This window comes from Aythya marila, assembly GCF_965140915.1.
Source record: "Aythya marila genome assembly, chromosome: 4".
Lineage (NCBI taxonomy): Eukaryota > Metazoa > Chordata > Aves > Anseriformes > Anatidae > Aythya > Aythya marila.
In genome coordinates, this window is record NC_139045.1 from 31,035,231 (window position 1) to 31,179,409 (window position 144,179).

At 37.2% G+C, this 144,179-nt stretch overlaps 1 protein-coding gene across 2 annotated transcripts; it reads left to right on the forward strand.

The window, feature by feature from the left end:
* The first annotated feature begins 23,330 nt into the window (after window positions 1-23,330).
* MAP9 (microtubule associated protein 9) lies at window positions 23,331-93,425 on the forward strand. Of its 2 annotated transcripts, XM_082758606.1 has the most exons (14): window positions 23,331-23,383; window positions 45,709-45,867; window positions 72,664-72,760; window positions 73,729-74,163; window positions 76,404-76,603; window positions 76,988-77,099; window positions 79,237-79,490; window positions 80,462-80,517; window positions 81,040-81,205; window positions 82,383-82,472; window positions 83,153-83,314; window positions 83,766-83,911; window positions 84,648-84,780; window positions 89,830-93,425. In XM_082758606.1, exons 2-14 carry the CDS (start codon window positions 45,787-45,789, stop codon window positions 89,950-89,952), a joined length of 2,055 nt encoding a protein of 684 aa, XP_082614732.1. In that variant the 5' UTR covers window positions 23,331-23,383; window positions 45,709-45,786; the 3' UTR covers window positions 89,953-93,425. The 2 variants fall into 2 exon arrangements, with proteins under 2 accessions (XP_082614732.1, XP_082614733.1); XM_082758607.1 differs by lacking the exons at window positions 76,404-76,603; window positions 76,988-77,099.
* Window positions 93,426-144,179: the final 50,754 nt, after the last annotated feature.

Sequence of the window (144,179 nt, forward strand, 5' to 3'; positions counted from 1 at the left end):
TATGCAAGTCAAAAGCCTGTGGATTACCAGTAGTTATAACTTCAAGGAGATAACTTTAAAGAAAGAAACTATTGTTGGACACTTCCCCCTGACCTCTCTATAAATTGTCTCCCTGAAGATAAGGTGTGGAAGGTATAATTGTTTATAGTTTCTGAGGTAGGGTATGGGGAAGGTGGTTTTTTTCCCACTTGTTCACTCTCCCTTTCTTCTTCTCCAGTCCTGAATTCTCACTGAAACTAAAGGTAGGTATAGACTCAGAGTAGCCTGAGGTGGACCTGTCCCATAAGGATCATTGAGTCCAACTCCTGGCACCACACAGATCTACCCAACAATTCAGTCATTGTGATGAAGTGCACAGTCCAAGTGCTTCTTAAACTTTGACAGGCTTGGTGCAGTGATTACTTTCTTTGGGAGCTTGTTCCAGTATGCAACCATCCAAACCAAAGACTGTAAATTTTTCTTTTATTTTTAATAACAATGCCATTCTGTCTTATCTAGATGAACTTATGAATAACAGAATCCAATCAGGGAAGTTAATATGGCACAAGACAGAATTCCACTGAAGTTCAGGCTTTGGTAATTTAGGAAATTTGTTTTTAAGTAAGTCTTTGATTAGGAAGTACTTTTCTCGTTTGAGAAAACTTTAAACTGGAAAAAGTATAAACAAGATATAGAGTGAAGCTCTACTTTTGCATGACTATGAATAAATAGCATTTAATCTCTGGAGCATTTTAGAAACTTGCTGTGGTGGAGATCAGTTGTTACATGTAGAGCTAAAATGTCACTTTTTTAATTAAAAAAAAATGAAACCATGAAAAATTCTATGATCATTTTTTAAAGTAGTAATCATTTTGGCAAAACATCTTCCTTGAACTCAGGTTCCTTAAGGTGGGTGAAGAACTGTGTTTTTCTCCTGAAGTTAGCCAGTGCTTCTGATAGCATATGTTGCGAATATCTTTTTCTTACACAGCATGAGGATACAATGAATTTCAGGCACACTGAGGTCAACTGTACCATCCCTGGTGTCACCATGCCATGAATATCTTGCATTTTAGTACTCTCACAAAGATAGTAGTGATGGGCTGATTTGTTGCTGCTGTACTGTAGTTGTTCTTGATTACATCCTGTTTCTCTGTAATCTGGTGATAGGCATTAGTTTTGCTTGAAATCTTACAGAAAGTGATTCCTTCATGTATTAATCTGAGAAGTAAATTCCTTCTGTGTAGTGACAGGTATATTTATTGATCCTTTTACAGAGATTGCATTCATTCTCATGAATAAAACAGAGGCAATGCAGCCACAAGGCTGCTTCTGTGTCATAATGAGTTGTCTTGGAGGTGGTGGAGGAGGACAAAGGCATGAGGCTAGCGTTGTGTGTATCCTTTCAAGTGAAACTGCAAATCCTTGTGTAATTCATCTTGAATAGTAACTCTGATTTTTTGTCTAGTATCTGAGATCAGTGGCACAATTGGAAAATCACTTTATTCCACATCTGCTTATCCATTCCTTTATTTGACTTTGAATGAAACCTGTATTTATCATTCATGTACTATAGGACAGTACAGTCTGACCACAGAGGAGCACAGATGAGTTTTAGTGTAACTACCTTCAAAGAGCAATTAAGGAGATAAAATAGTACAACTGACTCAAATTTGATCCACTACAGAAATGTGACTTGCTACTTCTCTGCAGAGTAATTCCTTTGATTTACTCAGCAAAACACTTTTCCAAATAGAAGTGAGTTTATTTTAATGAGTGTTAGCCCCTTACATTCTCCAGTGAACCTATAGTTAATGCACATGTTATCAAGTAATGTGGGTCTAGAAGGAATAAAGGGTGAAAGAGTTGTTGCTGGAAACCCAACTCTTATGCTAGAGAAATTTCAAGGGATTTTATTTTAATCTTATTGCATTTTGGCCCTTTGGATTGAATTCTGATTGATGGCTGAAGTGGGTTAGGTGCTTTTCTTGAGTGTGCCTCCAGGTCCAGCCTCATACAGGAAGAAACCAAATCAAGACAAGCGGGAATAACCGGGAGCATATGCTCATCAACTGACTGAAAATATTTAAATACTATGTACACCCATCTTGCAAGGGTAAGTAAAAGTAAACCCGAATAAAGGAGGAGTTGCTGAAAGCTGCTACTCATGTGGATCTCACTGATGATCAAATCTATTAGGTACATACATAGACCACATGTTTTCAAATCATTATAGAAATAGATTAGTTTTTTAATAGACATTAACCTCCTTTTCTAAATTTTCTAAATACTCTTACATTATCCAGATAAGAAAATGCAGTTTCTAGATGTTTTACATCTTTCAGAAGCAAACATTCTCCAAAAAGTGCTGTACTACCAGAATTTCCTGGAGTTTCGTGACCTTAATTGTAGATTGAACCTTTAGCACCTATTGTGGCTTGTCTTTTTCTTGAGGAAACCCAGACATGAAGGAGGGTCAAGGAAAGGAGTACCAGTGCAAGCCAAATCTCGCATCACCCACACCCTGTGCATCTCAGGGCATGCATCTGGTGCTTGATGGAGCACCGAAGTTTACTTGTAATTTCTGTGATTCTAATGGAAGTGCAAGGCATCTCTTTGCACATGCAGGAGCCAGATACCTTGTAAAATCTGCAACAAAATGCTTGCTTATCAAGAATGCTTGATTGACCTGTAAGCCTTGATTTTATTATTTTTTTTAATGAACGTGGAAGGGTTGTGAACAGGAGGAGGATAGGTACGCCTTCATTCTGACATATGCAATAACTTCGGGTATTTGCTGCCTGAGGGTGGAAAAGGTTCTACCAATTATCACTTCCTAAAATTTGTAACTTTATAAATATCAAATATCTAACACTAACAAGCTAGAATTTAGAAGGAAAAGTAGACTTTCATCTGTGAATAATCTATTACATTGACTGAGGTGTTCTTCTGGCATATTTTGGGAAGGCTGTTTTATTTCTGAAGTATGGAAGGCCTGGTGAGGCTTTTCAAAGGGCAACAGCTAGGTGAGAGACCTGCAGTACCACCTCCAAGTGAACTGTCTGCACCTCCTTTGGGTTGGAGGGGGTAGAATTTAGGACTCTCATCCTAGCCAGAAAGACTGCTGAAGGTGAGTGTACATATTTGCATCTTTCTTGGTTAACTAGTGCCCTGCACCCTGTATAGGGAACCAGTGGGCCTCATTTAGCTCCAGGCATGAGGAGAGGAGCTAGGTGCTTATGAGAGCTGCAAGCTAAAATAAACTTAGATATTGAAACATCAGGATTAAATGCTCAACTTTTAAATAGTTTGTGAGAGTGGTAGTGGATTTCAGTATGTTCTGTGTTTTGTGAGCTGCCAGAAACCAGTCACAAGACCAGACTGTTTGTAATTGGATCTTCTGTGTTTGTACACAATTAGTAAGACCTCAGTATGATGTTTGTCTCTGGGATGTAAGAGAAGTTTGTTAGCATTTTTGTAAAGAGAGATGCAACAAAACTAACAAACATTTACAGACAAACTTGCATCAGCTAAAATAAACTGCCTTAACATTTCATCTTTCATTAAATAGCTGCATCTGCTCTGTATACAAATTCCTAGTCAGGTATTTCTGGGAAACTGAAGATTCACTGCAAAATTAATTCTCTTCAGTTTTCCTTATAAACATTCTCTTGAAGTAAGAGCAATCCGTTATTGCGATCAGATTGCCCTGTGAAACAGATACTATTTCATCTAGGGTAAAATTGAGAAGTATTTTATTATCTTTGAGATCATTTCAGAATACGTTTACAAAAGAACCCAGTTCTTAGAGAACTTGAAAATCGGTGGCTTTCATAACAATGTGAACCATCCAGCAAATATTCATTTCCTTTAAAATCCAAAGTTGTTCTGTTTTCATTCAGTCTTTGTTCAGGCTATGTTTCTGGTCACCTTTAGCTGGTTATGTTTTACTTATTTTTTTTATTACTTGTTTTGTTGACACAGACTTCAAATCTGATCTGATTTTGAGTGTAATTCCGTGATGCCAATATTCTTCTTGCAAATAAACACTAAGTGGACAGGCATCAATAATTGTGAACTATTTAGAAGTATGTCAATAGTACTCATTGTTCAAAGTCTAAAAAACTAGGGGAGATCTGATTTATATGAAGACTTAGATGAAGAGAGCTATAAGAGCATCACCAAAGTTAATGAAGTTTGCATGGAACAAATTATATAATCATTGTATTTCAAATGTACAGCAATGAAGTCATATTGTTTCCAGTAGGGCCATAAGGCAGGGCCACAGCTACTTCACCATAGTCCCATATTCTGTTTCCAGTGGCATCTAGGTTATTCATACATCTAATTCTTGGAATTTTTCATTTACTGTGTAAGTGCTTTGATGGTTACTGCAGTAGTAACAGAATCTCTTACCAATGGAGTTTTAATCACTATTATAATGCTATTTTTCTGGCTAGGTTCTTTAACAATGACAGCCCTAGCTTTGAAAGATAAAAACACTTTAAAAATTGTGATACAGTTTATTGTGTATAAGAGCATACTGATAAAAATATGAACCAACAAATAAAAATTTCTTAGAGCTATCATGCCTATTAGTCTGATCTTTTACAGTAATGTGCAAAGAAAATTTGGGAGTCAGTGCTAAAAATTAGATTGCAGGCTGACCATACAAAGGCAGTTCAAAGACGATTCCTTGTCTTTATCACTTCAAAGCAATTCCATTTTGTATTATCAGTAGATCCATCTTTGGAACAACCTTAGAATCATACAGATGCTCACAGTGGAGGAAAAAGTGTTAAGACATGTGCAACTAAATATGTCAGCTCACCAAAACAAATATATGGTGATGCCTTTGTTTACATTCAGTTCTTCTCGTCTTTCATAATTCAGAGCATTTTGGAAATCCATAAATAAACTTTTTTTTTTTTACTCTGTGCTTGTTCTCATGTCTGTTATTGATGCAAAATAGCCTTGGGTTTCAAGGGTAATAGATGTGTTCTGTGACTGTCTTAGACTTATTATCTTCCCTGCTGCTACCACCCTCCCAGACTTCTTCCTCCTCACTGAATGAGATTTTTATGATTCATCAAAAGACAGCAGGTGGAGCAGTATGCAGCTTTCCTTCCCACTTTTGTTTGCCTTCCCTTTTTTCTTTTTATTTTTTACTCTGAACTTTCCTATAGTATACCAAACACTCAACCTTATTTTTTTTTTTCCTCTGTTGCATACTTCATTTGTATTTCTATCCCATATCAAAAGTGGCATTCTGTCATGGTGGAGCCATATTTCTCTTCCCAATTCTGTATACCCTACTTTCTGTGAAGAAGCATGTAGACTGGAAGGATGCCACAGTGCAGGTCAGTCTGCTGCCTTTGCAGAAAAATAATGGTAAAGGACTCTGGGATGCATTGCAGAGCTGACCTTCAGCCCAGTCTGGTCAATTTAATAGTCTCCTAATAGCAAGACAAAGCTTCCTAGTCTTGATGCATGTCATGCTATGCACCAACCACTCATCAGGGAAGCTGCAAAATTGCAAGGTTGTTTCTTTGATGTTAGGTCAGGCAAACCCCTGTCTGGCTCCATTCCTTTACCACCTCTGTTTCAAAATACACTCAACATGTTTCATTTCTGTATGAAAGGCAGAGCAAAATGTCTGCATCCATTGCTGAAGCTAATAAACCATGGAAAGCAGCTGCATAAACATATACCTAACCAGTTTTGGGAGTTACACTACCTTTTGCTTGCCCTTCTAGTAAAGAAACCCCCCATAACATAGTTTTAATTTCCCACCCTTTTTGTACATCTCTAAACAGTTTCAGGGATGAAACTTTTTTTAGGCTGAAAGGGCCTAAAACTGTTAAATTTCTTCTCATAATGTATTCCTTGTTCCCATTTCCTGCTTCTGCTTAGGAGTTTGACTCCAGATAGAAGAGCAAGTGCCGTATGCTGAAAACTCAGTTGCTTTATTCTGCTCAGAGAGATATGCGTAGCAGAAACCATGAAAAGTCTTGTTCCATTTCTTGCTCCAAAGGCTTAGTCCCTAGTTTCACATTGCATGCAAGAGTACAATCACATAACAAAAAGCGTAAAAGGTTGTCTTAGATATAGCTGGGAAATTCTTCCCATTTTTTTAAATGATGAAACTGGTTTGCTTTTTAAAATGTTTCATTTGGTTTCAAGTTAAAAAGAAGAAAAAAATAAAAGCTTTCTAATATAAAAAAGACTAACATCATCATTGTGTTGAAAATGTCCAATTACTTGGAGAGTACCTTAATTATCTTGTCTTATTTTATCAAAAATTCCCAAAGCACAGAAGGTGTTTTAGGAGCATTGCAGGATGTTTCTACTCATTTGTTTTTTAGAGGTTCCCTGTTTCTGTAGCCATTGCCTTATGTGCTAACAGCTTCACCAGCTCTAGCTGCCAACAGCTTCAAGATAAGTAGAATCCAGAGTTTGGAAATGTCCCCTGGAAAATGACAACAAATTTTCATATTTTGTACTTAGTCCTGCATGGGAGCAAGGTGTTACCTTGTCCTTGAGTAGGACCATGGTTCCTCAGCATTCAGGAGCTGCTGACTCACAGGGGCCAGAAGCTGCTCAGTCAGCCTGGCCCACAGTGCCTGAAGGATATGGGGTATTTGGTTGCTTCTACGGAAGGCAACACCTCTCTCTGTGCTCTTGTGCTTGAGTGATCGTTTTGCATTCAAATATAGCACTGGCAGAACATTCAGAGTCTGAAAGGTGATGTCTCCCTTTTAGATGCTTAAGATGTAGCAGGAGCTATATAACATGGGAAAGAGAGAAGATTGGCAAAAAAAAGTCCAGTTTCTGGCAATTATGAGCCTTCATAAATTCCCTTGGCTGCTCAAAAATTTCCAGGGAGATTTTTCTTGCCTTCAGTGAAAGCCTAGATTGATCTGAACCTGCAGAAGTGTATAATTTCCAGTGAGATGCCCACAAGACGCATGGATAAAATCAGACTTGCAAAGGACGAGGGAATGGGTGCTTTTATTAAATGCACAAATGCCACCAACATCTTTGACATGTGACAGCATAGGTCAATCATATTTAAACCATATTGTCATTGACAGGGTAAAACTAATATTTTTTTATTTGTTGAGATTTTTATTGCTAGAGCTCAAATATATATTTCTTCATTCTAAGGATATTTTTGGCCACAATACACTGTTTTTATAAATACCTTTTCCTAGAATTTCTTTTCCAGCAGCCATGTGTTTTCAGAAATATATTAAACTCATTAGAATTGCAAAAGGCAAAAGAAACAGTCAGATCAAAGATACTTCAGTTCCTCAGTCTGCTGATTAGTTGTTCCTATTTATGCTCAATGATTATAAGCTACATAGGCTACAGGGTCTGATTACTCAATTTCTGCCGCTGTACTGAAATCATTGGGCCAAACCTGGTACTATGCCAGTTTGTGTCAACAGAGAATGCACCCTAATACTCTCAAATGATTCTTTTAACAGTTTGACTTCTATTTAATCAACACAAAGAAAGAAAGGAGGACAGTGTATTAAACACACAGAACACTAATATTATGAATAAAATAATTTGGCTTTCTATTAAAACTAATGTAATTGAGTTACAGCTGTTTACCAGATTTCTGCCAAAAACATCAGGCAGTAGGATGCTTTAAAGTAATACAAGAATAGCAGCTTTAAGTCAAGAAGTTTGCAGTGACTCCACAGGGATATTTACAAATATGAATTATAAGATTATTTTTTCTATTTAAAAAAAAATCAGAAACTGCAGACAAAATCTATTTCCTCCACTTGCAGATTCGTTATTAAACTGAAGAGCAATTTAGTCTCCATTTCTTAGCTATTATGGTGAACATTTAGGGCAGTGAGATCTCTTTTAAAGGAGAGGAAGGCAGCTGTGAACAATAAAAATCTATGCTCGTATTTATAATGCATCATCCTCCCATGCCTGTGCCCTGAATTTGCATATTAATATAGTCAGGAATAAAGTGACATTGCTGACAACTCTGTTTCAGAACCAGACTTTTACAGCAGGGTAATGTAGGTACCTGACCAGATTTCCATGTATATTTCAGGAGTGAGGAAAACACTATGTTTGGCTCTGAGTTCACAATCAGAGAAGTTGTAGAAGTTATGGTGGTTGTATATCATTGAGAAGGTTTTGATAAAACAGGAAATACTAGCTCTGATAAGAGTTTATCCTCAACAACCTATAAAAAGCAATCAATATGTCATCCTGACATTGTACCCCAGTTAAGGATGATAAACTTTTTCATAATATTGCATGGAGGTTCTGCTTCTGCTCTTGACTGTTTTATATCAATGATGGTGACTTTTAATCTCTTTTCATTCGATACGATAGAAGCCATAATTACTACTGCAATGTCAGAGGTTGTTCCCTTATCTCCATTCAAATAGGAATTTCTCCTAGCCTTTTCCTTTTGGACTTCTTTTTAGCTAACAGTTTCTAATTTTAATTTCTAACTGGTTGGGCAACCGAATGATTTAAAGGGTGTAAATATTTCTTCTTATTTTTCTGTGATATTTGAACATTTATGTTATCTAAATACATGTATGAAGCGTGATATTAGATTGCTTTTGTCAAAACTGTCATTTGCTTTAATCATTGGCTGTGTCATACATCTGCTTCTTGTGGTTTGTGCTCTTTCTAAATTGTATGTTGCAGGTTCAACAAAGAGTATGTTTTGTCTGGCAGAAGCGTCCCATTAAAGTAATAGTTATCTAGATTAAACTTGCACAGGAATGTTCATTCAATTTTTTTTTTTTTTAAAAAGTGACATTCAAAACCTAAGAAACACTGCCATAGAAACAATGTCACTGTCTAGCACATGTTAATATTAAAAGGGCTGATGTATTAAAGATATATTTTTTCCTATTTTAAAATAACTTTAAAATATAGATTTAAAAAGTAATGGGCTCGTTCTGTTCCTTTACACAAAACATAATACCTTCTATTTTACTAGTAAACCTATTTGAGATAAGAGCCTATAGGTTTTCAAATAAAAGTTAAATGACTCATGAGCTTTGACTCTCAGTTTTCCAGTTCTACTAATTGGAGTGTGACCAGAATTTAGCTCTTGCATTTCAATTGTGTTTATAACCCAATAATTTCTCGTTCATATATCCAAATTTCTAGTATTAAGAACAGCTATTATTCCTTTTTTTATTAGTTACCCTGGTACATGCTAGTAGAGATGACAACTGTGCAACCTTTACTTGCTGATTCAAAGCAATAGTAACTACTGAGCTTTATGATCAGGGATTAATTTTTCTGACTAAACTGTCCTCATTAGTTTTTATTCTATTTTAAGAAAACTTTTCACTCAGTTTGAACTGAGTAAAATCATTATTATACAGAGTGTCTGATGAGGAAATACTGTCATGTGTCTATCCACAGTATGGATGTCACTAATCTGTGTATAGAACATTGTTTTAGCGGATGAGGGAATTTTACATTTCCTACATAAATACAATGAAAGAGGAGGGATATCACATACTTCTCTGCTATTTCAGCTGTTTAAATGCAGACCGAAAAGAAAGGGGGGGGGGGGGGGGGGGGGGGGGAAGAGATGAAAGGTATACACCAATCTAAGTAGTATAAGTAGTATAATTCTATAACACTGGTTGGTTAGCTGGAAGGAGTAGGCAAAATGATTGATAGTTGACCTGATTTTTTTCCTGTCATTTGGCAGCATGGAATCTGGGAGTGAAATAACTGTAAATTCTTACGCCATAATTTTGAAGAGATTCTTCAGGTGCACTCGTATTAGTCACACTTGCCTGACTTGCACAGGATCAGTATGTTGGAGAATCTCAGATGAAATTCACTCTTCTTTTTATTATGGACCACAGGGAAAAATGTGGGATTATCTTCCAGCTCTGTAAAATTTTATAAGTGGAGACATGGAAAGAGCTTTAAAATTTTGTACCTGTTGTTTTCTGAAGTCTTTATAGAATACCCTAATCTAAGAACTGAGGACTATTGGAGACATGAGAGGAAGGTGGGATCCTACAGAGAAGTTTCCATCAACTCTGTTTGGAGTGTAGCCCCTCTGTGTCTGCAATAGCAGGAAAGCAAGGTTTTTTTTATAAACTCTCATCCCTAGTGAATCCTTTTCTTCCAGCAGTCTATGTGGTATTTCTATGATAAGGTCAAGAGAGACTGTGAATAGCATGGCACATACATCTTTTGATGTTTAGAGAAAAGCTTTCACTGTCACATCAGGCATAAGCAGTACTATCTCAAGGCTGTGCCAGTAATTAGCTGAGGTCAGAAAATGGACAAAGGCTAAAGTAGAACTATTTTTTAAAAAGACATGAAAACAGATTTTTTTTTTTTTCCCAGACCACTTATGGGTGTCTGCTTCAGCACTGTTCTATTGTTTCTGTCTGCTGACACAGCCATTGCTGAAATAGCTATATTTTTCCACCCATTCCTAAAAGTCTATTTCTCATATATACAGGATTCAAGTTTAGCTACAGTAACTTGCAGAATTTAACTGAGATTCTGTGCTGCTTTGCTTTGGTTTACTCCTTTTAAAGCAAGGAGAGAGAGAATAACCTAGCAATTTATAGTTAGTTCAGTCAATGACAGAACAATATGCGAGCAAACCTTATAAGCACTTTCTCCCTTCGCTGCCCCTGTGTGATAGCTGTCCAGCTCACCTGTAAGCAAGTGCCCTCAATATGCTGCTCCAACTGATGTGACAAATTTCATCTTTTGGTCATTCACAGCAGTGGCTTTTCACAGGATCTATCTACATGTACTTATGTCAAGTATGGAACTGGTATATGGAACTAGGATTTCAGTCTGGGACTGTTCCCTAGATGACACACCAAATGGGAGGCTCATGAAATTATCCTAACCTTCCCACCCAAACTACCACAGTAGGGAAATTTACACTTCTGATAGGATGCTAAAGACTATACTTTTGGATGTTATTAATGTAGCATTGTAATAACTGTCTCATGGGAATTCAAATAGAATATTAGACAGGAGAATAAGAAACATGTTCAAGAGAACCTTCCATTAGAGCAAATAAACTTGCCTATAACAGAGGCAAATATATAGCCAAGTTTCATGTTTGGTCACATAATCAGAGTGGTCATTTGGGGAATCACTCAGGTTTTAACATTTTTTGATGACCTCTCTGAGAAAGAAGATGTGTTTCTATCACATTGTGTAGAAGGAACTGGAGCATAAAGAAAATGTGACTTGTTCAATATCACACTTAGTGTCTGTCATTCAGGGCGCTTAAATTCATTGTCTATGATATGATTCAGTACTGAAGTAAAAAGGAAACTGTAGTGACATTATTACTTAAAACTTTCCATTATTTTAAAATAAACCTGTTCGTTTCTGGATTTTGTATTTTTTTTTTAATGTGAGGCCACAGGGATTAGGAGTCTTCATAGACTTGAATTATTTTTTCTTGCTGAAAATATGCAACTGAATAAGAACTTGTTTCAATTAACTATTAAATATCTGAACCTTTTTTCTTAAAGTTATTGCTGTCAAGACTATATATGTCTCTGTCATTTGCAGATGATGACAAAAGGGAGCTTTTTTCTTTATTTTTCTGATGATAATGAAGAAAAAAAGCAAATTCTGCTTGCAGTGTGTGTACTAATTTTAAAACCATAGGAAAGAAAAACAGCAGTAGAAAGTGGTTTCAGGATTCTTTATAAAACAATAGCTATGTATATTCACAAACCTCTGCTCCAAATATGGTATGACATATTTATTACTGTGTGATTTGTTCTTTTACAATGCTTCAGAACACTTAAAAGTTTGCAGGACATATTGATGAATGTTTTACTCTGAGATGCTGTCTTGAAAAGTAGCAGCTGCAAAGATCACTCTGGCTTTTTTCAGTGAATGGGAGTGAAGGGACAGATGAACTATTTTGGTTAGACAGGATTTATTGATGTGCCAAAGGGCCACTTCAAATTCTGTGCTCTCATTTTTATTTGTGCTTTAAAACATAGATATATCTTCTGTGTGTTTCTAGAGCAGCAAGAACTTGGAAAGGCAAACCAGTTTTTGCTTATTTGGAAGCCAAGAAAAATCTGAGTGTTGTCAAAATTCTATGAAGAGTGGAAGCCAAATTGTGGCCTCTGGTTAGAGCACAGAACTCCTGCTCCCATGTGCTCACATAAATGGATAGATCCAAGCATATGGGTTATCTGGGTCTTGATGTAACTAACTGAAAAAATCAGCATCTGCATGTCAATCCTCATCATTTTTATTTGAAACCAACAAATCTCTGACCACTGAAACTGTGTCTTATGAGAAATGCAGGTGTGTGCTTTCAGCTTCAGAGGACTAAAGTGGAATGTAAAAATGTTCTAGATATTGCTTGCTTGTGCTCTCTGAGGTCTGTCTCCCTTTCATTTTAGTTTCTTCATCCGTTTTTGTTCTCAGAACGTAGACCTGTTTTTGACATATTACTCTTCCTGATATACACATGCAAATAAATATAGCTATACTTTGATTTAACTCCCTTACCTTACTGGCAAATGGGCTTTGTTGGAAGAAAAATTAGTATTAGTTTATATCAAATAGAGATCTTTGAAGCTCTGAAATGTGGGGTATTTTTGTGCATCTGAAAGAGCCAGGAACTGTAAATTATTCATTTCCATGGGACTCCTACTTCAGTCAAGATGTGAAGGTTAATATATTATGGAACTTTTTTCTTACTTTTCCAAACATTATCTAAAGACTAAAATGATCATCAGTAACTCATTTTGTGTGGGTAGTACAGGCAGAGAATTTTTTTTTTAAGTCAAATATAAACTCCTACATAACATGTTATTAGGAAGATTAAATACAGAGTGACTTTCCAGGTACAATCTAGCTTAAGATGGAGAATGTAATGTCATTTCAGAATATGCATTTTGCTTTCATTTAAAGCAATGAGGCTGTTCAAAGTCATAAAAATAGAAGTAACTTTCTTTTCAAATTCTCCTAAAAGATCATTTTCTCTCAAAACAAGCCCATCTTTTAACTGTATATAAGACTTTTGCACTTGTCTCCTACTTGTCTTGTTCATCAGTTTCTCTTGAGGTTCCGTAGTGACTGTACGACTGACTGTATTTTGAATGAGGGCTGCTTGCTGCTCATTCCCCTGAAAGACCTGCCAACAATCATGGTTGATCCCACTGTATACTGAATTGACATAATTCTCATTCTCTTCTGTTACTCTTTGGTCTGCCTGTGAGACAGTCATCCTGATGAAAAGACAGCCAGGATTTTCTCACTGTTTTCCATGGACAGCATTCTTCTGGCATGCATACAGAAATGACTGTGACTTGCAGATGATACATAGTTTCATTATGCATCCAGCAAAGATAATACCATTATAGCTGCTGAAAGTTTGAATATATACAGTCAACCAAAGTGATGCAAACTAGTTGATGATTAAGATATAAGTAAGTATCTTGTCATTTGTTGGTTTTATTGAATTTCTAATTGTCCTTCAAATATTTAATTTCAGGTAGATAAGAATCTAATGATTGCATATATTTGCATGCTTTCTGAACAAATAAGGAAGACCATTAAGTGGAAGTTACACCTGAGTATTAAAAAAGTGTTCCATGAACCTCTGCAGCAGGTGAAGACAGGAAGGTTACATTCTTTTTTAGATTTAATTGTCTCGATTATCTCCTAAGATAATCATGAAATATTATGGGGTTTGGCTTGCATATAGACATTTTTCAGTCTGATTATTTAGTAGAAAATATTAGAGCCTCATTAACTGCAGTTGTTTCTAAAATAAAATTAGATACCTATTCTGTTAATACTAGAGTTGTAAAGTCATTTTATCTAGGTAAAAATGAAGGGAATGCGTTTATGCAGAATCGGACAAAATATTTCCTATTTAAGCATTATACTAATGTAATAATATATATAATTTTTGCATATTTTAGAGGAACGTTTTTTTACTTTTCCCTAAGCCTGATCCAGCTTAACTTCAATACAAGTATAAATCACAATTCAGTGTCATTTTGTGGAACTTCCATACAAAAGTATTTAAAAATCCAGAATGTTTTTTTCACATGGCTATACAATCTGTTAACTAATCTCCATGTTTGGAAATAAATAGAAGACGAGCATGTGCAAAATTGCTTAGGGTAATTCAAGGACATTTTGAAGTAGAAATACAAATTCTTTTCTACCTTCTTACAATTAAATGTTCCTTGTAGGTTTGGAAATTTGAACCTTCCAGAGAGAGAGTGCAATAGACTGGCATGAGGCTAGGGCCCTTTCTGTGGCCCTATAATCTGTAACTCTTCATAGAAGCTTGGTACTTGTGCTTCAGGTGGAAGCCATTTGACTTTTAATTTCTAATGTCAGAAGAAGTAGAATTCCAAGAACTGAGAGGAAAACTGTAGTGTCACTGAGAAGTTGAGTGGATTGATGGTGTGAGAATATTTTATTTTTCTTCAGAGTTAATTTTTGCTGGAGCCTGGTCAGTGCATTCATTTCTAATGCTGCATTATAATAAATGCGCTAGCCATTCTTTGTCCAGAAGTAGCTTTTCATTAACTTGTGTTACGATTATTTCCAATGTTCTATACTTTTTTCATGATTTCTGTGGTCTATGCTGCATTGCTAGGATATTACCTACATTAAAAATTACCCTATTTTACTGCTATTATCTTTGTCATGTTTGGGTGGAAAAACCCAAGGAGAGTGGAAGAAAAAGCCTACTCCACAGAAATTATAGAGCTATACTTGACTCCGGTTCCAGTAGCATAAAGTGGTTCAGAGCAGCCTGCCAAAATCTCTCCAAAACTTCTGTTCTTATGTCTACTTGGTTTGTTCTAGCAGTAAATTTCAAAGAGACAAACAACTTTTCCTCTTTCTCTCTGCAGAAATGTCCAGCCAACTGGAGACTCATTGTGCCCTCTGGGCTGCTCTCAGTCTAAACAATTTCTGTTAAGATTGCTTTGTTGGATTTTTTTTTTTGTTTGGTTTGTTTGTGCTTTTACATTAATTTGTCTTTGGCCATTTTTTTCTGAGATTCAAAAGTTTAACATGTTGGAGCTTTGAATTTCATTTTGAATTTTTAAAAATGGCATAAATTCAATTGTAGCAGCTGCAAAAAGAAAACACAAATAGAAAAACTGCTTCATAAAATCATTATTTTTCAAGAAAAAGAGCTTTAATTCTTCTACACAGCATTTAAATTTTGCAGAAAACAGAATAATCAAAACATTTGCAGCATACCAAAAACAATAAAACATGTAAATATTTTTTCCCTTAATATTGTAAGGGACCTAATGCTCATAAAAAGTACTTGCAAAGTATTGGGGTTAACTCCTCTTTTGTGGAGGGACAAAACCTGAACTGACAAAAAATGAGCAGGTAGAGCTTCAGTCCTGAGTTTATGGCAGATATAACCCTATTCTCTTGAGTGCATTCAACTGACTTTCATGTTGATTTCTTGGGTTGATAAAATTACTTACATTGATGAGCATCTGAACCTGGAAAACCTCATTTAGAAACACCGATGGATGTTTACCATTGCTGTCTGCATCCACTGAATCAACTCTAATGGACAAGAGAAGCCTTATGCACCTTAACAAAGGTTTTCTGTTGCCAGAAAGAGTTCACAATGCTTGATCAAAACTGTTTTAGGTGAAACTGGTGCTTGTGATAAAGATACTGATTTTCACTGGAGCTGACATTGATCCCTCTTTGCTGATAAATTCCCATGAACAAGAAGAATTGGGAGGTGCCTCCGCACTAAGATTCCACCACAGCTGTGGTGCTAGAAAGCAGCAATGAAATGGGATACTGCTGTGTGAATATGATGGTAACTTTGGACATTTTCCAGGATCTATGGATTTGGGGATGCATATGCCGTGTCTTGTTGAAACAACAGTGAACTGGATCAAAGTTTTGTCCAGCTCCTTGGAGAACTCAGAAGAAACACAACAAAGAAATCTTCAAGGAATTTTCCCTCTCCCTGTTTATGCTCTAGAAAAGAAGGTTTGATCAAGCTATTTATTTTGGAGCCAAATACAGAACTGTATATTACCAAAATCAAAGAGGATTTCCTAAACTAATCTGGAAGCTTAACAGATCTTCATCTTTAAAAACTTAGTTTGTGGATGATTAGCTGAACCAAGGCATTTTTCAAAATTATAATCTTTTGAGATGTATCGAAGGGTCTTTACTCCTTGGCTTAGTGGGAGGATTTTGACAGAAAGCATGTAATTGTTTAGTGATTCTTGGTATGACTTTTTTTTTTTTTTTTTTTTGATAAAACCATTTGCTTAGGTTTTCTCTCTTCCTCTCTCTCTTTTTCCTGAAGCCTGTGAACCATAAAGATGACAAACTCAATGGAAATTTGAAAGAGCGTGAAATTTATACGAAAGAGAAACTCAGAATGAAAAACATTGCCTGGAATAAACAGTAAGAGCATAGTAAAGCAAAACTACTTGAAATTTCTGGAATACCCATCACCAGTATATTGTTCTATCTATATACATTACAATTAATTATTTTACATTAAAAAACATATGTTTGTGTCCATATCAACTGTAAATATATATGAAAAGTATATTTGATCTCATCATTTTCCCTTTTCTAAGAAATGTTTAGGGCTGTTTACCTGTAGTATTATTTTCACATCTTACCTAAGCTTCAGAAATGAAAGTAGTTAGTACTAAACAGAAGAAAAAAAAATTAAAACTTTAAAGAAAAGGTAAAAATGAACGGAAAAAAGATGACTTAATAACTTTAAACTATCCCTACATAACAATGACTTGAGAAATAGAATGCCAAGATAATTTATAATGACCTTGCTTCTAATTCCAAAATAAAAAAAAAAAAAAAAACAAAAAAAAAAACAGGTGTAGTTACTGCAAAATAATTTTAAAGGAAATGAACATTGTCCAGTGGTATTTTGTACAATATGACATAAAATTGTCTGGCTGTAAGAACAATTCTTGCTTCAATCAGTTGTTTGTGTTGATGTAACCTCTATATAAGTGCTACTATGCTATTTTATCTTAATTTATCTTAAATTTAAAACCCAATTCTAGCACAATAATGACATGTACAGAAACACTATAATCTATAAAATGCAATCTCCTGGTTAAAACATGGAGATGGATTCCTTAGTTAATTCCCTTGAGCTGAAGCAATTTATTTATCAAAGTATGCTCAGCAAATAAAAAGAATAGAAGGAGCCTGCAAGCACATTCCTTTAATCCCCTCAACACATACATGTATATCCTGGCTTGCAGTTAAGTAAAATTGTATGTAAACTGGAAGATTTAATCTCTGCATTTTCAGACCAGCAGTGGGATAGAGAGATTCTGGAACAGAAGTTAATGTTATTAAGCTGACTTATAGAGGACAAGATATTCAGAGTAGTGGTTTCTGAAATCTTCCTGCCTCAGGGCCAAATGAAGGCAGAAAAAAAAAGCTTCAGTGCATGGCTGAGAAAATTAAGTAGGGTCAGATTTACTGGGAACTAGAAAAAAATAAAAAAAGAAAGAGAAAACTTCAGAAGCAACGATAAGCTGTACAAGAAGGGAATACAAACTTCATATAAATGAAAATGGAAGTCAACTGCTAATAGTTATGATCAAAAATGTTATGGGAGGCTTTTCTTAGAGGAAAAAAATAAAGAGGAAGAAAAGCATCGAACATGAAAGAAACTACCATTTGGGATGATGGACTCTCTTGGGATTAAATCAGAATTATTCTAGCTTTTAGTTTTAGGGGTAGTCCAAAGTGTGAAATTTTTGTAGGTATCATAGAGGCTATTTGTAGACGGAATCTCAAAGCTCTCATCCAATGCATTCTGCCTATCCTAAACTAAAGTTAAAAAAAATAGCTAAACTGGAGATAAAAGGAAGTTATTAAGAGCACGCAGGATGCCTTCATAAAGCTGAAGTCCTGTCCAGCTAAGGTTATCTGAAAAAGCCATAACTATTGGTAGGTTAAATGTGGGAAGTATGCTAAAGCAGATTTTGAGAAAAAAAACTTGCAAATATTTAAAAAGTGATGATAAATTCTTTTTCAAACACATCAGGAGCAGAAAGCTTGCCAGAGAAGCATTCGAGCCAACAGATAAGTAAGGCATTAAGGCATTTGCCATGGACAGACTTAGAGTGAAGTTTCCACACTCTTGTTGCAAGGGGTGTTAGAGAATCTGTAGCAAACTGAAGTGTCAATGGACTGAATTATAGGACAAAGTGACAGGATACTCAAACCACCAGGAGTGGCTGGTGTGTGCCCAAGCTCTGAAGGAGCATGAAGGTGAAATGGCTGAACTTCTAGTCACAGTCACTAACTTCTCACTTGAAGCCACCTAGGTGTTGGTAAGGGCAAGACAACTTTATAGAAGAGGGTCCAGTGAATAACACAAATACAGACAAGGATCTAAGCTTTAATAAAGATTCAGGATGATGATCACAGCCACCCTGCTGGAAAAAGAGACAACCATCATACCACTGTGCAGAGAAGAGTATATTACAAAAGCGTCAAAAGTTGTTCACCATCATTCATCACTAAGGCCTGAATGAGGAAACATCAGATAAGAGAATCAGTAACTCTTGGGAGGCCATTCCCAAACTATGGACAGGTTCAGGCTAACCATTTCCCTCAATCATGATGGCTAATGTTCTTTTGGACTAAAGACCTGTTATAATCCCTGTCTCAGAAGATGAAGTGCAAGTGAAACAGATGAGAATTATGAATTCTTTAAAGACAAGTGCAGAAGGTGCAAGAACCAATAGCCTCATTTTCTCCCAGAGTAGCATCAAGGAAAGTGGATACCAAGGACAATGAGGATCATGAGAAAATTAACTAACAGAGTTGAAATATGGTGTTTGAACTACAGTTTGGATTTTGGAAGCCTTGAAAATGGGGGGCATAATTATTATTATTTTGCCCTAGTTTTTCCTCAATTAACTTATGTATATATATGTATATTGATTTATAATCTTTCTGTGTTGGGAAACCTTCATCTTGTTAGTGTTTGAATTAATTTCAGCTCACGACACCTGAAATAACTAGGGGATTGTTCTGAAGCCTTGCAGAGGTATGTTTTTGTAACATTGTTAGAGGTACACATTGCTTACACTAAGGTATTACTGTTTGATGTTGGACTGGTGAGTAGTGCTGCGGAACTGCAAGGAAGGTGCAGGAGCTGAAGTCGATGCAGTCTCATGTATCATCTAATCCACCTTTAGGAAGTGGTTCCAAGGGGGAACTCTCCCACCAGCCATGCCCAGTTATATCTCAGGGGAATAAATTGATTTACTCCAGAAGACAGCTTGGGAGCAAACTTGCATACTGATTGAAAAGTCCTTGGGTGAGAGCAAGAAGAAAGATCAGAAGTCAGGAGATATGATTTACAGGAAATGATTGAAGTCATACTGTTTTAAATAAAAAGATCGTTGAGTGGGGACATAAGTTTTCGAATAGCTGAGTCTGTCACATAGAGGTAGGGAACAGTTGTTATCCATGTCTTCATAGGCCAAAAATAAATACAATTCTTTCTGTAAGCTGGTTAATAGCAGAAATATCTTTCTAATGGCAAGGAAGCTCTAGAAGAGATTCCCTGGAGACCTGATAGAGCCACTACTGGAAGGCTTTCACTTTGGCTATTTAGCACTATTCTTTCATGCATCCAATCCATTTATCTAAGTCAGTGCAGTACACTGTAACCCATTACTTCTCAGACCTGAAACAGTAGGTGTATGAACGTTATGTAACATAACTTCTATCCATGACTGAAAGATGCAATTTCTGCAATCTAAGCTATGCAGAAAGGCTGTACTAAGAAAGGGGTCCTCCAAACCAACTTAAATAATGAGGATGTATATATTAGTCATATGAGCATTTTGACTAGCGAACTGCGATGGTATTATTACACAATGATTTGGGCACGCTTGGATAAAATGGTCCAAACCCAAAATGAAGTGCAATATATCAACAAAACTTTAGATTACATTTTATCTGTCTTCTTACCCCAGGTCTTCTACCTTTGCACTAAGCAGTCTCAGAGCTTTCAGGAGACTTGCACTATGAAGGTGCTCTAAAACACCAAAAATATGCCCTAAAGCATGTGCTTTAATGCACTAAATCTTATGTAGTTTCAGAAAGCAAGTAACACAAGAAGAGCATTTTGAACAAAGCATTTAAACTGTTGGCCTGAGATTTTTACTTATTTTTTAATGCCAGAAATGGTTCTTAATTTAGGCCCCTAAACAAGATGCAAAATACTTTACTTTAAAATAACCTGGATTTGACAGACAGCTGAAGGTATCCCTAGGATCTATGGGTGCTGGGTAGTTAAGCCAGACCAGACAGTTCAAAACCAGGTGTCTAAATATGGATTTAGTTGCCCCTCTTGAGGCATCCAAATTTAAAAATGATTGGCTGCAATCCCTGCTGAAGCAGCTCACACCATTCTCTACATGGTCTGTGTGCTGTGGTTCTAGTAGCAATTGTTTTAATTGGAAAGAGTTTAGTTTTCATTCTGCTGTTGAGAAAACTGGCCAGTCCAATTATGGAAACAAATCTTCAGCATAAAACATTAAAAAAAAAGAAAAAGAAAAATTCTCCTGGGGAAGTCAGAGGCAGGGCAAAACTTGCTTTTCCAAAAGAGCTGACAGTTGTTTACATTTTAATGTGGAGGAATCCAGCAAGTCTGCAAGTTTATTTTTAGTAGTTGTAAAATGAGTTATTTAACTCCTTTTTCTCTGACTGGAGCTGAGACATAAAAATGATTAATACAATGACGAACTGGTGCCTGGCCTCATGCTAGAGTTTGGATGGTGATAGATACCGTGTTAATCAGAAGGCAGTAGAATTCTTTCACATCATATTTCTTGCAATGCCTCATCCAAATATTTGCAATCTGACAGCTTCTATGCCTAGAATAGTTCTGGTTGCCATGAAAAAAAAAAAAAAAAAGGTTGCTATCACTGCGCAGGATGATTCTTTCCTCTGTGTGTAGCAAAACTTGCAAGGAAAATTTTGTTACCAGGGTCCTGGGTTCACCTCTGTTAGCAGAACAGAGACACCAATTGCTCTGTCAGGGGCTGTGAGTGAGCTAGCACAAGCCAAAAGCCATCTAAACATCACTGCAACAGGAAACACAAGGGACTTCCTCCACTTAATGCCACCAGTGGTACAAGACTTTGGCTTCCCCAAAGTGCTGGCTCACCCAAGGCAGTGTGAGCTGCTCCCTGCCGGCAGAGACTAGTTTGACACTGCTGCTCCCTGTGCTTGGCAGAGAAGGGATTTTTCTGGACTTAATTAATTTTTGTAAATCCAAAGCAGACTCCTATAAGATGACAGAATTGTAAAGTTGGGAGTAAAATTGGATATGCCTTAGTTATAAGATATATATAATATAATCCAGTCACTGGAACTTGGTTTGGAGATCACATTTTCTAAAAAAAAAAAAAACAAAAAACAAACACGGCTGCTTTTTCCAAAAGCACTGTTAGGTACTGCACCCAGCAAACAGCCAGGGTGTCAAACAGCAGACAAGTTTTGGACTAGGTTTACAGCAACCAACATTTCTAAATGATGTACATTATTTAATCTTGTAGTTTGTTTTCACATGTGTCTCCAAAGGCATGCAATTTAATTAGCTAACCTCCAAGGGGGTTGAAAAAATACTTATAAAATATTTGCAGATGCTCTTGATCTGAGAGACAAAACAGAAGGGCAAACCAGTATTTGCATGGGTTTTGAAGAGAATTACAAGCAGCCTTTTTGTTTGGCTTTAAACTGAAAGCCAAATAACATTACAAAGTATTGAGCTATTCTGGCAGAAAACACAGAAAAATATCTAGTATGTTTGGTGAGTAAAACCTTTACTGACACTGCCTCCTTACAAGTCTTGTACTGTTCTTATTGTTATAATTAAATCTATTTGAAGTTTGTCAGAAAGAAATGCATTTGAAACCATACATGGATTATGATAAAGCCTCTGGAGTATCACTGGCTCTGTACAGATAATCATGTAAGGATTCTGGGTTGAATTTTGCATGACCTACCTCACACAGCCTATTAAAGGCAAGGACAACAATTTGGACAGATTTGGCATTGCAGTCATTTTCTTATCTTGCTAACACGAATTCTTCACTGGTGAGACGCGTACATGTGAAGCTATTCCTGAATTACTTCTCTGTGAGAGAGGTTAATATTAAAAGGCTAATGTTTTCTGTGTATTTCTTTCTAAAACACCTGCATGCCGAGTGACAAAAGAGTAGGAAAACTGTCTTTAAGGATCAAATATTAAGCCACCATATGTGCAATTTAGACAAGAAAATACAGAGTATTTTGTGGAGAGGTTTTTTGTCTTTGAACTTAATAGTAAGATAAGGAAAAGGTGAAGAAAGCTCAGTTAAGATTTTCATTAGAAGTTGTGTTGTTTTTTCTTTCTCTGTTTAATCAAATAAACTCCAACACTTGACTTGCTTAGAGCAGCCAACAGTTATGAGGTGAATATTTCAACATAGTTGGACTATGCTAGATACTAGCAACACCATTCAATATAAACATTGTCAGACACTGTCATCTTATAGTTTTGGAGCACGGCTTCTTCTTATAGCAGACTATAGCTTCTTGTCTATTGCCCTGTGTAAGTGGGTTTCTACAGATCTCCAGCTGGCAGTGACCTAACCATGCACCTTCCCAAAACTTTAGGAAGGGAGGCAATAGATTTAAAATAAGAAAAAACGTGTTAAGTAATATTAAGTTACCTGCCCAAATATCAGTCAACCCAACAGAAACCTGATGGATCAGGTCATGATAGATCAGGCACATCAACATAAGTCAACCTGTAAAGCATCTATCAGTCTGAAAGAATGAGGGCACAGCTGGTTTACAGAGATAGGAAATTCTAATCATATTTAGAGAAATGGTCTCACATCACAAAGTCTAACGATCAAGATTTTAGATCTGAGCGAGAGAAAACAGGGCACTGTTTTTGAAGGAGCGAAACGTAGTCAAACTATCTCCTTCAGTTAAAAAGAGTCTCTTGGTCTCCCTAGCATGCTAATCATGGGTGACAAATATAAGATATTAAAGCCTAAAGATACACTAACAGATGGAATATATGAAATTTTATTTAGGTTCAATCTGGTAATGAAAAAATGACAGTGCCAGCTCTCAAATATGAAGCTGGAGTTATCAGTAGAAAAATGTGAATAAGTCTGGCAATTGTCCTACTAGGCTGTACGTGAAGGTCAGAGAGAATCAGCTATACCAATGAAAATCAAATATGGACCTTGGTCTTTCTTGTAACTCCCATAATCCTGAGTATTGTTGCCCTTCTGGGGTCTGAAACCTCCACTGGGTAAGAGCTTTGCTGTATAAGGCACTACATAGACACGTAAGTAGACAGTTACTGCCCTGAAGAGCTCAGCTGTTTGACCAGATTAAATACATCTTGCATTCTCTTTAATGTGACCTTTCTTCCTTCCGTCATTCTACATGCTTGTGTAATGTACCATGCTGGGGACAAGTCTCTGTGATATTTTTATTTTGAATCAATGCTTAAGTGAAATTTTGCCTTTTGGGTCTTAGGAAATGATGACTTTCTTAACCAATACATAATGCATAACTTTTTTCACGACTCTGCAGCAATAGTGTCACATGTTGGCAGAGATACAAAGCTTTTTTTTTTTTTTTCTCATTTTTAAAATTATTTTTCTTAATTTAAATATGTGGATAAAAATCATGGTTCTCCTGAAACAGAAAAAATACCATTCACTCTCTGCTGTGTCTCCTAGTGGTAAAGTAAGAGTAAAAGGAATTTGGCAGGAGAACTGGCTTGTTTGCCATTCCAATCCTGCTGCTTTACTAAAAGAGCAGATGCCATCTTTCAGATGACATAGTGCTGATAAGTGTCACTTGTTTGTGAGAAGGTGAAACATTTAATTTTAAACATCTCAATTGAAAGTACTTTAATCTTAACTGAATCTCTTATGTGAATACTTTCAAAACAAAGGGGCCACTAGGGAGATGGCTGTGGAAAACACAGTTACTGTTTCACCAATCTCTCCTGCGTGCTTTTATGTAGTGAGAATTGCATTGTGCCCTTCAGCATATACATGTGCTGTCAGCAGCTATGTGTAAAACTGGGGCCTGTAAGCAATATCTTGGTGTTAGGATTTGTGTTCATTGCTTCATTTCTCTTGCCCAGGATCGTACACCATCTCTAGTATAATTAACAGGAGGGTTGGCATTGCCTTGTGGTAGATGTGTTGTAAGAACATGCACAGCATTAACTGGTAGCTAGAGATGGGGAGCAGAGTAGGAATACTGATTCAGTAGAATTATGTTGCATGTACATCACGGCATAACTGGGACCCAAGGGATGAATTAAATACTGGAATATACACCCTGAGATCTGTCTCCTGAAGTTTAAGTACCAGTGAAATCAGAAAGAACTGATTTCTCATACCTAGAGCCCAGTTTAACTCCTATCTAATTTCATACACTGAAGATCCACCATATTAGATATGTAAGCATCTTTAGTGTTAAATGTTATCAAAGATTTGAAGAGATTAAAATAACTCAACTACAGGCTGTGAAGGGAAGTTCTGAGCAGTGTAAGTCACTGTTGACTACTGCTAATCTTTGAGAAATCTGAAAAGTGCTGTGCACAAATTAAATTGCCAGTCTATACATGCTAATACATGAACTGATTGCAGTTAGTAGCTCTCTGCTGCAAAAGACACTCTAGACAAAATACATAGGGCATTTCCTAAAGAGATGTTAATGTGGCTATTGCATTTATCTTCCAAAAGATCTTAAGTAATGATTCTCCTTTTCTTGAAGTAATTCTTGTATTAACCTTGAATATCTGCTAGAAGCAGAAAATACAGATATCTACTGTCTATGAAGCCTACCATTTGCATGCAGATCAGCCTTTGAGATTATTAAGGTGCCTTCTAGTCTTAAAATTGATTTTTCAGGAGTCTGTCTGAGCTTAAAATTAAATCTTTTCCTTATTCAAGTGCTTGTAACATTCATGAAAAAATGGAACAAATTAAATTGAAATTCTGCTAGGTGTGCATGGTAATAATGAGCTGTTCTCTGGGTACCCTCATTGAGCAGTACAGTCCTCACCCACAGCCATCCGCTATGAATGTAAAACCAGAAAAGCCTTTTTAGGAAGCTTAAAACAGGTTAGTATCAATAGAAATAAGTGGATGATGAAATAGCCACACTCTGGATATTAGTTGGCAATGACCTTTCACACAGTTCTGTCCTATCATAGAACATACATCTCCTTCAATACAGCACTTCTTCCTTTGAGCTCATCATACTGACAGCCTGGTGGTTAAGGTGAGCATCAGTGGGCCTTTCTACAGCCCTAAGATGAGCACTCCCTGGTCATCTTCTGATGGTAATCATCAGTCAGGTCAAGCCATTTCTGTGCTACACCTGCTGATTTATACTCAAATCCATGATACAGTTCATTTTATTACTGTATTGCTGCACCTCTTTTGCTTGAGCAAAGCCTCTGTGTTAACATCTCTGCATAGCATCTTTGCAGCCTCAGTGAGGAAATGCCAGTAGCACACTGAGTCCCTGAGCAAAATCCATGTTGTGTTGCTCACCTTTTTTCCACCCTCCTTGTTCCTCCCTTCCTCCTACCTTTCTCTCCCTCATGCTCAGCTTGATGCTTGATCCCCCATAAAATATGGTGGCTTTGTATGCTTTTGCTAAGTCCCTAAAGTGCCACTGTTGCGTTCAAAAGTGTGTTCCAATTTATTTTCTCTATCTTTACTTATTCTTGACCATCAAGAGCATTTAGAAATGTATGTCATGCCCTTTTCCATACCAATTATCTTAAACTATCTGAAAGCCCCATTATATCAAGTTTTATCCTGGTCCGTGTTCTGAGATTCCCATATGGTGTTAAACATCCGGACTCTATCCTTTTTAGTGGATGTTTAAGAAACACCAGTGAAGACAATGATGTTATCTACGGTGGAGACAAATAAGGTCTCTATGGTGGAGATGGTATGGGAAAGCCGATGTTGAAACTGATTATGTCCTCTTCCTCCAGAACATCCAAAACAGTGTCTCCTGAGAAACCATGACTGCTATCTTTCATGTTGAAAACTCATATGTTGAAGCTGATCATATCAAAACTGAGCTACTGTAAGATCTTCTTCCTTAACTGTATATCTTCTTAACCCTCATTGATAGCTGATTCATGACATTCTTGAATATACGAAAATTGTAACAGTGCTTTTAAAGCCAGAATGAAAACCTTTGAGAAGTTTTCTTGAGATTGCAGCAGATAATTGCAGATGTTAGACTGTTCCTACCATCATAGGTTCCCCCAGAGGTGTAAATCAGCACAGCCTCATTGATTGGAGAGGAAACAGACTGCTGTTAAATAATCTGCATTTTTTGCCAGATAACTTCAGGAGAAAAGAAGAGAATATGAAAAATAAACAAATTTCTCCTGCAAGGCATTGATTAACCCCTTTAAGTCCCTCATATTCTCTATTGACTTCAGCCCCTATCAATGACAGGACAAAGTCAATGGGCACTGTTCACAAAAGGCAGAGTTTTAGTACCACAGAATTTAAACCAAGTTCCTATTGAAGTCCTTCAGGTTTTAGTTTGTTTTATGGCATCATAGCAAGGAAATATCTCTCATGTACACATCTCTCATGTAAACATCTATATAGATATAAAAAATCCTTGTAGATTTCAGTTTACACTTTAAAATCTCTCCCATTTTGTAATTATAGAGCTATTTGGGGGGTTTCTTTGGGGAAGAAACAAGTGAAAAGAACTGTTGTTCTCATTCCCAGGAGTGATCAGAGCACCACTTGACCTCGTCGGTGTGGCAGGGGGGTGGCTTTTGGTTGAGGAAGGCCAAGTCTGATTTCCCTCTTGGATATACAAACTTTGTTTTTTGAATGGCTCAAAACTGAGCTATCAGAGCACCAGCTCCCATCTAGGGCTTGGGTTTAATGACTCTGCCACACTTTTTGGCCCAGAAGGTCTGGGAGCGTGGGACAAGTTCAAGACCTGAAATTGAACCCCTTCTGGGAAAGTGCATTGTGCTAACTGAGAGAGACTCCTGGGACAATCCACTTTAAATAGCATTTGTTTCTAAGTGCGATAGTTCATGTGAAAATGCATGCAGCACTAACTCTTACAAATGTTTCACCTCAGTTTATACTCTGTATAAAGAACAGTCTCAAGCAGTTGCTGGATTTGCAGGATGTGGACAGGAAGGATAAGGAAGGAGCAAAAGTTCAGCTGTTCTAATACGTAGGTAGCAAAGCTCAATTTTCATTGTCTCCCAGTGCTGCCTCTCTCGTTCAGTGCTGCATAGGGGAATACATGGGAGAAAGCAAGGCTGCAGCTTCCCAGAACACCGCAGCTGAAGCTTGCCAGACACATGGTGACCATCAGAAGGTTGTAATGATTAGTCCAGCTATATAAATAAACATGGCTGAATTGTTTGATCTGTGTGACTCTGCTGCTCTGCTGCATGGAACATCCCTAGGTCAGTGCTGCATGGAAAATAAAGAGCAAGAGATTGAAATGAAAACTCTCACATATTGCAAAAGATGGGTCTATTTGACTATACAGGGCAGAAAGAGCACAAAGAGCATCTCCCCAAAGGGCTAAGCTGAATTGGAGAGTTGTACTTTATGTGCTACGCCGGGCTTTTATGCAGTGTTCATGGTGAGGATAATAAGAATAAATGCTAAGGTCAGTCCTTGTGGAGCTCTGCAAGGGAGACCTGCCTCCTGCATTGTTCTCAGCAGTGAGTATGACAACAGAAGCGGTGAGCAGGAGAGTCACTGGGAATTAAATACGTTGGTTGGTCTTCTTTCCCTTCTCTCATTTTTTTCCCCACAGCTTGAACTTAGTTTGCAAGTGAGTCTCGCTCAGCTGAAGTGTGTTCGCAGCCATTATAGCCTCTTTCAGGAGTGTTGCTCATTTAGGGACAGCATCCCTCAGACCTGTAAGCCCTTGTGTCTTGGTATCAAGTATCTCTGTTCCTGTAGCATGCAAATGTGCAACAAAGAGAGAAGTAGCCTTGTACCTTTTTGGAAAAGACACTGAAAACCTAATTCTTGAACAGTGTTATATTCTCTACAACTATCATTTTAATGAAGCACAGTCCCAGTGCAGGCTTTGTTTTGCTGTTGTGATTTATGGTCAATGGGCACATTCAACACTGCTCCAAGGATTGCAGTGAGACTATCCAAGGGACTCCACAGAAACTGATTTGTGTGCAGAAAGCAGTAAAGCAAGAGTAGTCTGGGGTTGAGTTTACTTGTGATGGTGCAGAGCCATAGTGACACAGTCCTGCTCCTTCCAGGACAGAAGCCAGTATCACAGAATGCATTAGATTACTGAAAGCTACTTTGAATCAGGACAAAGAGACTGCCCAAGCAGAACAACAGACAATACTGTTCCTGGAATGTGTGCTAACTGGCATGGACCATGCTGAAAAGTCTCTGTGTAGTACCACGCTTTATTACAGAGATGCACTTTTTGTGCTATATAAATGAACCAACTTGTTCACAGCTAAGCTTACTTACAAGACATTCCATTGCAAATCTGGCTTATGTCCTGTATCATCCTTTCAGATTACCTGGTAGTATATTTGAGGCCATTATTCTGTAGAAGTTTATATAAGCAGACAATAGTTTCTCCTGTTCTGAAGGATGAAGATTTCAGCCTGCATTTCCTTTCATTTCCCTATCATATGAGGTAGCCTCAGCAATAGGCAATATGGAGACAGACGTATTTCAACAAAGGAAACCATAGCAACAATATCTACAGTAAGACTGGAAATATTTCTTTAATAGAAGATACGAAATAACAATATTCTGAATATTTACTGCAAGTTGCTCAATGTCAGGTTCAAGCTGTCTTCCCTGTGGCTTACTGTTTTTTCTGGCAAAATAGTGGAAACATCACTGCCCCATTTAAAATCTTCCTTCTGGAAGAAGACTGCATCTTGTATGGCTGCAAACATATTGCTGGATTTATTTTGAATGCAATGAGAAAGCCTTCACTGCAAAGCCTTGTTTTATGACTAGTTATTTAGGATATCTTATTGCTACCACTATGGTATAATTTTCTGTGTAGATATTCATGACATTAGGTCTACCTAACGTGACATGACAATCTACTTAGCATGACATGAGAGATATATTAGGTAGTGTCTAGACAGATGCCTGGAAAGGGTACGAGGAAGACAAATACCAAGTCCTGATAACCCAGAAAGAGTGGTGTGCTAGACCAGCTCCAAAGCTTCCTGTGATCATAGCTCCCAGGTCTCATTTAGGGAAAGTGCATGAGATCTACTAGACACACTGCATTTTCTTTTATATACCTGTCCTCCAGTGGCACAACATAACAGTACAATTCATTGAGGTTGTCAGTGGGATTTCCTGTCCTGTGTGTGACAGACTTTCCTTTTGCTATGCCACACATAATCCATGAAGTTCATACAGAGTGTCTAATGCAGCTGCAGAATGCTGACCATGGTGGTGAAAAAGGAAGGGTATTGAAGCAGTCTTCTGATATGAGGTAATCTCCTGATACTGGAATATTATGAGACTGGTGCTCTAGTTTGAGACTCCCAACACTGACAGAAGTTGAAAAATAGACTCTTAATTTTGCTAGTTAATCTCAGTGGATTCAACATCATTCTGCACAAATAATTCATGTGGCACAGCTTTGTGTTACATTGTGTTTAATCTTCACTCATTATGTGCAGGGGCTTATTGTAAAACCAATAAATTGTCAACAGCAACTTCTCTGAGAAAGTTAAAAATTGTTTATTTTGTTTTTTAAAAAATTCCCCTTTTAATATTGCACTATGTTGTATATTGTTTTTGCCATCATGCACACACATTACTACTGTTGTGATCAATAATTAACAAGGCTCTTTGTTGTTCATTAACCAGCCCTTTCAAGTTCCCAGATAAATAGAAACAAAGATATTTTCAGGCTCTTTCATTCCAGGCACCTTTTGTGTGTGTATTCTTATGGTAACACATATATGGACAGATGGATAAAGGCCAAAATTTCATATGAAAGCACTTATTAGTCCACTGCTTTGAACTGTACCATTACAGGAAAACCTTACCTTACCTTCAAATTTTCCCCACTTCTAGCATTAAAGTTAACACAGTCTTTGTTTTTTGCCATAGAATCCTATCTAGTTTGCTGCAGTCACCAGAAGCCAACGCTACCTATATGATCATGACAGCTCTAAACTATGCTTTGCACTGTTCGAAAGCAAACATGAATGCATTACTAATCAACAGTTGAAAAGCAGCAGTAAAAGTGTTTGTATCTGCAAAAATAAAACTGTAAGCCAGTTGTTTGCTTTAGGTTTTCATATAGTATATCTTTTTATGAAATTTACCTGTATAAAATACTGTATAAAATAGTGAGCATAAAATCAAAATGTTTGCCTGGGGAAATTTGCCTTATCAAATGTTGTTTAACACAGATGCTGACTCACTTAACTCTGATGGTCAGTTCTTTAAATGAAGGAAACAGCAGAAGCATAGTAAGAACGATATTGCTGTTAATAAAGTCAGCAACTTCACATATAAACTTTAAATCCTCTTGGATAAATAAAATGCCAGTGAACTCTGGTCCTCAGGCTAGATGTAGCAATAAGATTTAACAGACTCTAAGCATACAAAATGTTTTATATAATCTGCAAATTTTAAAAATGATTGATAAGTTTTGAGGGGAGACACACCGTTCCTGAAGTCTAAACTTTTTTTCCAGCAATTACCACTGGGAAGGGATGACTAATTACAGTACTCAGTATGCTGTACAATATATATAGCAGACAAATAAACTTCAGAGTTTTGATTTAGGTGTTCTCCATTTAGTAGAAGGAGCTAATCTATTTTTGGAAAGAGACCGATGTGCCTGCAGGCTGTAGGCTGATGAAAGTCTTCATACTGCGCTTAGTAGAATCAAAACATTTTCTGATGCTGCTGTAAGTCAAAGTCAAAGCTTTTGAATTCAATACAATATGTACAATTACTCAAAGTGCAATTACATTATTATTATTAAAATTGTCATCACTTTAGTTCAGCACTTCAAATAGTTGGCATGCAAAACAGTGTATGGATGTTCTCATAACCCAAGAGATATGTAACTTTCAGCAGAGGTTGAACACGGCAAGACTATAGAGATTTCTATTGCCTTCATATTTTCATTCTCTTAAGCTATCATCTTTTTCTCAAGACTTGATCATATGAAAAATAGTTTTAGAAGCCTATTCTATACTTAGAATTAGTTTTGTCCTTATCTCAAATTGAATTACAGTGTGCAGTATTAAAAAAAATAATATATATATATATATATATTTATCTTAAAATCATAGAACAGTTTGGGTTGGAAGGGACCTTAAAGACCATTTGGTTCCAGCCCCCACCTGCCATGGGCATGGACACCTCCCACTAGACCAGGTTGCTCAAAGCCCCATTCAGCCTGGCCTTGAACACCTCCAGGGATGGGGCATCCACAGCTTCTCTGGGCAACCTGTGAGGCACCACCCTCATAATAATGAACTTTTACCGAATATCTAATCTAAATCTACCCTCTTTTAGTTTAAGGCCATTACGCCTTGTTCTATCACTACAGTCCTTGACCTGAGTCTCTCCCCAGCCTTCCTGTAGGCCCCCTTTAGGTACTAGAAGGCTGCAATAGGGTCTCCTTAGAGCCTTCTCTTCTCTAGGTTGAACAACCCCCATTCCCTCAGCATGTGTTCAGAGGAGAGGTGCTCCAGCCCTCTGATCATCCTTGTGACTCTTCTCTGGAGTTGTTCTTATTTTGGAGATTATATATTATAATATCATATTAAAAGATTATACTATTTTTATTTATTTTTTCCCTCTCATTACTTGAATCGATAATTCAATATTAATAATTCAATATATTAGCTTAGGGATATGGTTTAGTGGGGACTGTTAGTGTTAGGTCAGAGGTTGGACTCGATGATCTTGAGGTCTCTTCCAACCTAGAAATTCTGTGATTCTGTGATTTATGCTAACTGGCAATACGTTAAGTTTAATTCCTCATCTCCGGTCTGTTATACCCATGGCAGTACTTGGTAAGTGATTTCCCCCTGTTTATTTTAACATGTGAGTTTTCTCATCCCTGAATGAGCAAGAAGCCCAGTGGGTGCTTGGCTTCTGGCTGAGGCCAACCCTCCACACAAAGAGCCCTTTCAATGCATACAGATCCTGGGTCTTCAGCTGGTTTTCAAAAGCACTTTTTTTTTTTTTTTTTTTTTAGCAGCAACTTTAGGAATGCTTCAAAACCTACAGTGAACAGGCCAGTGGTTTTGAAGTATGTCATAGCCTGAAACCTGTAGTTATTTTTATAATTTTGTTCTGGTGGCCTTCTGCATTTTCAGATTTAAAACCACCTTCAGATACTAAAAATAAATAAATCTGAATAAATAGTTTCTGAGATGTCTTGGAGAAAATATGGTGAGGTAAACTCATTTTAGAAGGTGTAGGATGAGAAAGGATGGGAAAAGAGCCTGAAATGCCATTGTGAGTTCTTTGCTTCAACTGCAAATGAGAAAAGCTTACAATAGATATCACTGCTTCAGAAACGAGCTTTATACTGACAGCAGCAAATGATGCTTAACATGCTAGGCTATAAAGACTAAAAAACATTTGTTTTCTTCTGTAAGGACCATTTATCTGCTTGTGTTTTTGCAGATGAACTGGTTGTCTTTTATCACTCATTTGCTCTCCTGCACTACCTACCTGAAAATTCCATTTATGTTTCTGAATGCTGAGAAGAATGTGCAATTAACCTACCAAATTGAGTGTTTCACAAAACAGCTTCAAGTTCTGTGCACTGATAATTATGTAAACTCCATCTGTAAGAACTTTTTGGTGATTTCCTAGGAATGTCTTTGGTTTTCACTACTTGATAAATATTTGTATTTATTTTACTGAGGAAAAAAAAAATAGAAAAAAAAATAGATAATGAGCTTAAGATTCAAGTGTGCTCTTTTAACAAAAGCCTATTGAATTCTGCCTGTTAGAGTTCAGACAGCACAGAATTCAAAGCCACTCTAGTGTACTCTATAAAACATATGCTTTTCTTTGATTTGTTGATATTTCCAACAACTGCTGCAGTTAAGTGATGAGTGATGGATGAAGCATTCTCCACATGATCTGGTCCCATAGTCTTGCGCAGCATCGCAGTGTGATGTGAAATGGCTTCTGAGGTCTACCACAGGGGCACCAGTGACTGCTGCCTGGATGGTGCCTGCTCTGTAGAAGTGCTCAAGATGAAGGAGTAAGGATAACTTTTCTAAGTATGGGTGGACATTTCCACCACAACAAAATAAAATATAATAATGGAACAGATGCTATGAAGTCCTAAAAGCACATCTGAAATCCCATTTTTTGTGCACGTGCAGAGACAATGAGGTACAGACTCAATTAAAATGGTTATCTCTGGTCCTAGTACTGAAAACAGTGCAAGGAAGTGTTACTGCAGCATGATGTCCCTGTTCACAATGCTCAGAAAAAAAATACGTTAAAGTCAGAATCTGCAGATTTTTCAGAGCACCAATGAAAAGCTTAGAGAAGATGTAGCAATTACTGCAGTTGTTGTTGGAGCAAGGGAGTATATCGCAGGGATATTTACATATTAACAAAGGAAAAAGCAAGTCTCTTACTCTTTTGAAGAATTCTTGCAGTTGCATTTTTCTCGTTGTTTTCTGTCCAGCCTTCCAATGCATCAATGTGACATCAGTTTTCCCTTCTTTTTTTTTGTGGGTTATCAACTTCATTAAAAGTCTAGAATTTTAATCAAAATCAACAGAGTATGAATTCACCAAATGATCATTTTTCTTCTTTCTTTCCCAACTCCCCAGAAAGACATTCAGCAGCACAAGAAATTCATTATTGAAAGCTTTTTTTTTTTGCCTCTGAAATATTTACTCTAGAGAAGAGTGAGAAAGAGCATATTTTCCTATAAAGAATTTAGTTTGTATAAAGAATGACTTCCGAGTTTTCCTCCTTTCTGTTTTGTCTCCCTTTGTTAGGCATACTCTGTTATATTTCAAAGACTATTTATGCCATGGTGTTAAAAATCTGTGGCATTCTTTGAAAATGTACAAACCATACTTAGTGGTTTTCCTGGCTGTAACAATGTAAAATAAACATCATTTCCTTCAGCAGAAAAATACAACTTCATAACAGACACCCAAGTCAGAGGGTTGGATAAACTTTCAAGTTCTCCCAGAACTCAGAAGAGTTAGGGTTTTCATTGAAGTATCTTTTCTTATAAACCATTCCAACAGTACAACATAAATACATATAGCATGTATTTAAGAAAATATTGAACCCAAGCACATCTCTTTTCAAGTCAATCTTACTGTGATATCAAACAAAATGGGAATAGGCCAATATCAAGTTATAGTTTCAAGACTCAGCAGCTGTAATGGTATTTATGAGAAGGTGAGAATATGGAAGCTGTGAGCCTTTACAATCCATACCTTGACTTTGTCACATGGCTTGGTCCTGCAGCACTAGGCCCTGGGTTGCCTGACCCTGCATGTGCTGCTCCTGGACTTCTAGGGCATAACTCTAACTTTTTGCAGTTTTTGTTTTAATATTTTTTTTTCAGTTCAGTGTTTGTAATAATATGACTGCTCAGTCCATCACAGTAATATTTTTCTATCATGAAAGTGAGTGTGTGTATATATATATATTAGGAGGACATATAAAGGTATAAAACCTTCTGTGGTGGTGTTAGGTGGATTTGTTTTGTTTTCAAGAAAGTTAGCTGGTTTATTAATAAAAATAATAATAACAATAAAAACATTGTAATATTTATGTAGTGTGGAAGAGCCAAGAATAGGGCTCATAGTGAAGTGGGTAGCTAAGCTGCTTGACCATCTATATATATACTTTATGCATGCTTGATACCCTCCCAATCATTCTTATAGTCATCTCCAGCAACAGGAATATAACCCTCAGTCTTTACTGATGGTATGTGCAGGTAGTTTTATCAACTAGCAGAGCTCTGTTGATAAGCCTGGCTAAGGTTTAAATACATTTTACAAGTCTGAGCTACTCCCTCCCTCCCCCCCCACCCCATTTTTTTAAGGGAGATGTTTTCAATAGTTATGTTTCTAACTGGGAAAAGAAGTAAGAAGAAATACTTTTTTTTTTTTTTCCTCAGAATATTGATAATGCACTTTTTGGTTCTTTAAGTTATTCATTGACCATATGTTTTTAGAGCACAGTGTATTTGGACAGCCTACAAATTTCACAAGGATCATTTTGTTATTAATCATATATTCCTGTCACTTCATATTACTCATGCACTCTTAATCCACTTATAAAAGCTATCAGATTTTTCTTTGGCACAGCTTCCCCATTATGGTGAACAATCAGCATTTGAACTATAAGTTAAAGTTTTTAAAGTTTGGATTGACCTGGCTCCATTAGGTAATTATCTCCTTTATTCATAAGAAGCTCTCTCTCTTTTTTTTTTTTTTTTTTTTTTTTTTTTTTTTTTTTTAGAGCACTGTTGTTGGTTTTTCAGTTTCAATATAGTTTAAAGAATGTTTGCATTGGATACATTTAAATCCCTCTGAGTTGAAAACTTTCAAAGGTGTTTGGCTTCTGGCATACTTATGTGGACTAGTAAGTGGGTGACATGCTCAAATTATCTTAGATATCTGGGTCAGCCGTTCTCAAGGATTTACTTGCATTAGGATGTAATTATAATGTATTGTAGTACATTTCCAAATGTTTTTAGTAACTGTGTTAGCTGTAGTGTATATAGCTCTCTGGGACTTGTCTACGGGGTTAGTCATTGTTGCTAATGTGCAAAATGAATGTCTTTGCTAAACAGTGTGCATCGGACTATGATTTTTGCACATCTGTGGCTTGACCCTGAGTATCTATGCATCTCATGCTTCTCCCTCTCATTCTAGTGGTCATCATGTTCTGCCATTAGTAGAAGCCATGGAATATTGTTCTAATGCTTTAGAAACATTTTGTGGCTGTCCTATCTATTTCTGTCCGTGGGATGTAATCCTTCCCAGTAATTCAAAAGAATTGGCAGTTCACAAGTGTCTTGGGTGGCAGTTCATACATATATATATATGTCTGTGTGTGTGAAGTTTTGGATTCTGCAAAGTGCTAGGAAAATAAATAGAGAAATTAAAACTTGCTTTATTAAACCATGCTGATGATACAAAACCCACTTTGGCTGTGTATCCAAACTTGCTCTCTATTCCTAACCCAAATCTTTGCTATTTGAATGATGCAGAAGTAAAGACATCAGAGGACTGGTGGAGGAAGTTATCCTATGTTATTTAACAAAGAATGAATAGTTTATGCTTCTCCTCCTCAACTTTTCCATAAGTCTCTAATAGAAAACAGAAGTGGGGTTTCTGAGCCTTTGCTTTTCTTTGACTCTCGCATGTTATTTTTGAGATAATTCAGACTGAGTCAGTTACCCTGTTGTAAAGCCTGAGAAACTGCACTGACTGCACTAACTGTGCTGGGGTGGGTGTAACTGTAGAAGGAGAATTTGGCAGCATGGCTGAGAACAGGAACTAGCAAATAAGACTGCATGTAACTTGGGTAACAGGGAAAAAGGAGAGATGTGCAAACCCACTCCAGCCTGATGCTTTGACCACTAGTTCATCCCCTTGAACTGGAGTTTTAATACCACATATAGAAAAACAGCAAATACAAGCTGACAAGCCCATTGACACCTTGATACCATCGTACAACTCATTTCTGTTCAGCTGGAGCATTGTCCCTACCCCTGCCTGTAAAGTTCATGTCTTAGCTGTAGTGTTATTAACCATTTTTTCCTCAAATAGATGATATTTCTGAGTATGCTATTTCCACTCCTAATCAGCCCACACTGGAGTGTGTGAATCTGGTAATTTGCCACTGGTTGTGGTGATTGCCTGCATTCAAAGAGATCCTGAGGAGTAATGCCAGGTTCTTTTCCCTATCGTTTTGTCATCTCCAAAGAATTGGTGGCATTCAACTTTCCTCTTTCTACATTCTTCCCACTAAGTCTCCAACCAGCATGGTTGTGTTACTGGTCACCACATCCAGACCTCTGTTTATCCCAGGGTTCTGGGAGATTTTTAGTATAAACTCAAATCTGTTCCTATGTGAGCATTACAATGATTCTCAGTGATGCAGGTAAAGAACACACTATTATTTGTACCAAATAATTGATTTCTGGAAAGTGAATCCTTTAATAAACCTCTATAAATAAAAAAGTTTTGCTTTTCCCCAGCCCAAGAAACTAAAAACATTGTGCATTATCATTAGTTTGCAGGAGAAAAAAAAAAAAAATAGCGAAAACATTCCTGTAATATGAAGACGCATTTTTTTTTTTACCCTAAAGTAAAAAACTGAAATAACTCTCTTTAACATAATAAGATTTTAGAAATCTCCTTGCAAAAGCTTGCAAAATCAGTCTAAATTAACTGCATTATTCATCCTGATGTCTTCACTATTCTTTCCGTGGCTATAGAGCCTGCAAGAAAAAGGACCAAATATGAAGCACAGCATGTCTGGAAAAAGAAGCTTTAAAATAGCACTTGGCATTTTCCAGTTTATTGCACTGAATGTTAATACACATTGGGAATTCATAAACACAGAGAAATGATTTAGATTTCCCTTCCCGTATAACAAGCACAGCAGGACAGAGAAGTGCAAAACCTGATATTATGGTGTTTACAGCTGGGATCCAATTATGTGAATACTATTTTAATCTCAGCTAGTGTCTTGCTTATACACTGGGTTGTACCTTATTCAGCCTACTAGGAAAGGTTGAGTGAAGAACATACGGGACACCTTTAGATTAGCAGATTCAGTTACTAGTATGCACGGCTACGTGTACGCAAGTTACTTAAAGGAGATAAATCCATGGACCCACAAGCTGGCATGTGACTGCCCAGCTTGCTCCTGTTTTTGTCGTGCCCCCTAGCCCAGTTCTGGTCAATGCCAATTAGTGCTCTCCCTGGGAATAGCCTGGGGGCAGCAAAGGTCAGCAAAGGCTCCCAGTTGGTGCTGCAGTCCTGTTCTCTCTATTTTAGGAAATGAAGAGAGCATGGCTGCAAGGACATGAGCTATGCTCTGACACTTACCCCCAGGGCCCGCAAGCAGGCACAGCTTGTTCTAGTAACTCGTATAGGCATATCCCATGTAAATAGCACCATTTTAGCTACATGAGCAATTCCATGGGGCTTCTGGTGAGCTCCCTTTAAATCCAGCTCCCTTCAGATCCCTCACATGCTGTAGTCCCCTGCTCTGGTGTCTGGATTACAGCTCACTCAACTCCAGCAAGATGCTGTGTCCTGTGGCCCATAGAGTCAGTTACAGCACAGCCCATAGCTGCAGGCAGTGAAATAACCACCCACTGATGAAGCTGCTGGCTATGTTAGGAGCTGTATTCAGAGAGGGTTAAAGGTGGAAAGGTGCTAAAGCACACTTTGCCTTTCTTTTGAACTGGCATCCTCATTTTCAACAGAAAGGAGGTGTGATTGATGTACTCTCTCTATATTTGACAGTGCTAATCTCCAAGGTGCCTCGCTCTGCCAAAGGTACCATGGTGCCATCACCTTGGTGGCACTTGTCAGTGAAATGCAAAAGCTCTCTTAAGAGCAAATTCAATATATGTACACACACACACACATGAATTCATTGATAACTCCTTAGTCATTTTGGTTTCCTTTCTGCACAAGGGTTAGATAAGTAACACTCCCTCTTTACAGTTTTATTTATGCTTTTTAAATGTCACCAAAAAAATGTTGAAGCTGTTTATTTGTCATGAAATTATTTACCTATCAGCTTCCTTCTCTTTTGGTTTGGTCTAGAATTTTGGGAAAAGAAAAAAAAAAAAAAAAGAAAAAAATTTTTGACTAACTAAAAGTTGTACATTTGCCTAAAAAACAAAACAAAACAAAAGACAATCCATCTGAATGCAGTGAGATGATTTCATGTGATTCTAGCTAAATTAAACAACCTGGAAAACATCTCTGGCAGATGGGATGCAAAGTTATAATGCAAAGGGAAGCCAACCCTCATTCAAAGGAAAAATATTCTCTGTTATCCCTCTGGCAGGTTACATGCTATCTAGACACGTGAGTGAAATTCCTAAGTGAAATTCCTAATTGATTTCCATTTCACAAACTGACCGGCACAGAAATACCTTTTTAGCCTTGCTTCGGTAATGTATCTTTAACCAAGGCTTCCCAGTCAATGCAAAGTACTTGCACAAATTTTGTTATATATCTCTAACATTTTAGTTGTCCATGGCAGAACATCATGAAAATGCTGATTACATCCATGGGACATCATGCAGTGCCATCCAAAAAGATCCAGTCCTGGAAGCTCCAGACATCATCAGCCAGGGGTTTGAGCTAACCAGCCATGCTCTGATGCAAGAGCTAGAGCAGAAAGCCCCCCTAATGTGACTGTGCTGGTTCCCAGACTAAGAAGTTCTGCATGATGCTGCCTGGCAAAACACAGACACATCCCTAGCATAAATATTTTTACATAATTTTTTTCCTTTCTATTTAATGGTATATGACTTTAGAATGACAGAGACTCACTAGTGCATTTTTTTTTGCTAGCAGTATAATTTTGTGTATGGTTTTCAAACTCCTCATGCACCAAATTGTGTTCCTGTCTAAGGCATGGCTTTGAAAGCACCAGACTACTGTCAGGTGTCCTCAAAATTATTCTTTTTTTTTTTTTTATTGTGGCTGTCACCATTTTCTCCTATTTATTTTCTCTACAAAAGACTCATTACTGATTGAGTTTTCATGTACTGCAAGCCTATTCTTTCATTTACACAAAAATTTGAGAATGTAAATCTTGATTCATCTCCATCACCATATACTTCATTCTCATAGTCCTTTCTCTCTCATCTCCCACTGTATAAGTAAAAATGTTACTTTTGTATTTTACCGATTGCCTGCAGCATTTAATCTCTACCTTTAACTTAGAGGGTTTTTTTTTAGCATTCAGAATCAAAATTACAACTGGTAAAAAAAGCCTGGTGGTAGTAATAGTAGTAGTAGTAGTAGCAATAATAATAATAATGTTTGACTCAATATAGAATTATATGTAGATAAAGACACTTCTACATTTAATCCAACAATTTCTTCATCTTTACTGTTACATATATTGTCAGTTAGTTTTCACTTTAGCTGGTAAATTGGCAAATATCCTGGACATTACTGAGAAAGCAAATGTTTTTATGTTCCATGACATATATAAATTTTCTTTAATATAGTTTTTGCGCCTTTTTAGAATTGAGAGCCTTCTTGAAACCTTGTGAGCAGAGCAACAGCCATTACACACACACATAACAGTACGAAGCTGTGTATCTCAGAAGAGATAATTAAATAATAGGATTTCAGCACTGGACACTGTTGTGGCAAGTAGGGGTTCCAAACTGTAAACAACCTCATCCCTGGATGTGCTTGTTTATCAACTAGATGGACTCTGCTTCCATAATACTCTTGTGATCACCGCATTCATTGTGCTCATTTATACGTTCAAAAATCAAATAGCTACTGAAGCTACTAAGCTTATCAAAACATTTACTGCAGTTACATTTATGCATGTTTGAGATGTCTGCCAAAAAGAAGCACATCAGATGCACTGCATAAATATATTTGTTTAGAGCCAGGTCTTAAGCCTAACCAGTGTGGGCAATTCAGCAGTGTCCTTTAAAACTGGCTGAGAGTCGCAGCCGTAGAAAGCAGGAGATGATCATTCAGTTGAATCTATTAGCTGGGCTTTGGGTACCAAAAGGGGTACAGAGAAAAAGAAGGTTTCAACAAGAGCCCTTGGGAAGGAGGGAGGAAGGGAGGGGTGAAGAGATGCTTCATCTGTCTTTGACATCTTGCCCAGGATAGGGCTTCTGCCCCAGACATTGCTTTGACCATAATGCCACTTAAGAGGGAACGAGCAGGAATGATTTCCCAACCTTCCCACTCTTTGTTCATGCCCTCTGTCTGGAAACTTTAGCTGGAGATGAAGACTGAACTCCATTAAATATTTACAATATTTTAAAACTCAGTATACATATGATAGCACTAAATTCATATCATATTAGACAGACCTTAACACAGATTGCTATTATTACATAAAATTGCTATTATTATATAGAAATCTATTGCAAATGGATTTTTAAATCAACTGAATACTGTTCTGACAACTGTGAAATGATTAGCTATGTAAAATAAGATGAGGATAATGGTAATCTCATAAAGGTATCATGTCATACATTTGCAGCGATTACGAAAGCTTTCATTAAAGTCTTCTTGCTCTCTTTTATGGGCCTGAATTGTATTTCTCCTGTACAGGGATAAGTGTAGAATTGTAACATTGTACTTGTGAAGCAAATGAAACTGGGAGAATTTCACCATACTGTTCTACTGGCCACAGCCCTGAAGAATTTGAATTTACTACACTACCACAAGCACATAGGGAAACTCATCTGCATTGACTCTTGCAGTTTTGATTAATTTTTATTATTGCAATAGTGGTAAAAAGCAATAAACTAAACTAAAAAATAAAATAAAATAAAGTAAAATAAAATAAAATAAAATAAAATATAATATAAAATTAAATTAAAATAAAATAAAATAAAATAAAATAAAATAAAATAAAATAAAATAAAATAAAATAAAAATAAAAATCAATGCTTAAAAAATCAACAAGAAAAATAATGGAAGTAACTGTCTTCAGCAGATTAAGGCTTTAAGTAAAGTCTTATCCTTTTTAAGTATGTACAAGCTTGTACAGGAAAATTCTATGTCAACCTTACTTAACTCAATGAAAATCAGTAACATAATTTTCTGAGTTTCCTGTCCCTTTGTATTTCCATTTTTCATTGCCATTTTAGTTTCCATTTGAGTTTTCTTTCTCCAAGCACTTTGGCAACATCTTTAAAAGAGCATTTCAGCACTTAAAGAGTAAAAAAAAAGATAAATCAGTGTAATGGGATATAGCAAGCTATAAACTTTGGAATTCCACTTTCAATTTAATTTCCACTTTTTTTTTTTTTTTTTGAGGTACAAGTTCATAATTTCTAAAGAAATGTGTTTTTGTAGATTACAGTTTCTTTAGATACTTTGCAAGTTTCTTCTCTTTGCATTCTAAATCAAAATCGCTTTTTAAATTAATTTAAGTGACGACTTTTAATCATCTCTATTAAAAATTGTCTTGAACTTGACAAGAAAATAGAAAAGATTATAAAGGCTGAAATTTTCCACCACCTTTTGCCAGAATTTATCAGTCTGCATCCCTAGTAGCCTACAGATTATATATAGCACTTTTTATCTTCAGGGAAAGAACTGTTAATTTGCAGATCTTTCCTTTTCCTTTCCTTTCCTTTCCTTTCCTTTCCTTTCCTTTCCTTTCCTTTCCTTTCCTTTCCTTTCCTTTCCTTTCCTTTCCTTTCCTTTCCTTTCCTTTCCTTTCCTTTCCTTTCCTTTCCTTTCCTTTCCTTTCCTTTCCTTTCCTTTCCTTTCCTTTCCTTTCCTTTCCTTTCCTTTCCTTTCCTTTCCTTTCCTTTCCTTTCCTTTCCTTTCCTTTCCTTTCCTTTCCTTTCCTTTCCTTTCCTTGCATGCTTTTCTGACACTTGATTGTTCTCTGGTATATTAAAATGCAAGTCCCTCCTTTTTGGCTTTTGCATAATTTAAATAATTGCCTGAATAAAGCATGTGAATTATGGCTTTCACATTTCCCAGTTCAATCATGCTAATTTATCTTCTGGCAGAGAGTTTCAAACAAAATTACTGTCTCATTCTGAGATGTGATGTTAATAAAAGATATTAATTACTTTTTAGAAGTCGTATTTCTTTATCCAGGCTGCAAATTTATAACGGGATTTGCCAGAAAAGAACATGCTCTGCTTTAGTTCTCTCTCCTCTGACATACATGCAATTTCTCTCACCCAGACTCATCCAAAAATGCCTTTTAATCTCACTCTCAATGAAAACTTTTCCATTTATTTCTTCCTTATCCTCAACCACCAGTGGTTCCTTCACTTTCTTTAATGTCATTTAGCATACATTTTCTTTGAAAATCCATCCTCCTAGCTTTGAAAGTGTGTATGAAGATCTCTGGGGTCTAATCAAACCAAATGGATTCTATTCTGCAGACTATATTCTACACTTTCTGAACATCAAGGAGATCCTTTCTTGTTAAGTTTCATATGCTTTGCTAGTAAACCTTGCAATTTTAACTAAAATTTTAACAGAAAAGTGCATGTAATTAAAAAGTACTGAGTAAAAGTGACAAATGCCTATCAAAGGTTTTATAAAGCATGAATTTTCACCATTTAGCAAGCAGATCTCTTCAGATTTAGGTATCTGCAGGTATGTGTCTGGGAAAGCATGTCTAGATTGGTTTTTCAGTGCCAAATATAAACACAAAGAACTTGTTTAAGAACTTTGCAAACTTGTTTCTGCTTTTCTAATGGGTGGTTGGGAGGAGAAACATTGTGATTTTTTTAGGTCTATTCATCTTCTATTACAGTCTTTTCTGCATGTAACTTGGAATCTTAACCTAAAAATATCCTTTCACATCTAAAGAGCATTTGTTTTTGATATGGAACAGAACTTTTGAAACTTGTGGATAGGAAATGTATTTTCATTACAGGTTTAAAATGTTCTATTTTCATCAGTAATAGTTGAGTGAGAGAAAAAGGCACATTAAGGTTCCTGGGTTTGGGTGGACTTTTTTCGCTCTCACAAGGGATTTGGGGGGGTGTAGGTCTATTTATACATACAATGGGTAGGAACATTCTTTGCACTAGCCAGAACTATTAAGTCTTTCATCTTCATCTAAGCAATAAAGATAAATTTTCTGTTCACTTCTACCACTTGGAAAAAAATAAAAAGCAGGCTCTTTCAATGCAATATCAGTGTACTATTCTAAATAAATTTTTCGTAATGGAGACAAGGAATCTGCTTTAAATTGATAGTGAGATAATTTGCTGTGGAAGATGGGGCTAACAATTTTTTAACCTCTTCATTCAGTGGAACAGAGACAGTAGAATATTCTGGCTGCAGATTCTGCAGCAATGAAAGAGAATTTATCACAGACTTGCTCTCTCACTGTAAACAACAATGATAGAAGAAAATTAATTGACCTTTTCAAATAGCATCTCTGACCCAGAGATGCAAAGCAAGCAGCAAAGAGACAAACACATTGTGTTTTCAAATGATGCTGGAGCAAGTTGGAAAAAAAATATGCAAAAAATAAAGGACCAGATATAAAAACATAAAGATCTTTCACTCTATTGTTACCCAATATAAAAATATGATCTCTTGTCCTTTTGTTTGTTTGCACACCATTTGTTGATCTCTTCTCTCTGGTGACCAGCAACAGGACTGAAGGGAATGACGTGGAGCTGGGACAGTGGAGTGTCAGGCTGGCTGTTAGGAAAAGGTTCTGCACCAAGGAGGTGGTCAGGCACTGGAATAGGGTCTGAGCCTGCTGGTTCAAGAAGCGTTTGGACAACGCTTTCAGACACAAGATGTGATTTTTTTTTGGGGGGGGGGTATGGTCTTTTTGGGACCCAGGAATTGGACTCGATGATCTTTGTGAGTCCCTTCCAACTTATATTCCATGGGATATTCCATGGTTCTATGATTTATTCTCTGCATTTTGCTTATTCATTCTCATTCCAAGCAAAGCAAGAACTGGATTATACAGAAACTCCCGCTAACACATCGTTCATATCTGCGTTAGTTTTAAACTTTCTTTGAATTCTACTACTGTTCTTCAAGCCACCTGGTGCTGTCTGAAAGCAGCAAATGATGATGTGTTTCCTTCACTACCTTTGTTCTTTCAGAATGCTTTCATTGCATTCTGTACTTGGTTTAAGTATGAATTCAAAGTGCAAGTAGTAATTGTGGTAGTATTCTATCAGCTTTGTGTATTAACTTTAGGCATTGCTTGAACTTCCCGTGGAGTGAGAACTGCCTTCTCCTGGGTGTGCCATTTGCACAGTGATAAATGGGCACATTCTTGCAATGGAGCTCGACGCAGCTGCCAGCAGCCTTACTTCTGCAACAGGGAACAGTGTGGCAGTGTGTCTGTTAGCATGTCCAGTCTGTCAAGCTCCTCTGCATTTATTAGCTTGGACTCAGAACTACAATCACATGCTCTCATGTGGTCATGTAGGTTTTCGAATTATTATGTATTTATTTTGGGGATGGAGGCAGAACAAAATGTGTCTGATTAAGGTGTGGGGAATGTTGACTTCCGGCTGGTAGCAATTTGTTTAGACAAAGTGTTTGTTTAGACAAACTGTCTGTTATATTCTAAGCTCTCTCCCTTCTTGGCCCTTATTCTACAAAATTCTGTAATATAATGAACTTTTTGTCTGAAAGACAAAAATTGGTACTAATTGGTGCTTGCTACCTCACAAAATCACTTTTCTCTTGTATTTCTGTACTACCGCATAAACTGGTCACTATTCTGTGATCTTCTTAAAACAAGCCTTGTATCTTTGCATTTTAAACAGAGCCAGTCTCCTTTTTGCTTTATTTTTAGTTTCTTAAAACAATGATTATTCTCTTGACTTTTGCTCTGGAGAATAGTTTTCATTTATTTGTTGTCCTCAACTTTGTGTTCTCCTCAGAACTAGGAAGGTGAAGATCTGAAATTCATACTGGGCCTGATCCTGCAGTGAATAGTGGTAAAACCAGAGTTAAGAAGAATGGGAAAAAATCATGTTATCATATTTAATCCTGAGAGCAATACCACCAAGGCAAATGGAAGAGCACAGTTCTTCTCCAGTGTAAGAGTAACTTATTAACTTTCATTTTAATTTACATTCTTTGAGTTAATTGTAATTTTAATTCCTTTATATTTTATGAATTCTTGTCAAAGATTCACTTATAAAAGAGAAAGGATGCCATGCATGTTTAATTAATAAATTGGGGAAAAGCTTTATACATGTATCTATGTACAAGAAAACAGACTCAGTCATTGTGAGGAAGTCAGAAGCAGACTTCACTGTTAACATCTTGGCAGAAACTTAAGATTTTATGAAGCTCAGTTCAAATATTTGTTTCAGAGGACATACTGCAAATGCTCAATTTATATAATACGTGAGAAATAATTTTCAAAAGGATGAAATTTTGCTCACTTTTTGATTAAAAAAAAAAAAAAAAGAAACCTCAGAAATGTGTATAAGAACCTTCAACATGAGGAATATATGAAAACTATCTAGTGAAAGAACATCAGCCTTTAATTGATCCAAGTGATCCAAGCACCACATAACAGGGCAATGTACAAAGCATGCATTTAGCAGCCTTAGGTAGGTTCTGGGAAGAAAGGGAGCCAACACCATACACACTTATAAAAGCAGTATTTTAAAATAAGCAATGACTTCTAGGGATGAGTGCGTTGTGTGTCAGATGTGTCAGTGGTGAAAATACAAGTCTGCAGGATGAACACAAGATTGCATAGCCTATAAAATGAAATGATAAACAAAAAAGACAGCTCCAAGCTGAAAGTAACCAACATATTTCAGTGTTAGATCTATTTTTAATTTTCCTTCTGCCCACAGTTTGTAAATATGCTAAAAGATAGTGCAGAGGAATGGAAAAAATTCCAACACCCTTAGACCAGCAGTAGTGATCTAATTAAAAAAGATTTTGAATGGTCTTCCAGCCCAAGAACAGGCTGAGAAAACTACTAACTGTCTCTCAGTCTCTAACTTCCAAGGGTCTCCAGCAGGGCTGAGATAAAAATTTAGAGGTTTATTTAGTCCTTTTGGAACTCTTTTTTTTAGCTTTTTTAGCCCATGAAGGCAGCTTTCTATCCTGCAGTGAAAATTCTAAATGAGAAACAATGAGAATAACTCATTCTGCTTTCTTGCTGACAGAACTTTTAGTTTTGCCATGCAAATTAAACACCCCAAAATTCAGCCATTTATTCCATGTGCTTAGGAACACCTTAGGTAGGTGCTAAGGAACAAATCAGTAAAAGCCTCTCCCTGATCCTAGGTACATTATGTAAATACAGATTAGCTTCATTATAACTAGTATAAGAGAGACACACGAACAGTTTTTTCATATACTCATTTCCATTCCCATTGTCAGTCCCCAAGATGGAATGTTATAACTCTGAAATGAGCCTGTCACTTATATAATTTGAAACCTACTTACTATAGAGCTTGCAAGCATACTACTCCTACACACATGCACTCCTAGTCAAATTAACCTTCAAGTCAATGAATATTTAATTTCAAAATTATTTTCAGCATCTTATCTCTCCACAGTAAGTGTGCACTGGATAATAATATAGCTGATGTGGTGCTAAATTCTCTGAGGCACAAGAGAAGAAGTAAAAAGGGCTATAGACCAACTAACAGCGTATCTGATGGTCTGTCCTGCATGGAGAAAACCCAAGTCCAGAGATAAAAAGTGGTAACACAGACAGAAGGACAGAGAAACTCAAGAAGACATAAAAAACATTCTTTCCCACCTTGACAGGAGCACTACAAACAGGCTAGTAAGGAAATTAAAGCACTGGAGGCTACTATGGTACAACACCATTATAAACAAATCAATAGCATAAAATGTCACATATATCTTTTTTCCAGCATTTTCAATAACAAAACACTGACCTTTATAAAGAGGTACAGAGCTGTGGGAAATAATCTGATTCATTTTGTCTAATGCTATAAGCCTAAAAGCATCAAAGAGAAAAGTCTAGCCAAGAGACATTACTTACATTTTAAATAAGCTAAAGGCTTTCCTTGGCAAAAAATGCTCACAGTTTGGAAGAGTATCACAGACTTTTACAATCTACATCAGGCAGTTCAAATTTTCTATAGTATGGCTAGTCTGGAAGATGCACACACACAAAATGTGTAAAAATTACTGTTTCAGCAGCATCAAAGCATTTTATGATAATTATTGGTCTGATTAAAATTTCACTTGGACACATTCTCACATCCAAGTTGAAATTTTCACCAGAGTATGCGTCCATCCTTTGACTAACCAAGAATGTTCCTACAAACTTTAAATTGTTTCTTTGTGTCAGGCAAAAGAGTGGCTTGAGACTGTCTTATTGCTCAGCTGACTGGCCTACCCATCTCTTGGTTACACTGAGTTGGGTACCTCCTCTCTTACTGTATGAGAACCCTCCACAATTTCATAACTTCAGAATTTTTCCATGATATAATTGTTATTTTCTAAGCAAACCCATTGCTACTATAAGTCATGGGCTTGAATACCATAAATAAACTGCTAGCATAAAAGTTTCTCCAAAGTTTTTGCTACTTTGATGTAAAAATATTTAACAGACACTGAAAACACAGGTACTATAGCAGGCAACAATAGAATGTCCATGCATTGTTGGGATTAGCAGTGTCCAATATTAATTTTCCTACTGACAGGCTTTGTGTTTTTCTAAAACACTATTAACCACAGCAGGCAAGTTAAGAAGAAAAAAAGAAGTAGCTCTTATTTTCCATCTGATTTCAATGGTTGAGTTACATGCTCATGTATCTCTTTAAATAAAAGCATGTCCAGCAAATAGCTGGTGTATTTAAAAGATTTTTAAAAGGATTTAGAGAACTAATTTTAATCAGGAACATTGCAGCTCAATTTTGGGTTTGTTTTTATGTCTGTTTGGGGAGGAGCTTTACTTATGCTATCTTTTGAAATCTATTATTCATGTATTAGCTGTTCGTGACATGAACAGAATATCAGAGAAGAGTTTCCTGGTTTCAAAGTTAGATATCCATCTGTGCAGAAATCTCATTGTTGGGATTTATAGTCATGGTACCTTTCTTTGCTAAATATTTTCTGCGAGGCTGTAATTCCATATGTTGTTACACAGGACAGCAAGAGAAAACCTTTAAAGTACAGAGTGACTTGAAACAACTGTGAAAAATAACATCAATTTTAGCAAAAGCAGCAGTTAAAAAAAAAAAAAAAAAAAAAAAAAAAAAAAAGACAGACTATTCTTTTGTGCAGTATTTTCTAGGTTTGCAGAAAAAAAAAATAGAGGAAATGTGACAAAAAAAAAAAAAAGACTACAGTTTGCATTCTGTTGTAATGTTTAATTTTTTTTTTTAATTTTATTTTTATTCAGAAATGTACACTTCCTACCCACAAGGCAACAGTATATGCTGAAGAAGATATTATCTGTTGCTATAATTTACATAAAACACAAATGTTCTCTGTTTCACTTCATCTTTTAGCTAGCCTGCAGAGCTGTGTACTTTATGGGTATTGACCAGGAAGACTGAAAGCCTGTCAAAGGCAGTGGCTTCTGAATTTCAGTAGAATTTTCTCTTGTTCCAGTCAGGAAAACCAATTCCCAGTGCCACTCTGAAAGAGTAAGAAAGTCAGGCCTTATTATCATATTATCATATGACCAATGTGTTCCATTTAGTGGAAAAAAGGAAAGTCATCATTTTACATGAAATTCCCTAAATAGCCATGCTGATTATATTTTTATGCATTTTTTTAAGTGGAATTTCAGTTCTACTTGCCAAAGGAGATGGGTTGCTGATTAAATTTGTTTGATCACACACTAGCAGACTGATGACCTCCCACTGCCTGTGGTAACTGCTCCCTCACTTTTTCAAATGCATGTCTTTACTATTTTGACTTCATCTGTAGCCTTGTTTAACAAAAACGAAGTAATTTGTCTGGTATGTATTTATATCACTGTGATACCAGCCCTCTATTTTCATAAATTGATTTTCAGTGTGTCATTTCCACATTACCATATTGTACATTCCAAAGTTACCCCAAAAGAATTGTGATGCTCATCCTAACATAGAGCTGAAGCTACATTTCTAACTGGAAACTGCTTTTCAGTATATATCCAGTGGAACAACTTTATTTGAAAACAGCAACACAGCAATGTATTTGGCTGGTACTTTCCTAATGCAACACACAACATCTGTCCAAAAGAAAAAGGGCAGAAAGAATGCATGTCAGAATAATTAACAATATATGTTGCTATTCATTAGGATCAGCACATGAATGTTGCTGCTGGCAACACAAGTGACATGCACAAGTCAGCTAGTGGCAAAGACATGACACTGTCCCTACTCACAGCAGAGGGTACATGAGATGTCCACTGATCACAAAATACTATCTCAGTATAAATTAAGTACTCATCTTGATTAAAAGGTTTTCCACCTTAATTTTACTTAATCAGACAAAAAGACTTGGTGCCATGTGTATTGTGCAGTATCTGTGACTCATGGTAAACTGTTGCTTAATGGAAAGAATGCAGACTACGGTTCTTCTCACAAAAAGGAGGAAATTATGTTTATAACTACATGGATTCTTGAAAAACAGCAATATTCACAATAAACTGCGCAATGAAATAGTGTACATTTTTATCAAATGTAATAGAAGTAGTATGAACAGATTACAACTTCTTATTAAATGTCCAGTGTTACTGAAGTCAAACAAAAACTATCCCTTTCTTGAGGAGGCAAATGAGGAGGAATAAAAAGGTTGAGGTAACTTCCTCCAAAATATAAAAATATTATGTGCAAGAAGCCATGATTATAGCTTGTATAGCTTAATTATAGCTGACTTGTATGCACTGTTTTCAGGATTGTATGAAAAGTCAAGTCAACATCTAACTGGTTATTCAGCCTCACAGCAATCATGGCTGCATAGTTACAAGAGAGACATTATATTTTGGCACACAAATATTAGCCTGGGTTTCTTTCTGTAGAGGGCTGAGGTCATGCTTACAACAGAAAGTTATGCTGGCAGTACTTTGGTCTGATTGCAGCTTGTTCACACTGCTTTGGAACGACAGATACGTACTTGCTGAACTGCCTTTGCTAGTGCCAAGTGTCCTCCCCTTGAAAATCTGTTTTGGCAAAATATATGGTATGCACACTTTCTATTGACCCCTACAACTTTTCTCAGCACAGTTTCATGGGAACACCTTGAAGTGCATTGTGAGATATCATCAAGGAGCTCAGGTTTGAAATCTCTTAATTAATTTTCTTCCATCCCACAATGTTTCTCCCATGCTTTGACATTCACATTACTGTTTTAGATTCTTCATAATGCCTTTTCATCTCCCTGTTCAGTCACTCAATCAGAAGTGGGGCCCCAGAGAGATAAGTAGCATAATAGAGTCTGCTTACAGGCAAAAACTCCCCATACAGTCTCTACTGCCAGAGGTAGCCCATGGAGCTGCCATTGACACCAGGTGAACTGGCTGATGATGGCATTGCTTGAAAAAGTCACAGTGTCCTAGACATTTGCTGACCAACCATGCACAACATAAAGGAAGGAAGGAAGCACTGAAAAGTATGCCACTTTATACCATGGTACAAATCCAGGAAAATCACCAGTGGCACCCAAATTCATGAAGCTTGAAAAGTCCTCTGGCACTGAGACGCTGTAGAGACTGTTCTTTTGCTAGCCCATGGCCCACATGCTGATTGACTGGGGACAAGAAGGGCCAGAGAGTTTACAGGGGATATAATCCCTCCTTTAGCCCTGGTACATGGGCTCAGAGTGCTCCAGCATAGCAAAATATGCTCTCTGACATATGGATGCACAGCCTTCCTCTTTTTTCATATCCAAATTTTTTCTCTACCTCGCCAAGATTATTACCCAAAAGTTAATGAATTTGGGGGCTGGATAGCCCAGCATAGAAAGGGATTGCTGGTCAGGTATGCTGGGACTGTGGCAACAAAAAGGAACAGGCAAATTTGAAATAATGGGACATTTTGGAAGGCACAAAAAGTGTGGTGCGTAATCCGGTCTGATTCACAACATCATGCCTTTGAGTACATAGGAACACAGCAACAGCTACACTGCCTCAGACAAGAGGTCTAACTAGCCTCATACTTTTTCTCTGACTGTGACCAGCAACAGAATCTGAGAGAAAAGAGCAAACTGGGCATCTGGGGTAGCCCCTCTCCAGAATATCCTCCCACCTTCAAGATTTCCCAGGTCTTAAGTTTTCATATTGTATTTCATATGTTTTGATTCATTCCTTTTCCAGTAATTTCTCCAGTTGCTTTTTGAAACCCTCTAAAATTTTAGTATCCACAGCAACCTGTGGTAAGAAGTTCAACAACTTTTTTGAGAAGTCGCCTATGGAAATACATTACCTAGTTCGCTTTGAACAGGTAATTAATTTCATTTGATGTTCATTATATTTTATACTGAAGGAGACAGCAAAAAAATTGCTCATTATTACTCAGTTTCTTGTCTGCTTGGGACTTCATAGTCTTCTACTATAGCAGCCACATTTGTGCAATGCAAATGCTTCATGAATAGTGTTCAGTAGGTGGAGAAGGCATATGATGCTGTAGCCTTAAAAAACTTTTCCAACAAAACCAATAGGAATACAACTCCAGGATATGCATTTTTGCATGATTTTTGCATTTAAGGAGACTGCTTATCTCAGATGGCCATCTGTTTCCTTGGTTAATTAAACTATACCATGAGTAGCAGTAGAGAACCATTTGCCTTTTTACTGAACAGGGACAACAAAGCTGTTGAATATGTACCAAACAGACTGAAAAATTCTGATAGCAACTCATGGCTAGACTAAGATGTAATGAGTAAGTATTCTTGTTATTGCTACTGTGTGCTATATTTTCTTTATTTGTGGATCAAGAATTAGCTGGATGGAGGAGTGAAGTTTAAGGGCTGCTGATTTTGAATAACCCGGCACAATCAGAATAGTTAAACAAGACTGTAAAGTTCCCTTTAACAGTCAGTCAGAACTGCACAGCATGCTGCTTTTGTGTAGTTGTTTGCATAGTTGGCTATAATTTGATTTTTCATAACATGTAAATGCCTTTTATGAAAATGGTAGAGGGACTGTTAGAACCTGGAAATATGTATAAACATGATTTTCATACTCATTATCTAGATCATGATTCGAAAACAAAGTTATATCAAATCATGATAAGCAATGTGAAAACAGACATACACTTTACAGTTTATGAACTTGGACTGTAATACTCTATTTGCCTAAACTTAGCTATGCTAAGATGGGTGTGAAGTGTCTTCTGGCACATCCTATTTTGTTTCTCCACAGGCCTCCCAGCAATTTTTCTCATCCATGGAAATCCTGTTATATACTTCCTAGACCTCATGCAATTTTCATCATTCTTCTACTATATATTTTTGGTACTTTCAGCTTTTCTTCAGTCATATGGTGCATTAACCCATCATGTTTCTCTTTGGACTCAAGCATGATTGGCTGTTGTATCATGCACTCTCATGGGTCCCTACTATTATGCTTGACAAGCACCAGGGATGTAAACTGCCTTGCTTTTTCTGCTTTTCTTCTCCTGATCAAGGTCAGTTAGTAGGGGGCTCTGACTTCAAAAAAATAACACTTATGCACATTGAATAAAATGTCAAGTGTGGGAGAAAAAAATGCAAAACGCTTTGGTGAAAATTTGGAATAGGTCAAATTTCTAGAATTTTTTAGAGCTGTTTCCACAGGTCAAGCCACAATAAACCTGAAAGGAACTCCTGAGAGTCTTTTTGAGAGGTGTTTGTGGCAGGAAAAAGGACTCCTGGGTTCACTGTAAAAACACTGGCACCAGTCTATTAAAACAGATTTAGATGGATATGACCACTGACTGGTGCTTACGGTTACACTTTTCATGACCTGAGTGTAACACAAAAGTGTTCTTGTCACGGATCCAGGGCAGCATTGTTCAGCCCAGATACATGTTTTGAAGTCATCCTGGTTTTCTGAAGGGTTTATGTCCCCTTCCCTCTCTGAGATGGTCTAATAATTACCAGTAGAAAGACTGTCTTCTCTCCCTAGTGCCACCCAAACATGTCTGAAAGTGTTTTGGTAGCCAGAATGGTTAGTTTTGGAGAGAAGTATAAGGTTATATTTTTTTCTTCATCCAACAGTGCAACTGAAATTGTTGTTTCTTGTCTTTGCTGGCTGAAGAATTATCTTGCTTGTGAAGGTCATTTTATTTTGAAGACAGAAAGCTGGTTTAACCAGTAAAAACTTTAGCCAAAAAACTTTTCTCTGCAATCAAAGCCTGAGACATTGTTACCAAAAAAAAAAAAAAAAAAAAAAAAAAAAAATTGCAAAAAGTCGCAATCCTAAAGTACAAACATATTTTGTGTTTATTTGCCACTCCGCAGATCATGAGTGATCCTCTAATGTTGTGCTGTGTATTCAGAAGACATTTTGTGACATAAAAACATGAATATTTCAAGTATTTATTTATTTTCTTTTTGCAAAAGCTAGATATAGTAGAAAAACAATCACGTCGACGCTGGTCTCCCATGGCTTAGAAACAGTGCAATAAATACTGGAAATAGTTAGCAAATCAACATTTTTATTTGTTTTACATGATAGTGCCCACAATAAAACGTGTCAGTTTGGGAATGTTGTTCAGAAAAACACTTGAGGGAGGAATCCTGCCAACGATAGCTGTATCAACAAACAGCAACAATAACACATATGTTTTTACATAATTAGGATAATTGGCTTTGTTTCTTAAAACAGTTTGGACTATTCTGATTGATTAATTGACAGAGTAAACATTCATGTTCCCTTAAATTACACAACCCTTGTTATTCTGAATGTACCAGTCTTTACCAAATATGTGTTTGCCACAACCTCACTGAAGTATATGCTAAACCAAGCCTTTGATAATCTCACAGTACTATTCTGTTCTGCTTCTGCTCTGCTATAGTTTCTCTATTCCATTTCCTGGTGTAACAACACAATGCTTGTGCCTCTTTCTAATGCAATTATCCACTGCTTGGCATTCTGCTCCTATTTTGCTTCTTGCTTGCTGATGCAGTGATTCACCACCTGGCCTAATCTTGATTTACAAGTGTGTTAGATAGCCCACAGTCAGGGAGATGAGGCAGTGAAAAACACTGTCCAGGGATGTTAAATAAACTTGGAGTTCGTCCATCTTCACAAAACAGTGCAAATTTTCTTCATCTCTATCACTCCAAAGAGCATTTATGGCAATGGCTCCTCCTTCTATTTGCCCTCCTAGCTCTCTTTGGGAAACCTGTAAAAATAAACATAAGCAAAATATTAAAGTTGATAAACTTACCAGAAAAAGGATACAGTCTGACTTTAAGCAGAAATGGATACTCCAGGAAAGAAGAAAAACACATTAAGCCCATTGGGAACTTTGCATTTAAGAAGGGATTTTACAAAAGAGGTGCCCCCACACCGTGGAATTACAAAATCCTAAGAAGAGATAGGCAGAGAGAGAGAGAGAGAGAGGTACATACATGAGATTTTAAAGCAGAATCAAAATACCTGGCAAACAGAAGAAAACATTTCAAAGCTTTCTGTGAATATTTTGGGCCAGATCCTCTATGAGTGCAAATCGGTCTTATTCCCCTGAATTTAGTGGAACTATATTATTTACAACAGCTTAGTGTGAGCCCATCTGGCCCTTTTGCTGTAACTGAATAGCTAAGAAAAGAATGAGGGGGCTGTTTGCTGGTAAAATTAAATATGAGCCATATTCTCTAGGAAAAGTCACATGAGACAATACACATGTCATTTCCCTGTGTAGCAATGCATCCAACCTTTCTCTGACTAGCAAGTGGCACACCTGTCTTTGAAAAGGTGCTTCTACCAGTGTATGATGTTGTACTGAGATTTTACCACTCCACAAAGAAAGGCTAATTAGTATCCTTTCAAAACATCTGGCATACACACACACACAAAACAATTTTGTCAAATAATTGTACAATCTACTTTTGAATCAAATCAGCTCAAGGCTTTTCTAACAGAGCTCTGACTTCAAAAGTACCTGCACTCTATTTTCATTCTTACCACTTATGCTTTATTTTTTAATTCGTGTTAAGTATCATGCTATGACAAGAAGGTACCAGCAGAGCTTGTTTTCATTTCCTTTCAAAATTTATATTTGGAACTTTGTTAAGAAGAAGGACTTTTTTCTTTTTTTTTTTTTTCTTTCTTTTTTTTTTTTTTTTTTTCTAGCTTTGTAATTTGGACTGACAATGGGGAACTTTATGATCCTTACTATTCACATGGGTATCTTCTGTTATGCATCACTCACTACATTAAGAGATAGAAGTGCACCATCAAAACGTAGTCATTTGGAGTTCTTCCCTCTTCTCCTTATACAAAACACAAAACACTACCTGTATGTAAGCTCCCCACACACACACACACACAGAGCGAGATAAAGAAGCTTAATCTTCTGCTGGGCTCTGCATGAATTTCTTTTATATCCTTAGCTCTGTTCCATGTAATGAGAGACATCACAGGGTAGCTTTTTGCCTCTTTCCACATTACTTTCAAATTTATTAATGTCCTTAGTTTAGAATGTTTAGAAGGACTTTAATTTTTATTTGATAATTTTAGTTTGCATACATCATTTTTATCTTTTTCTTGGTTTATATATTTTTAGATTAGTGACCTTTTGGATGTATGATTCATACTGATTTAATTTTTTCCAGCTGGTACATTTTTATTTAAGCTAATACAAATACAGTGAAACTGATACTTTTGCAATGAAACCAGCCATTACACACCTGTGATCTCAATTTTCTTTTACTGGAAATAGATTTTCTTCCCTATTTTTCCCAACACGTCTCCAATAACTTTTTGGCATTAAAAAACATCAAACAAAAAATAATACAAATAAAAGGCCCAAGCACCTATATGCTGCCTGTCACAAACCAGGAGCTATTCCAAATCACATAATGCTATTTAATTTATAGTGGAACTAATAAAAGTCAAGCACATTTTTTATTTATTGAAGCAAGTAACTAAGTAGATTTAATGTTTTTTACATCCAGTGGGCTGCAGAAATAACCCCATATATCCATCAGCTCTGCAAAAATGGTTCTGTGATTCCATGGGCTGTAATCTATACACATGTGAGCTTTAGACCCACTCTCAAGGTTATTAACAAACATGTCCATCAGCAGATGAGAATCCAAAAATGAAATGTAGCATGCTATTTGTCCACTGAGGAACAGAACTGAGCTTTTAATGAGTTTCATTCACAAAGGCTATATGTGTAGCATGGTAGCAAACACTACTTCCATGTTTGCACATGCCCTTGCTGCATTATTTTTTCAGGAGAGAAAAAAGTCACTATCTTCAACCCTGGTCCCCTCCCCAAAATTCTTATTTTCCCCTACAAAACCCACACAGATACATAGTCTCACTCACAGTTTGAGAGTTTGATTCACTCTTAGCTTTGGTGGAAGGGACAGGCTTAACTTCCACATTACTTCTATATTCAGAAAGACTCCACTCTACTTTTTTGTAACTCATATTTATATATCTAACTCCTCTCTTACATTTTCTGTGTAAGAAAAAGAATTGGAAACAGTAGTCTGAAAAATGGAGAAAGAACAAAAGATGAGAAAGACAGGAAGGAAGGAAGGAAGGAAGGAAGGAAGGAAGGAAGGAAGGAAGGAAGGAAGGAAGGAAGGAAGGAAGGAAGGAAGGAAGGAAGGAAGGAAGGAAGGAAGGAAGGAACAGACAACATCATAGAATCATAGAATGGCTTGGGCTGGAAGGGACCTCAAAGATCATCTAGTTCCAACCCCCATACCACAGGCAGGGATGCCACCCACTAGATCAGGTTGCCTTGAACCTGGCCTTGAACACCTCCAGGGATGGGGCATCCACAGCTTCTCTGGGCAACCTGTTCCAGTGCCTCACCACTCTCCGAGTAAAGAATTTCCTCCTAACCTCTAATCTAAATCTTTTACAAATCCCCTTCAAGTACTGAAAGGTTGCATCATTCTTCACAATCATGTTATGTGTGAAATGGTGAAATGTTAGGAGTGAAAAACAGACAAGAGGGGTTTTAAACTTTGTCCTTCATTGCCTTTGTAGTGTAATCTACAGCAAGTAGCAAAAAAAAAAAAATAATAATAATAATAATAAATGTTAAAAAAAAGCAACCACAGATACTGTTGAGATACTGTTGATATAAACAGATCTTGGAAACTGGCAGTTGAATGGACTTTAAACATTTCTGTTTGCAATTATATTAACAGTATGCTATCTACTGGATTTTTTTAAATGTTCTCCCAAGAGATTACAACGTTCTTAATTGTTTTGAGTTTCTCATAAACTTGTTGTCTGAAGAAGCTGACGTACGTAGATTTGTCCACTACTTATTTTGTGATCCATAAATGCAGTAAGATTACAGTAACAACACCCACTGCAGTTATGACATAAATTGTGTGTCTTTTTGGAGGACAACAGTATTTAATAGTTTTATTATAAAGAGTTCCAGATGTTGAGTTTATGGGGCAGTGTCTAAATGCACAAGGAAATGTTGATCTTATTTTCTGTGAAATGGCATTGGAAATGCTTAAAAGAGTTGGTTATATAAATCGAAAAGTCATCAAGACACATTCTGTTAATATAATAAACGAGAATAAATAGCCATTCTTTCAGAAGATGCCATTATTTGTTGTTGGCGAGATATTTCTAAAAATGTTACATACTCAGATTTTATATATATATGTATATATATATATATATATATATTCTCAGGGTAATGTTAATTCTGGAAGTATGTAGTTACCTGTAGTTACCTAACTTCCACCATCAGCAGTAGTACCAGAGCAAATATAAACGCATTCTTCTGTGGAGCAGAATCTGTCCCTTCCTATACGAGTGACCACTCATATGCTATAAATAGTCTGAATTTTTCTGAAAAAGTTATTCAACAAATACTTATGAATGTTGAATACACATGTAGAAAATAGGAATCCTTTACATATATTTGTATATGAAGAAAAGAACACAGTTTCAAAAAGCTGTTGGGCCAGATTCCACAGTCATTCTTGCAAAAAGCCTCAAGGTGATCAATGTCATCACATTCATGCAAAATCGAAACAGGCAGCATAATCCAATAATTTAGAGAAGAAGGGACCTCAGTAGGTCACAGTCCAAACTCCTGCCAGCAGTCTTTTCCTCCCAGCTGTCCCTCTGAGGTTGGATGATAACTCACAGGGCAGGTACAGTCCAGCAGGTAAGCTTTCCTGCCTGGAGCAGCTGGAAGACAGAAAGGGATTTCTCAGGCTGTCCTGAGGACAGCAGAGCAACATATTACTGCTTAATAGTGTTGGTCTCAATGATCCTTGTGGGTCCCTTCCAACTTGGGATATTCTATGATTAATTGCAAGTTGATCAATAGCAGTCCGGATGAGTGTGTTGATAAGGAATAGCATTTAGCTCTTAGAAAAGAATTTGGGACCAGATGACAAGTTGTTCATACGAAGTTACAAAGGTTGCTTCAGCAGCATGAATGAAAACAAAGATTAGTAGTATGTCTTTAAATATTTTGTGTTCAGGGTACACAAAATAGCTGTTTACCACATGCCAAAAAAATATATACGCTAAGGGTGCAAGTGTTTCCATAGCATAAAAATAAAATATCAGCATTTTTCACTGCTGTGATTTACCGATTTTCTTCCAGTCAGGGATTACAAATGCTCGGTAAGTATCTCACAGCCATTAGAGCTTCCTTGCATTCCACGTGATATGGTTTAGATGCTATTATTCTTGGATTAAGGCAAAATAAGCTAGGATAGATCACAACTGAGGAAAAGAAATATGCAATTTCCTGTATCTGCAGTATGTAGAAGAATTTATATCTTGAAAGAGAAAAAAAATCTGTTTCCCATATTCATATGTAATTTTACACTGCAGCTCTGTTCATGGTCACATTAATATAAAATTTCTTCATAACAAAAGTTTCAAAGAGATTCAAAAAAAGTGTTTTGTTTTGTTTTCCTGAGTTTTCAGCCCTGTCAGGTGTTTTTGTCTTCTGTTTGCAACCAGTTTGCTGGAGAGATATTGAAATCCAGCTATGCATTGTTAAAATTGCAATAGCTAAATTACTTTCTGAGGTAGCTGAAAATTAATGGGATATTTGCCTGAATTACCTTGCTTTCAATAACAATTTTAAGGACTAAGCTTCCCTTTGCTTTCTATGGGTGGTCAGCAAGAAGTGTGACTGCTTTCCTAAACCTTGCATTGTGGGTTTTTTCCACTCCTCATAACCAGCATGCATTTCTGAGAATGTCATTCTGGAGAGAAATACAAGTTATAAATATACTGCATGGTGATTACCTTGTGTGGCAAGAAAGTCAATTATCAAAAATATTTATCTTCAAAATTTGAGGAGGGCTTTTTGTGCATGTTTCATTAATGAAAGAGCTCTAAAGAGTGTCAAGGGATTTGATTTGAAAAAAAAAAATGTTACAAACTTATCATGAATTTGGAAAGGCAACAGCATCTAGTCAAATGTCTCTGATTAATTCTACTATGGCATGACCTCTTCAAGCTCTCTCTGAAGTTCAGTTCCCAGATGAAAAGCAAAGCCTCATGACAAACTCTTCATAAGAAAAAATCTTGGGAAGGATATGGCTGGCTGGAAGACCCAAAACCCTGTATGAAACAACAAAGCAACAGTGAAAAAAGTTGTTTGTAAAGGCAAATTCTCCATCCTTAGAGTCACGTGAGCTCAGTAATACACTCTGACATCCTGTGTTGTAGGAGCAGATGCTCAAACTTGCTAAAAGCCACTAAAACAGCATGTTTCCGGACTTTACTGGTTAGTACAAAGGTCCTATTATTTAATGCAGATGCAGTTCCTGTGCATCAGCTGCACCTTGTCTTCCAGAAGGAATGCAGTTCTGATCCACAGTCCCTATTTAAAACAGAAAACATTGAAGCAATTAGGAACTGAATAAACACAGTTTCTCTGTGGACCACAGCCAATTAGCAGTACTGTGATAGTCAGCAGAGAGGATGTACCTGTCAGTACCTTCCTTTATTATAAGTTTGGAAATAATTTGGAAAACTGATGAAAAGATCCTTCAGTTTTGTTTTTAGTTCCAAAACCTTTGCTAAATCTCACAGAAAAAAAAAAAAAAAAATCAAAATACTGTTCAGTGCTAAAGGTTACTCCAGTAACTGGGACCTGTTTTCTAAGGATAACTTTGGAAATACACTGCTAGCATAGTTATTGAACATAGGAATGTTTGCTTGGACCCTGGATATGTCTTTATAGCAGCTGTATAGCACTTAGTGGTCTCTTTCATATGCAGGACCAAAGTTCTACAATTTGATTCCTTTCTTAATCTGGATTATCATCTTTAACCTAGAGAAATAAAAATAAAATAAAAAAAAAGAGAAGAGAAGAGAAGAGAAAAGAGAAGAGAAGAGAAGAGAAGAGAAGAGAAGAGAAGAGAAGAGAAGAGAAGAGAAGAGAAGAGAAGAGAAGAGAAGAGAAGAGAAGAGAAGAGAAGAGAAGAGAAGAGAAGAGAAGAGAAGAGAAGAGAAGAGAAGAGAAGAGAAGAGAAGAGAAGAGAAGGTATCATACATTATTCAAACACTTCATCCCAGATCCTGGAAGAATGTTTACATAGGCAATTGCCATAAAATTTAAGGATAGCAGAATAGCAGAATACATATAATTTAAACTTGATTCTCCTCAGAATATGACAGTGTTTATGTCTGCCAAAACTTTGACCCTTAGAAGTGTGTGTATTCCGTCTGCCCTCCTTAATATACTGTGTGTATTCATCATGGCCTCAATATGACTTTAGACACTGCAGACATCACAAGAGCCTTTCGCACATCATTATATCTTTTCTCACTCCATTAAAAGAAATACGAAAGAATCCAGATATCTGAAACCTAGATTCTCAGTACAAGTTTCTACCCTTCAAAAATATATTCTAATGTTGCAAATCTTTTTAAGTAAGTGAGAGTTACAAAGTAATAAAGAGCATGGAAGAAAAAAAATGAAATTTGAAGGGATTTATGTTCTACATCCAAGTTTGACACACTTGGATGATTCCCTGTGGACCATGTTATATTTTTTGTCCCATGTGAAAGCAAGCCAAAGCTAATTATAGAACATAACACTAAGCAAGCAAATAAATCAAACTATGCACTTCTAAATTTTCACATCTGCAAAATTAGTATCTATAGGTCTGTTAGCATAGCCTCTTGTTTCAAAAAAAAAAAAAAAAAAAAAAAAAAACTGTACCAAATGGAAGTACAGTTGCTTAATTTAGGATAATGAGATGTAATCCAGAAGGAATATACACTTCACAAGAATTCATAGCCATGGGCTAAATCTACACACGTAGAAGTCAGTGGTAAAACTCTTAACAAACTTCAAGGAGAGCATTTGTTCAGTACATAATGCTATGCGAAAGCCCACTCACTGCATCTGTGTAAAACCTGTATATATGGCATATGATTTTGGCACTGGATATATGAACTCAAATACCAAGACTAATATATATTATTATATCATGTATATTATATGTGTAGTATAATGTGCATTCAGTAATCTGTACACATTAACATCACAGATAGAAATAATATATAAATATATGCATGATTATGTGTGTGTGTAAGAGAGAAAAACAAAGACAGAGAAAACGTCATGCAAACAGACTTTCAAACAGAACTTTCCCAGAAGATAACACTAAAGTTTCCATGGGATTGAAACTATGAAAAAAGCCTGTATTCCCACTGCACACCCAAGAACTAAGAAATGCCGCAGTCACTACTTATGACAAAGCCAGGTTGATTAGCAGACTATTTAAACATTCAAATTGATGGATTAATTTAAGCAGTCACATTGGTCACCATCTTGCATGTTTAATCCACTTGGAAAAAAAAAAATAGTGTAATTTTTTTTTCCTGTTTGCCAGCAGCAACCATTTTCAGGCAGAAATGAAAAACCACCCGAAGCATCTAAAACCATACAGATCTCTGTGGAAGCTAAATACTTTATTGTGCGATATAAATTTCAATTTTTCCTTTTTTTTTTTTTTTTTTTTTTTTTTAATGCAGGACTCTACTATAATGCTCTTTTCCCCTATTTTAAAGGGAAGGTAGAATTTACTTGCTGTTGTCGTAACAAACAATAAACTGGTTGTCTGTAAATACCATTCACCAATGGCTTTGAACACATGAAATTCTACATAATGTTCTACATTACACCACTGTTATTACAGGGAAGGAAAGACACTACATGAAAATGAAATTGGGGTTGGTTACTTTTCTTCTTGTCAATTTGAAGAACTGGAGCTATAATCCTAATTCCTCCTACTTTGTTCTTTAGCTTTATTTCTGCTTTCTTGGATATTATCTCCGAGGAGTAAGTAGGGTGGTATAATAACATTGAGGGATAATTCTCATTACAAGACATTGCAGAATTACTCCAGCTTTTTTCAAACTAATGCAGTTAGCTCCAAGCCAAAAAAAAAAACCCACTGGCCCTATCCTCAATCATACTCAGCTGATTTTTTTTTTTTTTTTGAGCTTTACTCCAGCAATTTAAATGTGAATCTAAATAATTTTCTGGAACTGGATTTTTTTCTACACATTGCATTTGACTGCAACATAGGATAAATTTCTCTAGCCAGCTTAGCTTCCAACATAGCAGAGGTCAGTTGCTAAATACATATGCAGTTATCAACAGGATTTATACAATGCATAGAGAAGTCTCTGCAGCCCTGATTTCATCAGTCTTTTTATCTGTATTAGGTAAGATTAAAGCTAGCTAAGATGGCAGAGGAGGCACTGAATTGTGTAACTGTGCCATTTGATTAGGAAGCACCTGTTTGAGCTCACTTAGCAACTTTGCTGTGCTACATCCAGACCTGGCTAAAGCCCCTCATTACACCATACTAAACCGCAGATAAAAGACTGGAACTTGATACCTGATGATTATGTCCTCACAGAGATTAACACGTTGGTAAAGAATTAAAAAAAAATCCTCAGTATCCACGCTCTACCCCTTTACAGATCATTATAGTCTTGCTGCTAAAACCAGTAGCGCAGAATTAGGCCACCACTGAATGCTTTATATGTCTCAAATGCATGGATTAACATATATTAAAGCCACTGCCTTTTATTGCATTGAAATCAGTTTGTTTAAGCATGTATAATGGACATAATATTGCTGGAGATTTTTCCTGTTTTGAATGAGTGTTTACTGGATTGTAAGGAAAAAGAGGAAAAAAAACAGGACTTTCCTAAGGGCCTTCTTCCAGTGGCTGGCCACACAAATTAGAAAAAGAAGTCAGAAGGAAAAAAGCTTGTTTCCGGTAGGTTCCCACTGATTTCCAAGGGTCCCTTGGTGATTTTGGAGACAAAATGAGACATGAAAAGTAAGCAGATAGTATTAGAGGAAATCCCATTAGGTCTGTAATAGGTACGCTGGTCCAGTAAGCCAACGGCATCTGTCAGTGCTGCCACTGCTCAAAAGACAGTGTGAAGTGAGCTGTGCTTCTTCCTGGCGCTGCCTGAGTTGCACAGCATTTCCCCAGATGATTCGGTGGTACAGCTAGCATGTTTCATTTGAATTATGGGGTAAATAACTGTATTTGGAAAAAAAAATCAGCAGTAGAAAACCCAAAGAGAAAGAGGCAACAATCTCGTCTAGGAAAAGCACTGCACAATCCATTTAGCAACTCAATGCAGTGCAAATGGGTCTCTCACATCATTAGAAAAAAAGACTTTTTAATGAAACATTGCATAAAAAGATCAGCATGCGATTACTACCTCGTCTAGATCTGCTTTCCATTATTCTTCTTCTACAGGAAAAATAATGTTTTGATACAAGACAAAATGCAGTTCCCAGCTGTATTTTGTCATTAAATGGCTTTCACAGTTCACAGCTCTATTATCAGGGATAGATTCTCAGCAGCTGAGTAAATAATTTCTGTTTCGTTGACACTGCCTGTTAATATTGCATCTGAAGCTTGTCAAGGTTATAGAGCTATAAAGCCTCAGAAAATATCATTGGTGTGAAGTGCATTTGCTATCCTATGGATAATTCATAGGCAAAAGATGAAAAGCATCATGCTGGTTCCTTTCTTGAAGTATCCCAGTGTCTATTTTCAACACAGAGAGCCCAACAATTAAGTAAATAGATGGGCAGTCAGGCAGTTAGATAGATGCTGTAGCATAAATGTGTGTGTGGGGGGGAGGGTTACTGACAGGTAGAAAGTAGTTTTTAAACCACTTGTTTTAAAGAGTAAATTTTAACCTCAGGAAAATAGTAGCTTCAGCATCAGCCACTGTCACTTTAAAAGAACAAGCATGGAAACCAAGATATTAAAAATGGTGAATAAGCTCACATTACAAATGGTCTTCCAGATACAGCGTCCAGTTTTAGAATATCATTTTAAAGTAATAATCTTTGTCTGTAATGCTTCAGTGTGCTGGATTTGTACCCAGAAACATTTCCACATACCTCAGACATATAGAACAGATCTTGACATACCTATTCCTGACTCCTGTTCAGCTTTCTCCTCTGACATAGCAGGCTGGAGAGCCTTGGCATGGAGAACCAACCAGTCTTACAGCAGCTTTTGATAATCCCCCCAAGTGATGGCTAACCAATTTGGAAAATAAATAGGAAATGGAAAGAAAGCTCACTTGAAGGACAGATTAGTACTGAGGACATCTGCTGTTAAACTGAAGCTGACTAACCTCAGCAGCTGCAAAATTTCAAATCAGTTACAGAGACTGTAAAATAAGTCACCAGACGGAAGGAAGGAAACATGAAGAACAAGAAAAGATGAACTGTTAAGCTTCTTTTGCAAATACAGGGTTTAATTTAGTGTTCCAGATAACTGACTTGGATTGTTTGTTTCCAAGTGCTAGGGATAATCAACGCTTTCCTTTAGCAAGTCTGAATGAAATGTTCTTTCCATAACCCTTGTAGAAATGACATAAAAGTACACAACAATATTAATGATAGGGAAAGTCAATACAATTCTTAATCTGCAAGAGAAATATCATAAAGCATCATGGTCTTCACAGGAACTACACAAAATCTGAAGCATATATTTTGCAGGTCTCTCTGGTGTCACCATTGCAGAGCTCAGCCTGAGGCTAACATTGTGCATGCATTGGCTGGCCTAGAAAACGGAAAGGGTGTGTGAGAGCCCTCCCTTCAAATGGCTCTCCTCTAAAGGTGCAACTGAGGGCAGTGCATCTGCAGCTAAGGAAAGCAGGGGTCCCATCTGCAAGATGTTCTGTGATTTACCCATTTATGTGCTAAATAGAAAATAGGAAATGTCCAACAAGATACTACAGTTGTCTGCAGTATTTCTTCAGTAGAGGGGCTCTACTACGTTTTCATAAATACATATGTTGTCTGCAGTATATGCAGAAAAAAATGCCATTCGACAGCTGCTTTACTAAACAAACAAAAACAAACAAGCAAACAAAAACACACACACACAAAAGGAGGCTGTTTGCAAGTGCTTAAATCTTCTATCAAGCAGTGAAACACATTACTGAAGCTCTGCAGATCCTTCTGCTTCTTGTACAGCACTGCCTCTGGTAGGTACAAGCCATCACCTACAATGTCTAAATTTGCTTCACCTATTAGGGGCCTAAATGAGTGGGGAAAAAAAAAAAAAAAAAGATGATCGAAACCTCTCCAAATTGCAACACTATAAAATTTTTGCATTCCTTTGGGTCGCTAGTGTAGGTCCTGAATCTTATCTCTACATACATAAAATGGGAATAATAATCCCTTCTTTCAGCAATCTAGCAGGGAGAATCAGTAACTCCCTTTAAAACTAAGTCCTCAGACATTGTACCAATGAGGTTCATGTAAGTATACTGAAAGATATTCCAAAGATAAAAAGTTGTTCCTCTGTATCAGTTACAAATTCAAAAAGCATAACCAGGGTAATACAGTCAATATGCTCCTAATGGGCCTTAGCTTTGCTACACTTCCTCAGGTATATTAATCACACAACTTTACTTGCCCAAACTACTTGCACTGTGAAGCTCTGTCATCATTAGGGAATGGTAGCAAAGTCAGACCTGGCAGCATTATTTTCCTTTAAATCTTCCTGCCCTAGTGAACCATAATAGCACTGCAAACTAAAAGGCATCAAGGGAGGACTATAGACATAAAGAGCAGGAGCAGACATTATTATTGTCAGTGAGAATTAGTCGGTCGATCTTTCTGACCACAAAGCAATTAAATTTGGCCTTTTACTGCATCTATTTTCTCTGATTAATTTTAATGATGTCAGACTTCTTGTCCCTTGGGGCTGCAAGGCTGCAGGACATTGTCCAAGTCTTTAACCCAAGGTCCTGTGTACCCATCTCTGGTGACCCTGCAGGTGGAAACAGCTGGAGTCCTGACACTTCTCAAATGTGCAGGTGATAATCTGACAAACCTTCTTCCTCTCACTGTGAAATGTGCCATAACATTAAAGGCCTAAGTTGCTGCTCAGCACTTAACAGCTGTTGGGTTTTCTTGTCAGCATTAATACGGCATTAGACATCGAATGCTTCAGGACTGAGAGATGTTTAGTGAAACTACAAGCCTGTGAGGTTTCTATCAGCGGTGTTTATTTAACCAGAGCTCACATCTGCAAGGCTTTAAAAGGAGAATGTATCTAGATACAAAAGATACCAGTAGCTTGATTCATTTGTACACAAAGTGACTCCACTTAACATGAAAAGGTTTGCATTTTCTGACTCCCCTTACCGGAAGTCTAATCTGCTGTCAGTAACACACACAAGCTTTGTCTGTTTGAAAAGTTCACTGTCTGTTAGTATGGCCAAGCCCAACAAGAAGACAGCAAGACAGCTGTGTCTCATTTCTCTTTTTTCTGTTTGTGGTGTTTCCTTAAAATCACATCAAGTACTATTAAAAAAAAAAAAAAAAAAAAAAAAAAAAGCAGCTTAAAATAACTTTAAAAGATAAATAACACCTTTTATTTATTTTATTTTATTTTATTTTATTTTATTTTATTTTATTTTATTTTATTTTATTTTATTTTATTTTATTTTATTTTATTTATTTTTCTTGATATCTGCCTCCATCCACTGCTTCTAAGTCTAATGCTCAGGACTAAATTAACCAGTCATAAAGACTTGGGCCTCTACATACTGCTATATAAATTAATTTGTCATGAATTTATTTGCTTTAACCACCTTTTGCCTCAGTTTTGCAGACATCCATGCTTACTCCTATATATATTAAATTTATCAAATTCAGGTTTGAAGGTAATATGCCTGAGACCAATAATCTACCAATTGAAGCTGGCATACCTCCTTATCCTGACAGAATTGTCTTAAACTACTTGCAAATCAAGATCAAGATATAAAAGTGAGAGTATGAATTTGATGACAATGTGGATTTCCTACCTAATTTCCATAGCAGCATGTTTTATGGATATTACTATGTTCAATGCATTAAGAATGCATTACAAACTTTAGCTGTTCTCCTCTGGAAACATAGTAGGAAACCATTGAATACAGTTCCAGTAAAATAATAAATGATGAAGAAAAAGTCAAGCTAAATTTTAAGCTGATGTTTCAATCTGACTACTTTTCTTTCTTGTGGTCCCAGATGTGATGAAAACCACAGTACTTTGTAATCTATTGGAATACAACCTTTTTCATTTATGTTGTGAGGACCAAGCTGCTGTACTAATAATTAAAGAATGACAGTTTGTTTTAAGAAAAATAGTAATTAAAAAGGAAGGAAGGAAGGAAGGAAGGAAGGAAGGAAGGAAGGAAGGAAGGAAGGAAGGAAGGAAGGAAGGAAGGAAGGAAGGAAGGAAGGAAGGAAGGAAGGAAGGAAGGAAGGAAGGAAGGAAGGAATCGGACAGCTATGGAATACACCTGAGTCTGTCTTCCCAGAAGTGACTAAGAGGTACAAAAAAGTGTTTTTATAAGAACAGCCCAAGGCCTTCCACTCTGGCAGAAGTAGCTGTGAAATAATCCAGGGATACTTGTAAAGGACTGCCAATATGAGTTAAGTTAATTAAGGTGAGTTGTCAAATACTTTCCAGTTAGATTGGTAATGTCATGTTTTGAATAGACTGTTCCCTGAGAAAGAATGACATTTAACTCAAAATAATACTGATGAAAAGAACAAAAGGCAGAAGTGCTGTTGCACATTCCTTTGCTATACTGGCTGCTTTTGCAGTTAGTTACTCCAGAGCTGTTTTAAGCTGTTTTGGGCAACTTTGCTGAGAGTGGCTGAGATAGCATGTGCTGCAAACTTGCCTATGAAATTATGTAGCTTTTTCTGAGCTCAAACTATGCAGAATGTTTTCCCAACCCAGTGACTCTGCTCTCATCTTCTGAGGTAGCTAAGGTCAAACCCAGCTCCTCCATGTCAATGCTGGATGACTTGCAGATCTTCTCCAGCAGACCTAGCCTAAAGGCATAAGATAAGGTTGATTATACTTCTGTTTTTACTTTCAGATAGCCAGAAAAAGGATAGTATATTTTGGCCAGACAGACATAGCTCTTCAAGATATGGCACACAGTAATAGATGTGCATATGAGTTAACCATCTGAAAAACTCATCATACCCAAATGCTTTCTGTACATAAATTTTTGTTTGTTTGTTTGTTTGTTTGTTTCCAGGCTAGAATTACATTGCATTGTGATGCTTGCCAGTGTAACATTTTTGGATTGTTTGTCTTAAAATGGTTGTTTTTCAACCTTCTGGACAGGGCAGAGACTAACATACATTTGGGCAACAGAATTAAATGCTACTTCTACATTTATTTTAGCAAAATTAATATAATTGCTGGGATTATTTAGTGTTTTTCTCAGTGCTCCATGTACATGTGTGAGAGACATAGCAACTTCACCTTCTAGTGTACATTTCTTTGTCAAATTTATATTTATGATTTATTCAGCAGTTATTAATTAAAAAAAAAAAAAAGACATTAGTGATAACTTTCAGCACATAAAATCTTATGATTTTTGTTTTCAATAAGCCTTCAGTGGGTGTCAATGGGCTTTTTGCTCGAGGTAAGACTGTAAGATGCAGACCTGATGTTTGTGTGTTCTGACAAAAACATCTTCATGCATTTTGAGTTCTTTATTTCTGACAGTATTGATCTTTGTTCTCACATCCTATGAACTCCAAGCATTTAATATTTAATAATATTGTTGATATTAGGCTCCATTGTCTCACTTATATAAATAACATAATTAAACCAAATCTTCCTTCTATATAGAGTGTGCAAGGCTGGAAAAATGATCTAAATAAATGCAATGCCTGTCCAAAAATACCATGCACATCAACTGTAAGGTAAAAGAAACTAGAATAAAGCAGGCAAGTCAAAAATAAACCTTTTTTTTTTTTTTTTTTTTTTTTTTTTTTAATCTTAAAACATTTTGCTGCCACCTTCTGGAGTCTAATAAAATCACCATCTCAGATGTTTGTAATATTACATAACTTAGCCTTCAACAGCAACTGCTAACATTACTACAGAGAAAGAACATATGCATTTCTTCTTTTTTACTTAAACATGTCCAGTTTCAGCTTCCATGGAGAGATGGCACAGCACAGACTCAAATATAAGAAGAAAAAAATATTGCGCATCAAGTGTAACTCTCAACAAGATACATGAATAGTCAGCAGACCAAGCATTAGCTGGTCATAAAGAAATTAAAATAAACTGCTGCTCACAGATGGTACACAAATGTCAAATAATGTTTCACAATTATTTGCTAGTTTAACGCTAGGGTTGCTCTTTAGAATGTGGGGCCTCTTTCTCCTCAATGTGTTGTGGCCTTTGCTTATCTGCACTGCTTTTAAAATGTAATTCTCAAAAATAAACAAGTGGTAGAAGAAGTCCTAAAGCTTTAGTCTGTGCCCTATATATTCTCTCATGGTTTCTGTCAGAGATATTATCTTCTGTACAACATTGGAAAGTGCAGTGCATTTTGGGGAAGATTAATATATGCAAATATAATACAAGTGCAGAGAGCACGTCAAAAGTCCTTTATTATTGCTAAGACAACTGAAACACTGGAAAGACAAAAACTCTTATTTTAGAAAGGCAGAGAACACAACCATTTAAACTGATGGAAGAATATTCCATATCTGTATGTGGTCCTGAAACCGGCAATTTTCTTTTGATGCATGAGATCAATATTCCCAGAGCATCCTGGCGTTTGATTGCCTGCATCCCTGAATTGCTCATACAGATTACAGGTGGCCCGTCAGACTGTCGGTTTAGCAGGACGTGTGCTGCTTAGCAAAGCACCTGGTCAGCTGCAGGTTGGTATTTGTTGGTGTGTTGCACAAGCACCTTTTGGGAAATAAGAATCAGAGTATCGGGAGACGTGAGCACCAGGTAATTTATTTTGATGTCACTATTGTTCTTTCATCCCTAGGATTTCATTCAAACTAATGCATGGGTTCTATGAATTTATTTTTTTGCAGAAAGCGCTACACTGAGTTCGTTCCTTAGAGAAAGAGCTGTCCACTTGAATCCATAGTGGAAGTTTTTGGACAGCCACCTGCCTCTGAGAATGGGGTGGATGAAAACGTGTCCCTCCAGTCTTACTGCGGTGGCATGGAGGGAGTGGAGTGCGTGTATCCACTGCATGGTAGCAGGAATGCGGGTTACACATAGGACATAGGCACGGGTTCTCAAACCGTAATGTATTCTGCAAAGCACAGATGAAGTAGGTTTTCAGCCCAAATTTAGATGCATAGATGTACCCACCGCTGAGCCCTATCTCCAGCCTAAGCAGTAGAAAGTAGAAACCCCTTCAGGAAAAGCATGAAGGGCTTTTACAGTATTTTATTCTTGTGGTACGGACTGAGAGTACGACGACAGGGAAAATAAAAACCCCGAGCAGAACGGCACCAGCAAACAAAGGGAGCGCCTCGGGCAAGAAGGAGGGCGCTCGGCGGTGCCCACAACCTCCGGGGCCTGCCGCCTGCCGCCCTCCTCAGCCGGAGCCCACAGCCCACAGCCCACAGCCCACAGCCCACAGCCCGCAGCGGGGCGGCGGCCCCTTGAGTCCCCCCCCCCACCCGGGCCTCCGCCCGCCCTTTGTCCGCTCCCGGTTGCGCGGCGACGGCGTCGCCAGGCGACGGGCAATGCGGGCGGCGGGGCCGGCCGTGCGGGAGCAGGCGGCCATGCGGGACGGCCGAAGGCAGCCCGTGGCCCGCGGCCGCAGCCAGGCGGGACGCCGCAAGGCGCAGGGGCGGCAGGCGGGAGCCACGCCGGGGCAAGGCGGCGGCAGGCGGGCGGGGGCGCCCAGAGGCGCGGCGCAGGGGAGCCGCAGGCCCCGGGAGCAGGTCGGGTGTGCAGGGGAAGGCGGCTGGTTGGGCATCGGGGGGGAGCGGAAAGCTTGGGATCGGCGCCTTGTTCGGCTGCTGCCTCCTCTGATCCCCCCCACAAGCCACAAGTTAGGGTTTTAGGCAAGTCGGCGGGAGTCTCTGCGCGCCTGCGTTCCCCTGCTGCGGAGGGGTGGTCGTAGCACTGCCCCGTCCTGCCGAGCGGCTTTGCAGGTGAAATTAACGAGAGAAAATAGGACGTGTAGTTCGTGGGCAAAGGCTGCCCTCAGCTGGCCACGCTGCTGAATACGTGGAGGCATTTTTAACGCTTAAAAATGGGGAGAATGAGGGTGGAGTGAAAACACTGTGTTGTACTTACCCTTCTTAGGAATTTAAAGTTAAAAGGGGTAATCTCCGTTGCACAGTTTTACTTATGCATGTGTTGGAGGAGGGGATTTGTGCTGAAGAAGCGAAACTTCTGTATGAAAGTTATTTGTAATCCCATTTCAGGGTGAGCTACAAGAAGCAATTTCTGCTCATGCAGCAAGGGAACAAACAGCTGTTTACTCAGATGACTTTGAGAGTGAAGAAGTTGACATGTTAAATGGTAAGACAGAATTAAAAATTTTTACCTGCTTTTTTTCTGTTCTTAACTCATTAGTAGATCACAAGGAATCTTTGTGAGTTGATATGCATGAATGTTCCAAGATTCATATTCTATCAATTTCTGAAGCACTTTGTCCTACACTACAAAATTAGGAGCTGTGTTCCTGGCAAAGTTAGGGGTGTTGCCAACCTGCTAGACTAGACACAGTATGTGCTGTTTCTTATAGCTATGAAATATCTAAGCCAAGCTTTTAAATCTGCACCTGGATGAGACAGTGCACAGTACCATAAATGGGCAGAGAGAAAAGAGTTGACATGGTCAGAGAGAAAGCCATAATGCTGATTTATTGTTTTACCAGACAGGACAATCTGAGATGCAAGATGTGCTGCAGAGCATGCTTGCCTGGCAGTGTAAGCAAGCCAGAAACAGGTTTGGTCTGGCAATTTTTCCAGGGCCAGGATGCATTTGACACTTGGTAATGTTTATGTTTAGGCTAATTAGGTTGACCTAATGACTGATATGGTGAATTCCTGATACAGTGCTGCATATTAAGAGAAATATGAATCTTGAATATTGTAATGTGTTTCTAAAATGACTACCTGTATGTAATACCTGTGTTTTTGCTTACATTTGAAGCATCTTTTAAAAGTCGGTGGGATGCTTTGATTTCCCTGTGCAGACAAGCTTTATAAAGAAGCTCCTCATGGATTAACTATTGTACTCAACTATGACAGCATTTTTTGTCATCTCTCTTGAGTATTTAAATCTGAAATAAAGTAAATTAGTAATAACAGTCTACAGAAAGATAAACATATTTTTAAAAAACATGTGAACCGTAACTTTGGAGTGGAAAGTATATTCAAATATAAGAAAATTATATGAAAAACACATTTAAATCATAGAATATATCGTTTATGTGTTCTGTATTTTTCCATTTGTCTCAAAAGCTGCTAATGTACTATTTTCAGGTATTGTGGAGGAACGTCATAAAAGTAATTCAGATGCTGACAGCACTAAGAAATCTGTTGATTCTGAGAGTCCTCTCTCAGATGATGGTGCATCACAAAAAGCAGCTGACTTGGAAAATGAAGGTGTTGATGACTTGAGTTTATCCTTTCATGAAAGGAAACTTCAGCAAAAAACACTTTCAGAAAGTGAAAACATACATGACAGAATAAATGAAGTGCACTGTTTGGAAAGTAAAAATGAAGACAATGACAGAAAAAATAATGAAGAGCATTCAGCTGCTGAATTACAGTGTCATATGAGTGAGATTGACCACTGCAATGATTTGCCTATGCCTGAACTAAAGAAAGAAAGAAAGTCTGTTACACTGGATCAAAAGGAAAAGAAACCAATACCAAAGCCAAGGATGCACAAAACAAGAAATACATCAGCATCAGGTGAAAAGAAAGCACTTGAATATTGTTGCTGTTGCTTGCTTAGCCATATTATATTATTTTAAATGTGTTGTTATTAGGGTTATTTTATGTGTTAAGTATATTTTCAATTGTTTTGACTTTTGATGTATTTATTTAATGTTCTTCTAATAATACATGTTTTGATAACCTGCTTGGATGTGAATCTGAACCATGGTGTGTCAAGGATCAAGCAGTTCCCTATCTGTCTTTTCCTTTCAGGAGGTGGAAACCAACCGTTTGGGTACTTAAAGTTTACTTTTCCATCAGTACCTCTGCATGGAAGGTGTGGGAGGGCTAAAGCTTTGCCTCCTCTGTGTGTGCATAACACAGAGAGCCATGTTTACACAATGTTCATGGCATCCACCCACCCATTAATGGAAAGGTCATTAAACAGGCCTTCCTCTCCACGGCCAATGAAGTTGGAACACAGTGTTCACAAATACAGTGCTGAAGTCGTGATGCTGAGATTTCATGCTGCTGTTGTGTAATAGAAAGTCAGAATATGAGCCATAACCAAAATGTTATGGATGCTATACTTCTTACCACCACAAAGCCAGGACTTAAAATGATCTTTTACTTTGTAGCTACTGAGCTACTTTGGATGCATATTCAAAAAAAAAAAAAAAAAAAAAAGTTTAGTGACATAAAGAGCATAAAGAGGACTTCAGTGTTTCATTATAAGAGCTAATTTATTTTATAATATGCAAAGCAAAACTTAGAATTCTGTTGTTGGCTGTATGTACTTTTAAAAATTTTAAAAGTTGAAAGACTTCGTGTTTTTTACCTACTTGCCAGTATGGGAAGAACTTTCTGTGCTCTGTTTCCATTATACATTTTTTGTTTTTTTTTTTCAAGAGGAATTTATGGGTGATCATTACCTGTGACAGAAGATGACAACTTTGAAAATGATAAAGCATAATTAGTGGTATCTACTACTTTTTTTCTTTCCACATGATGGCACCAAAGTGCCAGATACTTGATTGTGCAGCTAGGCACTCTAGATGTCTTTCTTTCATGGCCAGAATGCCTGTGTAGTTTTTACATGGGCAGAAAAAACGTTGGAGAAAAAACATTTTCCTCATGTAAATGCTAGTATATTGTCTTCAATGGTCAACTGTTGTGAACTTATTCATATTAGATAAATACATCCCTAGCCAACAGAGGACTCCACCAACGAAAGGCTTACCAGCTTTGTCTGCTCATTTGATGTTAGTGTGCACTAACAGTTTTGCCGTGCCATAAGTCACTTGTAAGATACTGTTGTGACCTCTCAGCTCTCAAAACTTCACCATAACTGTATAATTAGGCTTTACACTGCTGAATGTGCTGAATGGCCATGGTGGTTCTCTCATTTCCTGTGATAGGTGTATATGAGCAAGGACTTAATAGGTAACATTTCCGTGTCAGTCTGCAAAATTAGATATGTGTTTCCATGTGTCTCTACATACATCAAGCAAAAGGCACATAGAAAGCTGTTGATCTTGTCAGTGGCAGGGTAGGGGGGAGAAAATGTGAGGAAGATTGGAAGAAGTTTAGGAGCCAAAGGATAGAAATCTCTGAGAAACCATTGCATAGTAGATCTGCTGCTCAGTGTCTGACTTAGGGAAGGAACGGAGACATCACTGAAGAAGGTGGTTGTATACTGTGGGCCTTCCTCTGACCACATTTCTCATGATGCCTTCTACCCAGGGTTTTTTTGCTCTGCACCATATGGAGAGAAGCAGTCTTCCCTTTATATTTTCTCTAGTAGATAAAGAGAGTTAAGCAGAATAACAAAAAAGTTTTCTTACAACAGTGCTGTTACATACACGCTCACTTTTCTTTTTATGAAAACTTTTCAGTTGTCTCTGACTGCAGGTAAGTTCTTACATGTACATGTAGTTTCAATATATACATAGAGAGAATGATAAATGGGAAAAAAAAAAAAAAGGAAAAAAAAAGTTTCTAGATTTTCTGTCTACGAAATTGTGTTATAAGCTTTATAACTTCCATTAAACTTTCTGAAAAAAATTGTCAATAATTTGATTGTCAGTAATCCCTTATATAGCTGCTTGTATTTAGCCCCATGTTAAGACAGATGCACTATTTAAATAGCTTGTTTAACTGAAAAAAGTTGAATCTAACTTGACAAAATAGTGTTCCATACTAAAATGTCTTTAATTAGACATAACCTAAACTATAATACTCATTTTCATCTGAGAATATCAGCATTCCTTCATTAGGTGGCTGTTACAAAGCATCGCCTCAACCAAGAAGTGCCAGGAGAAAAAGTAGCCCCATGAAAGACAATAAATTTAGTAAGTCAGAAGAAGTAACTCCTAGACGTGGATTGTCTTCGTTTTCAGCACCATCATCCCTAACTTCTCTGAATACTACAGCCTCGTCTGAGAAAAAAGTGTTTGCTGAAAGCCCTAGTCCTGAAGTAAGACTGAGAATGAAGAGTATATGTGTTTATTTTTTACCATTTACATTGGAAACTTTAAAAATTAACTTAGTAGCTGTCAAAATTTTCTGTAAGAAATATAGGAGTGGGGAAAAAGAACATTTCCAATAGTATTCTGGAAATGCTATTGAGGGGCATATAAGAGAACATCATTCATTTTCTTTCTAACTAGAAACAGGATTTTGTTATGTTTTGCAGCTGTTCAGAAATGGGTTGATGGGTTTTATTTCTCTGAATGTGAGGCAGTAATTATACTTGGAGAGTTCTGAAAAAACATTTTATCAGTGTATTATAAACTCAAGTTAAATAGTTCTGATTTGTTATGAATTGCTCACTTGTTTATTTGCCGCTTTCTGATCTAAGGGTCCATGGCTAAAAAGTACTTCACTACCATTTTCCATTAATTTTACTTCCCACAATGAGAGATCTGAAGACTTCAATTTACAGATGTGTGGAGAAACACCACTTTCACAAGGTAGAACTTAGATATGTACAGCCAGATAAATGTCATAATTTATACCTTGGTAACATCTAAGCTTCCAGTTCAAGTCTTCTTAAAATCAATGGTTTTCTTAATTTCATCCTTTACATTCATTTAGGATCTTTCTCTTGCCCTCATGTCTCCTTGTATTCTGCTTCTAAGAAAGGCCCAGCCTCATTCTTGCCATTATGTCTACGTGTAGTATTAACCCAAGTAGTTAGAAATTAGGTCCTAGAAATGTCCTAAGATCGGAGAGGAACAGATCGAAGTCTGAGAAGTGAATTTGCACTTTTGACTTGAGTCAAGTGTCGGCATCATTGCCTAAGCATCCTTGAGACTTAAAACAAGTCATTTTAATTTCATTTCTTCTTTGCCATCAACATGACTAGGATAAGCCTTTCTCTTCTTCAGGCTGTTATTGTTTTTCAGGTCTGGGGGTATTTCTTAGTCTCCTTTGTCAGACAAAAAAATCTGTGTTACAAAAATGGAATGTACCCAAGTTGAAAAGCACTGGAATGGGTTGTTAAACACCTTTCATATTGGTTAAGGTTATCATGCCTGGGAGTACTTTGTGTGTAAGACTCCAGTGGATAAGTAACATAGCCTGTTGGATACAGTGAGGAAAATGCTGTTGGCGTGGCCTATGTAATGTCTGTGCACTGGGCTGCAGCCTAATGAGATCAAAGTTAGGTACTTGGCTTGAAGAACTGAGTGTAGGAAGGTGAACAGAAGTTGAAAAGTCAGACACAGCATTACTGGGTAGTGAATAGCAAATATACTTAGATCTGTGTTTAATTTTTGTTTCTTTAAACATTTAGTTCTTTTTCGTTTTGCTGGTACATTGAGCATTGTTAATAGAACAATATTTAAGGAGAAATTTGTATGGGGAAAAGGATATGAGCATCAGTGTACTGGAATGTGTAGATTCTCCATGAGGAGGGACAGCATAAATGGAGAAGAATGTTAAGGTGCTGGTGTCAAGTGGTGGAAAAGGGACTGGAAAATAAGGGTTTCAATTTGGTGCTAAGGTGTGCAAGTGTAATGATTCCAAGCAGACTAATAAAAATGGTATAGCTAGAACTTCTAAGGAAACTACAACAATGCTTATGGGTTTTACGTGGCATTTTTTCATTACGGTTAATTCTCTGTATCTGTTTTGCAAACAGAGCTAAACTGACTTATACATTAAATTCAGTGAAGCTCATGCTACGATATAGTCAGAAGTCTAAAGTAAATCAGCTGTCTACAGTGTCCTGCACACCAACTGCTGCAACTTAACTACACTTGTCTAGATTCTGATGCCTACAGCTTGTATACAGTTGTTATACTAGCTTAGTAATAAGCTTAAAGTGAAAAATGAAAGGCTGCATATCAACAGAAGATAAAAAATGGTTCATACGAATTCAGAATTTTATTTGTCACCTGGAATCTGCCTTCATCACTGTGATTAAATTTCTTACATTGTCAGCATCAATACTCCTTTCTTCAGTTAACTTGGAGTTACTCTCATCCAAAACTTACTTCTTTTCATCAGAAGACTGTAACTTGGTATTTATCATAGGTATTCTTGGTTTGTATCTTAATTATTTGACAAATTTAGGTCTCTATTAATGTATGTTCAGATCTGATAAAAATGTTTTTAAGTATTATTGAAAAAGTGCTTCCTCACTGGCAATTTCACCACTTAGGCATGCATTTAAATTGACATGACATTTTGCTTAAATCCTCACCACTGAGGTGAGAAATAACCTTTCCATTATATCCTTGTGCATCCCACACTCCCGTAAAACAACACATAGATTTTTTTTTTTCTTTACGCAGATTGTCATACAGACCTGAGTAGTAGAGTAGACTTCTCTAGATGTGAAGAGTTCCTGCTGTGATCAGAATGGCTCTTGCTTTTGGTTTCTGCTCTATAGCCAAGTTCACGTGGAGAGGCAACTGGGAAGTTATGCTGTTATCATGCTCTTATACTTGTTAAAACTTTGGTTGTATATAGTAAGCACATTATCCTATGTGAAATTCAGTAGTATGTTTCTTGTACAGAAATAACAATAATGAGAAACCATGAAATTCTTGTTAACATATTGTCTAAGCGAATGTGTCCTCTTAATCTTTTTACTCCTGTTAGATGAGAGGAAGGATACCAGCCCCAGTGACTTGAAACTGGAGGATAATATTAGCAAAACCCTTTCTGTGACAGAAGCAATGACCACGACAGCATATGAGAAAACAAAGAAATCAGAGAAGTCAACAGATGACAGTTCAGATAAACAGGAGAACATTGTGCAAGGGCAAATAGAAACTGATACAGCACAGGAAGCGTCAGTAGATGGTCAGTCTGAACATGTGGAGTTGAAGATGACTTCAGAGGACTTTGTCAAGGTATTTTTTATGTGTTTTTACTATTGTTCAAAACAATGAGAAGTGCAATGAAAAGTTTTGTAAAGAAATTTGCACTTGGTACCTTAAATGTGTAAAACTCTGCTTGTAAAAGTTTTAGACCCAAGGCACTTACAAATTATCAGAGTCATAGAATATCCCAAGTTGGAAGGGATCCATAAGGATCATCAAGTCCGACTCCTGGCACTGCACAGGTCTGCCCAAAAGCTTAGACCATGTGACAAAGTGCACAGTCCAAACGCTTCTTAAATTCAGACAGGGTTGGTGCAGTGAATTGGATAGTTTTAAGTAAGTTTTATGGTGAAGTTTATGGATAGTTTTATGGTGAAGTTTATGGATAGTTTTAAGGAAGACGTAGGGAATACCCTTCACACTAATAGTTTAAAACAGACAAAGGTAGTAAAATGTGTGTTTTCAAATCTTAATTAAATATCCTTATGGAAGTTAAAATGCCAAATCTCTATTTTGAGGATTGAAAAGTTGAAATGATCAGTGTATGTTGACAGAGGATGGAATCCATGATGTGACTTAATTAAAAAATAAGAGGCAAAGTACTTTACACCTTATCATAAGAAAGAAAATATGTAGGTATATGTAACTGTTAAAGCTAAACATTAAAAACAGTTTAAAGAATGTTGATATAACAGGGGAGCCCACTGTTCGTTTATTTTTTTTTGTATTCCTTTGTACCTATAAACTATAGACTATATTTCAACATAATACAAAGAAACATTTCTAGATGCCATTCCAAACATTCCAAAAGGTGGTGTTTGGTTGTTGTTTTTTTTTTTTTTTAACTTTCTTACAGTATTGTACTGTGCCCTTTCTGTATTTGAGTGGCTTTCATGAGTATGTATGTTTAACATCCTTGTTAAATTTTAAAATCTGTGTCATCCTGAGCTAGTTCTGTTATCTGAGAGACTGAAATTTTACTATTCTTTTGTGTTTCTTAGAAACAAAGTGAAACAAAGGCAACAGTTCTACAAAACTCAAAACCTTCATCATGCAGGTGAGAGAACAATGCTGTCTATCATAGTCTACAGAGCATAAGATGTACGTAGGTGCCCTGACAATGCCACTTCGCTCTCATTTTCTGACAGCATTTTCTTAACTGCTGTCAACTTCTGACCATCTGTGGAGGATACCGTAGGAGATGAGATGTTATTATAATCCTTGCTCAGTATCTCCTCTGTCGAATTAGACTCCAAGTCTTTTGTCAATTTCTATAATGAGTATGTGCTCATGTCCACCAGTAAATCCAATTTGTGTTATCTTAACAGGTTTTAAGCTTTTTTATAGATGAAAGTATAAGGAGCTTGTAAATGCTCTTGGGCTGAATATGTTGAATAATGGCTTGTTTTCTCAGTAATAAACCTGCCCAAAGAAAACGTGCTTTTTCCTCCTTTCATATCCCCACACAAGTGCATGTACAAACCGAATCACAGTAAGTTCTGGTATCAAGTGAAATAAAAGCTGCTTGCTAGCAGCTACAGTAAATGAAAGGATGATTAATATGTTTCTGTCTTTACAGGTCTCTGTCTTCTGCACACTTAAAGAAAAAAGCAAAAGCTGTTCCATCAGCTACAGCTGTTTCATCTCAATACCTGGGAACATTGAAGGTGTTGGAGAATAAACACTTGCAGAAGAACAGTAGAGAGTTTGACAAAGCAGATAGTTTACGAGCAGCTGTTTTCCAGGTAGATCTTAAACAAACAACAAAGTAAAAAAAATAAAAATCTCCTATGCATATAAAGGCCTTATAGGAGCCAACAACACTTTTTTCATGAAATCAATATTGTTATATATTTTATTTTCATATGCTTACAGATTCAATAATCCTTTTATTCCAGTGGCCATTCCCTTTCATCAAATTGCAAACTTAAAAGCTAGATGAGAAGGACATACTGTGTTTTGTAATTTTGTGTCAGACTATTCTCAGATATGTAAGATATTTTCCTTTATTTTTAATTTTTCCTTAACAAAAGTAAGTGCTTTGTTTAAAATTTCTTTTTTCTGGTATGTTCTATTCAGTTGCCATTTAGGAAAAGTAAAAACAAGTCTAGTATTCTCTCTGGAAGGATAACCTGTGTGGATTCCGTATAGAATTTCATCACAATTCGTATGTGGGTTCCAGAAGATTTTTGTTACTAATATGTGTGAGGAAAAATATGCATTCCTTTTGTTAATAGATGTTGTTCATATTGGTATATGTTTGTAATACTATTTATGGTTCTAACCCAAAATTTAGAGCCTGAAATCTATACCTGTAGTCTGCATAGTTTTAAAGGTAGAATAGGTTACATTTAGGACACTCATATTTTTAAGCAGCATATCAAATATATAATTAAACCTTGACAATTGAAGTCTGATTCTGCAAATGACTCATAACACATACCAGTGCCTGGAGTCTCACTCTTCCCAGTTGGACTTTGTTGGACTCTTCAGTTACATGTATTTGCAAGAGAGACAATAAATCTAAACAATAATCCTGTATCCCAAGTAATAAGAATATTCCATATTTCTTTTTTTTTTTTAATGCTTACATCTAGTTGATGTTTTTAAGAGATTTTATTAAAGATCTTTAAGGTTTTTCACCTTTGTAGCAATCATTGTAGAACCTTAGACTTTACTTAACATGAAAAAAAATCACACCAAAAAAAATCTGTCATGAAGGTCCTTAAAATAGTTTAATTTGAACCATGTCTCACTTTTCTATGTGTGATAATTATTAAAGTAGCACATGGAAGAACTGAGGGTGATTCTGGTTGTCGTTATATTGGTGCTGCTCTAATAATATCCACCTGTTTTAACCGAACATCTTTAGTTACAGCTTAAAAACACTTTAAAAGTGTAAATCTTCTAATATTCTTACAGAATTGGCTGGAAAAGAAAAGAGCTTTACTACTGGAATTAAAGAGAAATGAAAAGAAAAAAGCTGAAAATCTGAGGATCAATACTGAAAAGGTTTGTTTACACTCTTGTTTAAGGAGAACTTGACAAGCTATCATTCTCTGAAGTATATTTACCTGTGCTTTGTGTCTAATTACATCAGTCTGCTACTGTAAGGCCTCTGGTTTTCCCTAATTGGAAACAATGTTTCCAATTAGAAACTGATTCTAATGTCCTGATTGTTGTGGTTGTGCGAAAGGGTGTGTGGCTAATGCTTCCCTACACCTTTGTACCAGGTTAAAAGTGTTAAATTAATTAGATCAAGTTTCAGGTTTGTTTGCAATGACCTTGGGATACTCAACCTTTCACGCATTACATTTTAACATATCTTCTGGTGGAAAATGAGTTTGCTCCCTATCCCAAGAGATTCTTACATTTTACATATACAGTTGTTAGATTGGGTTTTTAAGTATTTAATATGTTTGCATTTTAAGTATTCAATACGTATTTCATGTTTTTCTACACATTTTGCAAAAGTCATTTGTATAATTTGAGTGAGTTAAGTTAAAAATGAGCATAGAAAAGTCTATATAGACTAAATTTGAGTATTACTTGGAATGTTTTCTACATACCCATTTCTTTATTGCTGAATCTAATCCTACATTTGAGAATGAGCTTAAAGCATACTTTTTCAACTACAGATACATATTTTATATTTAAGCATATTTAAATGTAGAATGTTATTTTCAATCTAGAAAGAAGATGTTAAAAGAAAGGAAGCAATTGCATCTTTTGAAGCCTGGAAAGCGATGAAAGCAAAAGAAGCAAAGAAGTTAAGTGAAAAAAAGAAGCTCGAGGAACTTAAGAGAAAGAAAGCAGAAGAACAGAATGCAGAGAAAATGGAAGCAGCACAGAAGGTAATGTGAAATATGTACATAAAGGTGGTTCAGATATAGTTCAGGAAATTGCTGATAATAATTTTGGTTAATCCAGCAAGAGATGGAATGAACTGGATTCTAAAATCTGAACACAGTTAATCTTTGAAGAAAACATGGTGAGATTCCATTCTGTTGTAAATATTTAACGTTTACATTTGTACACAGACAAGTATTTCTCTGTATCTGGATTCTATTAGCTAAATACAAAATAAACTCCATATAAATGCATTGGCAAAGAACTATTGTGTAGTGGGGAAAATAACGTGCTTTTTAGATATAATGAGCAATACCCTTCTGAGCAATACAACAAACAAATATTCCAAAATTTGAACATGAAGAAATACCAAAAGTATTAATCCAGTGTAAGTGAGGAGAGCATTGACAAAAAGATGAGGGGGAAGATTTCTGATGAATCTGTGATTTTCTTCAGGCATTTGAAAAATGGAAAGAAAGAAAAACAGAATATTTAAGAGAGCAAAGCAGAAAGGAAAAACAGTCTGAAAGAATCAGGAAGAGGAAAGAAGAGGAACTGGTTGAAGAAAAAAAGAAAGACAACATATCAGCAGTTGAAAAATGGTACTACATTTGAGTTTTGGTATATCAGTTTCCAGAACCTTTGCTTATAAGTGCAGTAGGTCTTCTGTGAGTGCTTGATGTGCTTGTGACTGGGAAACAATGGCTTGCTTGGGATGAGGCTTTTCATGAGCAAGCACAATCCTAGTGAGAACACATTCTACAGCTTCTTTTGTTTTAGTAACTTAAATAATTTCTTCCCCAAAAGACTCAGCCCAGGCAGAGGTACTACAACTGAGAAGTAAGATTCACTGAGTAGTATGATGTCTTGTGTGACTAGTCTCATGCTTCATTAGTAAGCAATAGGAAGGAAGAAGGTAAATCATTCTTAAAGTTTTTGGAATACATTGCATGAATGTAACTGTATTCAAAAGCAAGTGAGATGTGTCTGCTGAAGGAATTCTTTGTTAGTTTTACAAGCCAAGAGTTTTAAGAGACTGAGTGCAATTTACTATATTACCTGCAGAACTTTTAAATCTAATTTTTATGTGATACCAGATAAGGGGGAAAGTAGTATAGAGCAAATGATGCCATAGTAGGTAGAATAATAGTTTCATTTATACCTTGGTGTTAAATTACATGAAAACAGACATCAAAGATTTATAAATATATATGTATATTCTTGATCTGTTATTAAATGCATAAAATATCTCTTTGGAGTCAGTTTAGTTAATCAGTCACAGATACAGCATTTAGACTGTTACACAGTGATCTCCTATTCTTCTTTTTCACTATACAGGAATGAAAAAAAGGAAGAATATATAAAACAAAAGAAGGCAGAAAAAATCCTAGAGAGAAGAAAGCAAGAAATACAACAGACAAAGAAGGATGAAAAAGATAAAAAGGCTATTGAAGAATATGAAAGATGGCTGGTAACTTTTTTTTTTTGCTATGTAAAAAAAAAAAAATAATGTAGTAATGAGTGTGAATACTTGTATATGGTAATGTAATATTCTTGCTGTTTCATGCTGTTACAAGGGGCCAGATGATGGCAGTATTACATAGCTAGTCCTCAGATACTCTTGAACAAAATGATAAAGGATGGTGTGCTTGATCTTTAGCTTACATGGAAAATATATTCTTCCTACCTACATGACTTAGAGTTTTGAATTTCATAGTCTTTTCTTCCATTCCTTGTCAGGAGAAGCCGTCTCTGAATTGCCAGCTCAGTACAGCACAAAACCAGCAAAACCTAGCAGCACTGCCAGCTGAAGCAGTGTAGGCATTTGCCTTCAAGGCAACATTTAGAGTGGGGAATCCTTAAATTGATAAAAGCAGTTACACTGAGGTTTAAGATTATTTTTATTGACTAGAAAGGGCAAAATTCTAATGCTGCCAATTATATTTTCCCTATGACAGCATGTTTTATTCGTAGTTGTTAAGCAGTAAACTAATCTGGTAGTCCAGTCCCAACAATAAGGCAATATTTTTTTCCTTGCAATAGAAAGACAAACTAGAGCAGAGATTGCTAATATTCTTTGCATATGCTTTCTTAAATATGTGTGACTTGCTAGTTAAAGAAAAATCTGCATTTTCCATCCTCAGCCTATGCCACGGTCATTCATCATGTTGACTTCCAAAGTTTTCTTAGTTTGAGAGCATTTCTTCCATTGTCTCTCTTCCTTGTGATTTCTGGCATACATCCGGTACATAAGGGCTCTGTTACCATTCATAAGAATAGGATCCTGTAACTCAGCTGGCTTGAGATCCTTACACATGCTCATTTAAACCATTGGTAGACTATAAAAAAATATACAAGTCTTTTCAAGAGTTTCAGGTAGATTTTCTGCTTTTTTTCTCTGGTGATAGATGAGATTGTTCTGTTTGCTTTGCAGCTAACACACCTTTATTTCAAATAGCATATCAGCAATGACTCTGTTCCTTATGTTCCTTGGCTGGAATAATATTTCACTTTGTATAGTAACAGAGAAAATACACACCTTCAATGAACTGCAGAGAGAAACACTTGTAAAGTTATCAATTTATTATCAAGAGAGTGCAGATGATGTTTGCATGCAGATAGATAAACTGTTGTCAAATCTAGGAGGGCAGGATTTTGAGAGTCTTAAATGTATTCTTTAAAATAAGGGGATTTTTGTTTGAAGGGAAATAAAATAAGAGTAATATAGTGGGAAGTATTCTATTATCTTTTGTTCATTAGCAGTTCAGCAGAAATAAATGTGTGAATTCATCCTCAAATTTCCTGAACCAAGTGTTGATCATAATGCATGGGTAAAGCAGAAGTTTTAAAACCTCCTTGTAAGTTCTATAAGAAACATTCTGCTCTTATGTTAATGAAAATTCTGTTACAGATACTTTTAGAGGACATTGTTTCGATCTTTGATAACACAGTTTAAAAGAGAAGATTCATTTTTAAGGCATGAAAATGAATGCCCTGAAAAAGGCTATTAACGTGTAGAATACTAACATAAAAAGGATAATCTTGGGCTGAGATACTTTAGTATTGCTGAGAAAGATTAAGCTTCTGATTATTTTTTTTCATTTTATTTCTTTCATAATATTTGCCTCTTACTACTCATCAAGTACTCTTCAAGCCAATCTAGATGTATTTCTTGATTAAATGATTGCTTTTACTTAGTACTTTTTACTTTTATGACCAGTATCTGACATTTGTCATTGACATGCACCTAGTCTGAGAAGTGGAACATACAGGAGAATCATGTAGAAAGTTTATTATGATGGATTTTTTAGATGTTAATCATTAAATGTTTTTTTGTAAGAACCTAGAAAAAAGTGAGTATCCTAAATGTGTTATGTTCTCCATTGTACTTGGTTAACCTAGTTGAATTGTTGAGAAGTAGTGCTGCTCTGTGCATTCTTTCAGACTTACAGTTCTTGAAAATCAATACAGTAAGGTTATGATTCCTAGAAGAAGTTTGAAATTTTACCTTGAGGTTGAGTGTGCTCAACACCTATTTTTGGCATTCTAACACTGTTAAAAAACAGCAAGAAGTGTTATTGTACTGGATGAGTTTAATAGAATTGTTGGCTTTCTTGGTTACAAACAGCTAATATGAGTTATTCATTTCATGTGGTTTAATAAGATCTATCTGAAAATACTTTCTATATTAGAATCTTAATCTCCTGGTATTGCAATATGTTTGAAATATGGCTGTTAGAGGAATAATATTAAAATGTTGTAAGTCCTCTGTACTATCTAAAATTCAGTTATTATGTGACAGTCATACTGCTAACAAACCTGATCTTCCCAGAATTTTGTAAGTGAAAAATGTATTCCTCTTACCAGGCTATTGAGTGAAAAAATTTAAACAGAGAAATCAATCCAATCAACTTCATCTGCTGTATGACAAACTGTAGTTCTAGTTTTCATCTTGCAATATTTCTTTTGCTCTTCTCTCATTAGTGCAAATAACCTTTTATTTATTGTATTAGGGAAGATTTATATCACTTATTATGTCTTGTGAAGATGTGAACTGTGGCCAGGATGAGAACATAAAAAGCATGGTGTGTGTTGAAGGCAGGGAAGAAGTCAGCAAGGCTTCCTGTCAAATTTATTTTTAGAAAAAACAAGCAGCTAACTTAACCCAAGACTCTGCTTAGCATCAAGATTCAGTCATGAACATGGGATCTTCAAATCCAAGTATATAAAATAGAGACGTGATTTAAAAAATCCAAACCAACCTTAAGTCCCTTCCTGGGTGTGCGTATGCTTCACCTTTGGTTTGGCATTTTCCTACATGAATCGGTTGTGCAACGTGTATTCAGTAAAGAGTGCTTTATAAACATGAAATATGCATACTTTTAAGACATTATTTCTCATGTAATTGCCACTACTGCTACAATAAGTATTATTTTTAATGAATTTCCAATTACGTGTTCTAATGTCTCTTTGAATGTCAAATACAGATCCAGATTCTAAGATTGGTAGAATAAGATTAAATGTTTGTAAAAGTACATATGCAGGATATGTGCAAATACACCAAACAGGAGCATGAATCATACATGTTCCATTATAAAGAATATTCTTCCATTATAGAGAATATTCTTCCAAAGCTCACATATATTTTCATCTTTTTTTGAGAAATATCACTGATAATGCAGATTCATTTCTCTTTAGGGCGCTAAGCAGTTCCCTTTAAGAATCTCTGAAATGCATCTTGAATTTGTTCTAGACAGAGGAGTCAGAATCTTATGGTGCTACTTGAGCCCAGTTTATCTCAATTATCCCTTATAACCCAGGAAGATAGAGCTTGTACAGAGAGAGAATATTATTTAGCAGACTGGCAGTTCTGTATCACTTGTTTTAGTAAAGGGCATTACTTCTCCATGCAAACCTTGCCTTGCTTATAATCAGCTTTACTAGTAAAAACATGAAATCATTGATTTAGCCAGACCAGATAGATATTCCTAACTGAATTGTGTCTTTATGTTAACAAAGGCATTCAGGTCTTTGTTTAAAAACATAGTGATAGGGCTGATGTTTTAGTTGTACTCTTACATTTTTGTACATGTCACAATTGTAGCTAGCGTTTAGTAAGTTTGAATGGTGTATATGTATAAAATAAGGAAAAATTCCTCTCAAGCTCTTTTACAATAACTCCTCTACCACCGTTTGCTAGTCTCTTCCTTTAGCTGCAGTAACATCACTATTTCTCTTCTCAATTATGAATAACAGAAAGACTCTGCCAGGATCATGGGATCTTGCAGTGTCCCTCAGAGGGATGGGGTCGTGGGTTTTCTAAGAGTGCCACTTAGAGCTATCTTCAAGGAGCAGTACTTCCACAGCAATGTAGTTCACATGTGAAAATATTAAGCTTTGATGGTGCTTCAAAATACTGGCTGATAGGTTGCAACAGAGGAAAGAACCAAGGTTGGATTTGGCAAATTGATTAAGATTTTAAGCCTGCATATCCACAGTGCATCTTTATTACTAATGGTGTGTATGCCATCTGCTGTTCCTAGGCATGCGCTGTTTGTGTGCTAGAAAGCCAACAGCTCGAGGACCTTTTTATCCACCTGTCTAATGGGACACTCCTAAGTGATGTTCTGATTCATAATGTCAACCTTTGTTCCACCAAGAGGGAAATATTCCTTAAGCCAGGAAGTGGTGTGCTCATGCATACTCCACAAACCTACGAGTGTGATAAAAGGAAAATTTGCACCTGTAAAGAACTCCCCAGTATACTAAATTGCCAAGGTAGATGCACTCTTAAATTTTTGGTCTCGACAACAATGAAATGACAGGTATCTTTACAAAGAAGAACACTTATTTTATGTAGAACAGAACAATATAAGACATTAACTAATGATATTCAAGAGACCTACTATTCAGAAACTAATTAGCAATTATTTACTATTATTTTTAATCGGGCACAAAAATACCGTTGCAAGTATTGCTCATCCTTCATCATCCTAACTCACCACTGCTGTTTGAAACAATAGAAAATATCATCAGAACCTTACAATGTTTATAAAATGGATGGAGGTTTGTTTATAATTGTTTACTTCCTAGATTAGCTCATGGCAAGTGTGATTTAATAAGTACAGAAAGTTACACAGATGCATCAAAATTAATGTAATGAGAGATATTTAGCACTGTGTAAGTATCCTTTTAAAAGAAATATTGAGACTAATACATGCAAGACAAATACAATACCTAATCCACTAGGCTTTCTGTTGCATTTTTTGTTTAGCTAGTGCACAAAGCCAGCTCATCCTTGAGACTGTCACCTTAATTGTAAGCGACATCAAGTGTGCAGCCTCTGTGTTGCATTGTGCAATGTGCATGACTGAATCCCTAAACGGGATGTGCTAAGCTCCAAAAGGCAAATCTCTATTGTGTGTTAACTTCTCATTTTATCCAAGAAAGGTGTAGCAATAATTCTGACTTTTCCATTGGTAGAGTTCTTTTTTTGACACAACATTTTTTTCTTCCTTAGAAAAAGACAGAGAGGAGAGAGCAGCTTGAGAGGAAGCAAAAGAAGCTCCAGGCTGCCTGTGGGGATGAAGTGCGTTCTCCCTGGAGTCCACCTGGTAAAGTCATGTATTCAAGGAATTACTGAGCGGTCTATTGCATTCTGTGAGAAAAGATCGTTTGCAAATTTCTGACAGTGAATAGTCATTTATTTCAATAACATCTGCTTTTCACTGAATCAGTAATAGAAGTTGCATCCTTTCTTTTTAGTTAATACGATCTCTGGAGATTGGTTGTCCTTTTCCAGTGCTTTAGCAAATGCACTATTTTTTGTAATTCTGCATTTAACTTAGTCTTGCTAAATACTATGTTCCTTCATTCCTTTTTTTGTGGAAGTCTCCATTTAGGATACGTGAGACTGTACTCTGGTATTTTTTTTTCACACGATGAGTAGCAGTTTATTTAGCAGAATGGTTGTATTTAAGTTATTAGGCCTTATTACTATTCAGCATGAGTAATGACAGTAATTGCTCAAAATGAGTGGTCAGTTGCAACTGTGCATATTCAGAATCAGGAAAAAAAAGAAGGAAGGACTAAAGTGTTTGCCTTCAGAAATGTTTTAGAGACAATCTATTTATAAACCATTAAAAGATGATGAACAGGTGATAAACAATGCAATAAAAGGGAACGTACAAGCAAGGGAGCTAAACTGTATGTGCAGGATGAAAGGACAGTAATGCTAGATGATGTGTTTGAAATGCTTCTCTCCCTTTATCTGCAAGACCAGTTTCAAATGGGTAGTGGAGAGGCAAAAGCAGCTCTTGTTCTTATGTGGTAGGTAAGAGTGTATTTGTGAAGAAAGTACATGATCAAGAACGCTCCTGCCATGAGGAAGATGGGACTGGGGAGTTAAGCGTGGAAGAACTGTGGGGTGAAGGCAGGAGGAGGATGGGGAAGGAGATGTTAGCTGTTTTGAGGTAGAGCAAAGACAAAGCTAAGCAGTATGGTGGGGAGATGTTTTCATGCATTAAGAGATGAGCTGCAGAGAACACATTTAACCCTTTGATTATGTTACACTGTGAAATATAAAAATAGCTTTTAAATTAAAAGTGCAACATGGATAAACAGCCTTTCATGGGGCCAAACCCAGCTTGCTATGGGATGGTAAAAAAGAACTGGAACTGGTGAAATGTAAAATGATCCAGGGCTGAGACTGTAGCTGTTAATTCTGTTTCAGGTATTCATATACATTCCATCTATTTCCTGTTTCCTACAGGAAACAGCTATTTTAGAAGCATGTTTTGTAGTTCACTCAAAATCTTACATAAAAACTGCACGGGCAGAACAGTGGTGCTCTTCTGAGGCAATCTTAGGCACTGAAAATGACTTTTCTGGAACTTAATTAAAAGACTTCTGTTGTTGTTTTTCCATGATCAAATAAATCCCTCCCAAACACATTTTCATCATCGCTAATGAGCCAGTTGCTGTAGAAAGTTATTAAAACTACTTCAGTTTTTGTTTTGGTTTGTTTTTGTGTTTTTTTCCCATGGCTATTTGCCTCACTATTTTGGAATCAATGGGAAGACTAGAGATCTTTAGAGATCTTCACATCTCTTATTTGCCTGCTGTCTAAACTCAGGCTGTTACTTACGTGTTTTTTAACTTTAATTTTAATAATCATGTCAGATTTGTTCCTCAAGTGAGTATTCAGAAAAAGAAAACCAACAAAAAACCCTAGTTCATAAATTATAAACGTATTTTCTCAAATGAAAATCTTGCATTTGTTTAGACTGACAACCTCCTTGGGAAGGAGCATTTGAGAAGTAAACTTGCACTTTTACACTCTTATTCTGTTTATAAATTACTGAGATACTCATTAATTCTGTATTTCATTTAATGCTGGGGCATCTTCTCAGAAGAGAAAAAACACAAGACTGTCAAGCAGAGGAACTTCTTCAGTTCCTGACATTGTTTGCTTGTTTGTTACATTTTAGTGAGAGCCACTGATGATTTAAATGCATTTGTTTTGGCCATAACTATTCTATTGCCATAATCCTTTGTAGGTGAAATTTATTGTTGGTGTATATGTAAAAGTGAAATTCATAAGGATATCTCCTTTCCTTATGGTTGAATATGGTTCTGTTCATCCTTGTTAGTATGCACTCTTGTTTTGTGAATGCATAATTCAGAGCTTTGTCAAAGTTCGACAGAAATAGAAATATGTTCGAACAGTCGGTAGTGGAGTAGTTATCGTCATTAACCTAATTTCTCTCAGTAAATAAGGGTAAAGGAAGGCTTATAAGATGCACAGTTTTCTGTTGCAAATCATCTATTCACTTTGTGAAGAAGTATTTGCTAATCCTGAGAACAATTATGAGGTTTCGCTAATAGTTGTGATCTGTCAGATGATTTGTCTGTATGCAAATCCAGCACACTTGATCCATTGTGAGGAGTGGTTGCAGGTTTGATATGGTTTCTTTTAGATTAGGGTGTATCTTTACCCCAGGTTTTGAGTACATTGACTCATATTTTACACTGCACATCTTGACTTCCAGTTGCCTTGCTGGCACCTCATTCATGGTAGCCCTGCTGTGGTTTGCAATTTTTTAGCAGGTCTCTGCTGGTACCTACCACTTGCTTCCTGCTACCTTGTGGCAGGTCAGGCATTTTTTTCCAGCAGTAGCGGTGTGATAATGACTGTGTTAGTATCCAGAGAGAAAGCAAAAGTTCAGTGCTCACAGAAGCGTTGAAGAAGTTGTGAACATGCACAGCCAGAGCAGCTTCAGTGGACAATCCAAGAGGCAGGGTAAAATTACATATACCAGCAGGAGACATAACAGAATTAAAGCACAGCCAGAATACGACAGAACTGCCAGCTCAAATTAGCCCACCCAAATTTTTAGGGGTGGGGTTGGGGAGAGGAACAAATTCAGGCACTTAGGCTGGAGCAGTGATGTGCATTGCCTGCAAGGCTTTTAGCACTAGGAGCCTTGAGTTCAGGTTTAGTAAAGAAACCATAGCGCTGTAATTTCATGGGAAAATGAAATGTATAGGAGACAGGAAATTTTGCTGTGCAGCTATAATCAGGAGAGACTGAGACAAAGCATGCAGCCTGTGTGAAACTTGGCATGCTGAATCATCTAGATCTTTATTTCTGCAGTGTACAGCTAGAGCAAGTAAGGTAAGTCCCTGTGCTGACAGGCTTACAGTTAAGGGATGCAAATAAAAAGACTGTTAGAGGTAGCAGCAGAGCTGGAAAAAGGTATATCACATGCCTATTGCTAATCTGAATACTGCACTGTTACTCACTTTAAGCTTTTAGATGATTGGATAGAAAATTTTGACAGAAGATATAAGTGGGAAGATGTTGGTGACATCCTGCAAAGGAGTGATATACCAAAAACTCATATAAATTCACAGCTTTTCAATGAGATAAAAATGCTGAAGATCTAAAGACACACATGGAAAAAACAGTTGGTAAACTCTGTGTTCGACTTTTATAATAAAATTTTGCAAGCTTTGTCTAATCTTGCATTGTAAAACTTTGGACAGGTTAATGCATGATGTATAAAAAATTGGAGCTGAGGTGTACACATGTACAGTAACTTATAAAAACGTATGTGTATTTATTTGTAAATCCTGTTATGTTTACAGAGGGGAAATATTTATTAATAAAATATATTTTAATATAATGGAATCAATGTTTTCATGTGATCTGTGGATATAAAATCTTATTTAAAGCTGTTATGCATGTAAGTGAACTAGAAACTATCCCTAAGCACAACATATTCTTTCACCATTGTTCATATGACAGCCTGGGAATTATATCCCACTCAAGTTATAGCTTCTGATAGTACAGCCCTCTCCTTTGGTTCATGGACACTCACTTCTGCTTGCTGCCACACCCATGAAAATAGACATTTAAGGAGTGCAAGGGATTCCAAGTAATGACATGGAAGACGAACAGTCTCTTATTTTTTCCCAAAGTATTTTATTCAGTCATTAAGTTGTTGCACTGGTACACTAAAAGGGACAGGTTGATGGCCTAATTAAGCAAATTTAAAAATTTTATGCACTACATCAAGACCTCCAAAAATGGAATCCCTTATCCACCAGGAGCTGTCCAGGCAATATGTTGACAGGTAACAAAACACCGTACCCCTCTTTCTCAGAAACTGTCTCAGCAGGGGGAGATTTAGATACATCAACTAAACGAGGAGATAAGGTGACATTAAGGATAAATAATTTTCTGTTCAATTTCCTTTTCTGGGTAAGAAAGACTCTGCACAGGTCTCTGTGATACTTTTTTTTTGTTTGTTTCATATTCACAAAATATAAGGCCATTAGAACATCTCTTACCTGGTTTGTGTACCCAGGACTGCTATATCTCGCTCAGTTGTTTGTGTGTTGAACTGAGTCACCTGAGTATGACTAAAACACTGTCTAGCTTTTTCACTGCTATATCAAAATGTTCCCTAATGTGCCTGGTTTTCAGAGGACAAGTCTTGCTTTGTGTGGCATTGCAAACTTCATAATGCTGTCCAGGGCAGTCCCCTGTGAGATCCTGCCCAACAGCTCCCTGAACAAGCCATCATCTGCTCTCCTGAAGACCAAGGCTGTGGTTCTGCTGTTTGTCTTGTTCCCTTCTTGCAGGACTGAGAGCTTCCCAGTCTCAGCCATTGCAACCAAGGCTGCCAGCAACGTTCACAACCCAAACTACTTCATTCCTGTCAACATACAAAAGCTAAGCTCTACTCACAAGCTTCTCTCAGGTCATCAACACCATCAAATGCTACTTATAGTTGTTCCACCTGCAGGTTTCTACTGAACTGTTGGTTTTAAAGAACAATTTCTCAAATACCAGTAAGTTATCTTGGTTAGACTTTAATGGCTAATCAGTAATAGCAAAACTGACCTCATTGTTTCAGCCTGGGGTGTGGAGAAGTTTGTTCATATTATCAGACTGTATGCAGACAGTTAAGCTGTATTTTCAACATAACACATAATTTTAGCACCTACGCTCATAACAGATGAAAAGCCCTTAATATTGCAAAGCATTTTCCTTTTCTACTTCTTTTATGAATAGACTGTAATGCTTTTATTTCTGGCTAAATTCTGGCTAAAACAGTGGAAAGTTTTTTTCATCAATTCTTCATTTAAAGAACAAGAGAGAACTTCCATTATAGGTTAATCATTTTTCATGCAGAGAAATATAAAATGAGTATATATTCATTTTTATGAATATAAACTGGGATGCCCGGCCCTTGATGATAAAAAATGATACAAGGCTAACATTGTTTTCAAGCATCATTACCTCCCAACAAGTGAAATAGGATGTTCCGCTGTTTAACTGTTTCAGTGCCCAAGGGTAACATATAACAATAATACCCTGGTGGATTTTAAATTTAAATTTTTTGCACATTTTAACTGTGTGGATGACACTGGTGAGCCTTCCCCATATACTGCTCTACAACAAAAAAAATATGGAAAAACAGCAGGGGAAAAAAATTGGAGGAAAAATATTCAAACTATCCTTGGTCTATTTCACTTTCTTGAAAAAACATCTGAAGAACTTTGGAGAATAAATCATATTTTGGATTAAAAAATCAATAAAATTATCTTCCAAAAATTCCTACAAGCTTCTTAGTGCTTCTGAGTTACACCGAGAATGTGCAAAGGTGATGTAGCACCCAGTCTACCAGACTATGGCTGTGAAACCTGCGGGTGGGCAGGATGATTGCTCCCATCCCAAAGAGCTGCTGGGAGAGCTGGTCATTGCAGGTTCTGCTCCCTGACATGTGCAGGATGGCATCCACTCTTCCCTCCCTATGCCACAAATATCTTTTCACTGACAGCTGTAGGCAAAATGTGAGCAGCAGCAATCTCAGCCCATGACTAACCCCTGCAGATAGCTTTCTAAACTTCCCAGGTTTGCCTTGTGTCTAAGTAAAGCCTTGTTGATATGATTTTTATTGCTTGAATCATCTACCACTGAAGGAGAATGTCATCCTTGATTGAGACGGGAGCAGGAGAGACTTCAATTGCAAAAGGTCAGGGAGCTAAATGAAAACAGTCAAGCTTTTATTTAAACATATTTTTGGCTGTCATGGTCAAAGAGACAATACCAGTGAGAAAGTGAAAGCGATCAGTACTGTCATTATTAAATTTACCATTTGCAGGAACATTAGTGGTTATGAACATGGTGCTGGGTACTGCGCAAGCAGAAGGGAAAGAGGACTTGCCACAGAATTGTAGGGGCTGGAAGGGACCTCTGTACTTGCCACAGAACACTCCTTCTTCCAGGAAGCAGGTAGATTTAGACAAAAGCTCCAGCAGAAAGAGTATGGTCTTAGGCAGGCAGCAGAAGTTTCGGACCAGCAGCCATGGTACAGTGGCATCCACAGCTCCTGGCAGTCTGATTTTACACTTCACCAGTTACTGCCCTTGCTTGCTATCTCACCTTCAGCAGCCAGAGGCAAGGTGCTCACTGTTTTCCTTGACTTTTCTGCTGACTATGTTGTCAAGCATCCTTTGTCTTTTTTTTTTTTTTTTTTTTTTTCCCCCCCCATGTAACATATTTCCTGTCTTTCCTGCTAAAGACACTGAATAATTCTGTCCATTCTTGCTGCCCTACAGCACCTCCAAAAGAGATCAATCTACTCAAAAAATGACTCTGCCTTCAGAACTGGCACACAATGTAAAGTATCATTATAGTATTAAACCCTAACATCAGCTTGATACTTATTTTTCCCTTAAACAGATGGTAGTGCACCAAGCTGTTAACTTTCACTGCAGCAAAGATGGCATTCTGCTTAAAGTTTCTATTCCTCATGTGAATCAATAAAATGTGGGAAGAATGCATTAGAGAAATGCTCTTTGCAAATGGCTATGTATTTGTAACCTATCCAGAGCAGGGGCACACAATAATGACACCTGATTTTCAAGTGCAAGCTATCTTTTTTGGCTTACCAAGTATTACTTGAAAGAGAGGTTATGTGCAAATAGTACCAGGGCAATGACAGGTGATAGCAGCAGGAGTAACAGCTCAAGGCAATGTACCAACTGCACTCTCGGTGTTTCACAAAGCCTACCTAGTGATTTGCAAGTTAAATGTCCTTTAAGCTATGCTCTTTATGATTCACTTTCACCTTTTCTTATGCAGATACTTGTGGTAAATAATCACACTGGATAAGGCATTCATAAAAGAATGAGCAGGGGTAATTTAACCGTGTGTGTGCAATGTGGGGCCATGCCAACACACTGCAATGGCACCCCAAGCTTGGGCACTGTCTCTCCACTGATTGGGTAAAAAAAAGAGCAAGGACAAGACAGGACAGAGGGGGTTTGTATGGGTTTCATACTTTATTATAGGCTGAATGTGTCTTTCCCAAGCTTCCAAGGTGTGGGAAAATCCCTCTGAACAAGCTTCTTCCCACACGTGCTGGAACAGGATTTACTGTGGGCAGGACCTATTATAGTCATGGCTGGTAAGGCTCTGTTTGCATCACTTTAAATATTTGTTTTTTAAAAAGGGATTATTTTTTTGCCACAATAAAACACTTCAATATCTGAGTCTTACTCATCTTTAGCAGAGCATGCAGCCAAGAATTAGGACATGTATCTTCATTGCTCTTGTATGAGGCCAAGATTGCCCCTGAATGGTTTTAAGAATACTTAAGGGAAAAAGCAAGGATTGTTGTTATGGCCACACTTGAAATCCCAGCACCTCAAGGACAGATCCGCCCTGTCTTATAAATACTGAACTACATCTCTGTAAAGCAAAGATTTTAAGGTGTTAATTGCCTGAACTTCCCAGAGATTTCACTTATATTCATGTCCAGCCATACCAGAATAAATCTTGGTGTATTCATGTACGCTTGGTATTCATGTACAGCACGACACATGCACAAGGTAATAATTAAAGAGATCCTCTCAGGTAAGAATTATTATCCCTCATGTTAGACAAATGTGGTTCCTCAACCAAATCAGGGCTCAGAAAACACAGCTTCTTAATTCCTGGACCTGCATCATCTCCTGCCAGCATTGCTGGTTTTCTTACAGAATTTTCATTGTGCAAAGATCATCACCGAGGCTTCAGGTCCTGCCAGCTTCACTCACTGCACCCCCACCATGCAGTTCATGGTTAGTGAGAAGAGCAGGAACTTGTGTTTCAGATATTCATACTACCATGTGTTGAAGAGCTACGGAGATGCTGAACAGTGCTCAGCAGCCACCCCAGCATGAGCTGAAAGATGCTCTAAGCCTCAAATTCTAGAAATGTCATTAGTGCCCAACATGACACATCTCTAGGAGAAAACCCACTGCCTGGACACTGGCTCTTAGTGCAGCATGGTTTCGTGAGGACAGACGAGGGACACCAGCAGCATCAGACTGCTGTGCCTCACGAGATCAGATGATGCAAGTTCCCATGGAAAACGAGTGCTGGAGCCAAACCTTAAGCAGGGCAAGTAGAGAAAACCCAAAGCTGTTCGTTTCAGTGGACTGTTACTGGTGTGGCTGGCTAGGAGGATAAATACTGAGACTTGAGGGGAAGGTTAAGCAGTGAATATAACCAGACGAGGCTGCCAAACCAGCCAGCTATGTGCTTCAGTAAAATACGTATTTCAGTGTGCTGGGGACCCAGGTAGCACATGCAGTAGAAACTGTGGGCCACCTGCTCTCCCAGTTCATGCTGCTGGATTTTCTGCTTTTCTCCATCTGTCTCCAGTCCACTGCATCTCCCTGCTCCCACCCCATAGCACGGCCCCCACTGTGCTCACCTCTCTGTGTGAGGCTGCTGCACTTTGTGCCATCACTGCACCAGCTCCCAAACCGCACGCACCCTGCCTGCCGGAAAGCCGTAAAAGCATCTTATATATTTTTATGTCTACCCCCTGCTGCTCTGAAAAGCCAGCCACACGCAGCCACTGATGCAGCAGCACTACAGGGATGGAGCAAATGAGACAGGAGCAGGGAGAGGAAGAGACCTCCTGGCAGGCAGCCCCAGCATCTCCAGCTCTGTGGGGCCTGCTGCAACCACAGCAGCTTTCTGGTGGAAACCGGTGCTTTTGTTCAAATACCATTTATCCTCCCTTTCATCAGAAAGCTTCAAGTGACTCTTGTGGCCACTGACCCCAACAAAAGAGTGTTTTTGTGTGGCTTCAGACTTTCTGCATGCAATTGAAAAAACAAACAAACAAACAAACAAACAAACAACAACAAAAAAAAAACACCACCAACAACAACAACAAAACACTGTGCTTTATTTCATTCCTGATGTGGTCTTTAGGCTTTCACTCTCTCCTGGGAGCCAGACCCCTTGTAAATACAATCATGGTAAATATTTTTCTTGTATTGAGTGTGGTATGTTACACAAAACCCTGTGTGACCAGGGGCAGGCTGGCTGGGCAGCTGGTGTCATGGGCTCTCCCAGGTGCCTGCTCTGACAAAGCTAAGTGCTACTGCCCAGCACCACTGCACTGACAAGCAACAGAGCTAGCACTTTGGGCAGTCCAGCAAACCTAAATCCCCCTTTCAATTATGGATGGGGAATGTCTGTTTTGACTGAAACTGTCAAAATAGCTTAGTTTACTTCTTCCAAGAGGGAAAGCTTTGGAAATGTGTATTTCTGAGTTATGTTTTTATTTCCACACAACCTGAAATGAATACTGTTGGACTCCCTTCACAGGAAGCTCAGTTTTAGCAGAGGATCAATTTTTCAGCTGACGAGGGAGGCTGCATGAAATGGTGGGAACAACGTTGGGCCATGGGGATCCATTTGCCACTGTCCCTGGGGAAGGAATCCCAGGAACCTGATGAAATATTCATGGGTGATGTGCAGGGAACACGGATGAAGCCAGTTCTGCATACCAGGAATGAGAAATGGAGGGCAATAGGAGGGGCTTTGGAGAAGTGGGATGGGTAGCACCAATGGAGAGAACTGAGTAGAGGCCAGAAGTCCTTTCTGTTCATTCCCATATTATTTCTTTTCTGCTGGACACTTCAGCCAGCATTAGAGCTGTCAATTTGGCTGTGTAGCTAGAAGCAGCCTTGCATTTCTATATGGGTTTCCCTGATGGGAAATGCATGTTCGTATATGATTTCAGAAAGACAATGAGTCTAAGGGCTCCTGTGATGTTCTGCCTGCACACACATTACTCAGCCAGTGCAATTCCCATGTGATTTCAAAAAGGAAGCAGATAAACAGTTCGGGAGTGCTGGGAAGGAAATCAGGTGAAGTAAAACTCACAGTGAGCCTTGCTGAGGGGGCGCTTGCCATGAAAACATAGAAGCTAAAAAAGAAAAACAACAAAGCAACAAAGGATGCTTTAATTAAAAGAAAGCATAGAAATAGGAAGAGAGAAGCTGAATTCTGGTACCTAAACAAAATCATGAAGAAAGCATTAAGATAAAAATGTTGTTATAATTGAAAAGCTGGATGAAAGAAAATAGATTAAACACAGCTAAGCAAAGGCTGGTTGGAGTTGTCCACACAACAACAAAAACCCTCAGGGAAGACTCGGTATGCCAACACTTGCTGGAGAAGCTACATATATTGGCCCTGAATGGTTATGCCTGGTCTCCAAAATTGGTATTATTGTAAGGTTACTTCTGCTAATCATAAAATCTTACATAATCTGTTTTTTTGGTTTCTTTGTTTTTGTTTTGGTGGTGGTTTATTTGTTTGGATTTATTTTTTTTTGCTAGACTTGGTACAGCTACTGGGAGTATATCAGCCAATCATGATTTGATTGTGATCTTTAAGTGTTCTCAAAAGTGTGATTCTTTGTGTAACAGCAAGCATGGAGTATCTTTAGTGAAATAGTCTCATAGAAAATGCTGTTAAAACTGATAAAAGCAAGCTTTAAAATTCAAGCTAGTACTTGGAACTATTAAATTGCAGCACAGCACCCTAGAAACTGCACTGCCACTTGAAAGTAGATTCTCACTTCCTGAAGTGTTGTTTAATAGAAAGCTTTAAAACCAGAAAGGTTAGGAAATCTTCAGAGCCTGGGGAACTTGCGTGCATTGATGTCAAGTATTTGGTGAAACACGACCCAAGAGACAGTGTTCTCTTTTGAAGTTGTTTTTTACTTCAAGGGGTAACTTACTTGGCAGGGGCATCCTGATATGAGGAAATGAACAGTGTCAGGTCTCTGCTAGACATGTGTTCTGGGTCTCAGCTCCACAATGCACTTGGCTGCTGAGCAGTGTGTTAAGAGATGTTAAGAAGAGAATGTTGTTTTTTCCCCTTGCAATCTATCAATGAAGTTGAGTAGAATAACAGGTTTTCTTTCTTTTTTTTCTTTCTTTCTTTCTTTCTTGGGGGATCATCTCTCCCTTCAGGGGACAAAATATCCAAATGAACCTGTTAATGTTGGTTACCATTTAATCTTATGCAATAGTAGTTTGTATTTGGATAAATACATTTGAATCAATGTATCTGAATCAATAATAATGAGCCAGCTTCTGATTCTGTGTCAGTGTCCCAACTGCTAGGCCAGTCATCTTGGAAACATTACCTTCTTCAGACCCTTGTCCAGCAGCCTGTGAGTAGTATCTGAATGGTGTAAGATGGCATGCAACTCTTTGTTCCCTGTAAGTGATGCACAGCTAACCCAAACACTTCTGCCTTCATTCGAACAAGTGCTAAGAAGACTGAGTCCAGTCATGCAACCAGCCACACACTGATCTTCAAATGTTCAGTCATGTCAGTCATAATTGTATGGGCAATTTTCTCTGTGCAGTTTCTGCATCTGATCTACTGGTACAGGAGCAACAGCAGACACGATGCCTTGTTACAGGTAGAAAACAGCAAGACTTAATATGCCTTAGCATGTCCATTTCTGACATGAAAGATTTCAATATAGGTGATGTTTTTCAGTTAGGCTGATGAAACAAATTATTTGCCAGTTTCTGCTAGTGTCTTCAAGTCACCTAAATTCAAGTGTATCTTCTCAGCTTTGTCATCATCATCACTGCCTGTCACCCTACAGCCTTCAGCTCAACACAATTACAAGCTGGTCACTGGTCTTATTTTTTGACATAAAATAACAAATACGGATGTGAATATGGCCATGCAACAACTTTTCAATATTTGCATTATGTATGTTAAAGCAGCAGAAAACCAAATGAATACAAATAACAATTGTCAACACGGCACAGATGGCTAAGTGATGCCACTGTCAAAAGGCACAAGGATACATTTCCAACACCTTCCTACTTGTTTTGCTTATTGTCCTGTCAAAATTAAAGGGACCAGTAACATGTAAGTGAATTGCTAATGAAATTTTGAATCTGGAGGAATTGGAGGCAATGAATATACAAAGTCGTAGCAGAGCCACATAGCAGGGCATCTGACCCAGCTGTTTCAAATAACAAGACTATGTTCCTCTGTTCTAGTTAATCTCTAGAAAGATGCTTACCAATAGTAGCAAAGCTATAAAAATAGCCATTTTTAAAGAGTTGTTCCAGGGGAAAATGGGCATCAGGAGCAAACTGCAAACAGCTGGGTTCCAAAAGGTGTTCCACTTTTTCTTTTTTTTCCTAATAAAATACTAAACAGTTACAACATCCTTCTGAATGTTTTGTTATCATTCCCTAGGAGAGAAAAACAAACATAAATGGTACTCTTAAACACCAAATACTGGAACATATGCAGCCACAAAAACACAACTCCTGGACATGTCAAAGTGCAACCACATGGATGCTTTGGTAAGCTTGACTGTATATGTGAGGTCTGATGCTGTTTGAATGCTTTATCCTGGTTCTTAGTTGTAGTTCATGAAGTAACAATGCTACTTTATCCCACTTAGTGTCACATAAAGGTAATCAGTAGTTTTCACCTGGATTACCTAACAGGAAAAATAAATAAAAATAAATAAAAAAAATCAAGAATCTAGCAGTCTGGACTGCCCAGGTGCATCCAGGTATCTTATTCATTTGTGTGATTATCCCTTTACTAAGCTCCTGCCAGTACATTCATGTTACAGCAACTGCAGCAAAAATAGAAAAGAGATAGTTGTGTCCATTTTTTTGACAGTGAAGATCTGCCCAAATATTTCTATGCAGTGCAACCAAATAATTGAATTCTTCATTCAATTTAATGGTTAAATGATCCGGAACAAGATTTTTGTCCAAACACATCTCTTCCCCTCAATTCACTTTTAGGGAGGCTTGGATGTGACTGACTGTCTGAAGTCAGTCAGACAAAAGATATTTGTAAACCAGCAGGTCCATGCTTGGTTTGCCTGTTGTCAGCAGATGAAGAGCAAAAGTTCTTCCTTTGTAGCTCATGCTCTATTTGGTTCTAATCAGTAAAATAAATGATAAAATGGGGGGAGTTTTATGGAAAGATGTTTTGACTAACGTTGTTTCAAACTTCAGTAGTAGAAATACTAATGAGCTTGAATTGAGGGGAGGGAATAAAAATATGAAGAAAATGGGGATACTCTTTTTACAAGGCAACCATACTTTGAATTTTCTACCCTTGAAAATAGCATCTACATTATTAGGGCTGTTTGAAGAGGGGAAGAAAAAGGCAGAATCTCAGATGCTGGAGCCTAGCTGGTTAAGCATCTTTAATTCAACAGCAAATGCCTATCTTTACCACAGATGTGTCTTTCTAATTGCTATAGGGAGTGTAAAGCTGCTCAGGATCCTCAGACTGATTGATGGTAATGGTGAGCCTGTGCTTACTGCAGGGAATATTTCTTTTTTTTTTTTTTCCCTTGCTATTCCTTACTAGTCAATGTCTGGAGCTGGAGAGACTCTTCAATCCTGTTTTAAATCAGCAGGGAATTGGGCTCTTTAAATTTACCTGAGGATTAGAGCTTATTGCTCTTAGGGTCAGGTCATCTGAAATCCTGGCACCTGCAGATATGTACTCAGAAGTGCTGATCAGCACTGACAAGCCAGCCATAGAGCGGCTGTATCTGAAAACTTCCACAGACTTTACATTAGGGCCGTATGGCAGAGCATTATGGAAGCTATGCAGATATTCAGACCATACTCACAGCAGCTAATATTGTAGTTTCTTATCAATTTCCTGCCTAAATTTTTAGAGGGCTTGCTATCTAATACCTGAGTTGTGCAAAGTTATTTTAGCAGAGACTGTGCATTGCAAATAATTTATACTCAGACTCACAGCCAAGAAATTTTGCCCGTATATGCTGCTGTCTGTTCAAAGACAGATTTTTACCAAGAGCAGTGCGATGTCTGCAGGTGAGACCAGGGCACAGACTTGCCTTGCGTCATTGCTAATTCTTCACGACTTTGTCACCATTTACATTGTGCAGCACGACAGTGGCTTCAGTGACAAACCTCAGTTGCTTCTGCCCCGGTTCTGCTATGCCTGTTTCATTTTTGATCCTTGTCATTGTTTCTCTTAAGGATTATTGTTGTCAGTAGTTCAAATCTTTTGGTTTTATTATTTTCTTTTTTTTTTTTTCTTTTTTTTTTCTTTTTTTCTTTTTTCTTTTTCTTTTCCTTTCTCCGGTATCTGCCTCTGAAATGATGGATATCTGAACAGATAATGCTTACACTAATGCTTTCCTTAGGCTTCAGATTTATTTATTTATTTATTTATTTATTTATTTATTTATTTATTTATTTATTTATTTTTAATGAGCAAGGAAGATTTCAACCCCCAGTCATTTTTCAAGCTATATGTAGAAAATAGAGGAATAATAAGGTACAACTGAGCTAATTCTGGAATTTTGTCTTTACAAAGACTTGCATTTGCACTAGTCTGTGTTGAGCTGGCCATATTTCCTGGGGAGGTGGGAAGATTTGAAACATCTGCTCCAAGCCAAGAAGTCTTTGTTTGTAGCAGCTTTTTGGGACACAACATCTCTGAAGTTGGCTGCTGAGCAGACTGCAGTCATTTTTAATGCATCTTTCAGTTACAAAGAGAGCCACAATAAATGAATCATGACGTTAAAATCAATGCCACCAGTTACACAAAGGAAGCCTTTGGGCAAAACTTGCCCAGTGTTAAACTGTAGTAAAATCTAATTTTCTGCTGCAAGTAGTGCCAGAGTGGGGGACAGCCATGGTGCTTATCTTTCCTTCCTTCCCTCTTGCCAGGTGGCTCCCAGCCCCTCTGTAGATGGGTGGGAACTGCACATGCTGCCCCTCATCTGCCTTTCTTGGAGGCACCCCATGCTACATGCCACATGACTATTATAGTTTGGGGCTTCCATGATGCTCCCTGATGTGCCCTGTCAGAACATGCCTTGCCATCATGTATGATGCACGTGGAGGAGGCAAGGGAAACTGGTTTAGCTCATCTTTGTCATTATTACAGAAATATCTCTAGACTTCTAAATAGAATAAGTCTGAACTTCCTATAGTAAAATGATGAAAATTAAATTCCCTTTGTGTTCAGGGTAATACTATGATACCTCATGGATGTTTAAAACCTAATGGAGCGTAGCCTTCTTTCTCATTTTGGGAAGGGGAGGGAGAATTTTTGTACATTGCAATAAAATGTAGCAGTACAAAAGCAATCAAATTCTGAATGCCACGGTAAATAAACAATTATTCTTATTCACAGTCCTAGGATGATTGTGAAAAATTATGTTCAATAGCAGATTCAATATGAAAGAATATAATAGTTAAGAAATCATTTAAAGGAAAACTGCATCTTTCTGTGGAAAAAAAGCTCTTCAGAAAAATAATGAAATCTGATGCGAGTTTTTGAAAATCACTTTGTATCCTTTTGCTGTATGTAAAATTGAGAGAGGAGCAATTTCTAAGCCTCTGATGAATGATCCCTTCCGACCTTCCAAAATGCTTCTCTTCTGAATAAACACTTGAAACTACAGATCATTTGTGAGAGTTAGGATATACTGGCCTAGGTGCTCTCATTGGTAATTAAATGATCTCTGCAAACTGATTTGCCATGCATCTGACTTGTGTGTGGGAGTAAGTAAGTGGCTCAGTGCACCGATAATGAGACTAAATTTTTATTATGAATTCCAACAAAGTTTCAAAACATGCTGCATTCAACCAGAAAGTTTTCAATCCAGATTACTCAGTTAAAGCTAAATAATGTCTCTAAAGAGAAAAATGAATAAATCTGTGCATATGAACTCAAAACTGGCAGGTGCAACTCCTGAAGGTGATGCTGAAATTGGACAGTTCTCTGAAGACATAGGCGGGATGTGCCCTCAGCCAACACTAATACAACAGTGGTGAGTGTTGGGAAGTGTAAAGGGAGTAGGCTGAATACTGGCCAGGATTATATGCTTTCCCTAATAGCACCTCATATTGATAGTCCAGAGAGAGATTCTACTTATTCTAGCAAGGTTGCAAAATCTGTATTTCCTATCACCTGTTTGAATCCTAAACAGAGCTGAAGTCTCTTACATAAAAATAAGTGAGTGGCAGCAACATCATCAATCCTTTTTTCTTTTTTTTTTTTTTTTTTTTTTTTTTTTAAACACGTACCTTCAGGAGAAGATTCTGGCCTAAATACCATTCTTGGGTTCTAAATATCATGTAACTACTTTAGTGCCTCATATTTAAGTGCTGCAATGGTGATAAGATTGGAAACCCTTGCTGTTTGCTTGCCTCCTGGAAATGACCCTGAAGTTGGCTGATGAAGGTAAAAATAAGCCTATTTCAGCAATCCTAGTAAAGCAACATGGTTCCTAGGTTTACAGGAAAATAAACATGTATGTTTGTGTACAAATCTGTGAATACCTCATATCATTTCCAAGAAATGTCTATTCCCAATTATGCAGATACATACAGAAATCAAGATATAGATTAGGTATTTAGCCAAAACTCCCATCCTTGGTAGAGTTTTATCTAAGGAAGACCTTGTTAGCTATCTGGACTCCTAAAATCTTTTCCCTTGTATCTTTTTTCCCTCAGCTTGGCCCAGACTTTCATGACGTGACCACTTTTAATTTTAACTCTCTTCCTGAAACACTGCCTAAATAAAAAGGCTCTAGGAAATGCTGTGATTTTGGCATAAGTAAACGCAGCTGTGTTCTTTCAAGATGGCAAACCAAGTTTGCTCATGTCTTGATACTTAACTGCTTGTAAACAAGTAATTACCTGAATGTAAGGAAAACATTCTCATTCAGTCAGTAGTTTGGCACTGAACCATCGTTTGTTTACATCAAGTCTTTATATTCGCCTAACACTTTTATTTCATTTAAACACAAAATTAACACGGCCCTTCCGAAATGCAGAAGAATAACAAGTGGGAGGCATTACTAGCTGTTGATAACAGTCTATGAAGGTAAGCATATGTTCTGTGATAAGAGTGCAGTTGGACTGCCTGGTAGCTTAAGTAAGTTTTGAGGGATTACCAAGCAATATTTAAACAAGACCGAGGAACTATCATGGTAGAGTGAATCCAATGTCCTGTATCCTGTTTGCAATAGCAGCTAGGACATGATGTGTCAGAGAAAGGTATAATCTAATAAGAATCTATTATGTCAGCTAAATTGGAACATAATGTTCCCTCCAAATTATTTGCTTGATTTATAATAGCAGTAAGACTTACTGAAGAATGGAGAGAGATCTCAAAAAGTTTGTAGATACTGAGGAGAAAATTTAGGATTAACTAAAACACAAGTCTTCAGCTGACAGATGCAGCTTGTTCTCTTTTTTAAAAAAGCTAATCAGAAACTGTTTAGAAAACTAGAAATTGCACTTTCATCACATGTACTGCTTTTCTGGCAATATTCAGAGCTGTGTTGCTGTAATATCCAACATCTGTAGCAAATTGGATCCTTAAGATTTATTACTGCTTTCTGAGTTTTAACGTGTAGGGTGTTTGCATTCCTTGAAAAGTTATTTTGGTGATATCATATCACACAGCTGTGTGATCATAGGGGATATGAAATTGAATAGAATGCATTTGATAACTTCTCCAACAGAGATTTTAAAGCTTTGGGTGGAGCAGATAATATAATGTTCTCTTCTCATATATGGAAATAACATTTAAAATTCCAATTTTACATTCATTGCTAGAGATATACAATGACTGCTGATCCATCAAATGGAGCTTCAGAGAAATTGTCAGATGTTTGGAACAATCCAGATTCTTTGTTCAACACTCAACTAGAGTTATGCAAATAAATAAGGCAGATTTGATATACACTTATGTCGCATTTCCATGTTACACAAGGTAGTAATAAAAATGCAAAATAGTATGATAGGATCTGTGAAATCTGTAAACAAGGTTGAACTTTGTCTAAAGTCAGAGATTTCATTGGTTTTGAGACCCGTTTATTCATGGTAGAGGGTGACAACAAGATGTTTGTAGTAAGTATTAAAGGGAAGTTGATTTCTTTATTTCTTTTCTGTGGAATTAAACTACAGTGTTCTGTAGTTTGGACTTGGTACTTCAAAAGACTAGCTATTGAGATAGGAAAGTCAAAATGGTCAGTGAAAACTAATTTTTGTTACCTGTAAAGCTGCTCTGGTGTGTATGTGATAGAATCTTCTGCTGCAGCATCTCTCCTAGCTAAATTCTTACATCTATCTTCTGCAAGCATTTTCATACATTAAAAAAGAAAATGCAGGTAAATCATTTGTTGACAACATTAATAAATACAAAAATGGTGAAACTGACCACTAGGAAGACAGCAGTAAAATCAATCTAAAATGACATTTGGAGCATAGTTTACTTGCATACTTAATACTTTCTTACTGCAGAAATTTATCTGTCTCAGAGGAAGGTGAAATACAGAATTATTATTTTTTATTCAGATCTGCACTTTCATCTGCTTATTCACCACTTACATTGGCACAATACTGAGTTGTTTGAGAAGCTATTTGTCAGCTGTCATGAAGAAGAATGCAATGCAACAGGTAGGTATCGCCCATAAGATCTACTGTTTTGCAGTTCAGCCTTGCCTGAGACTGGCTGTGCCTCATGGTGTGCAGTCCCTTGCTCCTTTCCTACACTGAGTCACTGTATCCTTAATCACAAATCTACCCTGAAATGTTCAGCTGGACCTGGCTGTCTTGGCCTGGAGCCATGCACTCTGCTCCTGACTGAGGGAGTCCAGTGCAGAAGTGACTGGTGCTGGTGTGGCAGGGCCTCCTTGTGCTTGGTGTTGCGTCTCACCTGCAGGTCAGGGAGTAAGCATGGCTGCAACAGACGAAATTGCTGTCATGCCCTCCCCCTCCACATTGTGAGATAGCTATTGGAGGGAAGCTAATGAAGGCCAAAAAATGGGAGATATTCCTACTAGCTTTCAAGAGTTAGGGCATACATTTCACTTGTGCCTAGTAGGAAATCTGCCCTTAAACTGTTAATTGCAGTCAGGTCTGAAAGTCTGCCCAGTTCATGCATTACTGCACAGCCTACCAAATAACTGGGCCAGGGTACTCACACTGCTTTTGTAGAAACATTATCAACAGAATGATGCCAATGAGAGCGTTTGCCCATGATGTTGTGTTGCTAGCTTAGAGGTTTCATTTCTGCTTGGAATTTTTCCTCTTGTGATGTCTCATGCTTCTGATGATCCTATCCTAGCATATAATGAGATCAGCAGCCTTCTGAGAATAAATACTGACAAACTAACAGCAACAATAGTTATAGCTTTAACTAAGCATACACTCTAATTATTAAGTTCCCAAACTTTGAAATTTATCAAAAGACTAATTAAAGCATCACGCAGGGCTATATGCAGAAAGTGTAGAAGATAATTATCAGGGATGCCATATTGAAATGTAGCCCTCCATTCTCAGCTTGAAAAAAAAAACTAACTGAGATATTCATGTGCATGTACATGTATTCCTATGTGTGATTACTCTATATTTAGCTTGTTCATGCTTCACAGCTTGAAAGGAATGTGTGCAGTGAAACAAACATATAACTCTTTAGTTTCAGATAATTCTAACACATGACAGTGATTCTTTAAAAATAATATTAATTATCAAATCTTGTAAGCACTGAAGACATTGAGGGCACTATATCTATTGTCCCAAGCCAGACCAGAACACTTTACTGTACAGATGGTATCGGTTTATTCCACATCAATAAGTATCAAGATTAACAGATATAGGAACATTAATGAGACTTGAATGAGGAGCAACAGTTATCAGAAAGAAGTTATTCAGAATATCTACTAGATCGTTCATAATATATATCTAATGTAATGTATGCACCATAAAAGGTTGCAAATTTCGTTAACCGAAGATGGCAAAATGTTGCATTAAAAGGCACAAAAGGCAAAGTTTAGATTTATTTATTTATTTATTTATATATATATATATATATATATATATATATATATATATATATGGAAAGAGTAGGTTAAAGATGATATATACACCTGATATTCTCAGTTTATTCTCAGTTTGGTTGGACCTGACAAAATTTAAGCTTGAAGTAATAAACAAATTACTTTAGCAGACATAACTGCTAGTGGTGATCCTAGAGTCTAGGAAGCTGTTTTTAGAACTTTTCCAAACACTGAGCTTATCTTGGAGAAGACAACAAAAAAGAGCAGCTGAAGAATTATACAGCTGTCATTTTAACAGATCCTGGAAAAATGCCAGAATATACTCAAATGATCAATTTGTAGGCACCTAGAAAATGATCAAGAGATGAGTAAAAACTAGCATGAATGTACTAGTAACAAGTCATGTCAAGTTGATCTAATTTTCTTCCTTGACAGGATGAATAGGGGAGAAGCAGTAGGAGTCAAATAATTTGACTTTTACAGATTTTTATGCTCCCTCACCATGTCTAACAACTATACAAATATGCAGTAGGTGAGGCTATTAGGAAATGCAGAACTGGTAAGAAAAAATCAGTCTAGAGTGGAAAAGCAGTGCTTCAAAGTCAAACCAGAAGGCTATATCAAACAGTATTCTTCAAGGATCTTGCTAGAATCTACATTCATTCAAAAAAAAAAAAAATCAAATACATTCAGAATTTTCATCAGTGATTTAGATGAGGGAATAATGTTTTGCCTATGCAGATTGTATTAATTCAAAAGGCTATAAACACACTGGAGAACAACATCATGTTCTCAAACGCTTGAGGAACGACCTAAAAATTCACTTGAGATGAATGCTAGGATCAGAGGGACGGAGGGACAAGACTGCCTGGATTACAGGCAAGGATTTAAGCATTGCAGAGGATTGCAAGTTAAATGACTCAACAGTGCCATGCGGTTGGAGAGGGACACACCAGAGTGGATCTGAAGCAGAGTCTTGAAATAGGAGTCTCTTGCTTCCTCAGCACTGCATTCTGCAGGTCAGGATGGATATAAGTCAAATGTCAGAGTATGAAGTGGTGAGTGGTATGAGAGTATGAAGGGATCACAACACATCCTACAAGGACAGGTTGGGACAAAACAATAACTTTGAATTTAATGATGAGGAGACCTAAGTCTCCTAACTGAGGAGACCTAAGTCTTCAATTACAGAGAAAGGTGCAATGAAGAGAATTAAATTCCTCTCCCTGTGCTGCAGGTAGGGTAAGTAGTAATGGACTTACATGTAAATGATAGCAAGCAGACTTAGACAAGTCATTAGCAGAAATTAAGGAAAGGTGGCTTAGCACTGATATTGGTTGGGCACTAAAGAGATTATGGCATCCGGAGTGGGGGTTGGGGGGGAGGCTGGTTTAAAAGAAGGTTCTATAAATATTTATTAGGGATGACTGTTCTCCCTCTGGGCCAGGAGATTGGGTAGCTGATATCGTGATGTCCATTTCTGCTCTTATAATTTCCTATGAGTTTTTTTCTGCAGTAAAATTGTGTAAGAATGTGATGTGGGAAACTTGTGTACTTGTTCTACTAATTTGTTCCCTAGGATGCTGATAAAAGCAAAATAAACCAGAAGCAAATTGAAAAAGCTAGACCTAAACGCAGGTTAAATGTTGCTGGAGCCAAGTACCGAAAGGAAGGCAATGCTGGGAGTACATATCAGTTCAGCACCTTGTTCCAGGCAAGGGTTGCTTGAAGGCTTAAACAGCTATGTGTGAATCACTTTGAATATTTAAGCAACATTTATTTTTTCCAAAATATGCACATATTGTATCAAGATCAAATACTTTGCTTAAGGTGATCTGTGTTGCTCAGTCCTCACTAATACTAAATCTGTATGCTCTAGTTCTGTAGAAAAAGTAGGTCATTTTGCAAAACTGAAGAAATCCCTTTAGGTTGCTAAATACCTTCTCATCCACAGGTGCCAGATTTCCTGCACCCTTCCCCTTTGGCCAGTGTTGATTGCAGTGAAATAATGGATTGCTTTTTTAGTAATAAATAGGCAGTTGTTCAAAAACATTGAAAAGTGCTCTTTTGGAGAGAGATGGTCAAATAGATGTTGACTTGCTCACATTGCCATTGCAGTTATGATCCCCTTTAATTTGGGGGTGCCTTATGACCACCTTTAATGTGAACTGAAAAACTTTCTAAGATATGCAATGAAGACCTGCTTCAGACAGCCCAAATCTGCAGGAAAACTTCTGATGAGTGAAAGGTGACACCAGTGATATAGATAAGCAGTCATACATTCCAGTGGCATGACAAATATTCACTTGTTAACTGACCTATATAGAGTATTGTTAATAAAGTGAATAAGTACAATATTAGGAATATTATTTCTAAATCTAAACTAAATTAATAAATTTCACAAACTGATAAAACTTCCCTTTTCTTAACATAAGATGAAGAAGATAAAGAAATGTATCTTTGCTCACATTTATGTGAATACACCTTACTTTGAAGTCTTTTGGATGTATATAGTTGTTCAGTGTACTCTTGATGTTTTACCCATCCATACAAAAAGTCATTTAGTGTGAATTTGGATTAAGTAAAAACTGTAACTGTAAAGACCAAGGCAAAGTGACATGTAAGAAAGCAAAGCAATCATCTTAGTGTGAGATTTTAATACATGAATGAATACAACAAAATTGCCATTAGCCCCTTTTCCAGTAATCTGAAGTGCATTTGACCTCATGTAATCTCAGAGTAACAACTAGTTTAAAGGGCATACACAGTAAAGTATGTGCAGATACTTTAATCTTTAGAGTTGTTGCTGACTCTCTCTGCATTAACATGTTTATGTGGGCACTCAAGAAGGTCTGCCAGATCCTGCTCCTTGAATGTGATTTCTTCCTGGTGCATGACTTGTGCTTTGATAATTAACAGAAGAATTTTTTTACTTCCCAATACAGGTATATCTATATAGGCTAATGAGTTTTCCAATGCCCCCTCTCTCTATTGCCAGCATTAGTAAAATACATAGTTGCAACCACTACTGCTACTGCTGCAGCTTTTGGAAGGGGAAACATCCTAGTTGTGCTATTTCTCCCATCGTCTTTTTACCATGTTTTACACGAGCAAGGAGCAGTTTCAAAAGCAAAGGTTCTTTTGTTTGTTTTTGTTTTGTTTTGTTTTGTTTTGTTTTATTTTGGGGGGGAATGTGACAAATAATGTTACAAGTGTGAACATAAGTAGGTGGAAAAAGTGCATGAATGTAAAAGTGAGGCAGAGTGGAAGATACCTTAAATTTATGTAAGACAGTGATTGAACCCTTTTGAATGTTAGAGAACATTTTGATCAAAATATACTTGCATTAGAGAAATCACATAAAACTATTTTTGTATTTTCTTGAAAAACAGGCTAAAGGATGAGAAGTCCATGTACCTCTCCATGGTGATACATTCTGGAAATACTTCTAGCATTCATTAGATTTTAATTAAAAGCTCAATAAATGTTTTCTGCTTGTCTCTTGGTATTAAAGATAATTATTCCAAATCTGTATTTTTTTTTTCCTTTATATGGTTCTAAACCTTAATATTTTTATTAAGATGTAAAGAGTCCAAACACTTTATTTCAGATAAATCTACTCACATATATTGATAATTGTCCTCTCAGTGTTGACAGTTAATGAGATTTCTATTAGATGAGCAAGTGTGGACTGCACTGTTACAGTGAAAAAGCCTGTGTCTGCAAACAACAGTTATTTGGTCTTTTTTACTCCAACAGGTACTGGACATCTTTCCTAGTATATTGCCAAGCAACAAAGTGGCATAATTGCATATTTCAGGGCAAATTAATATGGAATGGGTCCAAGTTTTCACCTGAATTATCTGTGAATTGAATTTAGGTTGGGGTGGGCTACAGCACTTCATTACCAGAAAGCTATTTTTTAAATCTGGAGGCAAAAATAGAGCAAATCAAAATGGTTTAGAAATGTAGCAGACATGAACAGAGTATAGAACTTCAGGTCTGGAGTCCGAGCACCCTGCTTTGTGGCAACTGTGTGCAGATGAGATGAGTTGGAAATGAAGCAGAGTAAAAAGGTCTGGAAGTATTTTGGGTCACCCACAGGGCAGTGGGGCAGCCTGAGAGAAGTGACTGGTCATAGTGTAGTGAGGTAAAGTTATTTATTTATTTATTTGTTTGTTTTCAAGTTCAATTTTATTTTTTTTTTTATTGGCAGCTGGTTTGTTGCATACATTTGTCCCAGAGCAATTACAGGCAAGTTTTTGGCTTGAGGACTCCTCCTCAGCCTTGGTTTTGGGGAGTAAGGCTGCACAAAGGAGAACTGGTAGAGAACAGTCGTTGAGCTTTAACTTCACATATGCAGTAGTTTGCAGGAGTTCCTGTAGTTCAGCACCCAGGACTAGGGTGAGATCCAATTACTGTGAGTACAGGTTACTTGCTATCATGATTTTGTAAGTGTCTGGTCAGAAAGAGAGCAGGATTTATATACAGAGTCTAAGCTGTACTGACTGAAGCTTTATCATAATGATTGCATATCTTTACAACCTCATCATTTTCTGCATGAGGAATCTGACTGTACAGAAACTGGTGTCAAGTGCACTAGGTAAACAATCTGAAAAAAGAAACATTTTCTCTAATCAGTTATCCTTTCAGTCATCTTGGATTTCATTTGTAACAATAACAGATAAAATGTGTACAGACAGTCTTATATCGTGCCTTAAATAATGCAAAACCTGTGTCAAGCACAGGTTAGGTCAAATTTGTTTATCACCGTATTTATAATACTTGAACTGGTATGTATTTCATATCCATTATGAGGTCAAATAGTGATCAATCACAATATTTCAGAAGTGTCTAATCTTTACTTAGTTTCAATGTTCTCTTCCTAATAGGTGAGATAGCAGGAAACTGTTTTTGTAGAAATGATTGAAAGAACAGTTCTTGATCCTCAGTCAGATGCTATTTGCTTTTAATCCTTCCCCCAAATGTCTTTTACTGAGACTAAAATTGTACACTGCAGCAATGCTGAGACTGTTTTCTGTTTGGTACCCTACATGTGCATAGCCAAGCTGCTTTGTGCTCTACTTCTGTCTGGGTAGACGCACGCACTGCACAAAAATAGGTTCAATGCTGTTGCTGGAGCTCTGTCAGTGCAATATGCTTTGTACTTTCAAGCAGAGACCATGCCGTGATGGCCTCAGGAATAACTTTATTACTAGAACATGAAGATATTTATTATAAGCTAACCTGTTAAAATCTGTTTGAGAATATGCTTGTTAAGTTTTAATAAGTATATGTAATATGTATGTGTAAAATATACTGTAACACATTCATTAAAGCAGTATATAGTTGATAACTACTGATAATCACCCATGTAAGGGTAAACCGTGAAAGGCCACTGTGTAAATTAGTTCTTCCTAGGCTTCCTGTTGCTGCCTCTGTCTAATTTGACACGTACATGTATGTGAATTGTAACAGGACAAACTATGTTTTCCTTTCTATTTGATGGCACAGCTCCACAGAGAGGACCCAGGGCTTGATCTAGAATTATGTCCTTGGGTACTCACACAATACAAAATTATGAACACTGAATTGCCTGCAGTCCTCCCTGTGTGTCTTGATACAGTGGAAAAAAAGACTGTGTAGGGGAAGTAGGTAATTCTGTATAAAGAAGGACAGGAGCTTTAAGAACTGTTAGGATAAAAAGAGTATAACTCTGGGGACCTCTGATAGGCTGAAGAGTTCAAGCAGTCAAACAGCAATGCTCAATGGGCAGTAGTACTCATTAGTGTTTGATTGACATATCTTGATGAATGACTGCATGGTGGAGTCATACTTCACTGGTATATCCAAGGACTGATAGTGACTTTGTCATGACTGCATAAAGAAAATACAGTGACTTTATCTATTGGTGAGGGTTCTAGTCACCAGATTACAGAGAAATTATTGAAATGTTCAGTTTATAGGTGTGGAAGGTTTTGTGAGGGTAGATAGAAAGAGAAGACAGACTGGAAAGAGAAGACAGACTTATCAGTACACCCAGACATGTTTTATGCTCAAGAGAAAGGCACCTGAAATTCCATCCCCCTGTTCACAATTGTATCTGTTCTTCTGATAAAACTGATCTCTTTCTACATTTTTTTTCTTGCTCTGCTGATACCAGATTACTTTTCTGCACTGTCAATGATCTTTGATAGATAGCTTTAGAATCATTTGGAAATGTTAAAATATGATTCCTCACCTGTCTAACATTGCCAGTTATAACTCTAGAGTTATATACACCATCTTCATCACAAAATTGCTCCACCTTCAGAGACACAAAATGTGTAGTTGGCAGTATGTTAACTACTGTGAAACAACTATTCTGATGAAAATCATACATGGAAACGCAATACTAGTAACAGTTACTGAATCAGCTAAACAAAATCAATATATCAGCTAATGGGAGAATTTTATTAATAGTTTCTGTCAAAAATGTGAGACTTCAAGCACTTCCATTATCCTCACAATCTCCATCTTGATACTCCAGCTTACTGTTCATAAAAAATTGTCCCCAAAATAAATTTAATACTTCATTTGAGGTCTAAGGAAAAAATTTAGTCAGCACAGTGAGTTGTTCTGCTTTCTCATCAGTTTTATAGATGTCATTTTTTGACTTGACTTAAAATTAAATCTTTTTTTAATTATTATTATTTTTAATTATTCTTTTAATTATTCTTTTTTGCACAGGTCACCAAATGAAAAAAAATAAAATAAAATAAATAAATCCATGTGTTCAGACCTAGTTAGTACTACAAACCAGACAGAAAAGCTGTTTCCACGAAAAGACTGCAAGAAGAATAAATTATCTTATTCATAAATCCAAGCAAAATGATGGAACACAAAAGCAACAAAAAGACATTCAATGATCAGCCTAATTTTTATGTAGCTGTAAATAAAACCAATATGAAAATGCTACAGCAGTTGGTCAATAGAAACTGCTATTCCAAAAAGCTTGGGTGAAGCTTTCAATTTAAAAAAGGTTAAGAATTTTTTTTAAATATCCAACTTTGATTTACCATATGTAAATGTGGCTTATCAATTATACCATAAAAATAATGGAGACAAAACATATATCACCTGTCCCATGTGAAGAAATGTATAGTTTTTATTTAGTCATTTATGTATTGCCTATTTCTTTAGGTTGTTTCTAGATAAAAAATAAAGTTATTGGTGTCTTGGGATTTTTGGACCTGTAAAGTCCTGTGTGGTTTGAATTAATCTGTATTGCTTAGAAAGTTCGTTTTTAGATAATGTGTGCTTAATATTTTTATTAGGCATCCATAGATAGGAATGCAAACGATTCTATTTTCCCTAAATGTCTTTTTCCTCCTTAGGAAATGTGGAGATGTAGCAGGTGTTATGAAAACTAGTGCATGTTCACCCATACACATCTTTTGATTAATATGAACTTCTACTAAGTGTTAACAGCTGTCTCTGATATCTTGTTCTGCCCAAGGGTGCTGGTGGTTGAAACATAAATTAGATGCTCTAGATCATAATGGCTTTTACTTTAGCCTTTAGCTCGGCGAGTCAAAGAAATAAATCTGAAAACATTACAGTCAGAGAAAGGGAGATCACTGAAGTGATTCTGTAAAGTAGAAATGAAATACAGTTTCAGTTACTCAGAGATTCTTAATGGCATCAACAGGCTCACTGGAGTGCTTACAGATCTCAGATATGCACTGTGGCAGAACATGTGCTATAAATACCTTTCAAGAAAACATGAAGATAAAGGTCATGCTATGTAGCAAACACTTAAAATCCAGAGCATTGCAGCTCAATTGCAGTCAGAGACACAGTTTTCACACTGTTTGCTCTCACATATGTTTCCATTCTTAAAATGTGGAGGAAACTAACATTTCACTGTCTTGTTAACAATTTGCAGTAGAAGGAAAACCTATTCCTCCATTCCACCACTTTGAAATACACAAGTGGTGTGATGGCACATCAGTGCTCAGGGATGTGCATCTAACACAGGTAGGACAGTGGGAGATCATTGTTCCAATGGGTATGAAGCCATTCTTCCTACTGACACCAGTGAGGAGGGGGTGAGGCTCAAGGATGCATTCTGTGCATCACCAGCACCTTGAGGCTGGTGACTGCAAGGCCTCCAGTAACAACAGGGACCAGGGATGGGGGAATGTGCCTTTGTGTGCATTTGTCTCCTGAGCACTCTGCTTGGATCCCTCTCTGGCGTTTACATGATATTTTGAAGATATATTTGAAAATATATTGTTTTTAAAAGTGGTTTGGTTGAAAATGCATGTTTACACGAGGATACTTTTTTTTAGTGATGTAAGAGCGTTTGTGTCTCTTCTGGGGCTTGGCACAGTATTTAGTGAAAAGAGGCTGTTCCAGTTTTTGCTTCCAACTGATATTTGGTTCTATTGAAGTGCTTCTCTTATTCTGGAAATGTTTTCATGTATCTATGAGCATAGCTTAAAAAAACTAGTGCGTTCTGTTCTCTGATTTTCTAGGAGAAATATAGCTGAGAAAATTACAGATTTTTGGACGATGAGGGGATATGTCGGACACTGAAAGTGAGATGAAAATTAAATGCTTCTGATTTCTGAAATAGAACATGAAACTGAAAATTTGCATCCCTCTATAGCACTTCAGATGTAGCTATAACTTTTACTGAATAGCACTTACTGAATCCATGAAACCTCCAGGTTTTTCAGGCCATGGAAACACTGTAGCTCTCTCAGTATGTCAGCTAAACTAATGCTAGAAATCACACCGCACACTAGTAACAAACATCTTCTAAACTAGCCTTATTGCTGAGGTGTTCCTGATACTGCGCTTCATCTAAGTTCCTTTGAATGAAGGAACTGGAATTTGCAGTAACTGCTTAACTTCTGCAAATCATATGATGTATGATGTTCAGAAATTCTATATGTGGAGATTTAAATGTTCCTTTTCAGAGTTTCTAAATCAATATAAAAATCTAACAGCATAAACTTTTTTTCAGTAACCTGCTCCTTGCTCACAACTTTCCAAGTTAAAGATGCGAACAACCTGTGCAATTACAAATACCTTCACATGCAATTAAAGACTGTGTTGCTCTTCATGTGCTCTATTCCCTGCTGTTACCTGATCACTCTGTTATGAACTATTTTCCGACTGGGAAGTGAACGTCAATTCACCTTAAGTTTGGTGTAGCAGAAAGCTAATGAGTGTTATGAACGTCTGTTGTACACAGCCATGCAGTTTGGGAAGCGTAGCTCCCTGTCTTCTGGCTCCTCCTCAGGAAATGAAAGATTCTTCCCTGACTGTTTAAAGTGAGTTGCTGCAAGGTATGCTGCTAGCATTTAAAATGTGCAACTTAAAAATCTGTTCGCTATTTATGCTAAAACTGTACCTCTGAGGAATATTATTCATTTCATGCTGTCATCCTTCATTTTTCTGAACTATGTATGTTTAATTCAATTCCAAGTTAACCAATTTTTTCCTCTTTCAAACTATTCTTAAAACTGTTCAAGAGCGAAAACGGAATGAAAGAAGAATGAACAATTGTCTTGTAATGATTTATATTACACTAAAAACCCTTAATACATAGTACGTATAAGGGTTTTTTTAAACCCATCGTGCAATTTCTTCATATAAATTAAAGATCATTCTTGAAAGTACTTGATGCTGTTTGTGAGTCATGGACCCAGAGTACAAGAAGTACTCAATTTCAAGCAAATAGAATTCTAGACTTAGGGCTTATGGGCAAATTAGCCATTTTCTTAAGAAAAGTATCTACTATGATACTTAAAAACAGGAAGAACACAGACACACGCACAAAAAAAAAAAAAAAAAAAAAAAAATGCTGGTAAGGACAACTACTTGGAAGAGAAAATTCAGTGAGGTTGAAACTGTGTCTCAAAAGAATTACTGTAACCAATGCATCTGACTGGAATTGAGCCTGTTTAGTAGTCTGGTCATTTGTGTAGTGGGTAAGACCAGAAACAGATTCACACTGAACCACCTATCTCAGCTGTGACAGCATAAACCATTGTAGTGGGTTTACGTGGCAAGGTTTTGGTAGCAGGGGGCCATAGGGGTGTTTTCTGTGAGAAGGATCTAGAAGCTGCCCCATGTTTGGAAAGGGCCCCACTGCTGACCAGAGGCGAGACAATAAGCGATGTTGTTTTGCACCTCTGTGAGAGCATATTTAAGACAGGGAAAAAAAACGCTGCGCCACACAGCAGCGTGGAGAGTGAGAGGAGTGAGGAACAGCCTTACAGGCGCCAAGGTCAGTGCAGAAGGAGGGGGAGAGGTGCTCCAGGCACCGGAGCAGAAGTCCCCTGCGGCCTGTGGTGAGGACCATGGTGAAGCAGGATGTCCCCCTGCAGCCCATGGAGTACCACGGTGGAGCAGGGTTCCACGCTGCAGCCCGTGGAGGAGACCACGGTGGAGCAGGTGGCCCTGCACCAACGGAGGCTGCCGCCTGTGGAAGACCCCTGCCGGAGCAGATTCCGGGCCAGACCCGTAGTCCGTGGAGAGGAGACCACGCAGCAGCAAGTGACCTGGCAGGAGCTGCTGCCCGTGGGGGAGCCAGGTTGGAGCAGTTTGCTCCTGAGGGATGGACCCTGTGGTACGGACCCATATCTGGAGCAGTTGTGGAAGAGCTACTGCCTGTGGGAAGCCCACGCCGGATCAGTTCATCAAGGACTGCATCCCGTGGGTGGGACCCCACAGAACAGGGGACGAGAGTGACTGAGAAGGAGCGGCAGAGAAGAAGCGCTGTAGACTGAGCAGAACCCCTATTCCCCCGTTCCCCTGCACCGCTCGGGGGGAGGAGGTGGAAGAGGGTAGATGGGGGGGAAAGGTGCTTTTGGTTTCTTTCCTTTGTTTCTCACTTCTCTAGCTTGTTAGTAATAAGCAATAAATCTTACTATCTCCCTATGCCGAGTCTGTTTTGCCCGTTACAATAACTACTGCGTGATCTTCTCGTCCTTGTCTCAACCTTTGAGCCCTTTTCATCATATTTTCTCCCCATTCTTCTTTGAGGAGAGGGAGTGAGAGAGCGGCTGTGGTGGAGCTCGGCTGCCCACTCGAGCGGAACCACGACAACCATCTTAGATGGAGAGTGATTTCCAGATGTTTTGCAAGCAAGTGAACAATTTTTTTCCTGCTTTGCTAATTTTCTGTAAAAGCTATCAATATGCCAACTGAAATGCACTAACAAAAAATGTCCTGTGCTAACCATTAATTCCCAGTAAGTACCCTTCGTTGACCATTACTGATTAATAAAGGAGTCTTTTTCAAGATGAAATGCTCAGTCACTGTTGTCTTAAGGATATCTGTTCTCAATAGTCAAGCTACTCGCAAACAATAGTTCTGCCTTGATACTTTGCTTATAGCTGAAGTACATGTAGGAGGACAAATATACTTGGTGTCTTGAGAAGTATCTTGGTGTCTTTTTCCTTTTTTTTTTTAATTCCCCTCTCCCCTCCCCGCCCCCCCATTTCTCAAGTAGCACACGGTTTGGAATGACAGATGACTCAGACTTGTTATTTTTATGGGACCAAAACCCAAAGTAGTCTACTTTCGTATAAGATATATCATACTGTGTGCTTAGTAACAGAAAATAAGACGACAGATTTGATACACCAGCTTCCTTTTCAGTACTTTCTGATTATCCACACTGAGTATGGTGGAGGGAATGCTGAATGCAGACTGTTGTGGATGTGACAAATTATTCAATTGTCCACACAAGTGGACGTGAATAAGGTACTGTACAGCACAAACAACATCCCTCTTCTACAGAAAGAAAGATTCAGCTTGATTCTTTAGCACCAACTTAGCATGTAACTGATGGTAGGAGGTTTCTTTGCCTTCCTGGCTTCTTATACAGCTGTATATTTATAGGAGAAACCCTGGGATGAGTTTCTGCGGTCTGTTTTCTGTTAAACCTGATCACTGAATTGATTTTTTATGCACTTAATATTTGAGTCGGACTTAAAACCTGGAGCATTCCTAGTAAAGACTCAAAACTTAATGTTCTTTTGCACACTTTCCAGTTGAGTCAATTTCCAGATTCTCTGATTATGACAGTTACCAGATTGTGATCAACTGCATGAAGGAATCACAGGTATTGACCACGAAACCAGACGGTAATAAGTGAGATATTTTTTCTACTAAAGCATTTTCTTCCTCTACTGTGTGCTGTTGCATGCCTTCTCTTTGTCTGCTCTGGATAACTAATCGTGTCTAGACTAATGAGCAGGTACTGAATCTGCAGTTTCAGTAGTCTCCCAGAAGAAACTGGAAAAAGACGTTGCTCTAGATACTGTACAACAAATAGGCTCATTTACCCTGGCAAAGCTTAACAGAAGGTATTTGTCAACCACTATTATGAGTCCCATAAAAGGTTTTCTGTTCATGGTGTACAAGTGATCAACAAAGCTGCAATGGTAACTTCACTTAGTCCTTCATCATATGCACAAGTTATTTCACAATCTGGCAAATTTTTGACTGATTTTACCTCATTATTAGTAATAAATGTCACTAAAACATAGTCTGCACTTATTTACCATAGTTGTCTTGGTTCAAAATTAAGAGCATAAGAATGCTGCACTACTTTACTGATATTGGAACACCAGTAGGAATCACTCGGCATTTAGATTTGGACAAAAAGCAATACTGAAATAAGAAAATGGTTTACACTTCACTAGCAAAGAAATTGGCTAATAAAAGTTTTCATCCTGTTAACATCTATGTTAGCATGTATATGAGAAATAGCTATTCCTACAATCTCTTTACAAATCAAAAGTCAAATGCTGTCACCCTGGAAGACATAATCACATTTGTTGCTGTTTAGAAAAAGAGTAATGATTTCTTTTTTGGTAAAAAGAACTGTAAATTCTGTGGTTTCCTTGTTGAAATCTCACCAAATGTACAGATCTCCAACAAACAAAACTTCTAGTAGCAGGTGTTATGCTGATGGGCATTTTGTAAAGTAATAAAATTTAGATAGAATGCCATATAGAATGTAGAACTTGCACCACTTACTGACACAATTCTTATTTGAACTAAACATTGAAGAATGCCTTACAAATACTAGACATATTTCGTACACGTCTCTGATGCTTCAGGCAATCTTCATCATTGGCAGCTGAATTATCTAGAATATCTGAAAAGGCATATAATGTACATTATGGGGAGGGAGGTGAGAAACAGTCTATAAAGCCTTTTGCTCGCTATTTAAGGTCTGCTTTGCAGTTCTCTTGACAGATGCTAAGATAATGCTAATAACCTACTCTGGCATCTGATGATAAGAAGAGGGAGTTCGATTTAGTATACCGTATCAATAACTGCTGCTAAAATAACCTTTCCTAAGTTGTGTGCCACTCATCTGAAGTCTGCTCTTCCCACACCACTGTGCATTACTGAATCTTGATATATGTGATCAGGATGACCTGAAAACAAATAGCAGCATTGCAATATGATCCTTTTTGTGCCTCTGTTACCGCACATGACTAAGATTGTAATGTTGTCTAAAGATTCCCGTGAGTAATCTGAATTTTTAACAGATTTACACAAAGAAATAAGAAGGTTAGCTTTTTAAAGCACAAGACGGTCAATGACACCTGGTTCTTTCCTTAGTGGTCTTTTATGGAAAAACATCCTGGAAAGTTGGCAAAGCTGCTGAAGATTTGAATTACTGGCTGAGGTCATTCAAGGTCTCTTAATGGAAACAGACGTGATGTACCCTTAATTTGGATGTCAAGACTGAGGTCTGAAATATATAGCACTTAATAAACTGTTGTCAGGAGGATCCATGAATGAATGGGACTTGCCAGTAGCAACCTTCTGGGAGCTACTTTACACCTGCTGCTAATCATTCATACATGCAGAACAGACTTTAGAACAAGCCTGAGCAGGCAGATAAAGGACTTGATTTATTGACCTGTTTTTCCAGTCTTACTGAAGTGAATTATAAAGTCTTCAGTTATTAATCCCTGTAAATTAACTAGTATGGAAGCTGTTTGTATTTGGACTTTGAGATAGAGATGAAAGCATAAGAGCAGGTCTTTTACCTTTGAAGGGACCCTTATATTTTGTTGTATGCATTAACTTAATGATTAATCTTTTGTTCAATTTCCTGTTTCAGTGGAGTCCAGGAAGGCGACTGGCAATTTAGCAGTACTGATACATGTAGGTGATTTAGAGCATGAGGCTGCAATGCTAATAACTGTTTCTATAGAACAAATACTATAAATAAACTGATACAAAACAAATTCAGTCTTAGATCCTTCAGGAATTGTCAGATGTGTTATGGGTGCTGTAATTCAGGGACTGTTGATTGTTCAGTGTGAAAATAATCAGAAGACAAAAAATCTTCAGGAGAATAACTTCAGAAAACACAAAAATCACATATGAAACATAAAGCCAGTAGACTTCAGAGTTGCTTCTGTTCATCAAAGGCAAATTTCTTTAACTGTATGAAGGCAGTATGAATTCAAGCAGTGCATTTCCCTTAGTAGTTGGAGTCCTGCTAATTTAGGATAAGGCTTTAATGGTATGTGTATGTTGCAAAGCAGTTATAAGGTATCAGTATCATATCTTTTAATTTTCAGGCAGTTCAAGTGAAATAGTTTGAGTGGAGAATAAAATATATAGGGCCAAACGAAGTCTGCTTTGATTACTAATTGACTGACATTGGTTGACATTGATCCGTGTCTTGAACACGTCTTTGTCAGCTATTTATAGGTTGCTCTCCTGAGCTTATGTTGTCAATTGCATGAAGCAATAAATAATAAATAACAAATAGCAAATAACAAATAATAATAATAATTAACATAATTTTTCCATTTCATGCTGCAGTCATCTTAATGGTATCTTTTGCAGGTACATTTTGATGAGGTCTCTATATACTGTCAAAAAGGAGAGTCTGGACAGTACGCTTTCATTCTGCTTTTCCTGTGTTGTCATCTCCTGTCTTAAATCTGAAAGAGAAAGCAACAAAGATGGTCACACTACTTAACAGTCCCATCTTGTTCAAGTCATCACAGCCAGAGTTATCCAAGTCGTCCGTTCTTGGTGCTTGTTGCAAACACCTGACTGAACAGCACCGTCAGTTGTTGGTGCCATCGTGTCCCAACAGCTTACCAGTAGGTGTCCAGAAAATGATGGCTCATACCCTATTGAACAGCTGGGGAGAAAACAATCTTGGCCTGAAAGAAGAAATCAGTATTTATCCCTACAGCTTCTGTAATCTCAGATGCTGTCCTTTTATGTAATGGGGCACTAATCCAAGCTTTCCTTTTTTTTTCTGGCTGCTGAGGCATTCCACAAGATGAACTTGGATGGACTGGATGCCATTTAGTGCTGCCTCCTGCCCACCCTGAGGACCAGTGCTGTTCTCCTGCAGGCAGTCCTGGTCTGCTGCCCTTGGCCAGTGATACCATTGCTGCTGACAGACCCACTAAAGCTACTGCCATGATGCCGCATCCTGGGATGAAAGATTTCCTATCTATCTGGAGCCTGAACTCCCAATGAGCATGCTGATGATGCTTGTTATTGCTTATCACCATCTTAACATTTCAAATGGGACTCTCTTCTTTCAGTGACATTTATGCTTCCTTCTAAGGTGTTTCTGTGGCTTAGAGATACCCAGGTGGGTCACATTGGTGCCCCAAGTAACCTGTGCCAAAACAAGACAAAAGCATGAGGAGTGTAGTTGGTCTCATGCCTAAAAAAGCAGCTCCCAAGGCCAATTTTCCCTCCATGGGTTGGCAAGGGGCTGCTTCTCTGAACCAACTCTTCTTTATATATTACACACACCGTTAGTGCCTTGCTTTGCTCACACCTGTCACTTGCTCTGTCTTTTCTTACATTTTCTCTGTTTTCACTAACTGCGACTAAGTTGTCTTCATTCACGCACTTCCCTTATTTCTTATGGACTACAGGTTTTTCTTTCTTATGCTCTCCAGTCTCCTCTATCATTCACTGAGCATTCCTGTGTGTAGATCCAGGGTCTTGCTCATGACCAGTTTGTCATGAAAATACTGAACACCACTCTTTTAGTGGTAACATTATGTGTCAATAGAGGAAATTTGTGAAGCTTATTTTTCATCAAAGATATGACGTTACTCTTGCCTTTCACCTCAATTATTGCATACTTTACTGCACAGTGATTTTTCCGATGGCAATTAGATATTAGAATGGAAAAATCTTCTTAGCCTTTCTGGGGAAGTGACTTGTGCCTCTTCCTGGACAGTAAGACACAAGCAAGTTTTGCAAAAATATAGTAGACTTACTGTACCATCAGAGCATCTTCTACTGCAAATGATATGATTTGAGATGTACTGCAGCCTCGCTTTGAGATAGAATACTTCATTTTTCCAAGGGGGAAAAAAGTACTCCTAGAGCCTAATTCCACCCAGATGGGTTTCCTGAGCCACATGGAACTGCCGAGTATACTGAGTGCCTACTTCCATCAGAAGCTGAGTTCCTGCAAAAGCTGCTTTGAAAATGCTGTCTGTTTTGCCTGCCTACACTGAAAAAAAATGAATCCAAAAGATCTCCCTTTTCCCTGGAGGTGAGAACAGTCCAAAAAGAGTTTGTAAAAAAGTTGATCAAATTCCACTAATTACTACAGTAGTAAGAAGGCAAAGATGGCAACAAGGTAGTTCTGAGAGAGCTGCTCTTTATTTTTTAATGTTTTTGAGGTAGTCAAATGTATCCCAATTGCTTGTAGTGCTTTATGATATGTTTGACTTTAAATGCATGATTTATTTCCAGTAAGCACTGAAAGGCATGGTATTCAAAAGAATGCATTTTCTGACCAAAAAAAAATAAATTATGATTTGTTATGTATGGAAATTAAATCTCCCCTCTGCTTGTCGGAGATCATTGATTTTTCAGTGAGGAAACTAAAAGTGGCTGTATTTCTTCCAGGGTCTTTGTGAGAAAATACTAATAATAATGGGGAAGAAAAATCTTGCAAAGGAATTTTGGTTAATGGTTTCACTGATGTGCTTCAATGAATACTTGCTTCTCTACCTGCTGGCATGAGACTTCCCACCCTGAAGTATGAAAAGCAACTCTTCTGTATTACCACCACTTCATGGAAAATCCTACAAAGGCCTATTCTGTAGTCATTGACTTGTAACCTGCTGTGTTATTGAAATAGGCTTTAAGAAAGGGACAGAAATATATAAATATGTAAATAACCTGCCAGACCAAAGCTTTGGGCACATTCACTGAGTGCAAATGTAGCTGGGACCTCCACAACTCTCCTGTGAATACATTATTTATTTGGTTTTTAATGTGCACTCTGTTTGATTTTCCTGCCTCCAAGAGTCTTCAGGGTGATTTGACAAGTGTGCAGAGCTGTGAACACAGCTGGCTGAATTCCCATTTGACTTTCATTCCTCATTTAAGTAAGGAAATGACATGATATTTTGTTTCACCTAGCAACAGAAGGATTTCCCTGCCTTGAAGTAGATTTGCTATAGTCAGTGTTACCCGCATGTAGAGATTAGATAAACAGCTGCATCAGCCTGCTTTGATCATTGATTGGTTCCAGGACAGCTCTCTTCTCTCTTTGAGTAGAAGGTACCAGCAGACTGATGTTCATGTACTGAGCCACATTTTTCTCCTAATTAAAGTGTGCAGCTACTCCCATGCGTACCAGAGCAAAAATATGCTCAGAGCATGTAGCAATAAGATTCGGGGACCTGCTCTTTTGGGACAGTGTATATATTTTCTGCAACACCAAGCACTATGACAGTAAGGCAAGAAAATTAAAATTTAAGGATGACCTTTGAAAGTAACAGAACTCTGTGTTGTACTCTGTACAAGTTAAGTTGATTTTTCAAAGCTTTTGAGAAATAATATGAAAAAAATATAGTTAAAAATATGGCCAGGTGAACAGTGCCTAGGCTTCCATCACACTTTTATTTTCAAGAAAATTAAACATTTGCATCAAAACAAGATTTTATTACAATTCTGAAGCACCTGCTGTTGGAAAAGAAAAAGAAAAAAGGTGGAGAGGAAAGGGAGGTATATTTGCAGATTCAAGGCTGTACTCTGTTGTTCTTGCCTACTATTAGAAAGAAAAATCTACAGAAATTATTTTCATCCATTTACTGAAAAGATAAGAGGTATATTCTTATGCTACTCATATCACTCCCTGAACAGTATCTGGCATGGAAAACCAGTCTCCTCGCTGTTACAGTTACATCTGTTGATTCTTCTGAGACCACTTTTGGGTTCCTTCTGTTCAGGAAGCTGCATCACAGCTAAACACAACTCCTCTCCATCTGCCTCCAACCCCTGTTGTACTAAAAACAAACTAAAGTGGGAAGACTAATGGCAGTTCATATTAAGGACTGAAGTTGTTTGACCGAGTCTTCTGAGTCTCTTTATTTTAATCCTGGAGTATGTGCTTATTTCAAACTGAATTGCATTTCATTTGAAAAAAAAATAAAATAAAATAAAATAAAATAAAATAAAATAAAATAAAATAAAATAAAATAAAATAAAATAAAATAAAATAAAATTACTTGCAACTGTTTTTCAAGTATAAAGAAAGAGAACTATGGAAGCTCAAGATTTGATCTTCTGAGTTATAGTACTTAAAGAGCTACAGGGGCCATTTTTTTTTCTTTCTACTCTGTGCTTAGAAACCCAAGTAAATTGACCTCATTTTCTTTCCTTTACTGAATTTTCTTTTCAGAGAGCATTAGCAACTGAATGTTATGCTTTCATTTTTGTACAATTATAAATGTTTTCAAGCACTAGTAAAGTCTGTAATACTTAAAACCTTTCTTTTCACCCATTATCTTTCCCCTATACTGTAACATGTCTACACACACATGCTGTTCCAAATTCTGAAAAACTTTAAACTGAATCATGACTTCAAATTCTTTTAATAAAGCAGACATTGTCATAACTTTGACATTGATCTGGCTTTAAGCCAAACATCAACTTTTTAAATTATTATTTTATTATCAAGATGTAATAATAAATGGCCTTTCAGAATATTTATGCAGTAAAATCTATAAAATAGATAAATAGGCTTGGAGGAATTTTCATATTCTGTGCAGAAAAAGTTAAGCCCTCATTGTGTTCTTAGAGCCCTGCATTTTAAAGGTTTAGATTTAAAGGTAATTAATCTCAGCAATTTACAATAACCATTTGGGATCTTAGAATTATTCTCTGTAATGTGTTGGTGTTTTTTTTTTTCTTCTCCTTTTTCCACGAATAGCATCTGTTTAATAATTTCTGAGAGACAACTTAAGGAATGAATGGAGCATAGACATTTCCTTTGATACATCATGTAATTTGTGATGAGTTTTACTTATTGATCAATTTTGCTTTAAACTGGTTGGTAATGTTCTTAATGTATGGTATAAGGTATATATGAAAAATAGGTTTGTTTCTTCACTGGGTGACCCACAAGAGAAGTCTACCTCCAGCACCAAATATTTGACTTACTGTGTCAGTGTAATGGTTCTGTGATGATAGCTTCCCTCCCACTGGCATCTGGCTCCCAAATGTTCTACCTGCCCCATTCCACAGGTTTCAGGGCTGGAAGCTACAAGAGCAGGCAGACCACTTTTTTCTCAGACACAGAAGGGCTTGGTTTTCATTTCACTGTTGACTAATGCCTTTTTCAACACATTTAGAGTTCACACTTTTGTCTGATAAAACATAGTCCTCAGTGTTTCCCAACATTGTAAAAATCAAAGGATGTCAGCATTTCTGACACAATTGATAGAACATCTATAAAACACAGTAGTGGCAGGGTTTTTTCATCATCTTCTGCAATTTTTGACTAAACTTTGAGTTTTCATTTCATATTGTTGTTCTTGTCTTGCATGCTCGACTACAAATATGTATATGTATATGGTTTGGGGTACATTTTTTTTGTATATGTTTTCTAAACTACTTTCAGATGCTTTTCAAGATCACAGAATGTGAAAGAGCTTGAAAACAAATATTTGGAAGCCACCAGGAACACAAAACCTATGCTTTCCCTAAATCTTTCATGCCTCACTCTCTTAATATTTTTGGAAAATTACATTGTGTCTGCACTTCAGGATCCAGCTGCTCCTGGACTCTCTATTAAGGTCACTAAATAAGAAGCTATTACTTAGTACTGCCGAGAGCACTTCAAAGAGTGATATGTTTTGCTCCTTCAGCACTGCTCTGCTTCTCAGCAAATTTTAATGTGAGTTAATCTATTTACCTAGACCATGTTTGCTACTATAAGGAAAATTAACAGTGAGGTTTTAATTTGACTGAATCTCCATATTACTAAGTTGAAATGGGAATTAATAGATACTAAAGGAGACTGCAGGAAAAAAAAAAAAAAAAAAAAAAAAAGGTACATTAGCATCAGTGACTACTCATGATTCTGAACACTTGTTTAATCCTTCTCTAACTTGAATACACCCATTGCTTTGTTCACTTGCATGCTTTCTGAGGAGCAAAGAAAGAGAAAATTTAATACCCCCACTATTGGCATGCAATTAAACAAAACTACTCTTCAGCTTTAGACGCACTTTTTGAGTGTGCAGTTACTTCATGTGTCCCTAAAATGCATTTACAATATTTCCTCATCCAGTTTTGTACACCCCTCATCAGTTTCTGATGTGAAGAATGCTGAGATAGCACCTAAGTCTCCAAGGAATTTAAGCATTTAATCATATGTTTTAATAAGACACATTTATAGCAAGGACAAAGCTAGTTAAGTTTAATCTTTTACATCAGAAAAAAAAAAAAAAATCAAAATGCATGGGTCAAGCAAGGTTTCTATATTAATTCTAACTTCATGAAACAGCTTTTGGTAAGATTCACAAAAAATCACTTCAGATGAGCAGATTTCTTGTGATAAAAGCAAGACAGTGACTGGACTAAAGACATGATTGTCTCAGTCAATAAGTAAAATGAAAGGAGACAGAACATCTGTGACCACAGAAGAATCCACATAATAGAAAATTGAGCACATTTTACTTTGGAAGACTTGTACAGAATCAAAAGAGTTGGATCTCACTCTGCCAGTTGTCCTTTCTGTGCTCATTCTGAACTCATTCATAATGAAATATATATTGGACATTATTTTCTGAAGGCAAAATGTTTTTGTTCTTCTGGCTGTTAGAAAAAATTATCTTGTAAGCAGCCAGAATATGCATCTTGCTACAAAGACTATATTTTGAAAAGTACTATAGAAAAGTACTTCGGTTATAAAATATTTCACAACTGAAAATTTGAAGTTTAATTTTAGCTCTGAAAAGCCTATTTAGCAAAACAAGAGCTAGGTAAATACTGCTATTAAAGTGTAGTTTAGCACAGCATGCTTGCATAGTAACCTAATGAGTCAAAAGAGAAGATGATGGCACGTATGTAAGTATATTCTGGACATCATTATTAGGGTATTTCATATCATTATAAGGGGATTTTGAAAATCTGCTTTTAATTTGAAGACATGATGTAGTGCTTATCAAACAACCACGTTCATTACAAATATTTGAATCAGTTACTGGTACATGGTGTCATATACTTAGTAGAAGATTCCAAGCCACCAGTTGCAAATACAAAGTGAAAAGTTGGATTTCATAGCCTTTAAGTGCCCTGGTATGTTATGTATTCCTTTATTCTTAGACTGATGCTGTGATCACTCAGCTGGGAATCTGATTCTTGGGTGTTTCTGTGGCACCCTGCAATGTCTTCAGCATTGGTTTTGATGGTAGAAACTACAGGCAGATTAAAGTCCCATCTTCTTTTGTATTCTGTGTGTGTGTCCTTCCCCACCAGACTGCCCTGCAGCTTTTTGGTGTTCATGGCAGTGGCACCACACATTCCAGAGTTGTACAAAATCCCAAGCCTGACTCAAAGGTCAAGAGACTTTTTAAAGAAGTTCCATTTATGTTTTGCTACTGGGGCTGTGGTTTTAAGCTCTAAGGGAGAAAGATGAAATGACCTTTTATTTTTAAAGGAAAGCAGAATTTCTAGCATGCTGTTTAATACAAAGATCAGGGGGAGGGCAGGGGTGGGGGGGTGTTAGCAAAAAAGCATTCCTAACTCCTGTGATAAAATCCCACAAGCAGCAACCCTGATTTTGAGCTCTCTGATCAGACCCCATGACTCAGTCTCTGCTGGAACTGCTCCTGCTCAGCCTGTGCTGGAAACATGCTCTCATATTTAAAGTGTTCAGCCTAATTCTGACTTAAATATACAAGCCTAGTTCCCATCAGTTCCCCTTGCACAGCTGTTACTGAAGAGAAAACTTCAACCTTTTTAACTTAGCTCAATGCTATTTATACTCAGTCATAAACCCTATAAATGACTTAGGAGAAAAGACAGTTATTCATATGTTACAATACTGTCCTTATCCACTGTTTATGTTTTGTTTGTTTTTGTTTTGATTTGTTTGTTTTTGTTTTTATGGCCAGGAGAGGGAGAACCATAAGCATGTTAGCTCTTCTGTTTGACCGGCACTCAGAAAAAAAAAAAAAAAAAAAAAAAAAAAGTTCCTTTTAGGTGTTTAACTGCTTAGTTAGACGATCTGTATTTGTACAAAAAGAAAAAGAAAATTTGTCAGTGGTTACTTCCTATTCATTTAAATTGTATCTACTCTGGAAATTTTTTTGCTGCATTTTAACACAAACTTAGCTTCACTGTTCCATTTCCATCAATGATAAACAAAACAAAGTTGAGCTTAAAAAATATCATAGACTTCAAAGCAACATGAAAATCAGTAAAAAATATGAAGTTTCATCAAATGATTTAAATCAATTAAAGTAATGAAGAGAATGTAGGGAATTATTTTAGATTAATATGATAACCTATTGAAACTCGACTGCACCTCTATTTAACTTGCAGCATAAAGTAATTATGGACTAAATCTGGAAGAAGACTGTGATCCACCTAATGATTTTTAAATGAAATTTACCTTTAAAAAGCACCAAAAACATGGCAGGTTTTCTTTATTATGGAGAGACAGAGATTTTTATATGTGTTTATGCTCTGAAAGAGTGGTGGTATATAATGTACCATCTGCTCATTTCTACCATTTCCATTCTTATCATCAGTAGAGGATGAAGGTTTTACTTAAAGGCCTTTCCCTTGGATTGACCATGCTGCCTGCTGAGCTCTCCTTCAGATGCCATGCCAAAGCTGTAGCAGCTCCTGCAGACTTCAGTGATTAAGGACAGATGCAGTTCTTCAACAATTAAAAGCCTTTTCTTAGTTTTTGTTCATTACCAAGTTGAATGAATATGGTAACTTTCACAACAGTCAGGTTCCTAATTCCCTGTTTTACTTACTGTGAGTCATCTCTGGGGATGAGCTGTTGCCAGTATTTCTAGTTTGTCCTTTTCAAAATGTTCAGCTTGATTTTTATTTTTGATTTTTGGAAAAAAAAATAACATTTGGTGTGATCAAAAAAAAAAATTCAGCTAGAGTTTTACAAAAAATTGACCTTATTTTCTTATTTTCAGAGATGAAATCCTAGTAAATTTGAGTGATTGTATGGCCAAGGGATTTAGATAATTTAAGAGCTAGAAAAGATTCTGCTTCAAATATAGGTAGCTGAAAAAATGTAGAGAGTAGCAACCTGTGATCTCTCTTTCCCTTTAGCTCTCATTCGCAAAGATAATGGGTAGGCATATACAATTCCCATTAGGGAAAAATTGTAGTAGCAACAGAGATGAGTCCCCAATGAAAAGAGGGAGTAATGTGCTGATAATTTGTATCGGTGATAAATGCACCTCTATACTCCCAGATGCATAAAGTGGTGAATATTTCAAGGCTTATGAATCACTATTGTCATGAATTATGAATCATCAACTGATAAAAAACAAACACACAGAGGTGCCAAAAACAACCTATGAAAACATACTAATAAAGGGGAAGGAAACCCACAAGACAAACATTTTGAGCCAACGTATGATTAATCTGAATGTTTATGGCTAATAAACCACCCTCTCAACTAATGTACTTCTAATCTGTATCATTTTTATCTGATTTATTATATGGTATTTGAGATAATTATCGTCTAGCTTGTTAATTAAAGAAGAGTAGCAATTGGAGACCATGATATAGGTAACAATAATGTTTGAATTAGCTATAAAATATATTGTTAAATAATCTGAGTCTTTTTCACCATTAAAAAATATCACATCCAAACTAACAGTTGGTATTTCTCTTTCCACAGTGCTGATCTGGACTGAAAAACTGCATCACTCTAACCAAACTTCTCTGCAGTAGGGACCAAAAATGCTTGAGCTAAACAAATAATCTACAGTGAATCTACATTTATTCCACAAATGAATAATTTTCTCACTATGTAACATGATAATCATGAATCTTACTAATTTAATCATTCTCTAGTTAGACTGGATTTTTGGTAAGGGAGGTATTGCAGTTTTAACTGTATATGCCCACCAATGGCAAATTCTTTCCCGCAGTTTCTCATAATTTAAAATACTTGGATTAGTTATTGCTACACGGATCAGTTCTGTAAATGCAAACTCTATGAGTACAAACATTCACCCTGAGAGAAAACCAAAATGAGCTTTGAAACTGCTGGTACATAAACTATGCAATTACATTTTTCATGAACATGGCACAATTAAAATTTAATTATTTGTGTGTTAGTTGAAAGTTAGCAGAAAAAAAAAAATGCTAGTTTGAATTTTAATGTGAATGCTTAATCACAGGATTTTGTGTTCATCCTTCTCTATAAAATAGTTTTAGTCAACATTTTATATTTACCTTGCTATAACTCAGACCAGTGCCACAGTAATAGAGGCTGTTGAATATTTTACAAGTTTTCCTGTTTCTAGAAGTCACTGGTGAAGAGCTAGGGCATGTGCCGAAAATGCTTTGACCTTCCTGGACAGCAAGAATATTGCACATGATTCCATGCAGCCCCAGGGACCAGGGATGGGGATCAGCACCTTGGAAAACGGCAGAAGGTTGGAGCTCTTGAGGTGGTGGCTACAGCCTTTGTGATTCTGTGTCATGGGCTGGAGAAGCAATGTGTGAAGAAGTAAAAATGCACTTTTTCTTAGGAGTGTCAGACCTGACAGTAAACATCCTGTCATCAGTTGCAAAAGGAGAAATGAAAACCAACTGACCAACTAGTAATGATCTCCAGCGAATTACCTGGGTTGTGGGTTAACTGTTGCATGTTGTTTCCTCCCAGAAACTGGCACTTTGGCATGATATTTCAGCAGGTTTTATAAGTGTGCCAGCTCACATCAGCCCCTGTTGGGGAGTAACTGTAGATTACAGAGTCAATGACCTGTCTTTTCTTGTCTTGGTGTTATGTAGAGGTACTGCAGAGGTGTCTTTTTGCTTTGCTTTCTGCTATACTGTGCTCTTATTCTCTTCTCTCTGTGTACTCTGGAAAATGTAGAATTAACTCTGTGCCAATATGCAAAATAACATTAATGCAATACCATTCTTAAAAATCACACTGTGGACTTAAAAGACAAGCAATCAGCTACAAACACCAAATTGCCCTGAATTTCAGTTTAAATTTAGTTTAAATGTCAGAAAAGATGAATTCTTTAAAGACTGTGGATAAGCTACAGCTTGGCCATTTGTCTCAGTGTGAGCATTATCCTGGAACAAGCCAGAAAACGGGCTGTAATTGGAGCCACTGTTCCTTCATTGATTACTTTCTTTGACTTCTAAGCGTGTCCGGCAGAAAGGAGGGGAAGGAGAATAAATTCAATATTCTGCTTTTGTGCAAATCCTCAGGCTGTGCTGGCCTATACTGGCTGCACTCCTTACAGACTGGTAGGATCCTAGTCCTCTCAGTCTGACTTCTCTGAACTGAGGGACCTCAGCAGTGGTGACTTCTTCCCTTTGCTTCATTAAGGCAAGAAAAATGCTTCATAAAGGCAAGGGAAGGGGATTGCTGCTTTAAGCTTCAAGTCTGGCATATACCTGAGGTTAGTCTTGTGTGCCATCTAGCACGGACTCGGCATCAGTTCATCCCCTCTCAGCACCACTCTGCATACACTGGCCAAAACCACAAAGGGGTCCAAGTAAGCAGAAACTCTCATTTCCTTCTTACTTGCCTACACACCGAAGGACATAGCCATGGGTAAGAAGGGTAAGAGAGGCTTTGGTCCACTGTGCAGCTCGGGACGGTGACAATCTTACTTTGGGTAAATAAAGGATGTAACTAAAGTCTTGCATGTGCCCAGGCTGACCAGCAGCTGGTGTCCCCACTGGCAGCCTGCTGACAGGCTGACACACATCAACCTCACTTTCTGTCTGAGTCCCCTCCACTAGGAAAAGGAGGAGAGTGTCTGAAGGCTCCTTGTTGGTCTTGCAGCTGGATGTGGGGCTGATGTGGCAGTCTTTGATGTGGCCTCATTTCTTAGGAGAGCTCACATGCCAAGTAGCAACAGAAGAAAGAAACAATGGTATTCCCAGGGCGCAGCATTTCTGACTTCTCTTCAGATGCATGCAGAGAGTCTGACCTCAGATACAAAAAGATGTTCACCCTGAGGTCCATGCTGGAGCTGAACACCACAGGCTTTCTGTGTCCTGGCCTGCAGCTTCACTGGGAGAAGTTCTGGTGGGAAATACAGGACTGGGACCAAAACAAAGGAGCATGAATGTAGCAATAAGTACATAGACTGAGAATTAGTCATGTGGTCTTTGTGTTCACTGATAATATGCAGGCAGCAGCCACAACTGTACCTTTTACCTGATGTAAATTTTACCTTTAAGCAGTACTATATAAATAAGCAGTACTTACTATCCTTATTAATAATAGTGTTTCCATTGTCTCTCTATCAACAGCATATATTGTTTGCATTCTCTTTCCTGACATTATGGTGGAGTTTTTTCTTTTAAAGTTATTTTCATATTTTTTTTCCTGTTTTCTCTTCTTAAAAGAGGTCAAAACTTTACTGGGATATAGTAGCACTGTTGTCCCACTGAGAGCAGCTAGCCAGGTTTAGTTTGTTTGTTTGTGTTTGGCTTCTGTTTGTTGTTTTCGTTTGTTTGTTTGTTTGTTTGTTTTGTGTTTGTTGTGTTGTGTGGTTTTGTGGTTTTGTGGTTTTTTTTTTTTTTTTCTGATTAGCGATTTTCTGACGCTTATAGACATGAGAGAGAGAGAAAGAGATCAATTTAATTCTCATTTGTGAAATGAGCTGGCATTTGAACCCAGCTAATTGAAAATGTTTTTTCTTTGTTTAGTCTGCTCAAGAAATTTAACCAAAGTCCCTGTCTCTCACTACTGGCTTTACAGCTCAGCTTTTTGGGTACACAGAGCAGAGAGATGTAACTTCTTATTGTGGCAAACAGATGTAAGGAAATCAGAAGCTCCTCTGCATGCAATTCCCTGAATTCATTGCCCATTCTGTTTTACAAGAGCTTTGTAGTTCCGTAGAGCTGCTTAGATTACCATAACTATTCGACATCCTGTAGATGTGTCTGCTACTGTCTGTTGTTACTCCACTCCTGCCTCATTTTCCTTCAACCTCAGCTTTATTTTCATACTCTAAACATCCTTTTGCCCACGTGGTGTAATATCAGTAACACCATCAGTCATGCACAGGTTATCTAAAAGTATAAAAAATGAATAGCTATTCATCCTCAAGATGACGGACAAGGTCTGAGTTTTAAACCAAGAGGCAAAAACAAGGCACTGCTTAGCAATAAATTATTAGAACATCCTTTTGTGCAAAAGACTGTAACATAGTGGAGGAAGGGTAGAGGGAAAGCAGGTAGATCATTCGCTTTCTCTGGTTGACTGTTGCTCAGCTTTTCACCTTCCTCATCCTGTTACCAGCTCTGCCTGCAGGACAGTTGCCCTTTGCTGGGGCACAGATCCTCCTCAGCTGTCCAGCCAAGGTCCTGAGGACCACACCATCTGGGGAAGGATGGTGGAAAGCATGAGCTCTATCCATCTCCTGAGACAATTCTGTTCAGTCCCATTATTTTCTTGCTTTCCATGATTCACAAGCCTTGCAATGCTATTTGAATCACCCTAGCATAAATATTTTGTTAAAACACTCATTTGTCTTTGTTTCCAGAGCCATCCTTTCCAGAGCTGCTTTCATTCCTCTCTGTTTCTGTCCTTGCTATTTCATCATGAATTTATTTCCAAACCTTTTTTCAAGGTATCCAGAATTATCAACATCAGAAAATGATTCTTTTTCTGAAGAGCCTGGACAATTTTTATTTTAAATATTGGAAGTCTGAGACTGTTTTTCAGTGGAAAAAAAAAAAAAAAAAAAAAAAAGACTTTTTTTTTTTTAATGGAAAATAGGCACAGTTCATAGAGCTTTAATCAAAACCTCATTTTTTTCACTGAAAAAAAAAGTCGTGATATAACATATTTGTCAAGTAAGCATAAGCAGGAAGTGAAATGTTTTTCCTTTGACAACATTGATTTAGTACTTCTAGCCTCTTGCAGTTCCTTACACTTTAAATTTACACAATATGAAATTATTGTCAATTATGCTAATCTTTTTAATACACATTCTTAATGTTGATAATACTGTAATCTGTAAGACATTTAATTGTTTTCACATTTTTCTTCCTCCAGGCTTGATAGGCAATGAATCCCTTTCCACACTTTCTTTACTTTTGGGCTTTCCGTTGTAAGGCATGTGGTCTTAACACAATTTGACCTAGTTCTGCATGTATCTAATAAATGCAGTTCTTCTGTAGCTAGCTCTCCTCTTCCACTTGCTTTACTCTCATCTGATTCTCAGAGGAAAATTGAAAGCCCCCAAATGCTCCTTTTTCAAAGAAAGGATAGGCACTTTTCCCAGTTATTTCACATTCCAGTAGTTGTTCTTTTCTGTGGTTTAAGCTATGTTGAAATAATGTTAAGAGACTACCATTACAAATTATTGGAACAATGAAAAACCAAAATTCCACAGGAAGCTAGTTTTAAATTTAAAGAAGTCATTTTAGATGTTTTTAAAGTTTTGCCATCTGTTTCTAAGAAATTAGAAAGCTTTCAGAAATCTTTATAAAGAAGCATTTTTCACTTTCTTTAGAAGATTTCTTTGGCCAATGCCACTTTCTGCTCTGGCATTGTCAGCCTGGTTGTTTGCATTGTTCTCTCTCTCTCTTTCTGTGGAATAGAGACTGAAGTGTAATCCTATGGATGTGCCATCACAGACCATGCCCGTGTCCTTCTGTTCCTCTGGAAATGTATTCACAGGTCTGTGCAAAAAAATCATATTTCACTCAATTCATAATTTGACATTTTTGCTGCTTGTTTTTAAACAGTTCTTCCTAAAAGTTATATGCCTTTAATCCAGTTTCACTTATAGTTATTGGTAACTTTGATATTTCAGTCACTTTTTTCTTAACATAATATTTTAGTTCTATGATCTGAGATTGAAAAATGCTCTTATCTCTGTTAATACTGCATGCTTTCAACATCACCATGGGGAACTGAGCAGCTCCTAGGACAGTATTTTGAAAATGTGTAGTCTCGCCTTTTAAATTGCTCATCTTGCAGAAACTTTAAATTAAAAATAAATGTAAACTAATACTATTTTGATTCTAAAGCTGAACCATTTAAATGATTCATTCTGCCCAACAGATAGGCAATTTTTCCTAACAGGAGGATATTGTTGTTTACTACTTTGGGGGAAAGGTACCAGAATGTGGCAGGCAATAGACAGAGACATTTACCTTAGTAGCAAAGTCTTTTTTTACCATAAGTGGTATACTTTTATTTTTCACTTTTATGAGGATACCTTATTGTATTTCTAGTTTTTGTCAAGCTTTGCAGAAAATGTATCTAATTTCTGTTTCAACTTCACAGTACTTCATAGTTCATTATGAATATAATATGCTGCCGGTGTCATTCCTGAGCAGCATTGTGTACAGAATTTGTAGAGTCTTTTGAGGAAATTGACTGTTTAGACACAGTGAATAAAGAGATTCAAATGAAAATCACATGGGATTCATTCCAACTCTGATTTTTTCATCATCTAACTTGCTCAGGGCTTCATTTTTTTTTTCCTTATCTGTAGTCAGATATTTAATTATTTACTCCTGAAAATCTTTAAAAAAAAAAAAAATGAAAGAAAAGTCATTCTTCACATAGAATCAAGTGTATGTACATATTAAATAATTGGATAATAAATCAGATTAGAAGAGACCATGATTATAGGATGTGACAGCACAGTGTAATATCTCATTTTAAGAAATGTTTGGTTCTTTATCATCAGTTGGTTATTATCACTGACTGGTCACTTTAAGGGGCAGAAAATGTTAAGAAAAGAATCCCTGGGCAGCCCTTCTTAGCCCTGCCTATTGTTTAATTTAAGTTGACTTTTCTTCTGTTTATTCCATTGGAAACTGAAAGTGTCATTTCAATTTTATGCAGAGGAATTTTGCAGGGCATTGGAAGAGAAGAAAAAAATCTCTAATGCACTTTTTTCTCCTTACATGCCGGACTGCAGTCTTGATCAACTTCCATGCTAGAGGTGTTAAGGATCCTTAACACAAGCAATAACTCTTCCCAACACAATGGAGAGAAGTCAGAAATTCAGACACCACTATTGGTAGGAACCATGACCATAATACCAATTTACTCCTCATACTAATTATGGTGTTGGTACACTTTTTTAAGCATTTAGGAAGAGGAAGATCTCTTCTCTTATACAGTTCTCTCCTCTCATACAGTTCTCATGCCCTGGCCCTCTCTTCTTAAAACACATGCAAGACTGGAAGGTTTCACTGTTTTCCTAATCTGGATTGATGTATACTATAAAAGTAGGAGGGGGAGGACTGGGCTACAAAGTGAAAAGTGTTTTTAGTGTCCTTTTGAAAATGTCTGTGCTTTGTTCTTTAATCATAATGAATTGTAAAGTGTTAAGTCAGTACTTAAAGAATTGGCAAATAGAAGAAATTTTATATACAGGAGGGAGTGATGAAGACCCCTGCTGAACTACAAAGGCAGAGATTACTTGTCTATATTGTGCCTAGTGGTCCTTGTTTGTATGTTTATGATAAAAAACAGATTTCTGGAAATAGACAGCCAGGTTTATAAAAACTGATGACTGAAACAGTGAAAGCATTAGTTTTCTCATTAAATGCTAGTTACTGATAACACTTGACTGACCTATATACGTCTTAAACAAGAACAAGGTATTTCTGGAATGCCTGGGGAAATTAGCCATTGCTAAATATTCTTTAGATTTCAGAAATTATGTTAATCACTTTCTGCCTTCAAGTTCCATAATGTCGCTTGAGTTAGGGCAGTGGTTACTTAGGCCATTGGTCTCATGCGATGCAGTAAGCTTATTGCCTGAAGAAGTGCTTCAGGATCTAGCAGTGTAGCAGTATATTAATGACCTGGCTTGCTGAACCTATGTGGTGCTAACCTATGTGGGTGAATAAAACCCAAAGAAGATGTGAAATACTAAATGAGCTTGTATAGAGCCCCTAGTGCGGGGCTAGCTCTTTACCTGTATTGCAGAGAAACCTTGAGTCAGCTCTAGGTGACTTAGCAGTCATGTTTAAAAGTTTTCTGTAACCTATGAAAAGGTTCTGGGTGCATCTGCCTGTGTACCTAAAGTGCTGGAATAATCATGTCTATGCAGCATGATAGTCCAATTTATTTTTGAACAAATAGATGTGATTTGGGACAGGCAGAAACTTTGAAGACAAGCCTTGAATAAACCTCATCATGCTTCAACCACCTGCTTCAAACCTACCATCCAGCCACTAGAGGTAAGACTTCCAATGTTTAAGCAAGTATGCATATATCCTAAGCCTACACTTCTGCACACAGAAGTCCTAATGAAGTACTCAGAGCAACCTGGGTTATGGGAAATGGCATTTCATTGGTGGTATACAAGAGGATGATTGGCAAGTGTTGTGCTGCCACTGCTCCTCCCGGTTTCAGTGGGTGCAGAAGGCAAGTTCTGTTTCTATTGATGCCAGGCCAGCACCTTTCAAAAGCAACATATTCATAGCACCAGTAATAACTACAAGCAGCAGAGGAAAAATTATGAAGCAGAAATATCTTCCTGTTACATTCTCATGTCTCAAATAATGAGATGCTTGATGCCTGCCTTTCACTGATAGCTGGCCTACTGATTGCTTTTATAAGAACCGATTTGCTGACGAAAAACCAAGCAGCAAAATGCTGAATGTATTACTATTTAATTTTATGTGTAAAAGATGAAAACATCCTGCTCCTTGAATAATAACTAAATATTGATTTTCTAATGGTGTTTTATCTTCACCCAAAGCATCACTTATTGATGGAGACAGTCCAGTCTCTGGTTTAAAGGTCATTTGGTATAGTTTATGCAAGCTGAAAAAAAATTTGTATGACTGCTTGTAAAACCTTTACATATTGGAGTAGCTACTTTGTTTCCTATGTGATATCCTAACAGATCCTTAGTTAATTAGCAGTGAATACAGCTGTGCTAAAGGTGACAGGGAGAGGACGTAAGGAAATGTGGTTGAAAATGTGATACTCATAAAGTTATTATAATGTTAGTAGTTTCTGGGTTCCACAACAAAGGATGGAGTGACTCCTTTACTAATTTATTTTTCATATTTTCTGGAACTGCTAGAACAAACGTGCAAGATATAGATCTACACCCCTTGTTTGGTGTGTATCAGGGTAGCAAATAAACACACAGAAGGTTCAGGCTGGCAGAAGCTACGCACCAGCTTCTGAGCCATGCCAGATGTGGGAAGGTGGCCCAACCTGGTACACCTTTGTGAAAGCCAACCCAAAGCTCTACAGGAGCCCTGCAGAGAAGACTGAGGGATTCACTGTGAAGGAATGGGCTGCAGCCCTGGCTTCTCATGCCTTACTCCCTCTGGACCTTGGTTGTGAATAGTAATGGCTCTATGCAAACCAGTCTCCCCCTACTTCTCTTACAGTATAGCTTTGTATAAGTAATTGATTGAGAATTTTTTTGATCAATAGGCACAAGGCAATAGTATTTCAGACTTTGTGGTTGAAGTCACTGAGCTTTGATGAGGGAATCAGCAAACATAACTGACAACAATTAAAATGAAAAGAAATAAAAGGAGCATGTGTCTTTACTTCAACATGTAGCTAAGCCTTAAAATCCTTTGGCCAGAGAGTATTAAACATTTAAATGGGTTTAAAATGCAAGACAAGTTTTCTTGGACAGCTTTGTGAAATACAGATATATCTATTCTATAACATTCAAGCATTTATTTAATATAGAGATATTACTTCTGTCTCTAATGGTCCAATAGGTAGCTCTCCAGGGAATAGAAAATAACCAGGGATGTGTCATTATATGCCTGATCTGTCACTGTTCTTCCCTTTCTACATTACTGACTCATCCCTTCTGGCCTTATGGGGTTAAACAGACCTTTGATCCAACCTTGTCCAGCCATTCTGATGCTCTAAGAAAATGAACTCTTGCACACTGCAGGTAATTTCCTGAGCGACCTTTTATACACAAGCTGCAATCTCTGATATAGGTGAGCCAATTCATGAAGTAAGAGTTTGCTTTGTCAGCCTGCTTGAGTCTCAGGTTATGCATATAAATGGTACACCGAGTCCATGTTCGGTACTGAGAGAATTTCAGCTTCTAAGTCAGCTACAAGGAAAATGGAATAAATTGGTTCGTGAGACACCAAGAGGACAAGAATACCAAGGGACACCAAGAATACTAAAATGGAGAGACTAGATTCAGCTGCCTCCTAAAACTAACTAACTAAATCTAATTTTTAACTCTCTTAGCAGTTTTGAACTGAAATTACAGATTTTTGCAGAACAGATTTTAAGAAAAAAGCAGCACTCACCATTCTTTGGTTTTTTATGACATGTGAAATTGCTTCCTTCCACTGCAAGTGAGAAAATGATGAAAGGAAAGCAAGTGCTCTTGTTAGAAACTAATCTCAAATTAAAATCCTAAAATGTTCATTATTAATGAAAACCACCAAGAAATCTCTATCTATATTACAATGCAAAAGTGTTATTGGAAATAGATGTTTCTCTCTCATGAATACAGACAAGAGTTGTTGTTTTCCCTCAGCCATTTTATTACTCCCGTCAATCACCAGCTCAGTTAGCTCACTCATCTTCTGTGTTAGAAGTAGCTCAAAGCTACTGAGGCCTGAAGACTACAAGAATCATTGTCTCCCTATATCAGGCTCTAAATTATCACAAAAG

Excerpts from the sequence above, each read along its gene's own strand:
- MAP9 (XM_082758606.1), top strand. The coding sequence starts at position 45,787 with ATGGGAAAAAATCATGTTATCATATTTAATCCTGAGAGCAATACCACC. Across the intron at positions 77,100-79,236 it reads AGAAACACCACTTTCACAAG|ATGAGAGGAAGGATACCAGC; the intron begins GTAGAACTTAGA and ends TACTCCTGTTAG. Across the intron at positions 83,315-83,765 it reads AAATGGAAGCAGCACAGAAG|GCATTTGAAAAATGGAAAGA; the intron begins GTAATGTGAAAT and ends GATTTTCTTCAG.